This window comes from Varanus komodoensis, unplaced genomic scaffold (genome assembly GCF_004798865.1).
Source record: "Varanus komodoensis strain SLA01 unplaced genomic scaffold, ASM479886v1 scaffold2, whole genome shotgun sequence".
Classification (NCBI taxonomy): Eukaryota; Metazoa; Chordata; class Lepidosauria; order Squamata; family Varanidae; genus Varanus; species Varanus komodoensis.
In genome coordinates, this window is record NW_025335568.1 from 27,229,312 (window position 1) to 27,355,208 (window position 125,897).

The 125,897-nt window shown below is 40.2% G+C and overlaps 5 protein-coding genes across 7 annotated transcripts in view; 3 read left to right on the forward strand and 2 right to left on the reverse strand.

Moving 5' to 3' along the window:
- MYOZ2 (myozenin 2) overlaps nucleotides 1–28,609 on the forward strand; it is a 30,096-nt gene extending 1,487 nt beyond the window's left edge. Inside the window, exons 3-6 of the mRNA XM_044429137.1 lie at nucleotides 8,663–8,832; nucleotides 14,838–14,967; nucleotides 18,811–18,994; nucleotides 28,176–28,609. Of these exons, the coding sequence (XP_044285072.1) occupies nucleotides 8,663–8,832; nucleotides 14,838–14,967; nucleotides 18,811–18,994; nucleotides 28,176–28,410 (719 nt within the window). The 3' untranslated portion in view covers nucleotides 28,411–28,609. The remainder of the gene's footprint in view (nucleotides 1–8,662; nucleotides 8,833–14,837; nucleotides 14,968–18,810; nucleotides 18,995–28,175) is intronic.
- Nucleotides 28,610–37,250: 8,641 nt separating this feature from the next.
- On the forward strand, nucleotides 37,251–72,466 carry USP53 (ubiquitin specific peptidase 53). 3 transcript variants are annotated; one of them, XM_044428450.1, is made up of 16 exons: nucleotides 37,251–37,396; nucleotides 47,879–48,536; nucleotides 51,548–51,640; nucleotides 52,667–52,801; nucleotides 53,311–53,424; nucleotides 53,507–53,589; nucleotides 54,864–54,969; nucleotides 55,844–55,990; nucleotides 57,412–57,561; nucleotides 58,787–58,958; nucleotides 60,254–60,403; nucleotides 60,520–60,663; nucleotides 61,727–62,453; nucleotides 63,365–63,441; nucleotides 65,394–65,490; nucleotides 68,540–72,466. In XM_044428450.1, exons 2-16 carry the CDS (start codon nucleotides 48,393–48,395, stop codon nucleotides 69,534–69,536), a joined length of 3,336 nt encoding a protein of 1,111 aa, XP_044284385.1. In that variant the 5' UTR covers nucleotides 37,251–37,396; nucleotides 47,879–48,392; the 3' UTR covers nucleotides 69,537–72,466. The 3 variants fall into 3 exon arrangements, with proteins under 3 accessions (XP_044284385.1, XP_044284386.1, XP_044284387.1); XM_044428451.1 differs by having other exon boundaries at nucleotides 37,314–37,484; XM_044428452.1 differs by lacking the exon at nucleotides 37,251–37,396 and having other exon boundaries at nucleotides 45,193–48,536.
- A 1,247-nt stretch (nucleotides 72,467–73,713) lies between these two features.
- Nucleotides 73,714–77,605, reverse strand: LOC123022659. The gene is made up of 2 exons (XM_044428531.1): nucleotides 76,956–77,605; nucleotides 73,714–74,044 (listed from the first exon to the last, which is right to left on the reverse strand). Exons 1-2 carry the CDS (start codon nucleotides 77,603–77,605, stop codon nucleotides 73,885–73,887), a joined length of 810 nt encoding a protein of 269 aa, XP_044284466.1. The 3' UTR covers nucleotides 73,714–73,884.
- Nucleotides 77,606–80,875: 3,270 nt separating this feature from the next.
- FABP2 (fatty acid binding protein 2) lies at nucleotides 80,876–84,800 on the reverse strand. The gene is made up of 4 exons (XM_044428454.1): nucleotides 84,734–84,800; nucleotides 82,662–82,834; nucleotides 82,410–82,517; nucleotides 80,876–80,926 (listed from the first exon to the last, which is right to left on the reverse strand). Exons 1-4 carry the CDS (start codon nucleotides 84,798–84,800, stop codon nucleotides 80,876–80,878), a joined length of 399 nt encoding a protein of 132 aa, XP_044284389.1.
- Nucleotides 84,801–120,352: 35,552 nt separating this feature from the next.
- LOC123022660 (sarcoplasmic reticulum histidine-rich calcium-binding protein-like) overlaps nucleotides 120,353–125,897 on the forward strand; it is a 6,606-nt gene continuing 1,061 nt past the window's right edge. The window contains exons 1-3 of the mRNA XM_044428532.1: nucleotides 120,353–120,430; nucleotides 123,317–123,346; nucleotides 125,638–125,897. Of these exons, the coding sequence (XP_044284467.1) occupies nucleotides 120,353–120,430; nucleotides 123,317–123,346; nucleotides 125,638–125,897 (368 nt within the window). The remainder of the gene's footprint in view (nucleotides 120,431–123,316; nucleotides 123,347–125,637) is intronic.

The window sequence follows — 125,897 nt, forward strand, 5'->3', positions numbered from 1 at the left end:
TTTCTTCCAAAGAACTCAAGGCAGCTTACATAATTCTCTTCCTTCGCTCAATCTTATCCTCACAAACTATCTCATGAACAGTTTTCTATTTGAATGTCTGTCAGTGAACTATTCTCTGTTTAAAGTGGTCCTCAGTTCAAATCACTGTCCAATCCAAGTCTGATATTATAATAAATAACTGTAAGATGCTTCAAGAAGTTTAAGGAGCTTTGCGGTCGCCCATCAGCATTTACCACCTGGCCAAAAATGGAGTGGGCACACAGACCACCTCTTCACAGGCTTTCCACAACATTGAAATGTATTGCATTCTCTTTAAATTATACTAATTTAAATTCTAAACTTCTAAATTTGCACCTACGTATATAAATTACTATATGGCATTTTTGTACAGGCCTGTGTCCTGGTGTGTGTGTCACAGTGGTAATTAATGGATTGTTTAAACCAGAAACTGTCTTGCACTCATAGTTTCCACGTTTTATTAAGGAATACCCTATCTAGGAATATCCTCTCCCTGGTTTGTTTCATGGAATGTGAATCTCGTACTTTTGGGTTGTTTATGGGTTAAGCAACCCAGAGTTAACCTATGGACTGTTGTTCAACCTGTAAACAGCCCAGAGCTTCTGGGTTTGCACATCACATAATTAAATTAATTGCTGATTAAAAGCAGAAAAGGTTCCCATGCTGTTCACAAGCCCCACTTAGCCCTACAAATCCTGGGTTAGGGAACCCAGAATATGCTGCTGTGATGTACAAATCAAGTCATTGTCTACTTTTACCCACCCACACACACACACACACCTGGCAAAACATTATCTATTTTCTCTGTGTGCTTGTGCATGTGTGCATGCATATGCAATGTATAACTGGCTATTTTATATAGCCTTCATTTAAAAACAAGGCCTTCCCACTCCTAAATTTTGAAAAGCAGCATTAAAATCAGAAACACCCAAATATTCTTCAGGGTAAAATCATATATCAGTGTGCAAGCACATGGAGACTTTTCTGCTTATGATCAAGAAGAGCTTTCCTCCTGCCTTCTACCAAAAACAGTTCATAAAATAGAAGTGTAGAATTGGAAGGAGTCATGAAGGCCACCAGGTCCAACCCCCTGCTATTGCAGGACACCAAAGTTATCAGCTTTTAACTGATTGAATGTGTTCTTTACAAACAAAAGGCAAAATCCACACATATCAGTAACAGTAAACCTCAACATTTGTCTTCTAGATAAAGCATGTTGAGGCTTCCCTCAAAGAATGGTGACCATTCTGGCTTGGTGAGGGTACTTGTTGAAATGCTCCCTCGAGATGTCTAGCTTTCCACACTGAACCGCAGTTCACAGGTTTCACTGACAGTAGCTCTGAAACAGGTCCAAGAGGCAAACTGATGGAACATGGAAGATCTGTAATCAGATCTCTCAAGCCCAAATGGAATTGTAAAGTAAACCTTAGAATGTGAATGTTCACTTTGTAAAATCTGTAAAAATTACAATCTGAAAATTTTCAATTCAAAAATTCCCACTGTTTTTCAAGGATACACAAATAGATACATAGACACTCCCACTGCATTACTAATTACAAAAGTAGTACTTCCCTTGCACTGGAGCTGTCACCTTTTAATTTGGCAAATTATGGCCAATAAGACATCTGACACTTTAGGGGGTCAAAGAAATTATACATCTAGTCACATCAAGTTCATTTAAATTATTATATACTGAGAAAATAGGTCACTACTGCCCGAGGGACATCATCATCATCAAAGCTGTCAGGGCAGTTTACAAAAGGTATGAAAACAATAAAAAACAATAGATAAAAAACAAAGAAGAGTTAAAGGATTAATTTAAAATAGCTTCTCCTAGTTGCCACCCTCTAAGCCTTTCAAGGGGGTGACATCTGGAGGAAGCCCCCAGAAGCTGAGCATAGAGCTGAGAAATGTCAGTTTTTAGAATGGGTATGAGGACAAAACATGCATTTCTGCAGAAGAAATTCCCCTTATTAGTTCTGTCTCCTTAAAAAGTGGTGCTGCTCTTGGCTCAGCAGATGTTTTATGAAAGATCTAGGACTGGATCTAAAAGCTCCCTTCTTCCAGTCGAAGGAGTCTTCTAATGTAAGCAGCTCTCTCATCAGATCCAACCCATAATCCTGAAATAAAAGGCAGAACATGTTTCTGTTTATTGAATTATCGATTTCTATACAACCTAATAGCCCATCTGTCATTCATTCAGTCTATGCATGACCTATAGCCAAAACTCTCAGGCTGACATACATAATAAAACCAATGATAAAACAGATTATTCTTTTAATCTGACCAACAGCCTTTTAAAATTAATGCAGGAAAGGGCTCATTACTTCTTCCTCTTCTTCTTCTTCTTATTATTATTATTATTATTATTATTCAATAATGAGGGATATTATGTTCCATCAGCGAGCAACAAGGACAGTAATGTTTTAATTTAATTTGTTATTAAATATTTCCACCAGCAATGTTCATCCTGGCCAGTACATTTTAGTGTAGTTGTGTCCAAATCTATGTACTGTAATGAAGACTCAGACAATACCCTCATTTAAGCTGCTGTCCATGTGAGGATCTATTTGCCTAATTACCCATCCAGGGCATTGCTTGCTGTATAATATAAAAATTGCTAACATGGCTTGTTTAAGGGGAAGCAGGCCTCAAATAATTGAACAGGCCCTGGGTTATCTGAGGGTTGCTTCTCTCTCCAACAAGCCATGCTGACCAGCTGTTGATGACATGACAATACACATCAGGGTAGATGGATAAGCTGGCATGTGCTGGCACATGATATAGCTTAAACAAGCCACAGATGATTGGGGTCCTTTCTTCTGCCTCCATCTTCCTGAGGTATCCCTACAGCAGGACCAATCTTGTCTGTTCTCCCTGCTGAACTCGTGAGCCCTTCCACAGTCACAGCAATGTTATTCCTCTTTCACACTTTTTTTTTCCTTGGAAATCAGGAAAAGTGATTCCCAACTTGACGACTGGTGACAGCCCCTTCAAAGTGCCAATGCAGTGCCTTGGAGGGGCTGTCATTTGTTCATCACACTTGTTTAAAAGAAAAAATGCATTCCAAATGTGCACAATATTTTGGTTTATTTTTAGGTTTAGTTAGACTTGAGCAAGTCCATACTTTGCACATTTTCAAAGTTTCATGCATTCACAGTACATGACTTCCCTGTGCAAAGTTCATGGGGTGTTTATTATAAAAGTACAGCAGGTACCCTTCATGGGCATTAACCCAGAAAAGCTGCCTAGAGTGTTATTTTTGGCTTTGTTTTGTTTTAACAGTTGTCAAAAGGCAAGCTGTCAAGAGACTAAAGTCACACTTGCCCTTTGCTCATGTAGAGACCTCTTTACACTAGAGCTCCCCCTTCATGAAAAGATCTTCATGATTTTTTTGTCTGTTTGATCCTCTGAGTTTCCTCTCATTACACCCTTTTCCATGATTCCAGGTATTCAGAAGGTGAGAAAGTCTCTCTCTCTCTCTCTCTCTCTCTCTCACACACACACACACACACACACTTTTGTGGGTATTGTCAGCTTTAACAGCCAGCTATAGATCCTTTTAAAAAGGAGAGGCTAAAGTGCTCCCTATGGTTTCTTGGAAGGCATCTTGCCTGAAAATCTTTTGGGAACTTGTAGGAGGAAAGTGGAGGCAGGAAGCCTGCATTCTATGACTGAAATTCTTTTCTGATCCTTCTCCTGAGTAAATCTGACAGTCATTTTTCTTATATGAAAAAAGTGAATAGCACGGAGTCTAAAAGCAAGCAACACTTGGTTTTAAATTGTTTTCCATAAGCAACCTATATAAAATTAAACCACAGAATTATTACAAGTGGGATTTGCCACAAATTTTTCAGTACAGAATGCTACTGTGCAGGATTCCAGAGAATTTTAGCTCTCCTTTCCCTTTTCAGTTTTCTGCCCCGCCACCCCCGGCAAGTTTAGTTGTCATTGCCTATTTGGGCCCCTCTCTGTATCCATGGCACTTTGGTTTTTTCCTACACTTTTTTTTTTTGCGGGGGGTACTTTGGAAAACTTTGCGGTTCCACAAGCCTGTGGATACCTCAATTTTGTGTGTGGATGGTGCTGTTTTGTTACATAAACAATGACACTCTTACCCTGCACATTAGAAGTACTTAAAATAGTCTATATGCTATGGACTTTCAAGGGACAACTTTGGGCAAAAGGTTTGTTGACCTGTTATCAAACTCTGGAGGACAAGAGACAGACAGCAATTCCCGCTGAATGGTCTTTACTAAAATACATAACCATCAACTAAAAAATAGTTATGAAAGCTTCAACAGTTGGAGGATATTCTTAGAATGAGTGACTGTGAGCAAAGTTACTGAAATCATATTTAAAATAGGATCACCTTTTTCCATAAACTGGGATAGCAAAGAGTGCGTAAGGCAAACCAGTGGATCTAATTTAGGATCACTATTAGTAATTTGCTTAACTCCTGCTTTGGAGACAACATCAGTGAGTTACTGGAGTCAGTAGAAATACTTCCCTTTTTCTTCTCAGATGAATTGGCCATGAACTTGACCTTCTGATGTCTACTTTCTTTTCCTTCTCATCACCGCTTTGCACTTAGTTAACATCAGGCAAGATCTATGCACAGTTTAATTGCAGCAGACAGCAGAATTATGTTTTAATTGACAGAAAGCTCCAATTAATCTTACACAGTATTTCTGGGAAGCTGCCTAGATGCTCAAAGTGATTTGGATCCCCACTTGAAACTTGAGATAGCCAATGAAAGTTCTGAAACAGAGAGGATGAGAGCAGGATGTATTCAAAGGATTTATCAGACTCAAATATCTAACATTCACCAGCAAGCAGCCTGCATTAGGAGAAGTCTGCCTGCAAAATCAAACCAACCCTGCATTGGTTTAAGGCCAAAAACATTGTACAGTACAATCCTAAACAAGATTACTCAGAAGCAGGTTTCACCGATGTCAATAAGATTTACACTTGAGTAAGTGCACTTAGAATTGAAGTATTAAAATGAACATTTATATCTGAATTGTAGGGCAATTTTAAAACCTGAAAATATTTCTCATTTAAACTGACAAACATAAATAATTGTTTAGGACAAAGAAATGTATGCATATTTCGTCCTCTGTGGTTCAGGAACTGAATTCCAAGTCCTTGAAAGGTTTTATTTGTTGCAAATGCTCCATTGGAGGGAGGAGGAACAACTTAAAGGAAATTATTCTGTAATTTGATTTGATTGATTTCTTAGCTCTATTGGTTTCTTGAAAAATGAAGTGTGGTCTAAGTATAAATTCTTCTGCAAATGGATGACAGACTCTCAATTTCATTATCCTCTAAATGAAATGACTCTGCTGAATTTTCCCATGCAAACAGGTGACTAAAGTGACTATTCAACTTTCAGCAAGTAAGAATTGTCTTTAGGTAACCAGGCTGAGAAATGCCTATGAATTAGAAATGACCCTCTAGAAAATTGCATGAGGCACATGTAGGGTTGATAATGTCATTGCTATTTGTGGGCTGATGGGCTAGTGAAATGTTTTGCCTGCTACTGACTTCCTCCACTTATTTTAAAACTGGCCAGTGCTTGCAGTTCTGAAAGGCAGAAAGAAACCCATGGGTAGAAAGCTTTTCCAATCATGCACTATTCTTGCTTTCAATACAGCTTTCAATTCAATAGTTAGAAAACTGACCCCTACAAGTTTTCTGTCTCCAAAATTCATAGCAGAGCATGAATTAACACAACTTATTAACCTTATTTGTGGTAGGTAAGACATCTTGTGTCTTTTGTATCTTGGCAAAAAACTATATCTCAGAAAAATTTCTGAGCTTTTTTTCACTGCTATGTACATCACTATGCATTTGGAAGAGGAGTATCAGACTAAAAGCAAAACTTACTTTCTGGAAGATTCATTGTGAATTTTTCCCACATTCCTGTGGAAAATAACTGTCTGGCCAGGGAAAAATATTTTGAGATAATATGAGGTTCATTATGAGATGCAATATGAGATCCTTCATAAATGGAAGGTATAGAAAAATAACATTTCCTCTTATAAAATAAAATAGTAGAATTCTGAGCCTATGGGTTCAAATAGTTCCAAAAAAGACCTTTTCTCTAGCAAAGAACAGTAATGCTCTATGCTTGGGAAATGAGAAAAAATAAATTCAATTTTTTAGACCACAGTAGTGATAACATTTTGAACTTAAGCAGTCCACATTCCTGATCACGGCTGGCAGGAACTTCTGGGAGTTGTGCTCACAAATTGTAGAGACCTACCTTCAAAACACTCACTGTACACTGTTGGTTGTACGTCATTATCAGCCTATTACCAAATCCAGAGTGTGTGAAGTGCAGCAATAATGCATTTGATGTGTTTCATAAATAAGTCTTCACTAGTTCTAGCTCGCTCTTGCCATCTCTGTGTTCAAAGTGATACCCTGCAATGGCTGTGCACTATTGTTTTATCTCAAACTGACATATATGAATGCTACTGAAGTCATGTGACATCTTAAATCACTATGAGATGCCAAATGCTTCCTGGTGCACGGTGCACACCTCAACATTTTTGAGGGGAAACAATGGTGCTGATATTTGGTGCCTGTTACCCACTTGAATGCAATCATTGCAGTCAAGCATGCATAATCTACCAAACCAGTCGCATGTTGTGATCTGCCAGATACTTGAAGATTCCCTGTTTTTGTAGCCCCCAGCAGCCTGCAAAAATAGGAGCTATTCCAAGCTGTTGATGAGCTACCATGCTTAACTGATGGGCAGAATTCATCTGGATAGCACAAGTTTTGTAGGCCTGATTTAAGAAGAACGCTGGGCAGCTACGAGTCTGCTGATAAGTTCAGAGGCATGAAGCAATTTTATCCAGGCCTCACTGATGCCACCAAATTGTAACCAAGGTGTGACAATTTGCTACAGTTCAACTCACAAGGAAAAGAAAATCATGAGAGGTATTCCACATTTAATGTTAGATCAATCTTTCAATTTTATATGCAAAGCCCAAGGCAAGTCTGCTTGTATATATTCCTCAAAATGACACATGCTGTCTCTACCAATTTTATTACAAATTTTGACCGCTCAAAAGGACATAGCATTATGTAGAACAATATGCTTTATACCTCCTGACTACTTTTAGAACAATGTAGTCCACAACAGCATGGAAGTTGAACACCCTTGTTTGAGAATATTAGCTATTATGCAAAGCCAAGCACTTTTAAGGCCCATTCGGTTCTGTGGGTATGATCAGTGTCAGCAGTGGGCAGGTCAGACATCTGAATAGTCTACCACCCTGTTCCCTCACCACAATAGCAGATAAATGCCCCTTGGAAGCCCTCAAGCAGAGCTTGAAAGCCAATGACCTCACTTTATTGGTCTCCAGTAGAATTTTGCTGTTATGTGCCATCAGGTCACCTTTGATTTATGGTATCCTAGGAATGAATGCCCTCCAGAGTGTCCTGTCCTTGACAGCCTTTTTTAGTTCTTATAAAATCAAGGCTGTGGCTTCCTTTGTAGAAGCAAGTCATCTCATTGTTCGTCTTTCTCTTCTTCTACTTTGACTTCCTTTGAATATGTAAGTTCCATAGTCACCACAACTAAATGCTAATGATAGACCTTTCCTCTGAAATAAGGGCATTGAACCTTCAAATCAGGAACTGAATATGGCAGACCTGAACCCTTAATCTAGTCCTCCAGGGCTTCCCAGACAACCAGACTTCTTTCCTCACCCCTTGATCACTAATGGATTGGGGACCTCTTGGCTTTGATGCAATTTTTCTCCATTCTGGGAGGTTGAAATGCCTTTCCTAACACTATGTTATTAGTAGTAAGAAATTTTAGCTAAAATGTGGTGGATTTATTTTGTATTTAGTCCCCACTCACCACTGGAATGAAAACTGGGAATGAATTTTGCCCTTGGACTAGGTAGGGTGCAATACACCTGCTCTTAAGTTATCTTCGCTAGTAACTATTTCTACTTCATGTGTCAATGAATTCTGTCAATTAATTACCAATCCTGAAATCCAGAGATGACTGAAAGGCTCATACTGATTCCCACTATCTTCCCTGCCACTGTGCAAATGTGAGGCTATGATTTCTTATGCATATTAGGAGCAGGAAATTTTGGTGCTTGTGCAAGAGTAGATTTCATAAATGGATTAAATAAACTCCCTGGAAGCCTTCTTTTCCTCTCTCAGATCTCAGGCTTATTAAGCGTGGTTGTGGTTATGAGCAGTGAGACTATTTTCCACATTCTCAAGGCCATTGTCTAATTCTTTAGAATATTTAGAAGTGAGTGTGAAGGCCTCCTGACAGTCATAGAATCATACAGTTGGAGGGCCTGGCGGACTCCCATGTCCAACCACTGGCTCAATGTAGGACTCAAGTCACTCATTCAGATTTCCACCAGGCCCGACTCTGCTTAGTTTCCAAGATTAGGCAGGATCAGGCACATCAGGCCCAGATCTCCAGGAGTCTTTAGTCTAAGAACCTACATGAGTGTCTTTTAGCCTTGCCTGCAGGATGGATAAATGCATGTGCTTAACTCTCCCACTGAAATCAACAGGGCTAATAGCATTATCCTTGATGGGATCCTAATGGTGATTTAGAAGTATCCCCTTAACAATGCATGTTTGCATTACCTTTCAGAATCACTTGGAATAGACCTTGGAAAAAAGGTCAGCATTCCCAGAGACATCATGCTGGAAGAACTGTCGGTGCTTAGTAACCGAGGGGCAAGGCTATTCAAGATGCGTCAAAGGAGGTCTGACAAGTACACATATGAAAACCTTCACTTTTTATCCAGCAAGCCAAGAAACGTGAGTATGGTCCCTTTTTATAACAATTTGTGACCAATCAGGTGGGATAAAGCTGGCCAAACATGTGCTGTAAGTCACGAGCTGTCCAGGTGCTTGACAGCCCCCTCCTTTATCGTATTGCCAAGGAAGTCAGCAAAAAGGAACCTCTGGTGGGCCCCCTTTATTGGTGAATTCTTCTAACTCTGTGGATTAGACGTGCCAGCCTGAAGCTGTCTCTACCACATACTACTTCCACTGCACTAATGAGCTTGGTGTCAGGGAAGTTTTTTCTTACGTGTTCTAAATGCAAAGAAAGAGGTGACTTTGGTTCCACTCACACTAGGGAGGGAGGAGAAAAGCCTCCTTGTGCGTTCTTGGTAAGGATCCCTTGCCCTGCCTTCATGCCTGTAATTCATTTTTTTTAAATGCAGCTATAGGCTACGTATCAAGCAACTGGTTTGGTCCTTTGATCTCCACAGGGGGTTGCAGAAACCTTGTGAACGGGCACACTTTTGTTTAGGTGTGAGTCTCAGGGAGGATCAACAACTTGGCTATGCCTTGAAGCAGTTGACAGGCATGCCACGTGTGTGGAGAGGTATGAGGAGGTATCACATTTCCCCTTGTTACAAATAATTTTCTTGGGGAAGTCAGAAATGTAGAAAGGATATAACAGAAGCTGAAACAAACTTTGGAGAGGGGGACAGGAAAGAACTGTATGCCAAAGGTAAGAAACAGATTACATTTATTTTAGCATAACAAAACAATTTTATTTGTTTATTTATTTATTTAGCACTTTTATATACCATCTCATAGCCCCATGGCTCTCTAAATGGTACACACACACCACACAAACACACACACACACACAGAACCACAGTTTCTTTTCAACCATGCTTTGGAGGGTTCATTTTTGCTATTTTACTAAGATAAAAGACTAGTGCATGTGCAAACACACATGCACAAACACACACACACACCAAGGGAGAGAGAACAATAAAGAGAACGCTTTTAGCAGTGCGCATTACATTCAATTTAATTTCATTATGTCTAAGTTAATAAACCTTAAAAAACTAAATGGAAACATATTAGAACATTGCAATTTTAAGAGGCTTGGCATTACTGAAGGCATTTGGAGAGAAAGACTCTCAAGGGAATAATCAGGTCTGTCTGCCATCATCATGCAACAGCCAGAAGTACTGCATGTCTAAATATTAGATATGAAACAGATACTATTTGGACTTTCCTTTAGGATACTGGAAAATGTGCTAAAGTTGCCCAATTGTTTTTAGCATGCAAGTAGAGGAGGTGAGGGCTAACAGAGAAGGGAAGAGGCCAGCAGGAGTTCAGCAATAATAGAAAGGGCAGAATCCAACCTGTTTCCCTTCCCCAGTGGGAGGTTTTCATCAGTGACAAGGAGAAGCATGTGATTTTCATTGATCTTGCCTTCTCCCCACAACTTTTATTACTAGCCATTGTGTTCTGGAGGGTTGTAGGACTTTCTGGGACAGATCTGAGGGGTGCAGGTCAGAAGGGAAAACCAGTGAAAATTGTGTCCCCATTTTGTTGATGAAAACTTTCTGTTGTTAGAAAGAAGCTAATTCTGTTCTGTCCAAATTAAGAATGTTGAAGCACAAAAATGAAAAGGCAGGCGTGAACAAAATAAAGCACAAGAGATAGGAAGGAATAAGTCAGAAATATTACAGTGTAACAAAAGCAATAGAGAAAATATGTATATTATTATTCTTAAATGTGTATGAAGCATTATTCTTAAAAATAAATTACTTATTAATTTAGAATATTTTTATACTGTTCATCAGCTGAACAGTTCTCAGAAATCATAGAATCATAGAATAGTAGGATTGCAAGGGGCCAGAAGGCCATTGGGTCCAACCCCCTGCTGGTGCAGGACACCAAGTTACACCATCCCCATTCAGATGACTGTCCAGATGTTTTCTCAATGTCTCTAGCGAGGAAGATCCCACAATTTCCATATTGTAATAGGGGCAATAGTTTTTATTGTCATACTGCTCTGGCAGTGAGGACATTCTTCCAGGTTTCTTTTAACTCAAGCTTGTTATTCCATGCCCTGCACTCTGGAATGAAGGAGAAGAGATCCTGTCCTTTCTCTCTGCGACAGCCTTTCAAGTACTTATAGAGTGCTATCATATCACCCCTCAGTCTTCTCTTCTTGAGACTGAATATGCCTAGTTTTCTCCATCTTTCCTCATAGGGCTTTGCCTCCAGTCCCTTAATCACCCTTTTTGCCCTCCTCTGTATCCTTTCTAGCTCTTCTGCATCTTTTAAAAATGTAGTGCCCAGAACTGGACACAGTACTCCAGGTGAGGTCTGACTAGTGCTGAGTACAATGGGAATAGTCCTTCACGTGTTTTGGAAGTGATGGTTCTGTTAGTGTAGGCCAAAGCAGCATTTCCCCTTTTTGCAGCTGCATCACATTGTTGGCTCAGATTTAACTTGTGATCTACAACAACCCCAAGATCCTTCTCCTTTGCAATATCGTTGAGCCAAGTATTCTTCATCCTGTAGTAGTGCATTTGGTTTGTTTTTCCAATGTGAAGGACTTGACATTTGTCCCTATTGAATTTGATTCTTTTGTTCTCTGCCCAGCATTCTAACCCATCGAGATTATGCTGTATCTTATCTCTGTCTTCCGGGATATTTTCAGTTCCATCCAGCTTTGTGTCATCTACAAATTTAATTATCTTTCCTTGTACTTCTTCATCTAAATCATTAAGAAAAATGTTGAAGAGTACCACTTCCAGGACAGAACCCTGAGGCACCCCACCTATCACCCCTCCCCAATTTGAGAATGTGCCATTGATGAGCACTCTTTGAGTCCAATTTTGCAGCCAATCCTGGATCCACCTAATGGCTGCACTATCTAGGGCTTCCTGTACTATTCTGGAGGGTTCCCCAACCCTCCAGAACAGCTTTCCAGATGGTTGCAAAGGAACACAAATCAGTGCAAATTGGCTGCCCATTCCTCCAGTGGGAACATCACATGAGTATTCCATCCACAGGACCTCCAGATGTAGCCTTATGGACAGAAAACATACAATAAAATCTGCTGTAAACTAAGCAAACAAAAATACCCTTCTTGGACAGAATGGAGAGAGAGAAATTAAAGAGAAATAATACATACTCAAGAGTGTGTGTGTGGGTGTGGGTGTGGACAGATAGGGATACGATCTACCAAGTTCTAGGATCTAGAAGGAACTCCCAAGAAACTCAGTGGTGCAGTGGAAGAGAAATGTTGTTGGATACAGATTTGGGACATTTTTCAGAGCAGTAGCAATGGTATCAGCCCCTCAAAGTCCAGAGATCTGGCAAACCTTTTGACAAGTAAATTAGGCAATAATGCTTTCAGATTTTATTGTTCTTTGTGATCATTAGCAGAGACCGAGTTCTTTTTTCCTATTTCCTATTTCACTTTAATAGTTTAGTTAGTAACATTTCTTTCCAAAATTGTTTGCATTTAAAATTAAAAGCAAAGGGTCGTATTTCAGGTACCTGAATATCTTTTGTTAAAGCTCAATGTATTTTCTACTGCATTAAACCTATGCAGGCTGAGTTCAGTGTAGCTTACTCCCAGGTAACATGCATGGGACTGTAGTCACACTGAGCCTAGTTCAGTTTTATGCTATGCACTGTTGCTCTCCCCATGTGTGCATTGCCATGGTAAGCTCCTGAACTTCAAATTTATCATGACACCACTGAAGAAGCACGGCCCAATCTTTCACTGTTGGTTGAAATGCACTGATGTGGTGTAGCTTACACTTTTCATTGCCAGATATATGGGAAGTGATCATCACTCATGAATGGCAAAGTACCAAGTTATTCAGGTCAGTTCAAACAAATGCCAGTAAAAACATCACTGCATTCCACAGAGACAAAGGCTTTGCTTTGCTGCCTTTTTTAGTTGGAAGCTATTTTAGAAAACTAGCTGAATGTTCTGTTCATAACTTTTATATTTTCCCTTCTTATTCACCATTTTTACTCTAATTCCATGTTACAACAATCTGCTCTACAGCAGGGATTCTAAGCCTGGGACATAAGGAGAGTTTCTCAGCTATGAGTGAACAAAAACGGTTCCTTGTTGAGATCTGCTGTTTTTCAACTCTCTGCCTTTCTTCACTGTACTTAAGACCTTTTCATTTCAATGTCATGGCTAAAATAAGGTTTTATTTTAGAGAGCTCTAATTCTATGTTAAAGAAACAATGATTAAGGCTTGGGATGCAGGCTTGGAACTAATGACCCAGCAGAAAGGGTGGATAACTCCAGCCTGTCATTAACCTTCATGAACTGGTCTGTTTTAAGCTTGTTATTACGACTGCACATTGAAGTGGTGTTGAGGGAATTCTTTATGGATACTGTGTAGGAAGGATAAAGCAAATGGAATAAATACACAGGTGTCCAGCTAAGGTGCTTAGGAGTACCAGAGGAAAAGGAGGAAAAGGTTCTTTTAATATGTGTATGGAAGTGGAATTTCAGACAGAGCATGCAGGGAGTAAAAAGATGTTGGCCCATCTTTCAGGTGCCATTCAGAACCTCTTGAAGGACATCCCCTGCCTGCTTCTAAGATAAGAACAATGACACATCAACTTCAATTCGTTTTCATGGTTCAGAAGCACCATTTGTTCTATAGCAGAACTACTGGGAAGAAACCCCTCAGAGCCCTCTCAGCTATGGAGCTATGAGGCAGCTCTCTGTCAAGAACTCTCAAATTCAAAGCATTCTCAATATGTCTCATAAATATTCTAACTGTGGCACATGGGGTATATAAATGCATCTCTCAACATTCTTTTCTTTTGCTCCATGCAACTCCAGGAAAGCTATTTGGAGCAGGGGAACTTTGGTTCACTGGGGTACAAGGAGCTGTGCCAATATTTTTTTTCTCTTCCAAAGCTCCAGAGGGACAATTTGCACCCTATATGGCAGAGGGAAGTTAGAATCCCCACTCTCCAGCTCCCTCACTCCCAAGCAAAGAAGAGAAAGACAAATGTGTTTATTTCACTTTCTTCCATCTTCAATTTCCTTAAAATCTGAAGTGATCTCCACCCTGTTTATGGATAAATATCTAGCTTTGGTAACTTCTTATCAAAAACCTGAATGAAATTAAATGCTCAGGCACTCCTAATCCATCAGGCCACCTGGGGCTTTTTTTAGCAAAAGAAAATGAAACTGAGAGTTGTACTAAAACATGTAATAAATGTAAGAGCAGTAATAATAATAAATCTCTCACATCACTTATAGTCTGTCCATAAGGGGCTGGAAGATCAATTTGTTTTTGATCCATAAGGGTGAGACATGTCTCTGATCAGGAAACTTTGATTTGCTCAGAGCACAGAAACTAAGTTGAAACCATTTTGTGACTCCCCCACTTCATCTGCCTAAGGCCCCCACCCCAACAGCCCTGCCTCAATTTCCCTCAGGGCTTTCCCTACAGGGTGTGCTTTGCTGAGTTCTAAGGGTTGCAGAAGATGGACACCTTCAAAATTAGGGAACTACAGTGGACTTGTGGTTCCTCTGTGGAGTAGAGGTTTCTGAAATAAAAGCCATTCATACTGGTTTTAAGGACAATGAGTACAGTGAGTTTTAAAATAAGGGCATCTCACAACCTTTGCTTCAGGGAAAAAGGATATTCTCATTTAGATAACTCATTTGCCTGGGGCACAAGAGATCTATCATTGCCAGCTTGCCAGATACTTTCTATTCTAGCTTTAGAAAGCTAGTTAATCTCTGTGGCATCTTCATTCCACATGTCTAAAGCAAGAATAATACTTCACCAGTTCATCAGGGTGCCATGGGAGGCTTAGGAGTGTGTGCTACTCAGATACCAAAGCTGGAAGGCAAAAAGCGGTCAGAAAACAATTAAGTTTAATCGGAACAGCTCCAATATCAGCTTTCCAGTTAGGAAAAGCCATGTCACCAGGACTCTGTTTGCATGTCTTTTGGCATCTCCATCCTGCACCTGATAGCTGTGCTATTTCTCCCCATTCAAATGCAGCGGAATGAGATCCTGCAGTGTGTTCCAGTGGAAGTTAGCGGCATGGAAGGTGGCCAGCAGCATGCACCAAGCACCCCTCCCAACACACCTGATCCACGGAGTCCACCAAACCCTGAAATCATCGCCCCAGGTAAGCCACCATGCAGCTTCTAAATCAGAACGGGCATCTTTCTTCAAAAATAAAAATCAGCAAAATCATCCAGGCAATTCCTCCACAGAACAAAGCAAACTTCTAGTTTTATGCCAAAATGGGCGGCACACAGATTCGTCACAGTAGTTTTAACATCTGTGAGATAACCAATGTCAAAAAGAAGCAAAGGTTTTGTAAGATATGGAGTTTCCAGACACATAAAACTGCATTTTTGTCTATAGTGCAGCTCATCGCTCTAACCTTGATGAAGTGGCAGAAGCACAGGATCCAGGTGGATGGATTGCCAAGGGGAAAGTGTGGTGCACACTTTTCTTTTTATAGGCAGGGTTCTGTGAATGCTGCGGCTATGGCTGCCCATGGTGGGAAACAGGAAAAGTCAAACATTTGAACTAGCCCTAGATGGGAGCTCCAGCACAGTGTTAAAACCTTGCCAGCAAAACAGTCACTGGGAGGGCTACAGTACATACCTTGTATGTGTGTTCAGATCCTGTCATCTCCACTCAGAGGAATTAGATAGCGGGTGATGGAAAAGACCATCAAAAGAGACTCGCAAAAGCAGTAGTCTTTGTCAAGATGGATTGGTGAATGATCTGATACAGTTTAAGGCAATTTCATATGTTTGCTCACTGAGGATATAAAAACAAAAGGCAAAAAAAGTTATTACAAAATTACACAGGTGTCCAGGACTGAGCAGAAGGAGACAAGTTGTTTGGCCATTGTTTACACTATTCTAGGCAAGAGTCAATGAGAAGCTAAAGCCATAGCTAAGTGTATTTCATGATTCTGAGACTGCACAATACCAGCACAAAAACAGAAACTGTGTGTATGTGTGTGTAAACAAACAGATGAAAGAAATATAGATAATATATATATGCAACAGCAGAACTTACAATGTGTGTTTTACCTAAGTATGGTGATAATTTCATGTTTTCAAAAATGGGGAATCAACCGTTGTTTCCTTGCTTTTTTTTACAATAGCATTTGGGAGTGTCTCAGGTATAACCTGAAACTATCTCTTGTAAAACCTAATTTAAATGTCTGTAGCCTCTTCCTTCTATAAACAAACTCCATAGCTTCAAGATCAACCATGCCTCTATTTTTTTTTCTTTGCACTTTACTATTTCACTTCTAAGAACTCAAAAGCTTGCATTTTTTGACGTTTGAGTTGGCCTAATAAAAGTATCACACCATTACGAACTTCAGAAGTCTTTTGGAATTTTACCAGAGGTAGAGACTCTGGTCCTCCAGAAGTTTTATTTATTTATTTAGGATATTTATATGCCGTCCTCTTGCAAAAGCCTCAGGATGGCTTACATTAATAGAATACAATAAATAAATTATTGACCCACTCTGGCTGCAGTTAAACTAGAATAGTAAAAAATACAGTATTAAAACTTATTAAATATTGATGAAATAAAAAGGTCTTAACCTGGCACCAAAAAACATATAATGACGTTTTGGCCTATAATTCTGCCCCCATCCCAGCCATTAACTTTTTTGGCTAGGGCTGATGAGACCAAAACATCTGGATGGCCACAAAGTCATGATTTAGAGCATTTGAAGTGCTTACACGTACACTATCTTATACATTATATGATGTCACATTTGGGGTAGACACAACAATTGAACCTGGGTCTCCACAGTAGAACTTCTTATTACTAACTTACAGCAGCTCTCAGACAAGATAAGTTACTTGGTCTTGTTTTGCTTCACAGGTCTTTCCCCACCTCCTTGACTCACAATGCAGAATAAATTGTGCCAAAGCAGCACATTGCCAATTATTATTTATTTTGCATAATTCATACTTCACCCTAGCTCTACTAAATATTGAATTGCTTAGATTTTTAAAGTCAAGTGGGGTCATGTAGAATTATCTTATTTGTGATAAGCTGTATAAATCCATAACTTTTCTGGTTGTTGCAGTATATAACAGACAATACCATTTAGACTGGATTGAGTCTTAATATACAAGTCTAAAGTTGAGTGAAAAAAGTGATTGAAGGAAATCCTTTATTATACCAGAATATCTGAGAAGACACTTTGGTTTTCTGAGAGCAAGAAATTTTTCAGCTTTGGTATAAATGCTTTTGCAGCAAAAACACTTATTTCTTTTATGCAAGAGCACTGAGCCACAAAGGAGTCTGTACATTTATTTGTTTCTTTGTTATTAGACTTCTTTGAAAGCTGCCCATTAGCTCCCTGTGGGGCTGTTACAATAAAGAAACAAGAGCTGGCTACTTTGTAGGAAACTGTTTATTTGATTTGTATCCTGCCCTATTAGCCATAAAGCTCACTTTATTTATAAAGTGAATATAGCCCTTTTCCTTACTTATGAAAATGGATTCTACATATTATTTCTGAACTGATTTATTTGATTAAGGCTGGAATCTAATGCACACTTTCCCGAGTGTAATCTCTGTTGAACATCATGGGAACTGAGTAAACATGTGTACAGTTGTGCTGCAATGTTGTGCACATTTTTCAAACCCTGGAACCATTAAAACCTTCATACTGATAAGCTGTTTCTGTGTCATTCAATATGTTAACTTATGTTTCCATTAAATATTCAGCTTGTGCTTATCTTAAATAGTTGGTAGCTAGATGTCTTCATCAACATTCAGTGCATGTTAAAATGCATCCTTTCACAGATCCATGCCCTGAATGCTATGTGGATTAAACCAATACTATTTTAGGGTACGGAATGATGTTCAGAGAAACAGGAGTCAGTACTGTTGCCTTTTTGCTGTTTTGTGGGGTGAGACCAACTCTTCAGTCCTCCAGCCTTTATTCACCAAACAGCTCATTCATGTTCTTGTGAACTGAACAATAATTTCCTTCCTCTTCATTTTTTCCTTCCGCCCATCCCATGCTTTATGCAAGATGTCAGTCATTTAAAGTTCCTTTTTCAAGTTCTTCCCATCTAATTAAACATTTGTATGGTATTTTAAAGCCCATGTTCAGTTTTGAATTTTAAAAACTGCCTGGCAAGAAGAGGAAAAGTTGACTTTTGTGATGTCACAACATGAGCCAATCAGCTTGTGTAAATTTGGCTTCAGGTGGAAACTAGCCAAACTAGTTTCTCCTAATCTGAGTCCTGGAGGGTAGATCACACATTCTACTTTAGGACTGTGTGTATGCTCATTTATGGTAGCTGGAGGAGATTAGCAGTTTGCTATACCTTTGTGTATTATATGAATGGGTGAACTGGCATAGCTGAACTTTTCAGTTCAGTATATGTCAAATATGTTTTCAATGTAAGTCAATTTTCTAATGCAGTAAAAAAAGAGATTTATAGATATGGGACAGTTTCTCCACTTAAACTCTTTAACCTTTTCTGTATGCTCCCACCTATTTTTGTCCTAATTATGCCACTGCTGAAATTCTGCCCTAGGGTACTTCCATATCAAAACTTTATTGCTAACTTTATTGCAAAATGAATGGGAGTTCCAGATGGTAATTCTCTCACTTGTAAGTCTCCCATGTTTTCCCACAATTTTTCTTCCCATATTTTTCTTTCCATAAAATAAATATGTTAAAGAGTAAATGGCAAAATAGCCAATGTCTTTTTACTGGTGTCATGTCTTCAAGAGCTCTCTTGTCTGGAAGCAGCCCCAAAGTTTTTCCAGACTTTTATTCACTGTCTTCAGAAGGGTTACTTCAGAAGTACTTTAATAGTTGCAGCACCACCATACAATTCCCATGAGATCTTAGAATGACTTATTTGGTTCAAAGAAGATGTGGAGTGAATGAATTCTGTGTTTGTTGCATGAGCAAAGAATGCTACTATAAAATACAAACATGCATATAATTTTTCTTCCAAAGGATATTCTGGACCACTGAAGACAATTCCTCCAGAGAGGTTCAACACTACATCTGTACCAAAATACTATCAGTCACCTTGGATAGAAGCCATCAGCAATGACCCAGAGCTGTTGGAGGCTTTATACCCTAAACTGTTCAAGCCAGAAGCAAGGCCAGAGCTCCCTAATTTTAAGAGCTTTAACAGGTAATTTTGAAAAGTAGCCATGGCTTATCAGTGGGAGAAAATAATAGCATGGAGGCAATTCTTGGGGCATCTTGGCTTGAATGAATTAACAGAATAGACATTTCTCTTGTCCATCTCCACGCTACAATTGTTAATGTCCTGTGGAAAGACTTATCAGAGGGTGTGAGGAAGGGCCTCTAAAAGTGTGGGATGAAGGACAATGGGTTGTAGAAGATGCAGGGAATTGGCAGAAATTGATAAAGGACTCACCAGTTTGGAACAATTCCCTCTTCAGCTTGCAGTCCCCCAAACTAACACTTTTTTCTGATAGGCTTTTAGGAAACAGCAAACATTTACTTATTTTAGAGTCCTAGTCTATTTACATGAATGTCCCATCCTGATGTTTCATCAGAAGTACTTCTTGCCACCCATCTTGGAATGGAGAGAACAGTTTGGATCATACACTGACCCAAACATTCTTCACACAGGACATGCCCCAGCCAAGTTTTTATCTAGCGTAAGGCCAATGAACCAAGCCAGCAAAAAATTTGCCATACATGCTATAAATGTTTAGTTGTTATTCCTTCCCTCATCAGTTTTCCATTTCTAATAAACTAATCTGGTTTATTAAAATTAAGCAGCTTTGAGGTTTAGGAGACAGAATTTGATCCCATGAAAATCTAAAATGTGTTCAATTACCACACATCTTCCTCACATTCAAAAGGCAGCTGGTGTGCTTGTTTACATTTATTTAAAAGATTCAGCTCTTTTAAAACAGCAAAAAGCTGGTTAAATTCTTATCAAAACTAAATCTAGGCATCACATACAAGGAACAGCATATGCTGAAGGTAAGATGATGAACTGGGAAAATAATGTTTACCCATTAAATGGTCCACTTTGGTTTCTAGCAGAAACTCGAGACATGTTGACACTGACGGGAAGTATTTTGGGAATATTTTCACAAAAAGCTGTGGTTCAAGCTTATTCATACTTGTTACAGTAATTTCATTTATTGAGACACTGTGTATGTGCTTTTTTAATGAATAGCTTGTATTTAATTTCAAATGACTAACACAACACACACAAAAAAGGTCCTCTCAGAACCTCAGAAAGGGTTCTACAGAAAACTGAAAACAGGAAACAGGCTCTGCGTGCCTTCAACAGCTTCTTAGTACTAGCATTTCCATTCTGCAAACAGGAGTATGAAAATGTATCTGTGAGTGCAGAAAACTCAGAGCAGGGATAGAAAACCTAGTGCCCTCCAGATATTTGGCCTATGACTTCCATAAATCCCAGCTAATCAGAGATTACGGGAATTGTCAATGTAAACATCAGGAAGACACTTGGTTGTATCCCACTTTAAGAGTACGTTTACTAACTGGAGGCTTAGCAAGGCTGTTCCTGGAATGGGGATAACCATAATCAGTTCCACCAGTGCTACTTATCAGTAGAGAGCTTGGATTCTGCCTGCAGCTGTCACCATCATCTCCGCACAGACTGTCAAAATATAGCAGGAGGGTTACCGTACAGGTCCTACTTCCAGATGACCCCAAATTCGCATGGTAGCCATTTCCCAGTTCTGTATGGGGGAAGTTGCCATGTTGGAACCATGTACGCCAGCTGGCTAAGATGAGGAAGAAGAAAGAGGAAACAAAATGCCATACATGAATAATGTTGTCCTGGATGCTCTTCTTGATGACATACTCTCTTCAGAAGAATGATGCAACAGATGTTGATTCAAGTGATCTCACAACAGCACAAGCTATTAAACAAGGACAAAAGTCACATTTAGTTGTAAAAATGCCAAGAAGCAAAGCTCGGCTTGTGTGCTGCTCTTCTGCTTCATCTTTCACAAACGTAATGAGACCGTGAGGCGTAAACCTGAGGGTCATCCTTAGGCATTCTCAATGAGTTGCTGTTATGTCAACATGGGCAAAGAAACCTTTGGAACTACCTACTCCTAGGGGGATCAATGTCCCATAGATTCCATTGAAAATCTCTGGGAATGGAAAGTGCTTAATCTGAATTTTTTCCTAAAGTTGCAAATCTGTTCCATGTTTGCCTCATTCACACTGAACTCAGGAGTCAGTTGTGTGCATGGTAACTGATATTATGGTGGCATGAATTGTTGATTGTACTGTGAGCCACCCAGAGAGACTTCTGACTATGGGACGGCATACAAATGCAATAAACAAACAAACAAACAATCTTCCTAGGCAACTTTGTTTACATTGAAATCAGGGTAAAACAGCATGTAAAGAAGCCCAGTATGGTACTGAGTTAATTGGGTGGGTGTGGGAACACCATTTAGACAACAATGCTAGTAGTGTGGAAAGGTGAAAGCAATTCATAGGGAGACAAAAGGCCAGAATTAATACACACACACACACACACATCCTACATACACAAACACACACACACACATTCACTTCTGTGGCTGCTCTCTTGCATACAACAAAAAATTCTATTTTTAGACTCCAGTCATTACAGGTAATTAATCTGATTGCAGTTTTGGGACAAAGGGAATTGATGTCATCCTTAGGAGGACACAGTGACATAAAGATGACATCAGACTTTGAGTGAGTCAGATCTTCTCATTTGCACAGTGTCACTGCAGGAAAAAAAATATTTCAAGGAAATGTAACTGGATATAACACTTCAGTGTCAAACTCATGGCTGACCAAGGGGATATGAGGGCCAACTCCCACACTTGAACTTGAAAAGTCTCTAAGCCAACAAAGCGTTGTGTGTTTCTTTCAGTCTTTTATTTGTGACCTTAATAGAACAGGCTCAGATAAAAAGCATGAATGCTGTTGCAACATCCTCTCAGTTATCAGACGCTACCATATTGAAGTACTGTTCATGTCCGGCTGAGACAAGTTAAAACAAACTGGAACAGATTCAGAAGACAGCTAAAAAGATTTAAGAGGCTTAGAAGGAAAATGCTATTTATTATGATTCCATCTATTTATTTTAAACATGAGTCACATTTGGTGCCACAATAGGACCCAAAGTAATGCACAGCATAGTAACAATAAACTCCTTAAAAGCATCGTAAAATACAGTAAAAATATAAAGCAACCCAAACACTAAGCAGAACACACAAAAACAAAGTCTGCCAGATGCATCTGACATTTAAACTCTGAGCTACAGTAAGGACAGAAGTAGCTCAAAGGCCTGGAAGCACCTGTGGCCTCTTCAAGATGACATCAATTCCCTTTGTCCCAAAACTGCAATCAAATTAAGTAGCTGTAATTACTATAAAATACCGTATCTAAAAGGAGGAATTGTTGTGAACTGTCCAGAGAGCTTCAATAATTGGGTGATATATGAAAATAATCAATAAAATTAGAAGTGAATGCCTTCCATAATATAATTTGGAGAGCCGTTGTGATGTTGTGATTGGAATGCTGAACTGTAACCAAGGTTCTAGGCCTAGGTGGCCATGAAGTCCTTGGGGTGACTTTGGACCCGTTGCTGATTCTCAGTGCACCTCAAGGATAAAATGGAGAAAGATAAATCAGGCTCCTGCAGGAAGCGCAGGAAAAAATATCGCAAATAACCATCATGATCATGTTTATTATATAAAATACCTGTACCCAACTTGTCAGACCCCCCCCCCGCAACCATTTTCCCTCTACTCGTGGGGCATCACTTCTGCTATTAGGGCAGCTCGCATTATTATTCAAAACACATGCCAGGTATCTAAGTCAATATCTCTACAAAGACATGGCAAAGTAATCATGGCCCCTAGACAGCATTTAGAAGGCCATAGGATTTTTGGGTTTCCCAGATCCAAGTTTGGAAAAGTGCTCTCTCAATGTATCCTTCTTCCGTCCTGCTCTGAAGTGATGCAGTTAGATGGCTGCAGCTGGTGGTCTAGGTGCTTTACAAGGTAAACTGAGTCGAGAGACAACCTTCACCTCTGTGCTCCTCCCACTCTGCACAGAATGTCTGCAATTCTTCAAGTTTGGAGGCCTCTGTGCATCCTGATTGGACTGTACCTTAAAAGATCTTTTAAAAGATTATTACCTTCTAGACTGCCCTTTATTCCATCTCCAAAGTGGCTGAGTGGTCCTGTTAATTGATCTTCCACTTCACAGTTAGTCTGGCCCTGTACTAGGGTTTAACTAGAGCTGGGATTTCCGGAGCTTAACAAGGCTGCCACAGATACTACTTTTATTAATGCCATTAAGAGCACGAGCTAAAATTAAGTCTTCATGAGTCATATTAGACCTTGCAGACTTGGCGCAGTATGGAACAGTCCATCTACTCCACTTGCCAACATGTTCCAATCTTGGCCCTCACACAGCACTATATTTTTTATTTTAAGAGGTTGAATTCTAAGGATTGCTGTTAACTGACTTTCCTCTTATGGTTCTTTAAATGACCAGGAATTCTAGTCAAGTAACCAATTTCAACTTCGGAGTAATTGCAAAATGCCACCCTGAAGTCAGGCAGGCAGTCAGCCCCTGGATGTTCAGTGACTCTTGTTGCCTTTCTCTCAATGTGTGGATAGATTATGTTTCCTCCCACAATACCCAGCAAATGTTAATATAACAGGAGGCAAAAGGGGTACATTCCTACAAAACTATGGGTTTCAATGCATGTACTCAAATTAATGCATGTACAAACTCAAATTAAAGTTGTTAACTGAGAAAAGCTAGTTGAATTAACCTTAGTTTCATGACAATAACTCCAGAAGTGCAGGCAAGTTGAAAAACTGGTATCTTTCTTCATGGGATTCCCAGAAAAGAGTCATTTTAGAAAATTCTTCCTCCATCATCCTTAGTTAAAGAAGATACATCACCATAGGACTGCCTTAGCCAACTTGGTACCCTTTAGAGGTTTGGGGATTACAACAACCATCATCCCCAGAGATGCCCACAGTCAAGATCTCTGTATGCATGGCTATACAGTTAAATAAGTGGTGTTTGAATGTGACAAATAATAGGTGTGACATAATTAGAGTAAAAACAAAATCTTGCATACACTTAAAAACTAGCCAATTTACTGCAACATATGCTATAAGGGGTCAAAGTGGTCATTATGGCTGGGACTGATGGCAGTTGTAATTCAAAACATCTGGAGAGCACCAGGTTGGGCAATACTGCCATAGGATATAATACACATCTGTTTCTTTGTGTCCATTTGGAGGAATGTAGTAATCCACCTATGTGGTTAGGACACATCAAAACTATCTTTACTTGTTGTATTATTATTATTATTATTATTATTATTATAGTACTATGAAAATATTTTCTCCACCCATTTTTCCCCCATTAGGAAAAAATCCAAAATAAAACCTTAGGTGAGAAATGAGGCACTGTGGAATGCCTAGATGTAAAAATAAGCAGGCTTGACTGGTTATGCCTCTTAGCCGTGTTAGCAATGTTCCCTTCCTGTAATGGATTGTTTTCAAAGCATCAAAGGAATCCAGCTCTTCTGGATGTGTGTTGCTAATCTACATACAGCAAGCTAACCAGGCAAGCTGGGAAGCATCTCCTGAATTTGTACCACAGACTTATAATGTCTGTAATGACCTCAAAATGTTGTCAAGCATCCTGGCCACAGAACTTTCATTTTATGAATAATATCTGCCTTATGACTGAAATGAAATTGATCCATATCTGTCTATTGATCTTGGCATGTTTGCTTATTAATCTGGGTACTTTAAGAATTATTCTGAATCAAGTCTACATGGTGATGTTTATAGCTATTCTCTCTAAATAGCCAATCTCCACACTTTTGTTCTCTAGGCATGTGTATCCCATTGCAGTCTCCCTCACCCCCAATAGCTAAGGACTAAAGACTAGACTAAATGTAAAAATGCTTAACAGCTCTAAAATTAAATTAATATAAATTGTTGACGGTATTATTTTTATCTTTATTTACACTTTATACCACCCAACAGCCAAAGCTCTTTGGATGATTCACAAAACAAAAGTAAATGCTTTAATAATAGCATATAGCTAACATTCTCTCTCTCTCCCCCCCCCCCCGCCTTTCTCTTATATGCGCGCGCGCACACACACACACACACACTGACACACCCAGAAGGAGAGGGAGAGGGAGAGACAGACAAATAGGTCTTTCTTCGCAAGCAAGCCGTCCCAATCTGTTGCTTTCCCTCCCTTAGCAAACTGGCCAACCCTTATACATAAAGCACCTCATGGTAAAGGAGGCTTTAGTGTGAAATGTACACGTTGCTGAGCGCCTTGGGCATGTACATTTCCCCTTTTCACGGCTGAAAGGGGGACTTCGGAGGCATTTGGAGACATTCCATTGTTAGTTAACCATCATTGAACCAAGAATTGTACTGTAACCGTCACCATTGTGACCTGACAAACTGGCCGACTACAACTGAACATAAAATCTTCCAACGCTTCCAGAAAGGAGAAGGATGTGTGAGAGCCCAGGGCTCACTGGGACTTGTTTGTGCTTGTCATGCTAAACCATGGCTTCACACAGGACTGGGAATCTGCTGGCCTCCAGATGTTGTCCATTGCAAGAATAGCTACGCTCTGTTTCAGTCAAATGAAATACAGATGACTGGCAGCAGTGCCTTGTGGGATAAGAAAAAAAGGTGAATATCTTTAAGAAAAGGCAAAGTGACTGCCATCCATTTTCTGCAAATGTCCTTGATGCTTAGACAGTAGGGCTCCATGTACTGCTAACCTTTTCAATATAATAAAACTTAGTAGTGCCTCCTAAGTACCTAAGGTTTTGTTTGGAACCAGCATTTCAAATGTTCTGCAAGTTTACTAAGTTTCACTGACATTCAAGCTTTATGGGGAACATCTGAGAGCTATATTCTATGAAAGAATAATAGTAGTTGTACTGTTGCCTAAAATTACATGTGATAACCCGATTGTGTAACTGCTCTGCTTATGGAAAGTCAGCCTCTTCCACGAGTCACAAAACTGAGAAAAGAACCTAAGGTTGGGCTAATTTTCTTCTGTATAATATACCTACTCTTCGCTATTACACTCAATGAGCATTTCGGGTTTTTTGGCACTGAGGTTTGATTGCAGACCTCAGTGAGTCAGACTTCAAATTACATGTTGAGGTTATATGAAGTAGGGCATTATGACTCTTTGGCATCATCCAAATGATTGCTTCAAGGACTTTACTCCTGCCGTATGTGAATATTTACAATGTAATTATTCTCTTCTTTACCGTGATCACTATGTGTAACTATACAGCATGCAAATATATATTCTTAACACTTGATGTATGTGTATTTTAATTAGATGGTACTACTGCTAACACATTTAAAAGCAACATAGATTTTTTACAAACCTGCAAAATCCATTTATAATATCAGAGTCGGTATAATTTGTTCATCATCCAGTCCTCTGCTGGAAAGTTACTTAGAGCCTGATAGCTCATGTGTATATTTTTAGCAATGTCATTGGGAAACGGTGACAATATGTTATGAAATAGAACTTACATATGAAGCTGCCTTATACAGAATCAGACTGCTTGTCTCTCTGGATTAAGGTTGTCTTCTCTGACTGACAGCAGTTATTCAAACAATTACTTTTCCAGCCCTGCCAATGAAGACACTTTTAGTTTTTAAGCAACTTTAAAACAGGAAATAAGTGGCAAATCTGTTAAATATATGTCTAGTGGCTATGGCTTTTCATTTTTACTCAACAGTAGATAGAGCAAAGCCAACCTGAACTTTAAAAGATCACTCACACAAACACATCCTGATCAAGACTGAGGGCCCAGTGCCAACTCTACTTCCTTTCTAATAATGGAAAACAAACACAAAGCTGCCACACTGGGGTAAGAAAACTGTGGCCCACCAGAATTTTTAGCCTATGTTTGTTTTGGCCCATCCTTTGGTATGCTATGCATGGGCTTTCCCATTTCACCAAGTATTCCCAATCCATTTGTGTTCTAGAAAGGACATGTAATATCCAAAACCATTTCTGAAGGTTAGCAATCTACATCCTGATTGTCTAGTTGAAGACCCACAGAATTCAAAGGAACATTTTCCCAAGTAAGCTTTTCAATTGTGAAGCAGAATCCTACATAAAAGTTAAATCTCACTGCACTTAGTGGGTCTTATTGTACAGTACCTGGGTTTAGGATTGCAAACTTAACTTGGAAGTGCCCTTTCTAAAGGATGTATAGCATTCAAATGCATTCTGCATGTAGTGAATAGTTTTACATCATTAAAAAGTTTATTTCAAAAAATCAGCCAAAAATGGGTTCTAGCCACTCCTTCCAGATGAAGGAACAAGTAATAGTTTACCTTGAAAAAATGCTAACACCAATGAAGCACTCTGGTTTCAATCAGGTATTCTGGTATAAGGATTTTAATATTTCCAGTAAGTACCACCCAAATACACAAACATGCACACAGCAACACATGTCTGAACATTTTACTCCTCTATATTTGGGGCAGGCAACTTGTGTGGCTGAAGGCTGCATGTGACATTAGGTGGGTGTTGCAAGCATATGCACGCTGCCACATCTCCCCCCCCCCACACACACACACACCTCCTCCCCAGATCTAGATCACTGGGTAGAAAGACTTATATCTTGCCCTTCTCACTGTTATCTCAATGCAAGTTGAGGGTGAAGGCGATGTTAAAGCACTTTGATGGGAACATACATGTGCAGGGATTACTCTCCTTGCACCTGCTGTTTTCTGGCACTGGGAATCAGACCATGCAACATAAGTTATCCCTGCATACCTGTCCTCCAACAGTAAGACAAGTCAGTTAAATTCTTAAGGTGTGTGTCTGTGTGTGTTTTATAAGCAACCTGCTGATTTCAGTTCAGTCAATGTTAATAAGAGAATTAACATAAATCTTTACTTACAGCTCTTGAAATGGTTTATTGCTGGTTAGGAAATGGACTCTTACTCTCTTGCAATCTAGACTGGTCCAGTGCTGCTAGTCTTCATTGGAAATGTACATCACCTTGAGTAGATCACAATAGTGATCATATCAATACCTACTATGATTGCATCTTAGCAGGAAAGTGGAAAATGTAGTGACTTGCTGCAAAAGGATCAATGAAATAAAGCCTTGGACATCTAGAGCCCTGGATGTCAGTACCAGGTGTTTCAAAATGCAATCAAGGGAAATAGTTCTGAAATTCTTTTTTCAACTGCAATTATGGTTTTTTCTTATGTTGTTTTAATTTATTTAACGTTCATTTACTGTTTTCTCATCATCTACAGAGTTGCCACTCCATTTGGTGGTTTTGAGAGAGCATCAAAACTGGTTAAGTTCAAGGTACCAGATTTCAACCTTCTGCTGCTAAATGATCCACGATTCATGGTCCTTGCCAATCCTCTTTCAACCAGGCGGTCCTTCAACAGGACTCCTAAAGGATGGACTTCTGAGAATATTCCCATTATGATAACTATACAGCCTACAGAGGCCAATGGTATTCCAGAAACCGATGACCTGTGAAAAGAAAGTGGAGCATGCTTCACAAATCAGAATCTATATGTTGGTATTCTGATAGTTTAACATGTGCTACTTCTGTTCCAACATCCTATCTTATGTAGCTGAAATATAACATCTAATACTGTAACTTTTTTCTGGAGTTTTAATTTTCTCCTACATATCTAACACAAATAAAATAACTTGTCCATTACTCAAAAAAAAATCCCTGGTTTTGATGTTTCTGTTTCTTTACTTTCTAGCTCCCCTTTACTCTATGAATAAAAAGAAAGTTGGGCAGGACAATTCATTGTGGCTGCGAGTAACCCTCTGAACTCAAAGGATTACAGGCATCCTGTGGAGGAGGAAGGAGTACAGATCCAAAAGTCATCCCTGTGCTCCTTCTGCCCTAAAAACATGTAGTCACTAAGTGTTTTGCCCTGGAGAAGGAAAGGCGCCCGAGATGCTGCTAGGATACCATACATCCTGGCTGAGCCTGTCTTCTCCCCACCCTGCTCCCTGGAATGGCCTCAGAACAGTCTCTGAAGTGGTTCTTGTGATGTTGAAGCCACAAGCACTGTAGTTCTTTCCATGCTGGCCATGAGTTTGGAAGAAGGCTTCTCCAACCTTGGAGTCGCCGCTTTCACTTCAAAGTGAGTTTCTGATGTCAGAGCTGGGACTCCAAACTCTGCTTGGGTCATCCAAATAACATCTAGTGGCTGTAGGACTGCACACCAATTGATTTTGCATTGTCACATCTTCATAATAAGATGGGAGAGAATAATAAAAACTACTCTACTATTACTAATTTGTTTATTAATTCTGGTCTGGGCAGACACATTTAGAGTTGACACCAGAAACATGAAAGAAACATCTTGAGTAAAAATAGTACGCAAGTTTTTACTTCTGCTGTGAAAATCACCTTATTGTTAACAGTTATCCTGTATGTTGAATATTTATACACAAATATAACAAGGTATATGATACAAGCATTTTGTCTGAGAAACTCCTCCAAGCTGATAGAGTAGAAAACATCAGAATGCTGTGAACAGTACATGAATAAACTCAAATATTGCATGAAAGCATCAAATCACACTTAAAGATTAAAAAATGGTTCAAAGTTAAGAATACACATTGCTTTGCCAGAGTGTAACAATTTCTCCATAAACAAAAAATTAATTTAAGGCAGAGTCCTATACATATTTAAATAAAAAGAATCCTACAATTCCCAGTATGGCTGGCTGGAGAAAGCTGGGAGTTGTAGGCCCTTTGCCATCTAAATATGTATAGCATTGTGTCCTTAATCTTATAAAATGTTATACTTCTCTCAAAAAAAAAATCTTTGCATGTTGTGTTTGCTAAAAAAGTTTAAGGAAGTTATATTTTTACTGCAGGAATATCAATTTTATTCACCAATATTGAATGTTAGTTTTTATGATAACTGCTTGTGCACATAATTTGAATCTTGAAAGAGTATTTTAGCACACAATTTCTCATCAGTAATCTCATCATGCATGATCCAGATCAAACTGGATCATGCATGATATTTTGAAGACATTTACAGACACCATGATCACGTTTTCTAAGATCGATGCCACTTGAACTAATGCTTCTTGTGAATGTACAGATCTGTCAAGAGCCATGTATGCATGGCTATATAGTCAATGAGTGATGTCTGAATGTGATAAATGATAGGTGTGTCATAATTAGAGTAAAAACAAAGTCTTGCAGACACTTGAAAACTAGTAAATTTATTGTGACATATGGTATCAAGGGCCAGAGCCTAATTCAGCAAACACATGCTCACCTAGGACAGCATGACAGAGAATGTGGTAGAATTCTTGCAAATGAGAAAGAATATGAAATAAATGTTTTGAAAGAGAAAGAATGTGGCATATATGAAGACCAATTGAAATTTATGGGACTGAAGATTACCTTTCTCCTTTTTTACTGAAATTGATAGTATTGACCACATTAGAATTTTTCTACAGCATGAAATGAAATAGTACATCATATTTCTTAGAATTCAACTTCTAATTTATTTTGAAGGAGTGAGGCACATCTGACTTCATGTTTGGAGGGTTCTTGAGCTTGGCTTAAAGTATTTAGGAATCAAAGTGTATCCTTTGATGGAGGAGGGGAGCAGAGCAAGCAAGCAGAGAACTTATCCAGCTCATGTACCATCACAATCAATGCTGTGGCACAGAGTTCAGCCATGTCAGGTAACTGGCCTACTTTTTCTGAGGGTTCATTATCTACTCATTGCATCTCCTGTTTGCAAGGAGTTGACTGGAGCCCCTCTATTGATTCCAAGTTAATTTGTTGATCCTTCTCTAGGGAAGAATTCACTCTGTTTCTTTTACTGTTGTTTGTCCCTTGGTGCTGCTTCCCTGGACCAAGGTATCCAAGATGTTTCCTGTGACCTTCTGAACCTGTTTGCTTCCAAATCTACTCCAGTCAGATTTCTGCTGAGATTTCATGAAAAGAATCCTTTTCCATCCCAGCCTTTAGAGACTGATTTCCCATACAGCTTCTGCCCTGACTATGATTCTTCTTTCCTTCTCTGTATCTTGATCTGAATCAAACCACTGCATTTCTCTGGTTTGTTCCATTGTCATTCTCTTAAACATGGAAAACTTGCGGCTCCATCAGTCTTAGCCAGCACAGTCAATGGTGAAACCAGGCAGTGGTTGTAGGTGAAATTTTAAGGGCCACAGAAGTTGTTCATGCCTGACCTATCTCCTCCTGACAAAGATACAAGTAAGATTGGCCATACAATTTTAAGGAGATTACAACAGGATCTTAGATGTGCAGTCTAAACCAATGCGCATTTACTCAGAAATAAATTCCATTAAGTTTAATGGGGCTAACTTCCATGTATGTAAAAACTGCATTCTTTGGCAGAATATTGGGGAAACAATCTTATGCACACTTTTCTGCTCATAAACCTGATTGAACTCAGTGGGAGTTGGTTCAAAATAAACATGCCTAGATTTGGCTATGTTGGTTTTTGCAAAAGATATACAATAGAGGACATTTTGGAAGCAGAATTTCATACTAAGTTAAAAAAATATATGTTTTAAGAGAAAAAGGGTAAGATATATTTTGCTGATAAAGCAAAGACTAGAACATATAAAATACTGATTTTAGAGAGATCTTCAACTTGAGCTCAATGGGGTATATCTCTTGAGCAGACATGGATTGGATCAGGTTGTTAATATGCCCTTATGTATGCCACAAAATCTTGAGCATGGACATAATGCAAAAGGATCTTAGTTTAATTAGAAGTGGGCCATCTTACATTCCAAGCAAAGCAAAATCATTTTGGTGATGTGTTGTTTCAATTAAATTACACATTATCTGGATATTGTACAAAATGGTGGCCAATACTACTATTCTGAAATCATAGTAATTTGGTCTCTCAAGAGGTACGCAAAAAGGCAGGATTCATAGTACGCACTGCTTGTATAAGGTGGTGTGTGATGGGATTACCTGCACTTTTTGCATGTTAAAATCAGTGTTACTATATATTTCACAAATTCCAAGTGCACTTTTCTCATGTTCTAATTATTTCTGTTTAACTATTTCCTCTAGGCTGTGTGATTACAAAAATAAATCAAATTCCTTTTAATGTGCACTTTCTTTCATTCATGTTTGCTAAAACCAACTCAAGTTATATATTTGGTCAGGTACTTACAAACACTACAGAGCTGAAAGAGGGACAAAAGTGAAAAGTACAGGCGCCGGTTTCCCCTTCCCTGACTCAGAAAATTCTTTAGAATGATCAGATTTTGAACCCAGAGAAAACCCAGCTGCCTGATAAAACTGCTGGCAAATGGAGCCATTGCTCCAAGAGCAATGAATAGGTAGTTCATGAAGCCACTCATATGGAAGCAAGCTTAATATTGCAGATATTTTAGAATAATGCCTTTGAACTACCTACCAAATTATAAGACAGTGAAAGGGAGTGAAGAGATTCTTTCTCATTAGTTGTTTAAGAAGATTTTGCCTCTCAGAGGCTGTAACAATTCGGTTTCTTAGAATTTCTCACTCCTTTCATATGCTTGCCTTCAGCATCAAGATCATAGCTTTTTAAAAACATATTTTCTCATTACAGCTCTACTGGGAAATTGGTTTAATGCCTGTGTATTAAGCAGGATGTATAATCAGGATCAGATAAGACCCCCACCCCCCGCCAACAATTTAGAGATTTCCTTAACATGAATTTTGCTGATATTTCTTCCTTGTGCCTATTATTTATTCTTTCCAAATTCTTGCTGACTGGGCTTTTCCTCTTGCTGTGCTCCCCATTATGTGATAGCACTTTTACCTCCCAGCTTATTTAGTACATTTCTTTGGAACCATTTTTTCCTGTGTTCCCTCCACTTCTTTTGAGCTTAGCTGCAGGCACAGTTGTAAATACTTTAAACATTCATTCTTGGGTTTTTTCCTTCCTGTGCATTTCCCAGTACCCAAAGCAGCAGCAGACACATAATAAGCCCTGCTACCATTATTTCAATCCCTGCTGATTTTACCTTTAACTTTTCTAAATCTTTTTTAAAAATCTTTTATATGGCCTCTAAAACCCTCAGACATATATCTGTCAGAAAAAAAACCCTTTTAAAAGTCATCTAATATTTGAAATAATGGAAATTTATTCCAGACTACTAAAAAAATTGGGTTTGGAACAACAGCAGTCTGCATGTCTGAATAACAAGGGAAAATGGGAAAGAGCAGCATATTTCTTACAGATTATCTATTTCCTCAGTAACTTAACGCAGAAAAATAAGGCTCTCACAATTAATGGAGCATTTGTTTCTAAAGTTCCTAACATCCTCTACTGTGTAAAATACAGGAAACTTTCTGCATGTTGTAACAATGCATGATATAGAGAAAGCATGTTCCTAACAAAATATAAAAAGTATAAGAACTGATCTTTTCATGCCTTTCCACATTCATACAAATCAGCTGATACGGTCCAGATATTTCTCTTAGGATACTGGCTAACAGGCTTGAAATACGGAATAATGGAAGAAAGCCAGAATGTGCTGCCCTGGAGAGTTCACTTCTTGGTGCAGATGTCATATTGCTTCGGCTGGCTGAGTCACAGAACTGAGCTTTTTACATTGCATAGTAAATTTATTTGCAAGGCTGTTCACCATCCAGGCAGAGTAAGAGGGAAAAAAAATAAAATACAAAGACTTCATATACTTCCACTGAATTTGTTGGGAAGGGGAGAGAGCATTCCCTGATGAATAATACGATTAAACAATTAATTAAACTGTTGGACTGGATAAAATGTAGATAATTCAAGCAGCAAGTACTGGAGGAAAGAAAGCAGAGGCAAGGTACTGGGGGACAGAACCGTGTGAAATACAAAGCTTGCTGCTGCCCCTAAATCAAGTTCTGAATCCAAGGTGCAGGCAGCAAATCCGGTCCTCTGAGGGTCTCCAGGAAGCCATGTCCCTTCACCCAGCACAACCCCTTTCCTCAACACAATTCAGTAACTGAAGCTCTCTGGGCAGTGCACAACTGCCCATCTTTTTTTGGCAGTTTCCTGGCTTTTGTGCCTTTCCCCGGCTTAGGTGTGGGCAGTAAGAGCTTTAAGCTAAAAAGTACTGGCATTTTTTGGTATGCTGGGCCCCACCCCCTCCGCTTTTGGTCCTGCCCACCACTGGAATGTGTTCTCAAAAATAGAATTCATCCCTGAGACTGAAAGAGGGAGGCTGTGTTAGGGGGCAGCTCAATAGGGCTGGAGCCTCAAATCTCTGGGCAGCCATCTGCCTCATCACCATGCTCCATGGGTGCCTGATGAAATAAAAGCAGAGGGAACTATTTGCTGGGCTTTGGCCCACATGTGCTTCGCCTCCTTCTGCCTCTCCCCACCCCCCCCCGCCAAAAAAAATCAAATGCTCTTCTTTCTTCTGCCCACAGATTCCTTTTCACAGGTAGGGATATCCTTAGGAGACAAGGTTCTTTATGGACACAGACAGATTATAGAGCATATGTAAATTAGCATATGCAAATCTGCTTTTTGTCCTCCAGGCATGAGTCCCACACCATGCCTTGCACAACCCTTGATGAAAGAGGTTCTGTACACCTGCCCTAAGCTAATCTGTCCTCAGGTACAGTGGAGGGTAAGGGGTCCTGTCCTTTGTCTCAGGCAATTTTTCCTGAGCCACCCCTGCAAGTAGGGCAAGGGTTCAGCAGTGGTTTTAGGAATGCAACATCCTCACTTCTGCTTTCTTCCTGCCAATAACGTACACCCTCTCTAGCTCTTAAACCCTACATGAAGCTTTGCCTCAATACTCTGCACCTCCTGTTCCAACTCCATACTAACAATGCCTTTTCCCCAAGTCTTTGCCTTTCAGCCTAGTCTGTTCTGTAATGTTATGTAATCCAGTTATCCTGAATCTTTGGGTGGAATCCTATGTATGATCTTCATACACTGTTCTGAGAGTGCTGTGCTAATGAACAGTATATAAATGCCTTAAATAAATACGTTTAAACAGAAAAAAGCTCTACAACGTCCAGCATTCCCTATCCACAATGGGAGTTTTAGGTTTTTTTGTTTTAACATGCATAGGATTGTGCCTTTAAACATCATGTTTGTCCAATTCTTCTGCCCCCACTGTGCTGCATCATACAATAGCCAACAGCATACACGCCCTCCTTTCCTTAAGTCCTGCGAATCCTTAAGTCCTTTTTCTTTTCTCACCTGCATATCCTTTTAAGCCACTGAATTAGTCTGGCTGCCTTTCTGTCCAGTACCTGCTCCCTTCACCACTTGCCCTTCCCCCAGGTTTCTAATTCACAACCCTATGGCTACTTAGCACTGTTCCTTCATGCTTTGATTCATTTCCTTGGGCCTCCATCAGTCCAGCCCCATCCAGAGCTCTTCCTGTCCCTCGAATTCTCAGCCAAGCAAAGCTTTTGCTTTCCTCAGAGTAGTTTGAACTTGTTTTGCACTCATGAAGCTCATAATTTCATTTCCTCAGCCACTCAAGCAGCTATGAATGTTCCATGATGTTAATATACAGATGAGAACGCAGGGTTTTTCTCATCATTTTTATCTGAGATTTTGGATTGAGGATTTACAATTTGGGGAGAGGATAACCTTCCTGGCTGGCCTAGAAGTCTCAACTAATTTGTTTGCCTTTCTTTCTAGTACCTGCTCCCTCTGCCAGGCTTCAAGATGTCTGATAAGCATTTTTTCATCACTTAGTTCCAACTTATGGTGCCAGGATTTACAGAGCAGAGGGTGTGATTCTCTTGGGCCAACTTGGTCCAAAAAGGAGAGATGGGAAATAAAGAGATGGGAACTGCCCAACTTTCATTTCAGGAGTGATGGGAAAGAAAGATGTCAACTGAGTTGTATGGAACAGGGTGGTAAAAGGATGCTAGGTAAGATAAACAGAAGACAGTATCAACACTGGCACTAGGAATAAGGAACCTTGGCTCTAGGATCTGAAAAGTTCAAAGCCCTTGGTGAACTTCCCTGCTCTTCCTCATCTTTGTTTCCCAAAGAGTCCAGCCTTCCCTGCCACACTGTCTAAAAGCAGAGCAAGGCTGACCAAAGACAGCTCCCTCTGGGTGTGTCCTGGATGGAAATGGATGCAATAAGGCCAACCCTCCCTTCCTGCTGCACTGCTCAGATGGAGAGAGGAGGCGGCTATTCCTTGACACTGTCATGGGCAGTGTGGCAGTGGAGGCGGCTGTAAAGAGCTGGCCACAATGTTCTGTGCTGTCCAGAGAGATGGCAATGGGATGGTGTCAGTGGCTGCTCTTTGACACCATTCCTTATCTGTTCCCTTTGGGAAGGAGCGCAGCGCCCAATCTCTGTCGCAACCTGGCGGATGCAAGACAGGAGCAATTACACTTGTGAACTGCCACTTGCTTCTCCGCTTCCTACTACAGGTCAGTACCCACAATACTTGGCAAGACAGATTCAGTGTTTTACAGCTTTCTGTGCCCTGTTTACCTCTCACCAGTGATGATGGCTGCTGTTGAGTGACAGCTAGTCAGAAATTGGCAATAGAGCCTTTGTGGCCATCCAAGAGTACTACCTCCTGCTGTTCACCCTTGTCTGGGTGCATGAGAATATGGGATGCCAGCACTGGTCCCATCAGAGAAGAAAATGTTTGGGAACAGAGAAGAGGCACACTATCCCACATGCTAGATTCCAGAGAGACATTACTGGACAGGTTGGCAAGGGGAAGCAAGGAGTTGAGGGGTGGCAGGCACATCCCCTCCTCCCAGAGCTGCTTACAGTGCCATAAAGCAAGGTAGAAAGGCAACTGCTCCTTTAGCACTGCAAAAGGCTCTTATTTCATATCCCACCCGTTTGTTTTATGTTCAACTTCTTCCCACGTAAATCACCAGCTATTCCAGTACTGTGCACCTATCCATATCCAAACCGACCCCTGGACCAGCTCTTGCGGGACGATAAGGGGGGCAAAACACCACCCTTGGATTCGATCCTGTTGCGATGACGTCACAGGCCGCACCTCCAATCACTTCTAGAGCCTGTTCCCTATGGCCTGCCTCTCCCTCCAATCGGAAGCCGTCCTCTTTTTCTCGGCGTCTGAAGTCATCGGAATCACCCGAGGCTTGCTGAGGAGACGGCCGCCTGCTTACCCCCGCCCACACCAGTCAGCTGCTACGCGTGCACGCGCGCGCGGGGTCTGGCGTTCGCGCGGCCCAGCCACCGCGAGAACGCCGGCTTGTTGTCGTCCGGCTTCTCTTCCTCCTCACGACTCCCCCCCGCCCTTCGCCTGCCTCCCTCCCTCCCTCCCTCCCTCCCGGCTCGGCGAGGGCGCGCGAGCGTCGCTCCAAGCGGCAGGAAGAAAGTTACTCAGGGAAACGGGGGCGGGGACTGTGGCGCGGTGGTGGGCGGGGGAAGGAGCCTGCCTGGCAGCCCGAGGCACAGTCTGGTCGCCCGCTGGTGGGAGCCGAGGTCGGGATGGGGAGAAGAGGCTGGCGTGGCAAGAGCAGCCGCCGAATCGGACCGAAGGTGGGTGCGCCGCAGGGAGAGCGCGGAGCGGGGCACGCGGAGTGGCCGGTTGCGTATTTCCAGAAGGGTGATAAGCGCCGCTCCGAAGGTGAGGAGCGCCGGCCAGGCGGCAGCGGCTTGGGGAGGGGGAAGAAGGCAGTCGGCGGCCGTGCTCCGAAAAGCCGGTCTGCGGAGCGGCAGCCTGAGGCAGGGGGCCTCCCTGCGCCCGCTCGCAGCACTCCCTTCAGTCGGGAACTTCCTGGCACGGAAAGTTTCTCCTCGAGCGCCTGGCGGGGTTGGGTCGGAGGCGGGCCAGAGGCGACCCGCAGGTGCCCGCGGCTGCCGCTTGCCCCTCGCGGCGGCGCAGCCCGAAAGTGTGGACGCGTCTGCGTGACCGCTGCGGCCGAGCCTCTGTACGAGGAGCCAAGACCTCTCGGTCTCCCTTGCAGTCGCTGAGCCTTCAGCAGCTTCTGTAATTCTGTTCCCCCTTGTTTACTTCTTCACGCGTTCTCCTCCGTCAGTGCCTGCTCCGTCTCGGTTTATTGGCTGCTGAAATAGCCCGGCAGTGACCCCCCCCCCATCCCTTGTCCTATAATCTGGAGACGCCTAGTAAGTGTCGACTTGCTGCCTGGTGGCCCTCATCCCGCTATACCACTGGATGTCTTCATTTCCCCGACCCTCTGTCCCTAGTATTACTGCAATAGTTGTAATAGCTGGAAAGCAGGATATGTAATCTCCTTATCAGTAGTTGTAAGATATCGTTAGGAGGAGCAATGGTCCGAAGTTAAGAGGTCTGCAAATGGGGTGATGGGCGTCAGTATCTTAGTCACCTGGTTATCCTTATATTAGAGTTATTGAAAGTTAAACTTTGCAGATTGTGGAGATATTCAGTCTGAAGTTTCTGCAGAAAATCCAGTGGTTGATTTTCTACTCTTGTCTGTGGGAGGTTCAGGAGGTACAGTGCTGTTTTAATTCTGTGTTTCCTCTATGTTTGGCATTCTTGTATCAAAATATTCCAGTATTTTATAATAAATTAAAGAAATGTGATTTGCATAAAGAGTATTTGGGCTGTCCTACGAATGTTTATGTTCCTGCAATCAACAAAACTTGGATTTGTGTATGTTGATACATTCGTGGGTGTTAGGAGCTGCTTTCATAAATATTAAACTACACAGTTAATTTTTAACCTGGATGTTCAGGAGAAGTGTATGAGACTGATTCTTTGAAAACAGGAAGTGTCACTGCAGGTGTGTATGTTTGTAAAGTCAGTTTCCCAGTGCTTGAAATGGTATTGGTTAAGGATCAAGATATAAGTTTGGTGTTTTTTTTTTAAAGCTCAGCTAATATATTGCATGCAGTAATACAGTCCAATCCCAAACTTTAATTCTGAATCCTAAACTGTTCCTTGTGAATGTAGCTAGCATCCTATGCAACGTTATTGGGAAGTAAGCACATTGAGTTCTGCGCCATTTGGTCCTAACATTGCTCCCAATATCCAGTGTGATAGTTCTGTTTATGCAGTATCAAAACTGAAAATCTCAGTGTGGCTAATCTGATGTCACTTATGAAAACACCAGTGAGAGTACTAAATATATCAGACCAGTTGTCATAAATGAAAGTAACTCATACTTTGTAGTAGATGAAGCAAGTCAAATTATTTGTTAGATTGCTTCCTTTTTACGTAAATCTGGGAACATTTTAAAATTAGATACACTAATTCTGGATTCAGTCATTATTTCACATAATCTTTCAACTACTTCATAGCATAAGAAGTAGAAATTCACTAGCCATAGTTACTAGGAGCCTTTATATATCTCCCATTTATTTGTGTTGTAAGCCACCCCAAGGCTTCGGCAAGGGGCGGCATAGAAATGTAATAATAATAATAATAATAATAATAATAATAATAATAATAATAATTTGGATAGATAGTTCAACCTACCTAATGATTGGTATCACGTGGCCTGAACAAATATGTACAAAACTCAGTATGTGACTTATGCTAACAGGATTTTTGTGTTTACAGAATCATTGTGCATCATTGTTTATTGTATGTACAGTAATGCATCACTGTCTGGAAGTACAAACTGGGTTATTAACTCAGACTGGATTATCATTTAATATTTTCAATTTTGACTTTCACCTTTGTCGGATCTGCAAAAACTGTTTGTACTTTTCTTTTTTAATGTAATATTTATCCCCAGGAGTGAATACACATTTTCATTTTGGGATCAGAAAATGATGGATATCTTAGCATCCCTAAGAGATGCCAAACTATTTCATCTAAATGAAATGATCTGATATTTGGTAATTTGATTACATAGATCTATAGGCAAGTTTATATTCACTTTCTAATCCTCTTTATAAGGTAGCTGTTCTTAAGACTAAAGGAAAATAAAGGTAGACAGATATTTCATTTGTAAAGGATTTTTAATGGCTTCAAATGTTTAGTTTGATCTAATCATTTAGCATTTCTTGGTGGGAAAGAATAAATCAGATATCTAACTTTGTGGAATTATGTTGGTATTAAGACCCTTTCTAGTCCATCATCTTGTATAAAAAGATTCTTACTGACATCTTTAGTTTAAATGCAGAAGTCTCATTACATGGAAGCTTTTAGGATTGCAGCTGTTAAAGAAACTGACTCTTACTGATATATTAAAGATAATATTTTTTTGCATTTACAAATACATCACAGCTGTGAAACATCCTTCCCATAGAAACTTTTCAGAGATGAAAAGTATATACTTTTCATCGTATATACTTATATACAGTAAAAGTATATACTGAGTATATACTTTGTTTTGCTTTTTAAATGCACTGATTTGGGAAGCTATGAGCCAAATGCTTGATCAGCTAGAATTGCAACCAGCAGTTATTTAGCACAGTCACTCTAAGCACTTTAAGAATTTGCAACATTCAAATATAAATCATCTTGTTTATTTTAACAATGCTGACATATTCTGCTCAAGGTGTTCAATTTTCAGTCATAAATGGGGAGTTTCATGTCAGCAAAATCTAAATACAGTAGACGTTACCATGCAAATGGAATCAGTGTTCTACACCTAAAGATTAACTTAAAGAAGATTTATCCCCATTAAAGATCATGATGGACTATCTAAGAATTTAATATTTTATTTAATACATCTATCATTAAGGATTAATAAATGACCGTCTGCTCATTGGGGAATAAAATGAGAGGCAACCAGAGGTAGTCATTGGGCATTACAGTATGAGATATTGAGGGACTGGGGCAAGATGGCACTTCCAGCCATAAAGGGAAGTAAATTATGATTTCGACTTTGTTGGAAAATAGAATGTCAGTGATAGATGGTGGACAAGTCAGTTGAGGTCTTATATTGTAGGCTGTTGGTATTGTAATGGAGCAGAGGTGGTGATGGCTGATGTAAAAGAGTTGTCGAGACCTCTGTTAAATCAGCAGGTATTAGATGGTCTGTCACCATTAGCTAAGAACATAAGAAGATTCATGCTACATCAGATCAAGGATCCATCTAGGCAGGCATCCTGTTTTCCAAACTGATCAGCCAGATGTTTCCCGGAAGGCCACATATAGGGCATAAAGGCAATAGTCTTTTTGCATTGTTTAACCCCAAAAACTACATGAAGATGTCTAGCCTCTGAACATGAATGTTCTATTTAGTTACTACTGCTAATAACTTGTAAATGAATCATCTATTAATTGAATTGCTGTTATTACATCTTTTGGTAAGAAATTGCCTGTTTATACATCATGTGTGAACTTCTGCTTTGCTTTGACTATCCTGAATCTGGTACCAGTCAAACGCATTTGAACACCATATCGGCTTCTGTGAGAGAAAGAAAAACACTTCTTTCTCCACTTCTTATTTATGTTTTGTAATGTTAAATTTTTATATCACCCCAGTGGCAAATGCCCTTGAGGAAGTTTACAATCACAAATCCGACAGCACCTGTAACAACAAAATAAGCAACTAGCAATAAAAGTGTCAGAACAATACAATATAAAATATTAACAGTTTTAAAATGTTAAATCTTAAGGACCCAGTAATAAAATTTAACAATCAGAGCAACAGATTAAATATTAAATGCCTGTTTAACAATATGTTAATTTGGTGTATACATGTATGCTATGAATATACCACACAGTTCTTTGGGAAAGGCATTTCACAGAGACTACTGTAGAGAAGACCTTTATCCTGGTAACCATATGTTGCATCCAGAGAAGGATCTAGGGAATGTTTTAGTTATCTGACAGGGACAGATTGAAAAAAGACATGCTTTCAGGTAGATTAGTCCTTAGCAGTTTAGAGTCAACTCTTTTAATCAGACCAGGAAATTGTATTGCAGCACTGAAGTAATGTGTCCAAAATGGCTAGTTCCAGTAAGCCACTTCACTGTTCTGATCTAAGTGAAGTTTCTTGACTATCCTCAGAGGTAGTCCCAATGATAACACATTGCTGTAATTCAGACTAGCAGGTTATCAGTGCCCGGATTACTGTAGCCAGGTTCTTTCTGTTCCAGTAGGGCCTTTACTGATATATCAGCTAAACTGGTTTATCAGCCAAACCAGATTTTATTTATTTATTTTTCGATTTATATCCTGCCTTTTTCCTACAAAGGGCTCAAGGCAGCTTATATCTCCTTCTCCATCTTATCCCCACAATAACAACCCTGTGAGGTAGGTTGGGCTGAGAGTCTGTGACTGGCCCAAAGTCACCCAGTTTGCTCCATGGCTGAGTGGGGACTAGAACCCAGATTGTCTGAGTCCCAGTCCCATGCTTTTAACCACTATACCACACTGGCTCTCTAACCAGATAAAAGGTTCTTCATGCCCCCGAGGCCAGTTGGGACACAAATGACAGATTTGGAACTATGAGTATTCCCCAATTATAAACTTGCTCATTGTGAGGGAATGCAATCCCATTTAGAGCAGGTTGAATGAAAGATAATGGGACAGATGAACCTCTGTCTTTCTGGACTGAATCTGTGTATTGGCCCTAATCTGTGTATTGGGCTTAATCCATCCTTACAGAGTCCTGAACCAGAGGCATTGGTTCAGCATGGCCTCTGTCTCATCTGTATTTGCTGAAAAGGAGAGGTAGTGTTAGGTGTCACCTGCATGTTGATGATACTCTACTCCATTTTTATGCACTACTTCCCAGTGGTTTCATATAGATGTTGAAAAGTAGAGGGGACAAAATAGAACTCTGAGGGATGCCATAGTGGAGTCTCCTGCCCAAGTAAGATGGAATCACTGTTAAAGGGTGCCTCCAACATCCAATTTAAGCAGTTTCTCCAGAAAGATGCCGTGCTCAATAAAATCAAAAGCTACTTGGTGGTCTAGAAAAACCAGCATGGATGTATTCCTGGCTGGCCAGCCTGCCGTCCTTCCTTCCTTTCAGCAGGTGTCATTCCGCAGTGCAACTGAGGTAGTCTCTATACCAAATAAGGCCTAAAACACAGTTGAAATTTACCTTAACCATCAGTGTCATTCAGAAGTGCCTGGCCAGCCACCGCTCTTTCAGTCACTTTGCCTGAAAATGGAAGATTAACCACTGATCTAAAATTATTCCTGTCCTCTGAAATTAACCCTTTTTCAAGAGAGGCATAACTACCATATCTTTCAAAGAGGTTAGTAATCTGATTTTGGTAGTGTTTTTCTACACCTTGTTGAGCTTTAACAATATCAGATATGTTTCCCCTTAGTCATCGCTTTCCTGAATTTAAAATAGATCTCAAACAAAATCTCCTTTTCCTTATAGTGAAGGTGCTATAGCAGCTTGATCATTTTAGGGTGCAATCTTAAGCATGTTTAGATAGAGCCTAAGCATTACTAGCTGAAAGATGCGGAGACAGTAAAACATGAATCATATTGTGCAGTTAGTTGCCTTTTTCAGTTCTGATATCATTTTTAGAGGGGGATTCCAGAAATATACAGAGTACTGCAAATGCTAGTTGTCTTAATTTTGGTTTGTTAATTATGCTTCACATGAAAGTTGCCATTTTCATTGTTGCTGTGCACACTCAGTTGATGTTTTTGTTCAGCTAGCCACTATGACCCATAACTAACTGGGTCATCAGAGATGCTTGTAGATGACTGCTAAGATTCTAAAAACTCTTGCTGTGATAATCTTTGTACTAGGCTTAACAACATCCTGTTTACTTTTACATGCTGCAGATATTTAATTCTTAAGTAATACTGATGTCACCACCATTACTTTCTGGAATATGGGCTGCAGAAATTTAAATTGTGAATGGATTATACACACAGCTTTTTGAGTAAGGGGTTCTGAAAAATTGTTCCTATGATAAAACCAGAAAAATCCTGTGGACACTATATCTGATACATTTTCCACCATAATGTCCCCCTAGGAGTGCTAAACATTATAGAAAACCATGGCCTGAAATTGTCTGTTGCACTTTAGATCAATCCAGGATCGGTTTCATAATGTTTCATGCCCCTCAAGTAAGAAAGAACTGGATATAATTTAATACAACAAGAAGTAGCCTAAATGGAGCCTGGTAAGGCTTTCTATTCATAAGCAAATGCTATTATCATTATTATTGTCCCAGTTCCAAAATCTGAGTGCCTTTAGGAACCTTGGTGAAACAGATTAATACATTGATTCATATTATCATTATTGTTGATTTCATTTCCATATGGCCTCACATTGCCTTTAATCAAATGATTAAAATACAAGAAAAATATAAAATATAAGAACGTTAAACAGATAATAAAAATAGACAATAACAATGTATAACAAAACAGTGGCTCTGTGAAACACCTGGCAATCCCTTGCAAGCCTTTGGGTGGCCGAGCAAGTCTTTAAAAGCCTCAGAAAAGGGGGTCCTCTTAACCTGGTGCTGAAAAGAGGACAGATTTGGCACAAGCCAGGCTATTGTGGGGAGGTTATTCCATAGATTGGGGGGCTACCACTGAGAAAGTTCCCCCCCCCCCTTGTTGCCTGTTGAGGCTGTACATCTCTCTGAGCTGACTGCAGGGAAAGTAACTAGAAATGCAGAAGAACTACTAAAAAAGTTGATCCGGTTCCTACCCACAGAAATTTACTATCAAATCCAGAGGGTGCTCACTTTGAAATTTCATTGAATTCGGTGAAACCTGGTTCATCTGGAAGGAATCTTAGAACTTCAGCTGTTTGCATGTACAACACAGGAACAACTTTACATAGAATAACAGATAAAGATCTGTGAACACAGTCACTAATGGCATCTTTAGGAGTTAAGTCAGCCACTACTTGAGTGCATCATTTGGTTATAAAGAGCAGAGCTACAGTATATCCATCAGTTTGAAACAGTGTTTTCTGTGATAGAATCGTTAATGGGAGGAACATGCTACTTTTACAAGAGTTTGTATATTTGAACTAGACAGAGGATGTAGCAAAAAAAGTGTTAATGTTTGTACAAAATGTTCTAGAGCATGTGAAACATCATTAGTTCTATTTTCAATTGAAAATACAAAACATATACATCAGTTTATCTAGAAAGCACTTAATTTCAACTGAATTCAGAGGACTTGGAACAAAAAAGCTTTGGAGATTTCAAATACTGTAAGTGAAATTTAGTTCTTGTGTTACTGAACTTCTGTTCATTTTTAAATTGATAATCTCATGTGCTGTTGAAGGATAAGGATTGAAAGATTGCTGCATATCAGGAAATTCTCAGTTTTTAATTTTGCCTGTGCCATTAACTCATTGGTTAGGCAAGCTACTCTCAACCTCCCATCTGACAATAGTAATCTAACATGGCATTTTCAAGAAAAAAATTACAAGGAACATATTTGCAGTACAGTCTAGGCATTTTAGTCTACTGTAACTCCTATAGTTTTCATTAGTTAGAGTGTTTCAGATTGTAGCTTTAAAGTGCCTAGAAAAGTCAGTATTATTTAATGCTAAGTATAGTCAACTAATGCTAATGTAATACTATTAGTAGACTACACTAAATTAATATTTGCCATGTCCATATCCTAAAAAGTTGTCCAGATATCGTGTTAACTTCATAAACAAGTACATAGTGGTTGGAGTATATTTTTTTAAAATACTAGGATATTTGGTTTATTGGATCTTTAATGTGTGATTTGACAGCTATAGATCAGATATTCATGATTGCTTAATGCAGCTTTTTGAATCATGGCCTGGAAAATAATCTTAAAGATCATTTGAAAATCTTAAGATGTCAGGGATTTTTCCAGTAGTGCCCACATGTCATTTTGCCATAATTGTGTAGATAGCTAGACTGTGTTTAAATATGTGTAAATACTGCATTGGCACTTGTTATGAGATAATTAATGTAGGCATCCAGTTAAATGGTAAATGTCACCACATGGGACAAAATCATTTCTGGAATTTTAAGAAATGGTTGTCATCAACTGTGGAGAGCTTTATGTTTTGGGGTTAACAATGTTATCTCTTACTTGGATGTTTTATAATACCAATACCAATCTTTAACAGTATTTGAAGTCAGGCATTAAAAATGTTTGTGAGTACTTCTCAACATCTATGAAATCAGTTTTTCTGAGAACATGCAACATTTGTGTTTCTAGAGCCCAGACAACATCTACAAGTGGTGAAAATATATTTTCATATTTGATTTATTTTATCATGTTTTCATATAATTAAACCTCTTCAGTTGCTTTCATACATGGAAAAATTTGTAGATTCTAGTTTGAATCTGAGTCTAGACACACACAAAATGTGTAGTTCCAAATGCATGGAGTGGGGAGGTAACAATGCACATGGTAAATTAAATGTTTGACAGTGCAATGAAGTACTGTTTTATCACATTGCAGCTAGCAGCCATACTTCCTATAATGTCATGGGCAATGATCTTTTAATTTCATGTTGAAATGTGTGTAGTGCCTTATCTGGAGCCTTAGTACAGGTAACTGTAGGTTTGTGAGAATAGGATTGAAAGAGCAAGTTACAAGCGGCTTGAAGTTGTACTGATGTACAACTGTTAAAATATTCCTAGCAATTTATTCAGAAGATCAAAAATATTGCCTTTAAGAAATTTATGTTGTACCTCCAGGTATCACTCCTCACCTAATGATTAATTTCACCTCTCTGCATTCTGTCCTCCATTCCAGAATGGGATAAAAACCTACCCTTTCACCCTATACCCAGAGTACATGAATGTTAAATGTTTGCCTCCAAAGGAAGGTAAAAATGCAGGAAGGAACTGCTTCTTTTCAACCCAGAAATTGGTTGGGGAAATTCCAACACCTTGAGTTAAATTCTGCTTGCTGATCTTTAATTCCATAATTACTAATGTAGTCTATAAACCTGGGACAGTAACAGAAGGAAGCATATAAACTGCAAGGGAGATATATTAGGAATAAGAGAAAGTGCATTAAATGTTTTTAGTAAGCTTCTCCGAAAGCTTCATGTGTACAAGATAAGCTATCACTATCTGAATGTAGAATTCAACAGAGTTAAATGCCATGGATGCCAAGATAAACCTATTGTAAAAAAATTCAGGGAAGGAACATTTTCTGTCCTCTTCTTCTCTGCATCCAATCTAATGGTGTTCAGAAAGGCTGCCAGCCCTCTAGAGATTGGAGAGGAAAATTTGAGATTTGGGAGATTGAAAGGGGGAAGAGGGTTCTTTCCTTCTGTCACCTTTAGGAACATCCCAGATATAAAATGAAAATGGTTCAATATCTGCTAGAATTTAATTTGAAAGTCTGTAGGTCTTTCTCACTTTTCATCTTAATACAAACCAAATGCAAACTCCATAGCTTTTACATCAATCCCTCTCCTTCTTTTTCTTTATTTGCTGTCTTGCCTAATGACACCGCACAAACCCTGGCAATAACCTGTGGTGGATTAGTTTCATGAGAGCAACTCACAACATGCCTAACAGAAGATTGGGCTTACTGTGCATTTTCACCTGCACTCATTAGTCCACCATTAGTCCACCAGCAAGCATCCTATGGGTTGTTGTGGCTTAAGCTGCTCTTCCCACATTGACTGGGAACCATTTTGCTTTGTCTTAACAGCTGTCAAAGGGTGAGTTGTCAATTCAAAGACTGAATTGATCTTTGCTCACAAAAAGGACTAGAGGGATTTATGCCCCCTTTGACACTGAGATCCTCAGGAATTTTGTGCTCTCCTGATAGGTTTCACTTCCTCTCAACCTTTCCACCCATTCCCATGTTTATGTGTGCTCAGAAAGATGGCAAACTGAGTCCATCCCCTTGGAAGTCTGACAGTTATGCTGAAATAATGTTAGAGAATTAAATTATTAATAAACTTCCCAGTCTGTCATGTCTTCAATTCTGGACCTTCAGTAATATGAATCTGTAGGCCACACTAAAGAGTTGGAGTGAAAGCTATGTGGGTTGAATCCAGTGTTCTAGCTGGAATAGACTTACTGAACTTAAAATTCAGTTAACACTGGATATACTGTTGCTTCATCACATTCAATTTTAACTCTATAATTAATGTTATCATAACTGTGAAACTTTTTCCCTTTTTTATTTCACAGATTATAAAAGAAGAAAGAGATGAAATATACATAGTGGAATTACATTTGCAAACCAAAAGAAGAAATATGATTTATTTCCTATACTGAAAAGGAAGAATCAACATGAAAGAGACTGAATATAATATTAACTAAGAAGTCCTGCTTTTGTAATAGAAAGCTGTAATAGTATTTAAAAATCCTCTTCAAAAGAGTGATTTGCACTAATAAACTAAAAAGTGAAGTGAGATACTATGAAGATTGTGAAAGTATTTTTAAGTTTTTAGTATGTTTTAACTTAATTTAGTCACTAGAACCGCTGCATTTTTCACGTTTTATTTTGTCTTCGATATATTTTTAAATTTTTTCTCAAACAGAATAAAACAGAAACAATATTAGCTTGGTATAATTTCAAGCATCAGACATTTTTCTCAACGCATTATTGGAACTCTTTTAAAGGCAATTGTCAGAATTATTTGCCTTGCTCTGCTCAGAATTCTTGGAATTTACTTCATAAATAAAACGTGTGTCCTGAATAATGGCATGGGTAAAATTCCTGAGGAAACCTGGAGGAAATCTTGGAAAAGGTTATCAACCTGGAAGTGTGATGTCTTTGGCTCCTACCAAAGGCTTGTTAAATGAACCAGGACAAAACAGTTGCTTTCTTAACAGTGCTGTACAGGTAAGAAAGAAAGATAACAAAAAATCTTATGTTATGCAAATGTGTGTATTTGTGTTTAATATTTTAATACATTAGTCTAGCTTTCTGTTAAAGGTATGCTGAGATTTTTACAATGCATAGTTTGAATTAGATTTATATTCTTCATAATAAAAAAGCAGTAAAGGGTAAGCAAGAAAAGATGGACAGCTTTTATGACTAAAATATACAAAAAATTGCCTCAAAGTGTATCTAATCTGAATAATAATACAAATAATCCTGCTGTATCAGACATAAGGTCTGTGGTGTCTAGAATCTTGTTTCACGCAGTATTTTTGAGAAGCCTGCAAGCAGGAAATTCATATTAAATACTTGCTATTAAAACAATATAAATCTGTAATAAATAAATAAAAATAATAAAATTCCGTTGGTGAATAAAATGCAGATTCCTTGTCTACTCCACTGAGCCATAGGTGAATCTAAGTTAATATCGCTCAGTCTAGCATGATAATCTGAGCACCCATGTTCTAGAAATCATCTCAGCTCGTAAATATGCAGAGTAAACTTTATTATAGATCACTGTTCAAAGTTTTAAAGTCCTCTAAATTGGAATGGAGGAAAAGCAACATAAGGACAGTTAAACCACAAGTTCATCAAACTGGAAAAGTATTAAAATTGTGTATATTTGCATTCATTACTAGGGAACTATCCATAACCCTAAATTCCATTTATCAAATGCAGAAAGTTCAAGTGTGCCTTCTTTTGGAACAAATTGAACCTGGAAGGTAAGAGCAAGTGAATTGGCAGTCATGAGAGTAGCAAAGAGTTGGTACAAATGAGACCCCCAAAATTTGCACAGGCAGCAAATGCATGCCTATTATAAAACTTTTAAATAATGTTCTAGGAACATTCCGGGAACATCCCAGGGAACATGTAGAAACTAATTCATCTGAGGGGAAAACATTCTTAAGGAATATAAACCTGATAGTATGTCAGGTATATCTCAGGTATGAACATTTTTAAATAAATTAAATTCATTGTTTCAGAGTGGAGTCAGGAGGAAAGTTACACTTTATGCAGAATTGATCTGCGAAATTTCATGATGAATTGAAAGAATATTAGAGTATGCATACAGTTAAAATTCAGCTTAATTGAAATGTAGTAATCATGGACATACATTGCTTTCCATGCATCTAAATCACCCCAAGTTGGCATTAGATTGTCTACTTGAACTGCCTTTGCACTTTGCAATTATATTTTTTTTCTTCCTAGTGGTTTAAAAAGGATAACAAGGGATTGAAGATTTGGGCTTTATGCATAGGGAGGGCTACATGTGCAGACACAGTTGTGTTTGATGTTTTTATCACTTGGAATTGATGTATTGGAGATAATCGCTCTATAGCTTTTTGTTTCAGCCACTGAAAGAGCTGCAGGTGTGATTCTCTAGAAGGTGCACATCATGATTTTGGATCCCAACTAATAACTGTCATTCCTTGTTATACAATTAGTTCCTGCTGATTCTACTGCTTATAAATATGTATCCAGTTGTCCCTTCCTGGTGTGTTTTTGCTTAAATACTGAATTTTTTTAAACATGGTTTTGACAAGAAAATATTGCTTATAAATATGTATCCAGTTGTCCCTTCCTGGTGAGTTTTTGCTTAAATACTGAATTTTTTTAAACATGGTTTTGACAAGAAAATATTGCTTATAAATATGTATCCAGTTGTCCCTTCCTGGGGTGTTTTTGCTTAAATACCGAATTTTTTTAAACATGGTTTTGACAAGAAAATATTGTTTCCAGAATTTTAATCTTTTAGTGTTGTTCAGCTTTCAAGAATGTGTAAACAGCGTCCATTTAGTCTAGCTTCTAACAATAGTTTTTGGACTGTTCATCTGTCCACAAAATTAAGCCATTCATAACGTGGAGTGCTCTCCCCTAGGAGATTTGCCGGCACCTTCCTTATATTCTTTCCAGTGCCAGCCAAAGACCTTCCTTTTTAAAAAATATTTAAATAGTTAGTGCCACTCAACCTTCTGTTTTGTATTTTTATCCATATTTTATTAGTATTATATTTTAATACGTTGTAATTAGTTTTTATTGTGTTTTATCTTATAACTGTGAGCTGCCCAGAGGAGCTGTGGCACAATTGGGCAGCATACAAATGTTTTAAATAAACGTGTTCAGTGGTTCTGATGTCAACTATCAGTGTCGGTGATTAACTAAATTTGTACATACCATTCAAGTTACTTCGTATAGTGACTTCATAGGTCCACATGAATAATATATAAAACCTTAAGCCATTTATTAAGTAAAACACCACTTTCAAAAGCAGTTATCTGCTGATTGAAGCAGTACAGGAGAAAAGAGATGGAAATGTAAACACTGAATGTTTGTCATAACAAATTATATTCAAATTTTACAAAAATGTTAAGTAAAACATACTGTTTCTAATAAGTAGGTAGAAACCTCTGAAACAAACAGTGGGAGTCATCTCTATCAGCTCCTCAAACTGTATTTTTACTAAATGGCCATTTGCAGCTGTCTAACAGTGCCTCAGAAGGAGATTGAAGAAGGTTTGAGCAGCTACAGGATACCTTGTATCCGGGCTACTCCAGTCTCTTCCCCTCTCCTAGAATGCTCCCTTATCTCATCTCCAAGGTTGCATTTCCGACCTTGCAGAGTAGCCAGCATTCTTCTTTCCTCACCATTTGTAGAGGAAGGAGATTAAAGCTCCAATATGTAGCTCTGAAGTTGCAGCTCTATCTTTGACCTTGGAGGAGGGTATCCAAACTATTCTATGGCTCCCAGACAGTGTATAGAAGTAGAGAAGTTGAGCTGTTGAGCAGTATAAAGAAGAAATGAGTAAATACATAATAGGAATTATCCCTCTACCAATATCACTTTTCTAATATAAATTATCCATACCTTGAAAGAGCAGTTCATTGGCAAGCCTACAATTTTAATACAGAAACAAACTTTTAGGGAGGAAGCTGAAGCCTTTATCTCTTTGGCTTTCTCTCTATTTTTTGCAGGTTTTATGGCAACTTGACATATTCCGACGGAGTTTAAGAGGTCTAACGGGACATGTTTGTCAGGGTGATGCCTGCATATTCTGTGCTTTAAAGGTAACTTTAAAATTGTATTGTCTGCTTTATGAATTATTTTATCAGTGGAACTGTTACTCTGTAAGAGGTCCTAATTGGTCATCATTTTCTACATAGGGTGAACACCATGATATTACAGAGGTTATAGTATTTCTGATTTACTGTAATAATATTACAGAAAACACAGACCTAATAAGAGCATTACATTCTGAAGACTTGTACAGGTGAAACTTAGACAGGATAAAAACTTGTTCATTTTCTAAGAAAGTATTCATTGACAGCTTTAACTGCTGCCTTTTAAATATTTTTAAAATATTTTATATGCAGATCCAAACCAATTGTTATTGAGCATGGATATGAATTAGAAAAGAAACCCAGAAAAGGCTGATGGAAGGAAAGCATTCCTAACAAATGATAATATTTTGGAGTTAGGCATGGTTATGGACTCCTGAAGACTGGCATACTTGTTACTGGATAATACATTGCAACATTTTGCAGCAGGTCTCAGTTATGACTGTGTAGAACTTCTCTGTTCAGGTGCTGTATAGCACTTGCCAGGGAACAAACACTGAGAGATGGCTGTTGTTTTTATTCTCTGCTTGTGAGCTTTCTAAAGCTATCTCCTTAGCCATAATAGGAGGTGGCATGCTAGAATAGATGAGCCTTTCCTGATTCAGTATAGCAAAGACTGCTGCCACTCTGTGATAATCTTTCTGCTTTTTCTTGTATGTTCCACCCATTTATTTTCATCAAAGTCAAGGTGTGCAGAAAGTTATCCTGATAGGGGACAGAAAGTAATTATAATTTACAGTATTTTCTAATAAAAAGAAAAATATAATATTTTATTATTAGATTGTTATTATACCCTATTTTATAGGATATTATTATTATACCCTATTATTATATCCTATTAGATAAATACACTTTGTTCAACATCACTGAATATTCTCCTAGATGAAAACATCTCTTATCAAACACTGAGGTATGCTATAGTGTTCAAACAACAAGTATTCAAAAGTATTAATCCCCAATCCTGTTGACTTCCAGACAATATTTGCACAATTCCAGCACAGTCGAGAAAAAGCACTCCCATCAAATAATATGAGGCATGCTTTAGCTGAAAGCTTTAAAGATGAACAGCGATTTCAACTTGGCTTCATGGATGATGCAGCTGAATGTTTTGTATGTATCTGGATAAGTTTTTTTTAAATATTTGTGAACCATGTGGTGGTTGAACTAGATATAGTGCATGTATCCATCACATTTTCACATGCTAACAAGTTCACCATGGAGATTAGATGAGATGGGGAAGATATTTTCTCTGCTTTCCGCTAAGGAAGGCTTCCTTTCCCAGCACTAGGACAGGAAAATGGCTTATTTCTAATCTGCTGCAGGTTGGAAATAAGCCTTTTTTCCTGACCTTGTGCTGAGAAAAGTGCCTCTGTGAGCGCTGGGACAAAGAATGGGGCTTAAATCCAACTGCTCTTTCCCTCCTCTCTCTTTGTTCTGGAATAGGTGAAAGAGAGGGAGCCTGGAAAAGCAGTTTGGTGAACCAGATTGGGAACAGTTGCAAGCTGTATTTGGACCACTGTCAGAAGTTGCTTATGTCTATTGTAGTCATCCTGAAGACCTACATGATGGAAAGACATGATATGAGTCTTTAAAATAAGTCACAGTATTCTTTTGTTTAGGAAAATATCCTTGAGAGGATTCACTATCACATAGTGCCAAGCAATGAAACAGATATGTGCACTTCTAAATCCTGCATCACTCATCAGAAGTTTGCAATGACGTTATATGAACAGGTTAGACATTTCTTTATATTATGTAATTTAGTATGTTGACATTCGGAAAGCTGTAAAAACTAAAACTTTATTTTACTTATAGTGTGTATGTCGCAGTTGTGGGGCATCTTCAGATCCTTTGCCTTTCACAGAATTTGTGCGCTATATTTCAACAACAGCCCTATGGTAAGGCATCTTGTTCTTTTCCTCCCTTTTTGTCTTTTCTTCTCCCTAGAGTCTTACAACATAAGACTTACAAATTCCAAGGAATGGTGAAGAGCAAAGTTAAAATAAATGTGTTGAATATACCTGTTTTGATGAATGATATGATTACCTCTTTACCTTGTCCCTGAATAATAGAAAGGTCAAAACTGGAAAAGAAATCAAATTGAAAACCTTTGGAGCAGGGGAATTATCTGCATTGTACAAATTGATGTAACATCTTTTTGTTGCCTGAGAATCAAGTATTAATTGAAGCTAGCCTTCCTGAGACATATTATATTTAAAAGCTACAAGTTTTTAATGCATAAAATCTTTTTCTGTTTTGGACCTTTCTGTAAACCACATTGATTTATAAAGATGGTATAGAAATGCTGTGAAAAATAAATGGTGTCTTGAGTTCAATAGCCATTCATAATGCTCTGCTTTGCTGTATTATGCCAAATGTTAAATCATTTGTTCTTTATCACTGGAAAACCCTGACTACATCCCTGTAAATAGGAAGCGGAGAAATAATGACCATAGCCATAAGATGAGGCATGGGTGGTTAAGGATTCAGGGAATTTGGAAGAAGCCATCCAGTTAGCTCATATTTAAAAAAAGAAAAAGTAACAAAGCCTCATAGGTCCAAAACTGGGGGAAAATTAAAGTCCCTTAAACTTAATCTTCTGTAGTAACACTTTCATAACTTATTTCTGAACTTCAAACTGACCACTCACTTTAAACTAAGTACAGTATTGTGATCATTTTAAAAATGGTAACTGATGCTTCTAATCTTAGCATCCTGGTTTGCTCTGGACTGGAGAGTGCATCGATCTAAGACATGGGCATAATGTTAAACTGTAGTTAGAACTGAGTCCAAACCATGTCCCTTCTGAGGCCTCAGGGAAACACTCAATTGGAGCCTAGTGTTCTTTCTGGCACAGAGGGGGAAGCAAGCTCTCTATCATACCCTTTTTCTGGCCAGTAGATGTGTAAAGATGGTCTATTCCCTGACTTGATATTATTCCGGAGAAGCAGGGATTACAGCCAATCAATGGACTTAGGTTCCTTGGCGGTGTTTCAGAGCTCAAAGGAGAGCTACATTTGTAATGAAGTAAATCATGCCCAACATAGGTTTATTGTTTGCCTTCCACATTTGTAAGACTTGCTCCAAAATACACTATCAGAGTAGCTGAAAATAATGTTTACTGTTTGTGTTGTAAATGCAAAGTTAAAATGTTACTGATTCCCCTTCACAGCAATGAAGTTGATAGAATGTTGGAAAGGCATGAGCGACTCAAGCCTGAAATGTTTGCAGAACTGCTTCAGGCTGCAAATACTACTGATGACTTTAGGAACTGCCCTGTAAGTAAACTATAGAATTTTTCTTTTGGTTTGGGCAGACTTTCTTTGATAAGCTGAACGCAGAATTCAAAAAATGTAGATAATTTTTTGTTTAGTTTAGCATGTCAATGTTTTATCCTACAATCTGCCCTTAAACTCTCAGATTGCAAAATTGTCTTGGTTATGTGCACTTTAACTCTGGGAGTCTAGTAGTATATGAGGAAGGCATCTTCTTTTAAGAATGGATGAGGACCAATGGTTATTTTTCTGTCTCTTTAATGAAGTTTTAGGCATTTCTTTGAGATGAAAAGTCAAGATACAAATTATCATAAAAATTAGTTAAGTGTCTCAAACTCTGTATGTATATGTTTGTATTATTTAAAATCCATACAACTGAATGGCTTAATAATAACAAAATATGTCTGGGAACTTGCAAACTTACAAGTATAGAAATTGTCATTTTGGAGAGTGGCCTTAAAATGACCATTGTCATTTAGACTTTACAGCTCTAAATTATGTAATAGTTAATTAGGTTGAACATGTTTTACAAATTACAGTGGTATGCCTTAATAGACTTTAATTTGAGTCAACTTACAATTTGTTTTAAAAATAATCTCTTCATTCATTGTCTGTCCATTCTGTCAGTATCTGGCAGTGTTTCAGAAATATATAAAACCATTAAATAGTAGTGATCAGAGAACTAAATAACAGTAATCTGTATTTCTTCATGCATCCTTTTTGAGAGTAGCAACAGGAAACTCAGATTATCAAGGGATTAATTACTAAACATTCAGTGTTTTTAGCAACAATTTTGTTCAGATTAAGTAACATGACTAAACAGGAACTTGTGCATTACATGCAGTGAATATTCTTTATTTTCACTCACTTTTTCTAGAGTAACTGTGGCCAAAAAATAAAAATCCGTCGTGTTCTAATGAATTGTCCTGAAATCGTCACAATTGGTTTAGTCTGGGATTCAGAACATTCTGACCTGACAGAAGATGTTATCCGGAATCTGGCAACACAACTTTATCTTCCAGGGGTATTTGAATAATAATACTGAAAATAACTTTTCTACCGCACTTTCTCCAATTAAAAGTACTTCTAATTCTATGAAAACTTTGTGACAGAGGCATTTCTGCTTGTCTGACACTGCAGGTTATACTCACAAGTAATCCCCATTGAGTTTAGTGTGACTGATTTCAAAGTAAGTTGTGTAGGATTGCAGCTGCATCTTTGTTTTTATCTTTTTTTAAATGCCTTAAATTTGAATTACACCCAGTCTTCCAGCTGTGAATGTCCAATTTAAGAGCACCCCTACTTAAGAATAAGCAAACATTCTGAAATGACCAGACAAAAATGGTCTTTGCATAGTGTCAAAATAGCATTAGTGTTGGTTCCAGGTGAGCTCCTTGTGGCTGGAAAGGGCATTTGATAGATAAGACATTGCTACTGCAGATACTCTCTCCTTGATCACTATTTTTTAAAATTCAGATGACCGAGGAGGCACAGGAGAAGGCATTTGATGATTACTTAATTTGATCAGACTGGATATAAAACTGCCAACAAATAAAAACAGCATAGAACAAAGTTTATCTAGGGTCAGATGTATTTGAAAGCCTTGGGAAAGGAAGGTATTCATCTGACACCAGAAAGAAAGCAAATGTCAAACAGAACTCCTGTAGGAGAGCATTGCACAATTAGTGCCCCTTCATTGTTTAGTCATTCAAGCAGAATAACGGCTTCGGTATGCTTAGATTAAAGAGGTACTCCCACTTAAATGGGCAACTTATTTTTTAAATGCATCTTTATTAATATATGCATTAACACAGCTTATTACAAGATACCTGCTGTGTGTAGATTTGTAAGTTCACTACTTCTAACACTCTTAGTAAATTACAATATTTTGAAAAGATGATAGCTTATGTTAATGTTTTAAAATTAACATTATAATATTATGGTTACTTGCCCCTAACTATTCTTACTGAAAGCAATGGGACTTCTGAGTAGTGTATCGATTTGCCATGTAAGTTATTAATGCAAAAGAGTAATTGAAATACCCTAGCATTTCTTAGCTCCTACCTGTCCACTATATCAAAAGAACTACAATACCTTGCAGAAATGTTCAGCCCCTTCAACCTTTCCACATTTTGTTGGGTTACAACCTGTGGCTGAAATTCATTAAAGACACTGTTAGCACTTGTTGTACACAAGATGCTGAACACTGAAGGTGCAAAATAATTTAATTATGGCACAAAAGTAAACAAAAATGAACTGGCTTTCTTGATTAAGAAGTATTCACATCCTGAATCAATACTTGGTAGAAGTACTTTTGGCAGCAATTACAGCTGTGAGTTTTGTATATCAAAATCTAAAGAACTGTATCAAAATGTTAAATTTAGGTACAGAAGTTTCACACTCTTTATCCTTTCCCATAGCTGACTGACAAAATCATTTCTTCAGCTGTTCTATAGGGTTACTGATGAACATGCCAAAAATAGTGAACTTTATCTTGTGGGAATGATTTGCTACGCAAGCAAACATTACTGTGCCTTTGCCTTTCATACCAAGAGTTATAAATGGGTGTTGTTTGACGATGCCAATGTGAAAGAGGTAAGTGTTTTGATATTTTATGTAGTTATTTATGTATTGATGAATTCATGTATGTATTTATGCATTTTATACATAAGCACCTGTATGTATTCTAAAACTGGTAAGGGAGTACTCCTCGACCCGGAGCTTTCTTTGGAAGCTCAGGTGACAGCGGTAGCGAGGAACGCCTTCCTTCAGCTTCGGCTGATTAATCAGCTGCGCCCCTACCTGGAGTACGACTGCCTGGCGACAGTGACACACGCGCTGGTGACTTCCCGCCTTGACTTCTGTAACGCGCTTTACGTGGGGCTTCCCTGAAGACAGTCCGAACACTTCAATTGGTGCAAAATAGAGCTGCCAGGTTGCTGACGGGGACGGGGCGTTATGCTCACATGACTCCAGTCCTCCGTCAGCTTCACTGGCTTCCCATTGAAGCCCGGGCCCAATTCAAGGTGTTGATTATGACCTACAAAGCCCTAAACGGCTTGGGTCCTGGCTACCTGAACGAGCGCTTACGTCCGTATATGCCCGACCGCCCTTTGAGATCTGCGGGAGAGTCCCTTCTCCGGGAACCCTCCATGAAAGAAATTAGGAGAGTAAGTACCCGGATGAGGGCTTTCTCTGCGGTGGCGCCCAACCTATGGAATTCAATCCCCAAAGAGGTCCGCCTGGCACCGTTGTTACTGGTTTTTCGGCGCCAGGTAAAGACCTTTTTATTTAAACATCATTTCAATTGTTAAAACATATGATCTGGCCAGGGCAACTTCTTCCTTCTCTTTCTCCTCCTATATTTTTATTTTATACTGATAATTTTAATTTTATTTTTGTAAATCAATGTCTTTTTTGTATTTTTATATTTAATGGTAATTTATTATGTACTATTGTATTTCAATGTATTTTATCATGTTGTAAGCCGCCCCGAGGTTTCGGCAAGGGGCGGCATAGAAATGCTATAATAATAATAATAATAAAATAAGCTTGATAAATTGAGCACCCTTTCTGACAAGGTGGTGCTTAAATGAAAGGGATGTTCTCTATTTTGAACTTTGAGGGAATTTGATATGTCAATGATTACAAAAAGACAAAATAAAAATAGTACGCGCTTTATTTATCTAAATATTCTCTTCAGTGAGATGTTGAAATCTGTTAATTGTGTATAGATTATCTCTATTTTATTGAAACTGAACTGCAAGTTTTTCTTAATGGCATCGAATTACTAACTCTTTTTTTGGTGAAAACATTTTAGGTTGGAACAAAATGGAAAGATGTGGTATCTAAGTGTATTCGTTGCCACTTTCAACCCTTACTGCTCTTTTATGCAAACCCAGATGGCACACCTGTATCAACAGAAGATGCACCTAGGCAGATAATTCATTGGTCACATTATAAGGCGTCTGCAGGATGTGGAGAAGAACTTGGTAATAAAGACTTTACAAATTAATCATTATTTGATAAGAAGGAAATGCTTGATTTGCATGTAGGCTGTTAGTGCAGTTAGTGTTCATAGTGTTCTGTCACTGAATTCAGTGGTAGGAAGAGGGAAACAGCAGGTCCTCTAACTCTGTCTTCTTCTTGGATAGGATTGACCAACCACTATATGATGAGTTTTCCTACACCTTCTGATTTATTAAAGTGGTAATCACAGAATGTGGAAACTTGCTACATGATGGCAACTTGCAACATATACTGTGTATCCTACTTCATACTATAGCCCAGGGGTGGCAAATCTGAAGTGGGATTAGAATTCCTGTGGTGAAACAACATAGATGCACACTCACTTTGATAAATGGAGAAAGATAGGATATTGGGTATGCACATTAATGTTGAAAGTGGTATGGGATAATGGAGGTATTGAAGGATGGAGGAATTTTTTGAAAAGTTGTTTAAAGAAAAAATCTATTTTTTAAAATTTATGAATCAGATTTTTAATGTAAATTGTAAATACTAAGTTTCACTTCAATAACAAGTTTGATACTATATCTGTAAATAGGCATATTAACTCCTCAGTTAATCTCTAAGCAGAAACAGTGCCTTTATCAGATCATTTTCTAAATCTGAATATTTGCACTTTACCAACCAAACATAGTCATTTTCACCAGATTAAAATAATCTGCCCAGTCGCTAAAGTCCTTACTTCTTCAAATCATGCAGAGGCATTACAGTTTTTTGTTTGCTCCTTTGCTTTCATGAAGGTAGTATTGAACCAACACAGAAAGAATTAGCACTGGAAATTAGAGACAACAGATTGCCCTGTGCACTGGTTCCAATATTCCTGTATGTAACATCACAAATGATATATGGATGCTTGTTGTAAATATGAGAATATTTTGCAGACATTATCTCTATAGGTAAAAAAGATTATAGGTTCTCAGAATGGTCTGTCTGTGGAAAAATAAGCCATCCTGCAGAGACTGCATTGGATTTGAATGACACTACCCTCCACCATGATTGGTTATCCATTGCAGGTTCTCATGTCATAATGAGATAATATTCTATTTAACTACATTGTTGCATAATCTACATGGTTCAGTGGTTAAAAATTAAGCCAGTATTTAGGAATAAATGAAAAACCATCAGTGGGAAATTTGATTCATTTAGTACTTCTGTATGACTTCTAGATTGCAGCTTTATGCTGGGATTTCTTTTCAGTGTATTGCACTGGTAAAAAAAATGTGTAAACATTTTCATTAAAAATATTTATGGCTTTTCCTAGGATTTGAAAAGTCTGCTTTTCCAAAGACTGACTTCACAAAAGAGAATGGGTTTGGAGAAATTGTTACTCAGAAGACCACTAAAAAAAATCAGCCTGAAAACCCAGCCTTTAGTCGAAACCATTTTTATACTAGTGGTGCCAGAAGCTCAGGTACAGATTTTACACATCCTTGAATTATTTTATGGCAATGTTACTTACAAAACTTAGCATGAAAAGTTTTTTACTGGCTTTTAAAATGATTATCAAATTAATACCTATTGTTGTAGGTAAATTGGGACATAATGAACATAGGGAAAAGGCAAAGGACATTTCCAGAGAGTGTGCTCAGAAGGTAGCAGAGATGAAAAATTTGTCCTCCCTAAGAAAAGATGCAGACAGAGGATCAAAGAGAGAATCTGGAAAACAGAAAGGTAACTATTTAGAAAATCAAAAATTTCTATCACTAATCCTTCTTTTGTACCCTGACTAAAGAATCCAGTATCTTTAATGTTAGCTTTATGTGTTCTGAAATTCTTTTGTACAGGACAGCTGCTGCCTCACCTGGATCAAATGGTTTCATGTAGATGTTAAAAAGCATGGGGGACAAAATTGAACCCTTCAGAACTCCATGACACAGTTACCATGACACAGAGCAACATTTCCCAGCACCACCATCTGGAACTGGTCAAGTCAAGTTGGAACAGAACCACTGCACATCAGTGCTCCCAACTTCCAACCCAGCCGACCGTTCCAGAAGGATACCATGGTTGATAGTATCAAAAGCCACTGATAGGTCCAGGAGAATCAACAGGGTCACACTCCCCCTGTCTCTCTCCTGGTAAAAGTCATCCTACAGGGTGACCAAGGCAGTGTCGTCCCAAACCCAAGCTGAAAACCTGATTGAAATTGGTCTAGATAATATGTTTTCTCTAGAAGTGCTTGGAACTGCCAACCCACCATCCCTTGCCCAGGAAGGAGATAATGGCTATTGGTTTAAAGTTGTTCTCCTCACCTGGGTCCAGGCCTATCTTTGTTAGGAGTGGTGTTATCACAGCCACCTTTAAAGGGGATAGCACTACTTCCTCCCTTAAGGAGGTGTTGAGAGACTCCTGGACCCAGGTGCGCTCCCCCTCCCCAGTTCTCCCATGGTGGGCAAGTGGTGGGCCAGACTTGTCCAAGCACCATGTTCACAACATTGGACTGCAGTAACTGAAATTGATCCAACAAAGCAGGACCAAATGATGTGTTGGACGCTTCTGCCAATGGAACTGGGGCAACTGTGGTGTCCAGGTCAGAGCTAATCCAAGCAATTTTTCCCTCAAAGTGTGCAAATTCATCACAGCAGGCTGCTGGGGGTTCAATAATATCTCTTTTGGGGGCAGAATGTAGCAGGCCCTGGACCACCTGAAACAGCTTTAAATGGTCTTAAAGTGTAAACAGGATATTTTTAACACATACAGAATAGAAATGCTATTTTGCTTTTATTTTTTACAGATCTGTCTGGAGAAATCCATGCTAATTTTAAGCCAGGATCACCACCTTCTGGAAATGGATTTAGGCAACATTCAAATGAACGTGTATATAGTAGTCAGGGCAGAGGTCCTTACAAACATGAAAAAATACACAACCCAATTAGAACTACCACACAGATGTTGAGCTCAAATAAAACGGATGGCTTTTCTGATGGAGAAAAGATGAGCCGCATAAAGGCTGACAGCATCACTGGTTATGATACAGACAGTAGCCAAGACTCCAAAGATAAAGGAAGTGTCAGTAGCAGCAGCAAAAGTCGAAGCAGAGGCTGGAGACCCATGCGAGAAACATTAAATGTAGATAGTATCTTTAGTGAGCCAGAAAAAAAGGAACATAGTTCAAAGCCCAAACTAAATGCAAGCAATAAACCTAAACTTGAAAAGGAACACAGTTCAAACAACCGGCCAAAAGAAAATCCAAGTCCAAAAGGCTTGATGACTATTTATGAAGATGAAACCAAACAGGCAGGACACCGGAGTTCCTTAGATTCTGAAAGAAAAGGAAATGCAGAAAAAGGCAAAGGAATTACAGAGAGAAAAGTTCATTCTGACACCTGGCAGATACAAAGAACTGAATCTGGTTACGAAAGCAGTGATCATATTAGCAATGCCTCTGCTAATCTGGATTCACCTGTCATCGAAGGAACCAGCCCAGTTGACACTACCATTAAAGTAACTGTCTCCTGCAGGTAATAGTAGCAAGTGTCTTCTAAGACTCTTAGATTTCTTCGTATGTATCTGTGTGTTTACACATGCATGCATATATGCACTCTTGTATACAATATAGCCACCATGAGAAGCTTTTTGCCTAAAATCTATGTCAGATTGATGAAGGAAGCATCTTAGGATAGTACTATGACATTTTTGGGTGGGGAAAAATTTGCTCAAAGCTTAGTGTACTATTTTCTAGAATGGCAATAGACCAGTTATTCAGCATTCAGAAAGCTCCATTAGTAGAGAAGGGAATGACAAAATTGACTGGTTAATAAATAGAATTTTAAAACAGTATGATTAAGATAGAATTGAGAAGAAATGTCTCTTAATTTGATAAACTACAAGATAGTGCACCTTAATTGGTAGAAATGAGAACTCATCTACTTATATTGTGTATTCGTAAGATATAACTTTGACAATGTACTTATTTATGCTATTCACAAATAATGAAGGATGGTCTGTTTTTCTATCAAGGCACAGACAAAATATGTTGTGAGTGGATAGACATGTGTGAGCATATGTGTATATGCATGCCAGCAGAATGAGAAGGCTATGCCTTTGTAGATCTTTGTGCTTTCCAGTTTAACATCTGCTTGATTAAGTACTGTGTATTGGTGCTTCTTCATTTACTGAGTGTTTTCTGATGAAAGGTAGATGAACTGCTTGACAAAATTGGGAAAAAGTATTTCATTGTTAAGTAGCATTACTTGCAGATCTGGTGGGGTGGTGGGCAGAGAAAGAAGTGGGGACAAAGATTCTTTGAGATATATGAGGTGTTCAGTAAATATTTCAGTGAAATGTTGTTTTTTACTTTAGACTTAATGGAATACATTTACTTTTGGGTAGAATCTGAATGTTTTGATATTTACTACATCTTCCTTCATAGTGACCAAAATCTGTCATCCAGATATCCTGGGTGTGTCTTGCAGTCTACCTCCCAGCAGAACAAAAATTCTTTGGATGGTAAGAATTCAGTTGTGTTACCTAAATGCAGTTTGTTAAATTATGCTTTACTAAAAAGTGCATAGATAATACTGCTCCAGCTATGTAAAATTAACATTCTGGTTTACCTCTCACTTCACATTAGTGCATAGAAAAATTAACATGCATTGTTGCTTCCTAACGTCTAATATAAATTTGTTAGAGATTATCTTTTATATTCCAAACTGTTTTCTGAAATGCAGCTCACTAATTCAGAGAAGCAGCAAGCTTGTCCAGTCCAAGTATTTTAAAGTGGTCTTGCAATGAAACAGTTCTTCAAACAAGTTCTACAGTTAATGGAAGCCAAAATTGTACTTGTGCTTTTTAAACTGTTAATGCTTCATTGATAATGGTGAAGCCTCTCTTATGCATGTCTAATATCAGCCATATTTAGTTTGACTAGAACCTAGAGCCAAAATTCCTTCTGGACTGTCTCTGGTTTTAACCATGCATGGATCCTCATGTCAGCAGAAGAGAAAAATAACACATCTATTTTTAAATTAGCTGGAATTCTGAAAGCATAAGCCTCCTGGTGTCAGTGAGCAGCTTTTGATTGAATGCTTGCCATAGCAATACCTTGTAGGAGCTTCCTATCATAAGCTTCCTCTGCCACCTTTTGGTGTCTATATGTAACTGCACAGCACTTCACCTCTAAAACTAAACGGTATTTTGTGTAGAGAACATAGCAATTTGTACTTTTATTCAAGTTACATCAGTACTAGGCTATTTAAAACTTGAATACTTTGGCATGAATATCTATGTTTTCAAACATAGAAAAGTGTTTTCAAACCGTGCATTGCAGAAAGACTTGCACTGGGTTCCTAAATTCTAAATGTTTGCTCTGTGCATCTGCCTTTAGTACTGGTATAAAATTATGTTTTGCCACCAAAATAGTAATATGTCCCTTTTGCATCATTTATTTGTAAAGTCAGCAACTACTAGTGCCTGCTCTGGCACATAAGTAGCAGGCATTCTCAGCTGGAACACCAGGACGAGGGTGATGATGGTATGCAATCCTGGCAAGATGTAATAGGGTGAAAAGTGAGGACAGAGTAAGGAACAAGCAAGAGTCAGATATCAGCTAGACATGGCAGGACCAGAGGTAAAGCAAAGTTGGGAACAAGCAAGGGCCAGATACTATCACAACATGGCAGGACCAGAGGTGAATGTAGACTCAAAAACAGGCAGGCATCAAGACACAAGTGAAGATGCTACAGGCCTGGGGGCAGATGCCAGATCAGGATTGTGAGGCAGCAGCCAACGCAAAGGCTTATGCTTTGGCAAAGCTGGGCAGGACTGAACAGGACTTCTGTGCCTAGCTAGTCTGCACATTACACTGATCCTAATCTTGCAAATGCCTGCAGATGCCATGCCAATCTTGCAAGATCAGACTGCAAACTACCTGAGGAGTTGCATCACTTTGCAGATCCTAACACCAAGGAATACCCTGTCTCTGTAGCTCCTATCTGCTAATGCCAGTTTTATACCATGTTGTAAATCCAGATTAACTCATGCAAATCTTTATATCCCACACCTTCCACTTCAATCTTGGACCAGCTTACGGTCATCAGTATAATTCAGAAAACAAACTAAAATGTGAGCAAGAGCAATTAGGTGTAATAATACATTCAGTGAACTGGATTTCCTGGGCTCGATGTTCAGTTACAGAAACGGAGAATTGAATGGGGTTGAATTTTGCTGCTTTCCATGCTGTCTAAAGAGAATCCTCAGAATATCTTGTGCTTCGTTGATATTTAACCATGGAATTTCAGAAGGGTTTTTTGAGAAGGGGGAAAAATGAAAAACTTGCAAGATGTTGCTGTTGCTGTTGTTACTGGTACTTTCTCTTTGCATTTATAGAAATCCAATTAATTCTTAATAGTGTAAATAAATATTGAAATACCCTAAAGGTAAGCAGTAATGTTGTTTTGCAGCCTTGAAGAAAGAACAGGTGAACACCCATATTAACTACAGACCTCATAACGTACTGCCAGCATCTCATCTGCCAATGCACAGTCCACCATTGAAAAGGTAATGTTTTTAACTATGCATATATAGTCTGAAACAAAGATGAGCCAATTTTTGGGGAAAAGGGCTGGATTGGTCGTTGGGGAATACCTCAGCAGAAGGATTAATGGGTAGTATGCTAGTGGCTGGGGCCCCACAAATATAGTCACCCTCTCCCCCAGCCTTGATTTATTTTGTGATCACATTATCATGTGGGTGTCATGAAGGTGTATTACCCTTGAGGCACCATTACACAAATACTGGAGGTGTGGCAGCATTCTCCCTCATGCTGGTGGGCATTTCTTACACTTGTTTTGTCCTGAAGAAAACCATGTTGTAAATACATTTTGAGCTGTTACAAGGCAGGCCAGGTGAAACAAGTCTGACAGGCTTTTTACAGTCTTGTGGAAGAGGACTTTGGAAACAGTTAAGGAAATCCTAAGGGCATAAATACTATCTGCTCTCAACCATATAAACTGTTGTACAAGGGGCTGCTTCCTTCCCACCACAAATCAGGCTGTAGCTGCAGAATGTGACCCTCCAATGCTAGAGATATCTTTGGCTAGTTTCACCTCTCAAAAATTTTCAAAAAAGGTGAGAATTCCAAACTTAGTTTCACAAAAGAAGAGAAGGGAGCTGAAAAGAGCTCATGGTTTGCTGCTTCTGAGGTTGATACTGTGAACTCTTTAAAAATGGATTTGCCAATGCTAGTTTTGCTGCCAGTATTGACACAGGAAACCATCCCAAATATCTTGATTTCAGAAGGAAGAATCCAAAACTCATTTCCAGCTTGAGATTTAGGACTGATGCAAAGTGCCTACTACCTTTCAAGTTTGATATGACCCATACTGGGATTACATATGTTTTGGTATGGGTTGGCTGGACAGAAGTGACTTTCAATATGTTCACCAAGATGCTCTTGTTCACTGTGCTCAGATTGGGAGAGATCATATATTATTGGTTCCTGCCATCTCACTGTGCATGCTGTTAAGATGAATGGCAGTTTCTACATCCACAGGACTTTTCTTATGACCTGTGCAGATACTGGATGAGTGTGTCTCCTCTCTACCAACTGTTCCATTATTGTTGCTTGGTAACCTGCCTGCAGGACAATGGCCCACAGGCAGCTACCTTGCTGCCTCAGATCTCACAGTCCAGGCCTACTATTCCTCCAAGCTCCAACCTTAAGGAGAGACAGTATCAGTCACCAAAGCCTTCATCAGTTCCCTTTCCCATGTCTGTGGTTCATGTCAAGCCTAGACTACATAAGTATCCTTCTCCTTATTCTTCAGGAGAGGACTGCCATTCAGATTCCCTCTGTTCCTTGCTGCCTTCTTCTCCCATCTTCTCCAGATGCAACAGTGGACTCAAGGGATTGTGCCTCCTTGTCAGAAGTTATAGGCCATTAGACATGGAGACCTAACAGCTGATCCCAAAGGTTGAAAAGCTTGTATTCATGGTTTATGCAGAAGCAACAGCACCAGTAGCCATTCCACTCCTTCTCCAGCAATTTCCCAGACCTTTCAACAGCCCTAGAAGACTCTTTCATCCAGTATGCCCATATCAAAGAGATTGGAGAATGTATACAAAATACAAGAAGACACAACATTCCATTTCTCCTACCCACTTCCAAACTCTTTTATAATGGCATCAGCTCAGGGGAAATAACAGAAGTGACACTTCCTGTGTTGCAAAAGAAGGGTGCCTCTTGGATCTGATTGGCATCTAGATCTGATCCATTGCAGCTCTTGGCTTTCACATAGCAAATTACCAAGCAACACTTGCAAGATATTTATCACTCTTAATTCCTGGATGACCACCAGAAGCTGATCAGAATGTTTCAAGTGGAGATATTGAAACTATCAAGACAGCAGATAGATACTCTTCATTATCAAACTGACTGTAATGCAAAAGCATGTTCAGTGTGATTGCAGTGGAGGCATGCATGGCCGCGTTTGGCTAAACTTTCACAAAATGCTTGGTCGCAGGTAGAGGACCTTTCCTTCAATGGGAAGTTTTCAGTTCCAAGCCACATGATGATACAGACTTGTTGGAGAAGCAGAAATCCTAATGATGAAGATAGGGTTGAGCTAGTTTGGCCCTGCCATGTAGGCAACTTAGGTTACCCCATCAGCCTCCATCATTCTTTGCTATCCAGCAGAGTGAGCGTTTTTGTCCTTCTCCCTCTCTGACATTGAAGAGATCGTATCCACCATCTCATTAGCAGCTTAGTAAGTGGAAGAGTGCCTGTGGTGGCAAGCAGTGCTTTTGGCTCTTCCTTATTGTCCTTTTGTCTTTGCCATTCTATTCCATTACTTGCACCATGTAAGGGGAGTGATAATTTCAGGTGCCTGGGTCCTGGCAAGGCTACCGGATTGAGTTCAATGCCTCCCTCCTTTCAACTTCTGCAAACAATTTGTTTGGCAACAAAAATGCTTCAGTGCATAGGTGGACAACTTTGGGAGGGGCTGGAGTCATTTTGCTCCTGTGAAAGCTGCCTTTAACCCCCTGCACTTTTAAAATGGGTAATTTAAAAATAAAATGGTATCTGGAGTTGCTACAGTGTCCCAAAAGAATCAAAACGAGCTTGTTTGTCCACAAAAATACATCTGGGTCAGGGATGATGCCCTGTGACTTTGGAGGGTAGTGTGAACTGGACTGGGAGGCTTTGGGGGCCACATGTTGCCAGCATGTTTTGTGCTGCTACCCCCTGCTTTTGAAAGGCTTACAAGAAGAATGCCTTCAGTTTGTCCACTGTGTGAGGCTTCCTCTCAAAAACTACTTTCAGCCCACCCTGTATATCAGGATGGGGTTTTAAAACTGGTTCTTTGCACCTGGTGATCCCATTGATAATTAAACCTGCTCATATCTATGTAGTCCTGCCTATTAGCATATGCTATCCTGGATTCTGTGGTATGGCAATGACTGGGAACTGGCTTTGCTTTTTAAAATACATGGCTGATCAAGAACAACTGTAATAGTATAAAATTTCTGTTACTGTTAACAAGAATCAAATTGCTGTTTTAACCGCCTTTTCAGTCATTAGTGCTTTAACACTTTTTCCTCCTTCTAGGACTGAAGTACCTGACTGCAATAAGTTTTTGCCATTAACACAACAGGCTGCTTCAAAAGACCACACTGAGAAAGAAATGAAGAACAGCGCATTAACTGAGCAAAGCTCTGTGCGGTGCCCTAATGAAGATACACTTGGTGAAACAAACATACCAATGCACAGTGCTGACAGTTCAGTTGGTTCTTATAATGGTGAGAATGTAATCATGCCTGAAAGGTTTCAGAACAACAGTGAATTATCTTCCCATTTGCAGTCACCTCACATGAAGCCAGTTAGATCTAAACCAGCACTTGCATTTTTCTTACAACAGAATATATCCAAACCTTCCTATAATGAACCAGCTTCATCTGCTGAGCATAAAGTTCACTTGTATAGTGGCAAGACTGATGATACACCAGAAGCAATTTACCAAAATCTTCCTCCTCCTCTACCACCAAAGAAACATGTTCTGACTAGATTGCATGGATTAGAACATGAATCCACTGTGGAGTTAAAACAAACAGAAGTGATGTGCACAAATCCTTCAAATACCGACAGGCAAGTTGCAAGTTTTACTTCAAAAGCTACACCTGAAGCAAATCCATATACAGATGATGAAAGACTTAAAGCATCATTTCATGGAAATGAGCCCTCCAAGACAGATTTTTCATCAAGTTTATCAGTAAATGATTCATGGGCTGTATCCAATACTCCTACAAATAAGGGGGCATGTCTCAAAGGACCAAATGCTAGCTCTCTTGATGGAAATGCAAATGATATTGTATCGCTTACTACTTATTTTTCAGTTGACAACTGTATGACTGATACATATAGGATGAAATACCACCAGAGACCCAAACTGTATTTTGCTGATACTGGTGTGTTAAACAAAGAAACCGCTTTACCACCAACTGGAACTATGCTGAATACTTCATACCATAATACTTCTGAATCGGATTATCCCACAGCTGAGCAGAGACATAAACTTAACATTGGAAACATGTATTGCAGTAGGTAAAAGGGGGGTGTCATGTATGAACATAAATTTTTGGCACACCAACCTGATGTGATTTCTGTAACTCAAAAATAGTTTTTAGATGATACAGCTGTTGAGCTGTATTTTGCACATGAATTTGTGATCAAGAAACAGTCAAAGACTTGTTGAGCTGTCATTTTTATACTTTAAAAATATTTGCACCCATTATAAGCTAATGCAAAATTCAGACAGAATTGTTACACTTTTAAAACAGCTTGCTTTTTGCAACTAATGCTGCTTCTTTTTAAATGACTTGACTCCAAACATCTTCTCAAGATAATGTGTACAGATTGCTAGGAAATACTATCTTTTGGTCCTGAACTCGGTTTTTTGAATTTATTAGTTTCTAATCTATGTTTTAGGGCACTTTCTTTACATTACATTCTAGTCATGTATCTATCATTTAATCTTAAAGCAACATTTTGTTTACACAGTTTGAAATGTTTAAGTGTGGGTATTTATATTTAATGTGAGTGTTCTCTGACATACAGTAATATTCCACAGTTTGAGGAATGCTGAGGCACGGGGCTGGAATCCATCCATAACTTTATATGGCTTAATGAACCATGATGAAATGTTGTAAGGATTATTCTATTTTTACATTTAGAAACATACAGCCAAAGGATACATGCAATAGCAAAGTAGTATAGTCTTCATAGGGGCCTGTAACACCAAAGGGATTACTTGGGAGTTTTTGTCCCCATATGAAAGTTGTTAAATTCTGTGTGAGGGGAGTTTTTACAAGGGGTGTGAATTGTTTCCCTCTCTGGAGGCACTTCTTAAAAACTCTTCATGTAAAACTGAACAGCTACAGTCCCACATGAACTTACTATCTCATGAGAGCATGTATAATTCTTTCTTTAGCATACATAAGCTAAGGGAAATATATTTGTGCAAGGTAGACATACATGGACTGCATGCCACCTCTGACTTTTAAGTCCACTTTTCCAAATCTGTATAGCTCTGTGGTGTCAATATTTAGTTAGGTACTTGCCTATGAGCTGGTTACTTCCAGGGCAAAAATCTTCACAGGCCTTACGTTGTGCTCAATTATCAGAGTATGAAAGAAATTATTCCTTTAAACATTTTAAAGTAGTGGCTCTGAGAAATAATTCTATCTAGAATCCCTTGCAAGATTGTGAAAAGTGAAGTGCATTTAATGGGGAGTGTAGACTAGATTTTCCCTTTCTATTCAGGTATTCTTAATAAAAATTTGCAGTAGTTGATACTACTGCTTTGCCTTCTTAAACTAGTCAAATTGAGATGTTTATGGTTGTAGTCTCACATTAAAACTTCTATTTTAGTCTGACTTGGATTCCTTTAAGTACTGGATTGATATGCTGGTATCAAACTATGTGCAGGATGGTATCTTTAATCAGAAAAATGCTATGGAAGTAGATTTTATAGTAATCAGAAATTAATAATTTATTCAAGTTCCCTCAGCCATTTATTTTCAATTTCTGAAAACATCCAGCTGTTTTTAATATTTGAAATGATGCCTTAATGGGTGGCTTAGAGTTTATTTTAATATATAAAATGGTAGCTAGGGTTTCAAATAGCAATAGTTGATGTTCCACACACCCTACTTTAAATATTGCAGATTGTGTATAGCAGTTGTATGTAGTAGACACCATTTATGATTATACTTGTGCTACAGGAAAAAATCATCATCATGAATTGTAAAATATATTTTTATATTAACTTTTCTGTGAAAAAACAGTACTTAAATCTGCTTGTATGGAAAAAATGATTTGGTTTTCCTAAAACTCCTTGATAGGCACAGGAAAAATATTCCTTAGGAGGTCTTGTCATGGGATCACTTAACTGGTCTTGAAGCAATTCTGCTTTGGTTTAGATGATTTCCCATCTAGGTGTTGGGAAAAAAATAATTATATGGCACAATCCTGTTTTTAAAACCCTTTTGTTAAGCGTTTGGACTAAAGTAAGGCCTACAAAGATCCTGAGAAAAATGCCTTTTATTGTTAAGCCTAGTAATAAGTTGCTATATTTTAAAATAATCAAATGCTTGTACTGTAGTCAAATACAGAATGCAGGTTTGTGCATTTAACCAAATGGTGACAATCAGCTTTGGGCTTATTCAAGACATAACTTTGTCCCAAAATTCTACCTAGCCCAAAACTTGGGAGCTTGCTTGGGCTGCATGGGGAGAAAGTAATGACTTAATTGGGAGACCTCACATTTAGTTGAAAGAGGAATGTTTCTGACTTAGTCATATGCTGTATAGATTTATAGGGATGAAGTGATGTCTGAATAGGCCTCTTGAGTTTACATTGAGAGTGTCTTAACCGCAAATGTAACCTAAGATTTGTTACTTAATGTTATGCAGCAGACCAAATATTTTACAGCAGTTCTTAACATCCTGTCGCTTCCTTTTCATCTTTCCTTCTCAGTAGTGCTTCAGAGTATTTCTACAGAAATATTGCTTTATTGAAAGCATGTACATGTAATATTTATTGACTGCAAGTGAAATTGAACCTTTTTCCTTTGATATAAGACAAAAGGAACTTCATCTAAAAGCAACTGTATAAAGTTGTTTCTAATAACTCATTTCTCATACACAGATGATGTGTAATAGTATAAAGCCTTCATGAATAGAAATGGATTTGTAACAAGTACTGGAATCTTTAAGTATATAACTGAAAGCTCTAACTGAAATTATGTATCTGAATTTGCAGTATTTATGTAAACTAATGTGAATGACCTGCTGTAAAAGCATTATTACATTTTAAAAATGTGCATAGCAAATGTTCACTTTCTGTACAAATGAGAAATGTTTAACTTGTACATTTATTTTTAGTGCTAATAAGCACAAATAGTAAACTTTTATTCTGTTTATTAGAAAATTGTTGAATAGTATCATACATTCTGAAATGCATATATACTTTAAAGGAGTTATCTTTGTTTCAGTCTTTTTATCTGGCCTTTTGTACAGATTGATGGCTATCAGATAATGTTTATTTGCTTGTAACTCCTAGTCAATTTTTATAACTGATCTTGCACTGTTAATCAATGAAAAATTACTGTCAATGGGAACACACTGATTTTTGGCTTTTTCAGTATGCCTATTTTTGTAACTGTTCCCTTCATATGATTTTGTAATATTAAAATCATTTAATGTCTTGTAAAGGATAAGTTAAGGAAATTAAGAAAATCCTATTTTTTGCATGTTACAACGACATATAAAATTTAACCTATATGTTTTTCTACTTAGATTACATATTTGCATGCCAAGTAAGATTTGCTTTATTGGTGCTTTTTTCCAACAAAGCAAGAACATTCCACTTTGTGTTAGTTTATACACAACTGTGAGTCTAATCTTGATTCAGATTTGAACATTTGCCATCAGATAGCACAATGAAGACAACACTTAAAAGAAAATTCTTTATCAATTTGCATTCTGCTGTGTGTAATTATTCAGCATTACATCTATAAATTACCCACTGTATTTTAATGACTTGTGTTCTATAAGAGCTGATTAAATGAATACTTAAGTACTTCATATGAACATTCAGTAGATATATTTCAAAATTAAGTCCCAGTATATTTACTCCTAGCTAAGTGCATATAGAATTACATTATTCAATGCTTCAAGGCAGTTTCTGTTCAATTATCCTGATTTACCAGCAGTTAAATTTATGAGGAGTGGTACTGTCATCTAATCTCCATATTCAAGAAAGTTCTGCCTAGCATTCTAGGCATCTTGAAACATTCATTTTTTAATATAAAAGCTCTTTAAAAAAAAACAAAAACCTTTTTCTATACAGCCTGATCCTTTCAGTACAAGTGCAAAACAATGCCGACACAAGCTGGATGCCATGAAAGTAGCCATCTTATGTGTTTGCCTGGTTCACATTTTGTGTGTGTGAGGGGAAGATAATGCTCCCATATCAAACATTTTTCCTGTGCATTTTACTAATATAATCTAGATTACAAACTATGCTAAAGCTTGGGTGGGAAAGAATTGTTGTAAAGACATTTTAAAGGTGAACACATCAGTTACATATAAAAATGTAGCTGTTCCATTATGTTTACTTTGGCCCTTAGAATTGATTACCTAGTCCACAGTTTTACTGTATTACACACTTATAGAAAAGATTCTTAAACTGTTCTGAATATCATTACAAAAGACAGGGTTGTCTTTTGTTAAATTATTCTTTATTAAAGTGCAGGATGCATAGATAATTACTGTAAATTATGATTTTCAACATAGCTGAAACCTTCAACCACTTCCGTAACAGGTAACATAAGGCACAACTTGCATTTCAAGCTGAAGAATAAAAGTCCAAACAACATCACAACTCCAATTTCATTAATCACAAAATTTAGGAGGCTTAGCAAAGCAGTTCAGAGTTGTCACAGACAGAACTTCTTTTGTGATGTTAGAATTTTCTAATGTTATTGCCAGTCTACACAGCTGTGTTGCTGAAGGAGTGACCATGTTGGATGCTCTGGAGTAGACCTTTGTTGCCCTGTTAGATCAAACAAACAAACTGCAGTTAGACACATTTTCAGTCCAGCAAGTGTGTCAGTATAGGAGTGGCTCTGTGATAATTTGAAGGCCCACTTAGTCCATCATCTGGATAGTGAGCAACTAGATGCCTACATGAATATGAAGGCCTATTCTGTGAGCATTCCTCAATTAATCGATAGTTCATTTGCATGTTGCTTCTGAACATGGTGGCAGTATACAGTCGTCATGACTTGTACCCATTCATAGCCATGAATGGACCAAATTCACTTTTAAGTCATCTAAGACAGTGACTTTCACGACATGGGGCAAAAACTTCCTGAACTACCTATGTGCTATCTTAAATTTCCCACTGGGTTGCAGTATGATGAGGGTGGGCTAGGGACAATGCACGCATACTTGTTCAGCTGCTTCAGCAGTACTAGCTGCCTCTAGCACATGACATTAAGAAGGATGCCCTGTGCAATACAGGATATACACACCACAGTTAAGCCCACCAGCCTCCAAAATGGGAACAGGCTGAGACTTAATTTCCTGCTGCTGTGCAGTGCTACACAGTCACTGCAACTTGGCAAATAGGTGTTCTTGATCAGCCTACCTGCTGATTTGCCAGAAGTGGCTGTTGGATACATATAAAATCTGAGTAGCCTAAGTACAAAGATTTCTATAAATTTAAGGTCACACAGACAGAAATCAATCAGACAGAGATGGGGGACGTACACTGGCCATGGGCTGGCAGAGTCACTCTCTTTCCTCAGTACAAGGATATCCACAATGTTACCCAGTTGTCATACCCTTTGTTCCTGCTGATAATGTAAAATTGCTGGAAAAGGGGGGCAAGATATAACCAGTGGTGTGTGGATGGTGCCCACAGCTGCCCATGCAACACTTTATGTGGCACTCTGGGGCATGTAATTTGCCAACAGATGAGTAAAACTACAGTTCTGAAATACATTACAAAACTCACTGAATGAAGTGGCGTTCCCTCAGGATTATGAATCCAGGACTGCAGCCAACCTATAGACTATACATTTCTGAACATTTTCTACACTCTCAGTGAAATTAGTGATGACATTGCTCAGGAGAAAGTTTAAACCATTTCACAAAATGCAAGTCTAGAAATCAGTAATACATCAAGGTCTCAGTATCCTAGCATCTAAGTTGTGCACTGAACTCCATCCAAATTTCTCCAAAAACTCAACATGAGTATTTCTTACCAAAAGATGTCCCTAAAATCAGCGTTTATTCCAGAGGATTGGAGAATGGCCAATTTAAAACCAAGTTTTTAAAAAAAGGGATCCAGGAAATTATAAGTCAGTTTGCTTAACATTTTGTATCAGCAGCGAAATTGATAATGGCAAAGAACTGGAAGGAGAAATGGAATCTCCAGTTAACTGAATGGTATAAAGAAGTATGAAATATAGCAGTTAATGACAACTTGACACGTGAGATACAGTTGAAAAAAGGATTGCTAAAGAAGAATGATTTTAATATGGGGGTTGTTTGAACAGGTATTAATAAAAAGGGAAGGTACTGAACCTCCAATGGATGTACTGCACTTTTGGATGGAAGGGGATATTTCAGTAAGAATGGAACAATAAAAGGAAAAAAAAAATACAGGAAGTCATAGTCCCAGTGAAGGGGTGCCTAGGTTTTTTTTTTTAAACATTTTTATTTTGTATACTGTGCTTTTTTCTTTATCATATGATTTTTGTATTTGTATCTTTTAAAAAAAATGTTAGCCCAGTGCTTAGCTGCTGTGAAAAAAGGAAAACCCTATGCTAGGCATAATTAGGAATGGAATAGAAAATACAACTGCCGGAATCTTGCTTTTCTTGCACAAATCTTTGGTGTAACCTCAATTGGAATATTGTGTTCAGTTCTGGTCACCTTACCTGAAAAGGGACATTGAGTTGGAAAAGCACGGAGCAGGGCAATAAAAATTATCAGAGGGCTGGAGCATTTCCCTATGAGAAGCAGCTACAACAACTGATACTAGAAAAAAGACAAGTAAGGGGAGACATGATAGAGGAACTTAAAATAATGCATGGTATAGAGAAAGTGGAGAAGAAGACTTCCCCCCCCTCCCATAACGGGAGAACCCATGCAGCTAATTAGTGGGAAGTTTAAAACAAAACTTTTTCACTCAACATATAAACTATGAAAATCGCTGCCATGCACAATTATAAAAATTCCAACAATGGCTGATAAAAATCACATTTTCACAATATACACAGTTTTCTTCTATACTCCAACATTACTAGGGTACAACTACATACGGTTTGTAAGAGCCTTGCCCAAGTTGCTCTACCAATTTTTTTCTTTTAATTACATGTTTCCTTTTCAGCACTTTAGGGATGCTGTGAGGCATGTTTCTGCCAGTGCTGAAAACTTAAGTTATAAGGGCCTCCACTTCTGAATTGTATTCAATACTTGGTCAACTTCTGCCACGCCTCTAGGCACCCTTGTGGTGATGCCCATCTCAAACTGACAGATGTTTCCATGCCCCAAGAGTTGTCCCTGGGTTAACCCACTTAAGGCTTCATACAATCCTTCACCATTTACCCAGAAGTATTGCTCAACTGACCTAGCCTTACTCCTGAGTAAGTACCTACAGGATTGCATTGCAGCCACCCCTTACACCCCATCTTAAGACCCTATGATTCGCCTCCTGAGAGGCCTTATGCAAATTTAGTCGTTTCAAGAGGGAAGCAAAGACACAATGTAGACTCAAAACTAGTTCTTTATTAGCAGACTTCAGCTGAAGGGTGGCCAACCACTGCCTTAAAAGCAAAGCGGTCTTCACACCTTTGTCGCGGGGTTCAATAACCTTATGCCCTGGCTATCAGCTCGGTTACCACCCTCTAGCTGTGAACCTCTCCAAAGCGGTCAGTGGGTCAAGTCTTCCTTACACAGTCAACAAGGAGTCTTGCATCTTCTCCAACAGGCTGAATACAGATGCTTGCCCTAAACACGGCAACGGCTCCAACAGCCCCTGAACCTCCCGCGCAAGGGCGGGGCCGGGAGAAGGCAAGGCTTGCTGTCTGTCTGGCGACGGTCTGGTTGCTCCGGCCCGGGACAGCCTGGCCGCGGATCCTGCTTTATGGCCCAGGAGGGCGTGTCTCTGGCTACTGTTCGCTTCCTCTTTTTTGGCGGTACGGCTTCCCCCACGCTCCCTGGGGGGAAGGGGCTGCTCCCCTTCCTCGCCCCGACACACCTGTGGGGCTGGGCCCGCGCCCTCCTCCGTCAGGGCAGCAGGTAGACGAAGATGAAGAGCACCAGGTCGAAGAGGATCAGGAGCCAGAAGTCCAGCCAGTAGGACGTGCCGGAGAGGGGTGGGCCTCGGGCCGAGACCTCTGCAGCTGCCACCGAAGAGACCCCCGCGTCGGGGCCGGGGCCGGGGCTCGTCCGTCCACGCTCGCGCACCTGGACGCCCTCCCCGGCCTCCATGGCGCCCTGTCCGTCTGCCGCCCGGTGCAACGACGAAAAGAGGCAGCCGCCCACGCCTGCGGAACGGGAAGAGCGTGGCTGGGCGCACGTCCGCCTTTGCGCCCGTAGACATAAGTAAGGGAAAGCACTACAGAGTCGCCTGCAGACCGAAACCCTCGCTAACGCGGAAAGGAGCCATGATTGCTGCTGAGAATGAGTCGGCGTCGCTCTCGCTCGCTTTGTGTGCCCATGACAAAGACAAAACTCGCATCACTCCGCATGCTTTGCAACGGGAAACAAGACTGGGGAGATTGGCTTAGTGGTACCTGAGGTGCTAATGAGGGAGGGGGTGCTGTGCGACTCTATATTTCTATTTCAGTGCCTGCGCTTGATACGCGTGACTGTAGTAGCAGCGAACGTAGAGAGAAAGTCCCGCGTGAAAGTACTGCAGCTCAGTTTAGCAGAAAGTTTAGTTGCCAGTTTTGATCCTTTGAACGAGAGCATCGGGTTCTTGTCTTACTGCGCCTGTTCATTTATTCAGGACTGCGCTGTGTTATCACAAATCCTGCCACTTTGATAGTCTTGCATCAATTCAAGCTCTGACTGAATTATTGAACAAAACTTGTTGCTCTCCATTTTTTTAAATTTTTGTAACCTTCCATTACCCTTTTACTGTATAGAGTGGATACTAATGCTTGTCAACTGAGAATCGCACTTTATACATCCGATAAAGAAAATCTACCTTCAAATGTTTTGGACTTCTATTCCCAGAAGCCCCTGCTAGAAAGGCCAATGACCAGGAATGCCAACCCCTGCTTTGATCCACGAAAAGTTTAGTGCAGAGTACTCTGTAGTCCCGCATTTGTTTCTTCACGTGAGGAAAGGAAAGTAGAAGTGGCAACAAGCACCATTTCTTGCAGGCCAAAGGGCTTGAGAAGAGGTGTGCCACTGGGGCCAGACAAGCCACTGCAAGCAAGATTAAGTCCTCACACTGGGTAGCCTTCTCCTGGCTTACACCCTAGCATCATTGCCTAGACTTTAGGGTGCTGCAAGGAGGAGTCTGATGCCTTGATTTCAGTACACACATGCTCAGCCCCTTTTCAGGGAAAGAGTAGAAATCAGTAGAAATCCCCTTTTCAGTAGAAATCAATGGAACCTTCCCAAGATTGTATTGAATCTATAATTGGACAAATGGTAACCTGCCCACCTTGGAGGCACACAGATAAAAAGGTAGCTACAAAAACAGGAGTCCTTGCCCCTGCTATTTGCTAATTAGCTCTTAGTGGGTGGGGGACAATGATTCATTTACTTATACATTCAAGAGGGTATCCTGGCTGTGCAATTTAATTCTCCACACAATCCTGGATTTGCTCTAGGATAAGGTCTGAAGAGCAATGTAAATAGACTGCTGCAACCCATGGTTGGGGGATTGGCTTCAAGCCAAATTCAGCCCCACCTTTTAACCTGTAATATTAAATCATAGATAATATTAGAGACTTATTGTAAATTACAATGTCTCAGTGCTGGTGGCTAAACTGCAAGAGTTGGGTTTAATAAGGGAACACTGTATCACAGGTTTGTTGCATGAAAGCCCCAACCTGTGGGACAGCTGCGGTAAACAACATTGAAGGATGTTTGTAAGCCACCCTTAGCTTCTGTCTAAGCTTTCAATGTTTGATAGATGTCAGTGCCACCAACACAGGCCTACATTGGTTGCAAACCACTTCCTTAGCTTGGTCTAATGCTGACCTTCAATATTCAGGGTAAAGTACACTGCAGGTCTGTCATCAGCCTCTTTCTCCCCACTTCTGCTTCTCCAACCTTGGACTATAGTGACATAGTCTGCATTTAAACGGATTTGCACTGATGGAAGTTGAAACACACACACAATTAAGAGCGTAACATTAGACTCTGGAGCAGTGGAGTAGAATCTGTTGGAGTAGTTAAGCAAGAACCTCTCTCAGCCAGAAGGCCAAAAGTCCACATGAAGAAGCTCTCACAAGCTGCAGGTGGGGGCGCCCAAAGTCAAGAGGGGACTTGACCCCAAAATCCACATGTTTTGAATACAACTCTTTTTGCTTACAGCTCTTGCTGCCAGTACACTAAGCCCCTGGAGAAGTCATTCTAGCTTTCAGAACTGGTGGGGGGCGTTCAAAAAAAAAAGTCTGGAAACAACCAAAGGCTTGGAGTTGAGGGGACCGGGGGAAAGGGGTGTGTGGCGAACTTGAAGGAATGGATTAGGACCCAGGCCTGGCATGTCACGTTTCTTCATCAGGCCTGAGGGTGGGCACCTCTGATTCAAGTTGTGCCTCTGCCTGTGTTCAACTTCTCTTCCTGTAAATAAATGCAAATTTTGCCAATTTTTTTCAAGAACCCTCTAGTGACCCTTTGAAGGTAACCAAAGATGTGTTTTCAGGGAAATGACACGATTCATAGATAGAGATAAACTGAAACTAGGTGTTGATCAGACATGATCGCTACATGACTCAAGCTGTTGGTATGCAAATATAGTATTTTTGGAAAGAATCATTTATACTATGATTCAGCCAAAATAAATTACCTTGTAAGTCCCATTCATTTCAACTGAAATGCTAAGCACATGTTTCAGTCTCTCTTTGACTTCAAGTGGGACTTCAGGCCATTTAACTAGACTGACCTATGCCCTTTTATTTTAATGGCAAAATCCCATGCATGTGTGGACAGAAAACAAACCCTAAAACAGCTAGAATGTCTGGGTGAAAAACGGTGGAAATTGTAGGATATTTGCTTTGATATTATTACATTTACATCACACTTTTTTTCCCTCTTGTAAGGATCCCAAGGCAAATGGTGACCCTTGGTCATCCTTCCCCCCATTTTATCTGCATAAGTCTGCAAGGGAGGTTCAGCTGACTGGCCCAAAGTCCTGCTCTTCACGGCTGCGTGGGGCTGAATTCTCCAAAGTCCCAGCCTAGCTACACTTTAACTACACTACACAGGATCTCATTTTTTCCAGCTAAACAAAGGGCCACAACTTAAACCAGGTTAATGTTAGTTTCATCATGGTCTGTGGATCTGGCTAATTCGTTTTTATAAGATTTGCATTATATGGGAAATAATTTATTTTATGTCTATTCAACATCAATATACAATAAAAGACAAATGTGCCTCCTGAAAAACAGAGTAGAAACAATGTTTATTTTTTCCCATTTATATAAAAAGGTAAATATTGCTTGTAATCCTAGCAACACTATTTACCTAAACAAATATGGTCATAAAAGATAAACAGGCTTTAATAGTATTTCAATTACAAAACACAGGCAAGACTATTAAAACCCAGTTACTTTGCCGTTACTGAAGAATGCATAGTTGCTATAAACAAAACGTAGCAATTCTTCATCAGATTCTAATCCCAGGCTGTTGTTCATGCTTTCTTGAAAAATCTTTTTGCTTCCACCCCTTCGTAGGTGTAAGTCTGGAAGGTTTAACAAAGCAAAGGTCAGAATGCTGTTGAAGATTACCAAGATTCCATTTACAATGTTGAATTGCCCAGGGTGGTTTCATTCCACATCTCTCAAAATGAGAGGTGAGTCTTCGCATGGAAGCATTAATAAAAGACATTTTGCTAAAGCAAGACTCTAACCCTAACCCTTTTCAGCAGGCCTGTTACCCAATCACTGTTACTGACTGTTCATTGGCTCTTGTCTATGAAAACTCACACTGCAATAAGGCTATGCAGATCTTTCATTAAGTCTCTTCTCAGTGGTCATAAATAATAGGATTGCACTGTGAATCTGCTTGTAATAATATTAGTCACACTCTTGCTATTTCCCAAATAATCCTCCATCAGGGTTGACAGACAGGTCAGAGCTTGAAGCCAGCACACCACAAAGCATTTTCATACTCTTGTTTGGGAAAATCGGGATTGCTACCTTTAATTCCTGCTGTGGTTTGCTGTTGTTTTGTTATGGCTGCTTTCCAAGACTGGCAAAAAATTGAGTGAGAGGGGGGAAAAAACACTTCCTACTGAGTGAATTTCTCCTCACTCATGTGTTACCCCAATTTGGTTAAGATTGAGGTGTGTTTTGTGTTCTGTGAAGCCACATTTCTTTTCTTAAGAAGAAATGGCAGTGCCTAATGGTTAAGTGGGAAAGGCATCTAGAAGTGCTATTTTAGTGTCTTGCAGGCTCCGATATCCTTCCTGATATTTGGCAAGGAATTTCATTCCCTAAATCTCCATTTGTATGTTTGAGAAACTTGGCCACTTCCTTCTTTCAGAAGCTCGGGTGGGAGGTGAGTCATTTATTGCAGAGAAGCTCACACAGGCATAAAAAAGTCTCGAGAAACACCCCCTGCCAAAGAGAATATTATGTTTTGGAAGACCCTTGGCTAGGGAAGCATATCCTATATTCAGGCTTCCCCAGTCTGGTGCCCTGCAGTTGTGTTGGACTACAGCTCCCATAGTTCCCCAAGTGTGGATCCTGGTCCAGCCCATCCATGAACATGGGAGAGGTACCATGTGGGGGAACATAAAAATTTGCAGAGGTATAAGCAAACTTTGGAGGGAAAAACCCAATAGGGGGATCCCTAGAAGAGTCCAGTGGGAATTGGGCATGCTTAGGGTATACAGAATGACAGGCTATTGAGGGGGAAAATAGAATATTGGTGTGTGTGTCTCTGTGAACAGAATACAATTTTCTGGAAGAAGGCCTGACTAGCTGCCACCCTGGGGCCACGGCCAGCTGGAATCCTGCATGAAATCCGGTATATGGAACATTTTGCAGTAGGCCTCACTTTTTTAAATGTATACATTGAAGATTTTCAACTTGAAATTTGCCAACCCAATGTGTTCACATTGCTGAGGTATTTGAAATCCCCTTTTTTCTCTCTTTCAGCTGGAAGTAATTATTCAATGTGTGGACTTAAAACATTGACCCACAAGTTATCTCTAAACTTACTTGGACCATTTCATCTCCAGTGATTTCTCTCACTGCCTTGAGTACCTTCCCATTATCCTTCCGGGTGAATGCGCCTACCAGTTTATTTCCCTCCATGTTCCATTGACCCTGAAATATAAAGACAGGCATAGGCATTTTTGTTAAGGTTTCAGTATCACAAAAAATCCCAGAACAAAGCAGGTCTGTATAGAGATTGTTTGGTTTGTAACCTTTCAGCAAGAACAAAACATCTTGGGAGCACAGTTCACTCACATGGAGTTCAGTTCCATCTGCCAAACTGTAGTCAAAATTCTCTCCCAGATTGAACACTATATCTATGTTGCGGAAGGTGCTGGATTCTTTGACTGTGAACTTGTTTCCCTCTTGCTGGATTGTGATCTTCAAGTTGTCATGGGCTCCTAGTTTTCTCTTCACAATATTAATACCTAGAAAGATAAGAGGGTAGTGGGTAAGTAACACAGAAGAACTATCTTTTCAAAAAATTTTTAAAGAGTACAGAAATTGGCCAGAGAGAGACTAGGACATTTTGGACCCAGTCCTCCCTTGCTTTTGACCTTTGAAATAGCTTTCCTGTGTTCAGTGCTAATTCACCCAATTTAGATGAGATTTTCTATATCTCTTGCTATTGTCTCTTGTCATTGTTGGGTATTTAGCCTATATGTATGTGTTATGTTATGTATATGTTATGTGAAGTACACCTTGCTTGAGACTGAAGCTGAGGAAGAATATTGGACATATTGGATGCTGTTGTCTCTCCATCCCCACTATCTTGCCATTTCTTTCCTGTTTTGTGACACTTTCTTCAGTGACACTTTGCATAAATAATTTCCTTTCCCTCCAGACTCCCATCTGCATGAAAAAAGGCTTACCATGCAGCCCTATGCATGCCCGCCACTCATCAGTAAGGCACAGAGTTTGATTCAACTTTTTCCAAAGTGGATATAGGATTACAGCCTAAATTAACATATCTCTGTTACAGAAGCAGTTAGGCGTAGCTGCCCTAATTTCTTCTGCACAGACGAAAAGGCTGTTGTTACAAAAAATCATGGATCTTGCATAATCTGATGTTCACAGGGAGACACAGAGAGACTGTAACTAACCATCTAAGTTGGGGCAGTAAGCCAGTTTTGGGAGTAAACTGGGAAATACTCCAGTTGCCCTGCCTGGGGAAGAAAGTAAGGACTAAATTTCTTAAACTACAATCTTATGCATATTTAGATGAACAAAAAGTCCTGCAGCACCCAACATTCTCTATCTATGCTGACTGGGGAATGCTGGGAATTGTAGGTCTTTTTCCTACACAGGATTGAGCTTTTAGAAAAGCAGCACAAAGAGTGGGGACTCAAGTAGTTTCTGGTAGGGCGATGTACTGTAGAACAGGCTTGCGGCTTTTCTGCTCATGAAGATGTTAAATTTCTTAAAACAGGTTTAGAAAACTGAAGCTTCAGGTGCCACCACCTTCATTCCCAAAGAACAAGGGAGGCTGGTTACTCCTATGTCAGTGGGGCTCCCTATCCATTGCAGCTTTTATTTTGGGGATTATAGGAGCTATCCATGATGTTGATCTTATTTTGCAGGTGGAGTCATACCATGGATAGCTCCTCTTAAGCTCAGAATTGAAAACTGACATGGATAAGGTACTCCACTGACAGAGGAACTGTCAGCCTCCTCTGCCAAGAATACCTCTGGGCTTAGTAGAGGTTGAATTTTGGAACCCAATATCAACTTCCCAAGGTCTGCAAGACTAGCACAGACGGCAAGCATCACCCAAGTAGCAACTAATGTAGCAGTCAGACAGTGCCAGATTAGGAGCTCAAGAGACCCCAGTTCAAATCCCTTCTCACTAAAACTCTGACTAGCCTACCTACCAGGGTTGTTGTAAGGATAAAAGTATGGGCCAAGGGAAATATCATGCATGACACCCTGAGCTCCTTGGTGGATAGACAGGATAACAATGTTAAGAATGAAATGAGGGTCTTTGAAGTCTTTCACTACAACTCTAAACAGCTTTATGGAGTAATAAGGGTTATAGCTATTTCTGTGCCTTCTTCATTTACACAGACAAAAAGATTAGTGAGCAAAGCATTTCCATATCACTTCATCCCCTACATTAGTTGCTCTTGACAGCTGGAGAGCAACATGGCATTTTCAAGGAAACTCCCTTTTAGCAGGCAGGAGAGAACAGATTTAGAACATAGTGTTAGAAGTTCAGTAGCTGCAGCTGCAGCTGCAGAATAAAATGGGCAGGAGCTGCAGGCGACCACATTTTGAATAGAGGAGCAAGAGAATAATTCTGCAGGAAGCAAAGGAAACACAGATCTTACCCATCACTTCCATGAACTTATCATAATTTTCACTCTTCTCCACCTTCCAGGTGCCATCAAATGCCATGACTGCTGGTTCTAGTACGAGAGCTTAAAACACAGGCGACTTCTCTGCACAAGCTGCACAAGTCTGCTTCTCCTTTTTAATGGGAATTTATGCCTCTACTTATCTTGAAAGCAATTCACACACTGATGTGGCTGACTAAAGTGCAATTAGTCACATGACCTGGTAAGGTCAAGCTGCTGCAATTGATTCTAGTTCTTGATTCTATTAGAAATGTGGTCTATAACATTCTTGCCTTCACTCTTGCTCCTGACACTTATTTTATAGGCCTGCTTAAAATAACGTATTGATTGTTGAGAGAGAGAAAGAATATGTCAGGGTGATGCTCTGATTTAAGTCAAACTTTTAACTACTTGCATCTTTTTTCTTTTTTTTTTTTGTAGTGACTTTATGTTACTGAGAGAAATTAAATATTTGCCCAGGTACAACCCTTCTCTCTTTTGCCTTCCATCTGGCATTGGAAGCTGTTCCATTGTGAGGAATAGGAGTGGGAAAGATAACTGAAGTATTTATTGGCTGTTTTTGCTCTGGAAAAGCCCATGGTGCTTTTCCCACCCCTTCAGTGTGTGCCTCTTTCCACTTCTGAAATTCTGAGCAGCTACATATGGGACAGGTATCTGATCTGAATTTCAAAGGAGCTCAGCCAAGGCAAACAAGATCAAACTCTGCTGAGTAGTGTGTCTGTGGCTGAAGGAAGTGTAATGCTGTGAGCTCGCAGAGCAAGCATGAGCAGCCCTCGAGGAATCATTGGAGAGCAATATTGTAATAAGCATATTTTGTAAACTTATGGCACATGGATAGGGCATATGTGGGTAACATGTATTCTGTGGGCCACATACAACCCACCACCACCACCGCTGCACTATAGAAATCATTGCAGAACAATCAAAAGGGCAAATGTGGCTTCATCTTTTTATACAGCATCATAGGATATCACATGGAGTTGATGCCTTAACCCATTTAGGGTGCAGTCCAATGATGCTGCTCACGGTTCTTCAGTCTTGGAGAATCACAGGCCTCCCTTGCATGGCAGAAGGACTGCAGAACAAAAGGTGCCATAAGTTGTGCTTTTCCCTCTGATCAAAGTCAGTCTCATCAGTATTTATTATCATATTCAGTCTCTGAGCAGGCACAGAGCAAAGAGATGAATGCTCCCTGACATTCATTCCCCAAAACTATCTTGGTGAACTCTCCTGCATCTTCTTGAGGGGAAGCAGCACTGTGAAAGTGAGCACACCTATGTTCTTGTTGCAGTGTGCCTAACTGGACCTCTCTGCGAGGATGTCACCTGGTGACGGGGGCTTCCTCTTCAAGAGGTGGGTGTTCCCATCTGAAAAACTACCCATCCCAATATCTCGCCCCAGAGTGGCCGCAGTGCCTCCCAGTTCCCACACCCAGTTGACTTGTTCCTCAGCGGCCCTTGAGCTAACCTCCTCCATATCCACATCTTGTGGAATCTCAGGAACTTGAGCCGCAGCTCAACAAAAAGTCTCATTCACATAGTCCGAGTAGTCAGTCCCACCAAACTGGGTAGCCTCCCATGCATCTGTCTCGTCATCATTATCAACATCGTCTGAACTGTCAGTTATGCCAATGCAGGTACCCTCCCATGTGCAAGTCTGAGCTTTGACAGGACATGTGCACACAACATCACTCCCCCCATGGGTCCCCCTCCGGTCAAGGGTCAAGGGTCTCATCCTGCTTCAACAACAGGAAAGGAAAGCAATGATGTGGTATGGTGGTTAAAATGGATGGGCTTTGACCTAGTACTTGCTAGAAAAGACAGGGGAACATCTATGAATGCTGCCCTGAGCTCCTTGGAAGAACGTCAAGATGCAAATAAAAATGCTGTAATGGCAGCACTGGAACCATGGCTTCCATTTGCACATCACTGAAAAGAAGACTCTGATTTACATAACATTTGAATGTGCCAAATTATTATTTATTATTTTATTTATTAAAACATTTTTATGCCGCCCCATTCGCCGAAGCCTCGGGGCGGCTTACAACATGTGCATACAGAGGAAAATTAGGAGTAATCATATACTTTAAACAGAATACTGTACAACTCATCACGGTGAGGATGGACTGTGACCAGCGTCCTGCCCAGTCTTCCATCCAAGTGCTAACTTGCCAAGGGTAATATCCTTCCCCTTGTGCTTCTTTATCTTTAAACAGGATGTGGACTGGACAGCCCTATGGACAGAAGATTCCTTCAAACAGAGGGTGCCCTCTGTAAAGTAGGACAACCTAGCTGAAAATGTAACTATATATATTTCCACCATCTCATAACTTTACAAGATTGCGTGCAAGCTGTCCAAGATGCAGTCTGGCAACTGCAGTGGAAAGAACAAAGAAAAGGACAGCAACACAGCGGGATGGAAAAATTAATATTGGCTTGTTTTTAACATTTGCAGCTGTCTATAACATCTAATTGATACATTTAATTCATTTCCAGTGCTAGTCAGAAATGTTGTCACTGGGACACTCTGTGCAACAGTAAATTGCTACTTTTGAACACCAACCGGAGCTTCATAGCACAGTCCCCGGCAAGCCCACGTCGAAGCAGGGCCGGCCCTCCCATGAAGCAGGGCCAGGTGCCTGCAGCCCGATGCTAGTGGCACTCCCCTTGCTGCTCCGAGGAGGGCCCACCGACATCTGCCCCGGTGGGTGCTCCAGTGGGCCTGCCGCCTGCTTTCCCCCATGGCACTTGCCACAGCAAGGGGGGGTCCAGAGGGCTTTCTAGAGCAGCCGCCTGCCCAGCTGGCTTTATCATGTGGAGTCGTGCAGCTAGACGAAGGGGCTGCAGAGCCGCATACGGCAAGCCCTGCCATTACTTCTCCTGGTTGCACAGCAGTGGCAAAGCAAGGGGGCAGGGGGTAAATAGGATGCCCCAGTGACACATGCTCTGTACTGCCTCGGGGTGGCAACACCCACCCACCCACCCAGAGAGAGAGAGAGAGAGAGAGAGAGAGAGAGAGAGAGAGCGCACATTGCGTTATATATGTGTAGGATTGCAGCGCAGTCTTGTATATTCCAATGCAAGTGGGGAGTTGCAGGACTTTTTCAGTCTGAACATGCATAGGGTTGTATTCTACTTTGCTTTATTTGTAACTGTAGTGGAAAGTCATCGGTGGCTTTCTCAAGAGCAACCTTGCTTGCATGTCTACAATCCTATCAGGAATTTAAAGAACATGCTAGCAGTTCACATACATATGATATTTCCCCCTACCTAACAACATAACTTTGACTTGATAGCCAGTTCTTAACCATGCTTTCCAACAGCCATATTTTCCACTGTACCACACATATTGCCATGCCATTTCACTTCCCCTGCAGAACTCCCTACTAAAACCCTACTATCTGCAATTTTAAATTGTTAAAACGGATTAATTTACAGTCCACTTTTCTATATGTTGGTTGCATGAATTAAAAATTCAAACAAGCATAGCTGAGCATCATTTATGAACAATAATTTGCAAATGAATGGCATGTGAGAATTTTGAGGCAGAACTGACATAAAATACAGCACAGAAAAGAAGACATGCTTGAAATACAGAATGCTATACAATCAGGGCATTTTGGAAAGAGAAGCTCTGCTTCATATTTAAAGTCAAATCTCCCTATTCTGATCTCATGTCCCTATGGCTTCCATGAAGTCACCATTATTGTTCTATTCTGGGAGAAGGTCAAGTTGCTATGTTAACCTGATCAGGTGAATGTTGGCCCTGGAGCTGTTTAGCCAGCAGGATGCCAGCTTGGACTTTGGTACATTTCAGTTGCAATTCTCCAATGATATTCTCAGGGAGATAAGATAAGCACTCCCCTATATTTCAGACAACCAACTCAGATAAGTAGTTTGAGGATCATGGCACAAACGATCGATCATTCTCTTGGCACCGCCTATTGATTTAGTGACCCCTCCCCACCCAGTGCTACAGCCAAGAAACTGGTAGCATCTCTGGTAGAAGATGTTGATGATTTGCTATGATTTTTTAACAGCATGATATAGCAGAAGGACATTCCGTAACAGAGTTCCAACAGGAACAGCCTCATGCAGTTCTATCGTCCCACTGCATTACAATGAATGCCCACAGAATGAAATGTGGGCAGACGCAGAGGTCCAAGGGTGAAAATAAAACAATGCCTTAGTTATTTGTGACTGAATCTCGATGGGGATCTCGTGATCCAGTGCAAGAGCCCCCAAGCCAAACTCAAGTCTGCCTGACTGTGCCAGCTCCAGGGTGTTGCATGCCCTCTCACAAGGTGCTGGTCATGGGCCCACTTCTTCCACGAGTCTACCATCATCCCAGTTGCTGTAGCCCTCTAACAATTTCCTCTTGATTTCCTCACTTGCAAGACAGGGGGCCAGTGAGCAAGAGGGCAGCCATATTTCTCAGGGCTCTTTCTCAGTGCCACTGCTGTCTGTGCCAGAAAAGCAGGCAGCTGAACAAGCAGCTTGCGCTAGGAGGAGCAGTCCTAGGAGACCCTCTGTTGGGGCAAGGCACTCGGCCAAGCCTGTGACAATTTATGGCAGACCAGTGTCAGATGGTTTGAGATGCCCATATTTTCTTTCTGTTCTGCGCATCAAAGAGTGGGAGGAACCAGTTGTTGACTGAAGTGTTCATCAAAGAGATGTGGAAGCTGGTTGCCATGCTCAGCATTCAGTACTTTTGGCTTTGCCATTCTTTCTTCCAACTTCCTGCATTCCAGCCTCTGCAAGCAAGAAAGACTCATGCCTTTATGCCTGCCCCCCTCTGACAATATCCTTTCTTCCGAGTAGGTGCAGCAAGAAATGCAGGCAGGCAGGTGCCACTGAGCTGCCTTTTGCACAGGGAGTGGATTATGTGTACTTAGGCTTAAGTGTCATTCTGGCTTGTAGGTTTTGTGTAGTAGATTGTGTACAGTTGTTGATATTACCACTCTGAACTGAATCAGGGATATCACATAGTGCAGTTTTTTCTCAGGTTATGCCACACAGAGGGCGGGACTGAGGCGGCCTGCTTGCATACTCTCCACAGATCAACAATAAAAGGAAAAAAACTTGTATTAACTAATGAGGCTATAATTTATTCATTATATTTATACCTCAGCATTTTCCTGCAAGGAACCCAATCTAGAACGAGCTTAGCTTCCAAAATGCATTCAAGCAGGAGCCATCTCATATTCACAAAAGGCAAACCATGGAGAGTCAGGCAGCACCGGAAAGTTATTATTTTCATATCTGGCAATGTAGGGCAGGAGCAGGGGCAGGATCCTGAATGAATCAGATGGAAAGTTAGCTCTTCTGGGAGTGCCTGAGGTGCCTTATCTGTGCATCAAGTTAAGTGCAATGCTTAGCATAATTGTAGCCTGGGAGTCTCCATCCTTTTGAAGCTGGAGGAAGGACTGGGATGTTAAAGAAATGTCTTGGGCCCCATCACAACAATGGCTGCCATGGAAGTGCTCATTCATAAAATGGCTGCTGTAGCTGGCACAGCCAATCACCAAACACTCATTTCACAGAAAGACAAACTGGTAATATTGTCAAACATCTTACCTAAGAACCAGAATTCAAGAGACTGGTGGGTCAGAGCCTCAGAAAATAAATCTACTTCTTTGAACTTGTAGCTCTGTCTTTTAGGAACACTGTCCTAAAACTTTCCCTCACCCTATACTCTCATCATTCAAAATCCACTTACCCATACACAAAAAACAATACTTTATGCTGAAAACACTCACAACCTTTTCTCAGGATCCCTTCACGAAATTAGCTCCTTTTCTCTGGAACACTCCTAAATTTTCCCCCATACCTACAACTGTACCCATCATCCATTCATGGATAAGCACATCAGCTTCCCCCAGACATTTCTAGTTTGCCCAGTGCTTCCAAACCTCCTTTGTCTGGCCTCCATCTACCACACCCATCCCCCATCACTGGTTTTTTGTTACCTTTCCCTGAGCTGCCTCTATTTGCCACCAAACTTCCCAACTAGTTTCCCAAATTTCTTGTTTGTTTCTTGTCACCTTCAAATTACCTCCCCTCCCCAGTTCACAAGGCAACAGTGAGAGATCCCCTGTTTATACTATTTCCTTTCTTTTGCAACACTGCCAGCAGTTGCCAGCAGTTTGCAGCACTGCCAGTGTTACCAGCTAGCTTCACCTCCAAAGAAAACCACTGGGTCCACATGGGACTCAGAGGCATTCCTGCACAATGAAGACAGGGGGGGCTGAAGACCAGAGCTTCCCTTGGAAGTGACTCCAGCTGCCAGGAAATGAAATGATGGTGATGATGAAGATTTACAAATTTAGAGATGTAAGGAGGATGTACTACATCTGAGACCCTCCGGCCCTGTGATGAACTGAGGTTCCTCCTTCAAACAATCACCAGCCGCCAACTGTTTTCCTTGCAACTTTTTCCCCAAGTGCAAATCACCCAGAACACACCTCTGAGCCTACACAGAGCAGTTTGTTGAACCCAGTTTACCTCCAGGAACTCTCCTTATGAACACGCCTGGGCCCCATCCCCTTGGGAGGGGCTCTCTAAAGGCAAGCATACCTCCTTTCTGCATACCACTCATTCAATTGGGCCTCCCATCTTGGCTGCCACTTTGCCAGAGGGCCGATGGCAGCAGGGGTCTTGGCCCATGTCTGAGAATTCCTCATCCTCAGAGACCCTTCCCACTGGCTAAACATCTTGACTGTTCCGAGACACTGTCTGGCTCAGCAAAACACCTGGCCTTGAGATAATCTCCTCCTCCTCCTCCTCCTGTATCTCAGGATATTATCTAGCCCTCCTCCTCAATCTCACTGAAATATGTCTCACTTTTCATCTGGAATGCAGCCAGCAGTCTGTGAGAATGATTGCCTAAGACTGCCATCCTTCCTACTCCCAAGAGGCACTTTGGTTCCAACCCAAGCTTAGCTTTATGGAACTGACTTGAAAATATGTGAGTGAAAACCAATTTTCTCTTGGGTTGTCCTGCCATAAAGGGGGTGGACATCCTCTGTAGATTAAAGAGAAATGCACAGGTTGCTTATTGCACAGTTGCCTTGCCTCATTTACAGAACTTTTAGAGAGAATCCAAACATCACCTTCCATTTTTTGCAACACTTCTTTTCATTGCCTATCTATATATCTATCCTTCTTTCTATCTATCCATCCTTGTTATTGAAGGAAAGGAATAGTGTCTTGATTATAAGTGCTAGAAACCCTCCATCTTGAAACATTCTTTTCTCACTTTCTTAGATAATGGCATGAAAAGTTTCTGGGTACAGACATATAATTCAGGTCTTTAAAGGGACAGAAAGAGGTATGTGTGATTTTTACACACCCAGACAGTATTAATTTTCACACTCCCAGATTTTTACAGTATTTTTGCACTCTCAGTCCAGCAAAAGCTGAATCACGAGGGCTCTCCTGACTGCATGCGTAATTGTCAGTTTAGCTGTCATATAGTATTTTGTTTGAGGTCAATGAATTCTAAAGGAACATATTGAGAGCTCATTCAATGAGATAGTGATTACATGTCCTTGATTGCCCAAGAATAATTTCCAGATGAAAGGTTCCCCTACACTAACAATTATTGCTATCTAATTTAGACAAGTGGGAAGTAATTATTAACTAACAAAGAAATCTAATCAAGCCATCACTGGTAATCAAGAACCTATAGACAAGTTGCACCACAAAAATTAAATGGCATTCCAAAGATCAGAAACTAGGTTCTCTTTCAAGGTCTCAAAAGGAGCATCATTTACCACTGGGAAAAGAGCCCTAAGTTATTGTGGCTGAGCCCACACTTGAACTAAGCAGGATCAAAATGAATGTGTGCCTAGATTTTAAAGAAATTAGTTCATTTTTCTTAGCAGATGGTTGCATAACTGCCTAAAGAATTATTTTCACTTGAATACCATCCACCACCACCTGTCCAGTTCAGAATAAAGTAAGGAATATGTATTTTGCATGAATGCAATCATATTTTACCTCCATAAAACGTCACCTCTCCCCCACCCCACTATCATTTTGCTTTTATGGAGAGATTGGGGAAAGGTCAGAAATGTATCAAATTAGGACCAAAACCAACCTGTATGTTTCTAAGGCAAGTCCCAACCCTCATGCCCTGCCCTCTTTGTCTTGTACTGTTTCAGGCCAAAGTTGCTTAGGATTCAGAGGTGGTCTTTATATCTGCAGAGTGGGGATATTTGACCAGATCACCCACTTTGTCCATAGCTTTTCCACCTGGGTATAAGGTGCAACAGAAACCATAACTTAATAGAAATAGCCAATAACTTTGACACAACCGAAGCATCATCAATATTAATACTGATAATGAAACATCTTACAGACCAGTCCTACACATATTACTCAGAGAACTACTGCCTTTATATTCAGGGGGAATTATTAATTATATTCAGGCAGTATGCATGAACTTGCAGCCTTGTGATAATATTCACTATTTAATAATTGGGTTATAATTCTCTAATACTTTTCTGTACAAAGCAGGACTTTGGAAGGACTGTCACATGTTCCTCAGCTTTTAAAAATGATTTTGCAGTGCCTCAAATATGCACAACGGGGTCATTTTTCATTATTACTATTTTTGTGGAATTTTCAAGTGCACACTGAGAGCTATCTGATCTTTGTAGTCTGATCTGAAGTCTGTAAGCTATCTGATCTTGTCTGGTTAGTGCCCTTGTCAGAGTCAGCTGTTAAAAGGAAGGCAAGAGATGGCCGCATAAAAACTAATTTGCACACAGTTTCCTGGGACCAATCACCATTTGCCAACTGCCAGTTGAAAAGCACAGGTAAAGGAGTTGCTGGAAAGTTGAAGAAGTTCTGGAAAGGTGGAGGGCACTGAGAACTGTTCAACGCTTACAACTGTTGAACATTGCTGAGGGGGAGATTCACTCCCTACTTTGGAGTTCCTTGCTTTGTCCCCTTTCCCTGCTTCACCAGTGCTTTTCAGCTGACGGCTTGACAACTGATCCTTGAGAACTGTGCACAAAGGAGCCTGCATGAAGCATTGCCTTGTCCTCCCTTTGACAATTGAACTCACAAGGAAAGAGACCAGATCAGACTCCACATATCAAAGATCCATAAGTGCACACTTGCAGAAGAATGAAAAAATAGGAGCACACTTTTGCAATTCTTAGGAACTGTCGGGGGGGGGGGGGATAACCCCAACATTGCTTTGCTGTTTTTTGGGAGGAGGGATGACCCAAAGCAAAACGTGGCAAGGGGAAAAGGGAGGAACCGTTGGAATAGGGAGAGGGAGACAAGACAGGTTCTGCCACTAAGAACACTAGACTACTGGCTGGACGACCAAGCGGAGCCCAGCCATTGGTCAGGCACACCATGGGTGTTCAGTGAACAACCAGTCCGCCATGGTTTATTCACAGGATGGCTTGCCATGACGTGTAAATCTGACCATCAGACAAAGTAGGTTACAAGCCATGAATGGCTTGTGGTGAGGTCCAAACCCAGCAGGTTAGCTTTGATGTGTTTATTAACCAAGCACAAACTAGCCTGTTCACCCCTGGCTTTTATTAGATAGTTCAGGATGCTTTCCTTTCAGATCAGCTTCTTACAACTTCCAAGCAGAGCAGAGTTTGTTCGAAAAGACTCCAGAATCACCTGGCGAAACTGGCAAATCTTGCTCGCTGAACACTGCCTGGCACCACTGGGTGACTCCCTTTCCCCTCTCTTGCCGTGCCCTCTGCAGCCGCCGCCGCCTCCTCCCATTTCCTGCTTCATTTGACAATGACTGGCTTTTCTCTCCTTCAAGGCAAGATCTTCCTCCTCTTAGCAGAGGGGGTGTGTGTTCGTGTGTGCGCGCCCGCGCATAGCCCCAGTTTGGAACCACGGTGATCTGAAGCGCTAGATGAAAATTTCCCTCCTACTGTTTGCATGCTGAAATTTACCCCTGCAGGAGGAGGCATTAAAGAAAACAGGGAAAGTCTGAAAGTGCATTGGGCAAAACTCTTAGCATAAAAATCAGAGTGAGGAGCTGAACCCCCCCTCCCCGAATTACCATAGTCCCAAACTGGGGCAGCGTGCACTTGCCCAGAGATTAGTTGATCAGTTTATGCACACAGCGCTGCTAAGAGGAGGAACGCTGCCCATCAAGAGCTGCAAGCAGCAGTCAGGAAAGCTCTTTTCTTTTAAGGGCAGACACAAGCCTTAAAAAGAAAAACCCATATGCGCGTGCAAAATCGTACACTTGGGGAGTGGGAGAGGATGCTTTCAATCCTATTGCTCAGAAACCTCTTTGCAGGTAGGAGAAAGTGGAGAAAGAAAAGAAAGTGGGTGAGTGGAAGCTGCTTCCTCAAAAGATGCGCCAAAACACTTTTCTAAAAAGAGCACACTTTGTTTACCTCTCGGTACTCATAATAGCCTTTGCAGGAAGAAATGCAGAACCGTTTTCCTCTGGTGCCAGCAAAGGCAAGGCACGCCCAGGGCAGCACAGTGTACCAGTCCCAAAAAGGCTGCTAACAGCGCAAAGCTGCAAGAGTTCTCGGGATACTGCGGGGAGCAGGTGGGAGGACTAAGGTGAAAGCCATCCAGAGCCTGATCGCTCGTCAGCATTAACTGGGGCTTGCGAGTGCACGACCAAACCACAGCGCTTATTTTCAACACGGCTCATAATAACCTGCTAAGTTGCCCGCTCACTCACAGGTTTATTTAGAGATCGACGCTGTGTTTTTAGCACCCTCTTGTGGTTCAGAATGTAAAATTGTATTTGTCTAAGAAAGTAGTTAAAAGTAATAGTAATTCTTTTACACCGATAATTTCAGCTGGTATAAAGCTATATAAGGGATGCATTCACTACATAGTTAAGCCCTATGCCGATTTAATTTAAAGAAAGCTGTGAACATACATTTATCACAATATTTGTATTGATAATAATTGCTTACTATGTTTCAACTACAATGGATGTTCACAATAATAACAAAGACATGTTTTTAAAATGCTTTTAAAACTACAAGTAGCATTTACAAAACAAGAAAAACAAAAAGGGAAAACATGTTTGTTGATCAATTTTACCTGGAGTATTGCATGCTGCTTTTACAGATTAGCTTGATGTAATGTTTTAAATATCTTATTGCAAGCTGCCCTGGCAATGCACTTTAAGAGTGAGGTGTACATCTAAACAATAAAGGATGCCCTCCTTCTTTAAAGCTCTTGGGACATTCAGGTGACAGGAGAGCCAGTAAAGTTCTCTATAACTTCTCCTAACAGACAACTTCCTCACTCAAGGCAGAGACAGTTTCACTGACACACTGCTCTGCCTGGGCAAACACACAGTGGACCGTGGGGAAGGCAAGAGTCTGATTGAAAGGAGGCCCTGGAGAGAATCAGGACTGAGCATGTGGGCAAGGTTAGCAGATGACACTGGTGTTCTGGGTACAGAATAAAGGTTGGTCAGAGACAAGGCTTGCAAAACCACAGAGAGCTCACAGGGGCAAGCAATTTGTCCCAACCAAGTCCCAGTTGTAGAGATTGGCGTGTTCAGCTGGAATGAGGAGGCTCAGGTCCAAACCCTTGCTTGGCATGGAGTTCGCTGGGTGGTCTCAGACCAGTTGCTCTTCCTTGGTCTATTCTATTTCACAGATTTGTTGTGAGAATACAGTGCAGGAAAGGTGAACCGTGTACACCAGCTCAAGCTCTAAGGAGGACTCTGTTCTTGGCCACTTCTGTCAGCTTCCAGCCCCTGGCAGAGGGGTGGAGATCCTTCCAGTAGCAGGTCTGTAGCAAGGAGCTAAACAGCCTCTCTCTTGCTTGTATCCTTCTTGCACTCCTGGGTAGCTACTACAGAGTGAGCAGAGTTGTTGGATGGGAGGACAACGAGGCAGCCTCAAGGGTTTCAGATCCAGGTATCTCAGCTTCCAGGTGTCTCAGCCGCCATGCCTGGCCCCGCCTTCAGTACCTGGTCTCACACCCTGTGCAGGTGGTACTAACAATGTAGATTCTTTAGACTGAAGAACCCTGCTGGATGACTGAAGGTCTGGATGCCAGAGTGCCCAACTAGCTGTTCCTAGAGAGACCACAAGCAGGACATGAAAGTAATAGCACTCTTCCGCTTACATTTCCCAACAGCTGCTATGGGAAGCACACTGCCTCTGATGTGGAGGCATCAGGAGGCACTGATAGGCTTATCTTTCACAAATGTGTCTTATCTTCTTTTAAACATTAGAATTGGTGGCCTTTACTATTCGACTATCAGTATCATTTATGGGACCATCCCTAACTATTATGAAATTCTGCCATTCTTTCAACAGTTTCCAGACTACAATTAGCAGCAAGATATGCTCCCAGCCATCAAGATCCGTATCACACTAGATCAGCCTTGTTTTTAAAGACAGAAATTGATTTCCTAATCTCCAGTATCCACTTGCATGATAGCTGGATACCAGCTGTTTGATATCTCTGAATAGTTAATTCACATTTCTTTTTCTTTAGAGCAACTCACTAAGAGACATCAAATATGGAGTGTTTTGAGTAACAATAGAAAAAGCAAACAAACCTCTATTTGCAATAAAGCTAGTATTGAAATATATTGAGTGTCTTTTTAGTCTTTGCACTGAAGAGAGACCACACACTAACATGGAAAATCAGGATGAGCATTTATATTAAAAACCATGTTAGGAAATTGAAGAATGGAGGGAAAAAACTAGTGACATTGAGGTCCTCTGATCCCCCCGCCCCCCAGTATGAAGTGAAGACCTGAAAAAATATTTTTTCAGCAGAGAATTTCTGCAGAATTGTAAGTGCAGTTGTCGTGCAGGCACTAACTTTAGCCATTAGCCAGCGTAAAGGCAAAGTTTTAACTTTCAATAAACTTCCAATCCCATCAAATATAGTCTCTGCTACCTAGATATTTAATTGAACTTATTTTAAAATGTCTTTCTCCTACTTCTAATGTGGAGATCAGCTTTCTCAAAGGTGATGATGGGACAAGCTGTACAAGCATGAAGGTGCGCTCTATCAAGTATTTCAATAAGCTGTGGAAGAGATGCACACGCTTTTGTGGTGCGTGCAGCAGGATCCTTTCTGTTCTCTTCTTTCGCCAGGAAGATATGAGTGGCTGGAGTGTTTGCATCTATAAATAACTGCTTTATGTCAGCCAGATGCCAATCTTTTTGAAGAGGGTCAGTCCCCAGTTTGTCTCGGTACTAGGCATCATGCAGACCCACGAACAAGCATAGAAACCATCCTGGACCGGACAGGTCACCCCCATTCATAACAAACTCCATAAACTTCACCCAAAGCATCAGGATCACTGCTCTCAAGAACAATAAGGTAAGTATACTGTTTCCTGAAATAACCTTACATTGATTGTCCTGAGAATTTCTGACTTTTAATTTACAACAATAAATGGATAACATGTTACAGGGAATTATCACAGAAGTTCAAGATGTCTGTCTAGCTGAAAAATAGATGCCAGTTCAGACTGACATCTTCGTCAAGCATTTAGCAGCCTTTTAAAGGAATTACAAGAGATGTTGTAGTTTAAAGATTGCAAATACTTATCTCTTTCCATGCTAGTTTGTAAAATCACAGCACCAAGCCTCGTGCAAGCTTTGCTGTCCTCTGCAATTGCCACGCAGAGGGCTTGCAGGCATCAGGTTGCTCCCAGTGGCAGAGTAAGTTTTTTTTCCCTCCTGGACCGAATGACACGTGGCACTTTGAGCTCTGCTCTCTTTACTTAACTGTCAGCGGTAAAGCGCCTACATTGCAGATCTCAATATTAATATAAAGAGTGGTGTTCAAGGTTGTTGTAAGGATTGATAATGCTCTTAGCTGTGCTTGAAGCAAGTGAAACAACTTCCTGCACAGCTTAGTGGGAGGAAAAGAAAGTTTGCCACATCAGACTTCCTATGCAAACCAAAAGGCTGAGTGACCAAGACATTCTTGCAATGAAAACAAAACAATGCTTAACGACTGAACACTACTTCCAATTCTGTTATAAATGCTAATCATAATCTCACAGACCCCTCCCTGAATTTCTGCTGTCAAGAAAGACAAAAGGCAAATTAAACCCTCTACAAAACACACTAGACACCAGTGCAATTAATCTATCTGTCATATAATCAGAAGAGGCACAAAGAAATAGCTCTAAGAACACATCCTAGGTGTTCGGCTGCTTGAGGCAGACACATGCCTTTAATAAGGTATCCATGGTAGGGAGTTTGTAATGGGTTACAAATCTTTGCTGATGTCATGCTTTTCTACATGGAACCTAATTATTTGAGACAAAATCACATATTTTTATAACAATTGGATGGCAAATCAGACAGTATATCTGACAGTCCAAGCTTCAAGGTTACGAAAATAGGTGAAAGTTGGAGATTGTAAAATTTGATGAAAAGATGAGAGCCTGCTTCAGTACCTAGGCATTATCCTTCCTTCGTTTTCTCTTAGAAATCAGGAAGTTTAGAAATAACTGACTGTTCGCCTTTATATAGAACTAGAAAAAAGACTCGGAAAACAGTCTAAAGATGATACTGTTTAAAATGACTCTCATAGGAAGCTCAGCAAGTTTCTTGTGCCATGTGGGCAGACCAGTCATGTGTGCAGGGGGACGGGGAGGACTATTTTATCATCACTTCCAGTGCTTTCAGAAAATGTCCCCTTTTGCTACTAAGGGAAAGAATGATTCTGTGTTCCTGACCAAGGGACAATTCTGCCATCTTGCCTGTTGTCTGATAAGAGCCTTCCCCTTTGTTCCTTTATATTAACTGACCTTTGGAAGGATGTTGGGTAAGAACTGTGGCACTGGGAGTTGGCTGTGTCTTGGCCTCCAATGCCGTTTTGCTTAACTCTGCATTAAAAATCAGGGGAGCCAATTTATGGGGCTTCATCCCCCATATGAATACATGGAAACTCAGAGGCTCGGCCCCTTTGTGTTGTTTTCACAACATATAACATCAAGCTCACTACACCAAAAGCACAATTATTCCCTTCCTTAATAGGAGCACTTTTTACTGGATCATATCAGAGGTAGGCAACATGGTGTCTCTGACCACAATTGCACCCCCAGAAGCTTTTCTTGGCACCTGCCAAATATCCTTACTCCTCCGCCACCCAGTTCTTTAAAAGAAAGTAACACAGTTTCTTCGCAGGACTTGGGAATGCTTCAAAGCAAAGTTTGAGCCTCCAGGCACTACCATGTTCATTTTATGCAGTGGAGGCTGGTGCTTCCTATGCCAGTGGGGCTCCATAACCATTGCAGCTTTTATTTTGAGCTTTATGGGAGCTATCCATGATGACAATCTTATTTTGGGGCTGAAGTTCTTCCAAGAGTTAGGTCTTCTGACTGACATAGGAACCGGCAGCTTCCCCTGGTTATCCATTCGTTGTCTCTGGGCTGTACATGGCTGTATAGATATAGATATAGGATATAGAGCTGTCAGGCAGCTGCAGAACAACATTTCTGCTACAGCATCCTTAGCCACAAAGTAAAAGAAAATATCCTGCTGCTGCTGCTGCTGCCTGGTAAATTCAGCAATGAAAAAGAGCTAAGGAGTGGAGGCTTGGCACAGAAAGGGGCTGATTTGCCAGGGCTCAACACCGACTCCTGACCGAGTGCAGCGAGGTTGGTCAGGTTACACCTATGGCACTCATTTTGTGGTGGTGCTCAGGACAGTTCATCAAATGGCCAGATGTGCCCCTTGGCCTGAACAGGTTGCCTACTGCTGGGTTACATCATGCCATCTCTCCTGCCAGCATTACAGCGCTGGCACATTATACATGATGGGTGCAATGTCCATGCTTTGACTTGTACCCACAGAACAAGTGAGCCTTGATTAGATAATTTCACTACTATGTACTGTTTACCTACGGCATATCTCCTAGGTGGCCTGATACATAATCCGTTCTTGATTTTTTTTAAGCTGCAATATCTTTGACAGATATCACTGTGAAAGATTATACCCAGAGATAACATAGATTGGAAAAAAGGAAATCTCTCACTGGATTCTTCCTCTATGCATTGCCAAAAGGTAAAAAGGGGTTCACAAAATCAGCATTATATTTTGTCACGTTCATGCAGGAGCTATTTGGTCTAATAGTTATTGTTAGATAATAATTGGTAAAGGGTAGCATATACTTGGTTTTACTTTCTTCTTTGGAATAAAAGGCGATGGGGTGGGGGAAGAGAAACAAAACTTATCTGTTTGTTCCTTATTTTATTTTTTTAGTAGCCCGATGTCTGTTGAATTGACTTGAAAAATAAATGATAGGCTTTCTCTGCTCGCTCTTTCTCACACACTCTTTATTCCAGAAAGGAAGGCAAAACCAAGCACATCTTGCCATCTACAAATGATTACTTTCATGCCATCTACCAATGATTACTATACACTTCCCCGGAAGAAACCTCAACACAGCTACAAAAATCCATACCTGCAAGAGTCATGCTAGACTGTGATGTCATGGGGATTTTCCACATGCAGCTTTTAACCTGTCACTTTACCAAAATGTCTGCTTCCACATTCTTTATGGGATAGACAGATTTTTATACCTAAGTTTTTCCAGGGTTTTCCCTCTCCCTTTCTATATGTTCCATTAGCTGGCATTGTTGTATTGCAGAATTGTGCAATTTCACAAGGATTTCAGCCGTTCACAGATAATACCACATGTTCCTTGTTGGGGGGCCAGGGACATGCTAAAATGGTGGCAAGCAACAAGAGACTCCCTGGAGAGTGATGGCATTGTGTAAAGCACCTGCAAGTTAAACTGAGGGAAGAATCATTTGTACAAAAGTAATGTATCATATGGAAAGGAAGACAGAATGATCTGAAGCTCTTGTAAAAGCCCTCTTGTAAGCTCTTCTCTAATTTTTTTAAAGAAGCAGAGTCTTACCTCACTTTTCACAGGTATACAAGCTGGACAGTGAAGAAAGCTGACAGGAATAAAATTGATGCATTTGAAACATGGTGCTAGAAGAAAACTTTGTGAATATGCTGGACCAACAGAAAGCCAGACAAGAGGGGCCTAGATCAAATCAAGCTAAAGCATTCCCTAGAAGCAAAAATGACAAAACTGAGGCAGTCATATTGTGGACACATCATGAGACAGCAAGACTCCCTGAAGATGACAGGGTGATCATGGTAGGGAAAGTCAAACTCAGGAAAAGAGAGAAAGAAAACCAAATAGGAGATGCATTGACTCCATAAAGGAAGCCACAGCCTTGCATTTAGAAGAGTTAAGCAGGGATGTGGATAGGACATTTTGAAGGGTTTTTATTCATAGGACCATCATAAGTCAGAGATGCCTTGACAGAACATAACACCAAAGAGTTTTACCAATCTCGCTGTCATGGGCTAGGCGTTCTCTCCCAAGCAAGACAGACTTTCCAGCACTCCTTATAAGTGCCTTTATACTACATAGATGACTCTAAGCGTACACAAGCCTCTAAGCATATTCAAAGAGAGATGTTGAATCCTCTCTGGCCCCCTTTACCCAAAGCTTTGCTTACGAACCCTTTAGGGCTTGCCTCTGGAAGGAGAGACACTGTGAAACTGGGTGCACCTGCCTTCTGCACTCCGAGCCCCTCACTGGGCCAGCCTGCAGCCGTGATGACATGCCCTTGGATCCACCCATTTGACACTACCCATTTCCAGATCTCCTCCCTCAGGATGTATTGGTCCTTCATCTCCTTGATTCCCACTGGGAAGGGGGGCTGGGCCCCAAGGGTGTCCTCGAGCTACTTTCACCCAGAGCAGGCTCAGAGTGCTACTGAAAGATTCGGCCTGCAGGTGCAGGCCTGTTCATTACAACAACAATTGCATTATCAGAGTTTGCGCTCTGAGAGTCAGCTGGGTCAGCCAACTCCCCATCATCCTCAGACTCTGAGTCCCACCAAAAGGTCAACTTCTCATGCGCGCCTGGGAATCTTGCCAGAGCGCATATGCACAACACTCATGACCTTTATCAAGTTTGATAGCTGACATGGACAATACCTCAGAACTGCTTTTGTGGGTGTTGGCATGCCCTATTTGGAGGAGGATTCAACTGAGGAAGAAGTGGGAAAGGTGCACAGTGACCTCAGCCAGAGCTGTGCAGTCAAGTCAGTGCTGCAGCTGACATCTTTCCACTGAGAGAACAGCCCAGGCCTCCTGGGCCATTTCTGGACCTTGCTATGGCAAGCAGCAATAGCATAGTGCATATATGAATTGTTTGGTGTACATGCAAACCCATTTGCAGTACCCCTTTACTTGTGTGCTGCCCTTTCAGCTTGGCAGTTCCAAGCAGATTTTCTTCTGATAGCTTGTCTGGAGTTTTCAACCACAAAGAGAAACATGCAATCTACTTCCTGTTACTGGGAAAAGCAACACACCTCACCTATGAGGTTGCCTTGTGTGTGCCCATGGTCCAGAAGTTCAAGCAGATGGTTTTATTTATGCACTGGATTTGTACTCTCCCCTTCTAATGCAGAAAAAAGCACTCAGAGTGGCTTAAAATCATAGATAAACAAAACTTTGATTAATTCCCATCCAGTAGCCAAAGCAAAGCAGAGAACAAAAATAAAACGAATACATTAAGAGCACAATTAGAAACATAGCAATAAAAGAATAAAAGCAGCACTCAGCCCCAAAGACCCACTCACATTAAAAAAACAAAACCCTGCCTGAACAAAAACTTCCTTACCTGAGTCCTTTCCATAAAAGGATAGCAAAAGAGAAAGTGTCAAGAGTGATTAAAAAAAACACCCGAATGATTCTGCTGGGGGTGTACAATCAAAAGAGTGTTTACACTTTATTCAGAGATAGAGGAAAATACATGCACATGTAGGTAGTCCCCAAAAGGACTACAAATACACTTTATAACCTAAAAGGGGTGGGTGGGATCAGGTGGGTATGCTAACAGAACATTTGGAGAAAACAATAGGGATTTAAGACAATGCAAAAAGAAGACCTTCAGGAAAGGCTGACATTAGCATATCCAAGGTGCGTCTCCCAGAGGAAGACCTTTCATGACAGGTAAACAATTAGCATCTCTAAGAGTGCACCTCCAAAGGACAGGCCTTTCAGGACAAGGATATTAAGATTTCTAAGGTAGAACATTATTTCCTGATCAGAACATCTGATCTCACTTCAAGTCTAAGGTTGTTCTTACAGTGTCATGCTTTTAGCAGCTATGTCATGGCATCGCTTTTGGTCATTTTGTTCTGTCAAAAGTCAACTTAGTGCCTCTCTGCTTGTTTCAGCTAGTTTTTATCCAACGCTGGGTATTGCCCCCGGTGAAAGGAAAGTTACTATGTTCCTGTGTCTTGGGATGTGTCAGTATGCAGACTACACATGTTGGTAAACACAAGGTATTGTCTTATTTGCTGACCAAGTCTAAAAAATCTACTTTCCATGTCCTAACTACTTTGAAAGTTTGTGCTTTTAAAATGTTACGGAGCACAAAAATGTTATTGTCACATCTTCTGCCACATACATTTTGAAATCTGCCTCTCCTCAGGATATATCAAGAGCTAAACTTACCTTTTCATTTTAGTTTCTCCAAAATACTTGCTCTTGTTTTAGAGTTATACATATAGTTCACATTTCAAGATGTATAATTTACCTCCATGCTATTTCTGTGAGTCAGCCATGTAATTATAGGTCTTTATTTTCTCACAGCAAGCAGCAAAATAAAAATGTGATGACATACCTGAAATGTAAATTGGGATTTCTCTGCCCTGAAGCCATGGTGCTCCTGGATTTACCTGTTTTAAAGTGTAATCCTATGCCTGTTTGCCCACAAATAACAGAAATGGATTAATCAGTTTCCATTTCTCTTAGGGCCTTTTTTCCTAATTTTAGTACATTGCAATGTGCATTATCTAATATGCACATTATCTACATGCAGTTTTCTGAATACCATGCATTTTAATGTTTAATATTTTCCCAAAAATATTCGATTTCTAATTTTTGGATTGTAGAACTACATTGCAAAATTCATACAGATGTTGAGAGATGGCCATTTCAGTTCATCTATTAGATCAGTTGTGTAAAATTAAACATGTCTGCATTTAATGAAAATTGAATGAATTTCTTCTCCATCCCAGGTAAGTGTTTATATGATTGCAGCCTTAGAATACAATAGAATAAAAATAGGGAGTACATCCATTCTTCTCAAACCCAGCTCCAATGTCTGGACACTTTCTGCATGTATCCTCAATTCTATTTGTTTTTGAAAGGACTGATCTCTTTAAGTACTTTATTTTAGCCACATGTCTGCACCCTCCCTATCCACCCAACTCCAATGCCTGGCTGTCCTCAGGTATGTATCATAGCTTCTTCATATTACTGCTAGAAGTATTTTTTAAATTCAAGTTAGTATGTTGTATTAATGTATGTGTGGGGCAGGGGAAAGAATGATGAAGCTTGAAGAAGACAGTTCTTTACCACATACAATGACATAACTCTTTTCTTGCAAGAAAGATTTGTCAATGTGTTACCTTTCTGTTATCAAAAGATTAATGAAAGTATTAATAATTAAAAGGGAAATGTCGATATCTTCAACCAAAGTAGTCAACAGTCTACCAGTAACACTGGTAATGAGACTCACCAAACCTCTTGCCTGCCTGCTTTCTCCATCCTCCAATACACCAGAGAAACTGAAAATGCGATGCATCAATGTTCACTGAAGCAAAGACAACACTCATAATTGCTGCATCAGATTCACAGATGTTCCAGCTGTCATACTTACCTCCAAAAGGTCAATATTCTGTGTCAGTTTTAGATTTGTTGGCCTTGGATCCTAGTTAAAGCATAACGAAATGTATTTGTTACATTTTATCTGTTTACTAACCAAATTTCTGGGCAAGTCACAATTTCTCAGCCCCTAAACTACAGCAGTTATCAAGCATCCCTGCCATTAGAAAGGACTGAGCTAACGTCTCATTCTGTGACTTTCTAAAAACAAGAAAGATCACAAAGATCAATGAATAATTGTCATACTGCAAACAGCTCAATCACATTTTAAACTTTACTGAATAACACTGGAAAAGGTTTATTATATACAAAATGCAGTGTGTGTGTGTGTGTGTGTGTGTGTGAGTTGTTTATTTCCCACCTTTTTTCCTTCAAGGAACTCAAGGCAGCTTACTCCATCTGGTCTTCACAGCAACTCGGTGAGGAAGGGGAGGCTGAGAGTCAGTGACTGGCCCAAAGTCACCTAGTGAGCTTCATGGCCAAGGGAAGACTAGAACCCACATCTCTTAGATTCCAGTCTAACACTGTAGCCCCTACAACACAATGGCTCTCTGAGTGCAATCTTCAATTCCAGTTGCCATTTTTTATTTTCTATGAATTGTCCAAAATATCAGTGAAATATTAGAGTATTTCTCCTCCAGCACCACCCTTGAAGTACTATTTCAATACATTTTGTCGTTGTTTCTGGACACCCTGCTTTGTCACTCTTATATGTTCTTGGCATTGGTATTGCTCAAGGATCCAGAAATCCCAAGAAAGATAAGAAGAAATAAGTATGGGAAGAAGGAGATAAAGACAAGGGAAAACACATATGCAACGTGTGCATTAATGAGAAGATAAGAGTTAGCATAAGAAAAGGAAATATTTGTTCAATTTTAAACTATTTACTGTTCTCACTGGGTACATGAAAGGAACATAGAGCAGTACCAAGGTCTTCATAAACCAAAGAATTCATGTTTCAAAGAATCTAACATCTGGGCGCAATGAAGCTGTATTTTCCAGCTGGTCTTCTGTCTTTGGAGAGGTCCAGGGCAGTTCCATTAAATCCAAAGATAAGGCTGGTGGCTTATTTTAGATGGGAATTTAGCAAATGGTGTTAAAAGTCACAAACTTTCAACTCTATGGCTTGGTTCACATATCATAACAACTCTTTATTATGTACTATTGTATTTCAATGTATTTTATCATGTTGTAAGCCGCCCCGAGGTTTCGGCAAGGGGCGGCATAGAAATGTTATAATAATAATAATAATAATAATAATAATAATAATAATAATAATAATATGTCCGAACATTCTTGGTGTAAGTCACAGTGGCTAAACATCCTGAAGATGCTCTGTACCTGGGTCATTTAGGCTTGCATCTGAACTCAGACCTCTAAACTTATCTCTCTCCTGACAGAAAAGAAGCCAGATGTTGTCCATGGCTGCTGTCATGACCTATTCCCTTCCTTCTTTCATTCTGGTTATCAAACTTAAGACAAGCTTTTGAAGTGCAATTATTTTATTGCACTGCAGAACAGTTCCTAAATGGCCTTCTAACAGTTGAGGGAGAAGCATCTGCCCATGCAGAGTTGAATTCAAGGGTTGGAAGCTTTCAGTGAATCTTTTGTCTCCACCATCAGGGTGTCTCTTGCTGCATGAAGGCAAGATGGCGGGGAGAGTGGAGACCCTCTAACTAGGCCACTCTCTTCTCTTGTCTCTCCTTACTAGATCAAGAACTGGGTCTTGCATCTGCTCCCCCTCCCCTCCTGAAAAGCCTTCTTCCCTTTCCAAAGCAGGCCAATTCTCACTCTTTGCCTGAGAAACTTCCCTGGGTAACTCTGAAATTTCCAAGTTTTGCTGGATTGTTTCACTGTTGATCAGCAGGCCATGTTAAACCCAAGGAAACCTATGGCACAGTAGACATATGTGAAGCTGCATAAATGAGCTTATTTTTTTAATCTCCATGCACCCATCTCAATTATCTCTAACTCTATTCGAGTTTGTCATTACATTGCTGGAAAGGAACTTTTAACACATGAAACAATGCCAGAGCCCTTCCACTGCAACCATGTGAACCAACTTTTCACAAAGGCTGGATGAATAGGAGAAAAACAAATCTTGTCTGCTTGCACAAGGAAAATATAGTTCAGAGATTCTTTTCACTATTACCTTCCCCTGCTGAGTACTCCCAAAGACTTGTTCTGGGTGAGATCTAGAAGGGAAAGATCAGGATGGGGGCCAAAGGGAAAAAAAGGGAAAGAAAAACAGTGCCTGGAAATGGAGAGGGAGAGAGACTAGCAGAGAGGAATTTGGGTGGGGGGGTTGCATGAGAGGGTTGCACTCACTAATGTTATGAGGTGAGTGAATGCAGGGCTTTTCCTTGCTTTTTAAAACTGTTAACATTTATTTAATAGCCAGGCACCTGCAGGCAGTGCCATGAAGTCCTCTGCTTGCAGCCTCCCCAGCGTTTCCTGGAACAAGACATCACGCCCTCCTACCCCGCTTTTTGGTATAAATTCCTGCCTGCAGCTATGTGGGAAAAGTTAAAGGAGGAGTGCGGGTGGAGAAGCTTGTGGAGGCAAACTCAGTCTTTGCTGTGTTGAAGCCACTCAGTTTCAGGAGAAACCAAAACTTCCAGTTTGGGGCAGTAAAATGAAATGAGTTTGACCCGTGGCTTCGCTTTGAAATAACGACATTCAGAAGTTGTCCATTTCCTTTTTTCCCCTACTAGTCATCGGCAAAACGTCAACTGGAATGAGGAAATCAGGTCAAGAGAATATTTTCCCTGAAATGCCTTTTGTGCAAAGCCCAGAGAATGATTAATCTCCTGGTATTAGGCAGGAATTAATTCCTTCTTAAAGCATTGCATTTTTTCCCCAAGAAACACTTCAGCTAAATTGTTGCCAAAAGATGTGCCACATCTTAAAATCACACTGCCACTTTTTGCAAATTTGCTTATCAGAATGTCATGGGACACTATGTCAAAAGCTTTAAAATTATTTAAAAATCACTGTAAGTTCCTTGAAGAAAATACAGTGATTAATAAAAGCCAACATGGATTTATCAAAAGTAAATCCTGTCAGACTAATTTAATCTCAATTTTTGACTGGGTTACCTCCCAAATGGACAGAGGGAACGCTGTGGGCATAATCTAGCTCAACTTTAGCAAAGCTTTTGACATAGTGTCCCATGACATCCTTATGATCCAGAAATTTTCCAGAGATTGATGGCAGACTAAATGGTCTGTAGTTCCCAGATTCATCTTTTTCCCCTTCCCCCCCCCCCCCGTTTTTTTCATTTCTCATTCTTCTTCATGTTCATTGTGCCCTGGTTTTCTTCCTACATTTTTAGACTGATGTTGGGCCCTGCTTAGTGTTTTTCCCTGTTGAAATATGTAAGTCTTCTTCATGGAATGGTATCTCCCCCCTCTGTATGTTTTGGACTTTTTGAGTTGACCCCTGCTGTCCATCTGTTCCAGCTGATTGGAGGTTCCCTTGCACGCGATCCATGCTGTGTACTCTAAGTGCTTAGCTGCTAAAACTTGTGAAAACCTAGCTAGTGTTTGGTGTGTTGCAGAACAATAACCTGTTTTGATAGTCCTCAGGGCATAAAGCTGTTTTGATTGTCACTTAGCTGGTTTGGATTGTCACCAGAACGTTAAACTGGATCAGAGCCCAGTGGTCAAGGCTGGTGTCACTGTACAACATCCATTCCTGAGCTGGCAAATCTGGAGGTGGCCTCTTATTTCCTGGGAATCGAGGTCTGCAATTCTTTGCCTATTGACCTAAGAGTAAGCTCCATTCTGGGTAGACATGCATTTACTATCAGGTATCATAAGGAATTCTATGCCTTAGACTGGGGTGGGCAACATCTCCGCCTCCTTGCTCTTTTTCCATCCCATCCCACCCCCAAATTGCTATTGCCAAATTGCCACTGACTTGTCTTCATACACAACAGTTGGCAAAAGAACAAAATGGAGGCTGTGCTTTGTTTTAATGCAAAACAAAGCAGCATGCAGAGGACTACATGGCATTTACCTGTGGGTGCTCCCCCAAGGCTTTTGGGAGCACAAGTTCACATTAACTTGTTCAGGAGAGCATAAAAGAAGATAAAGGAATGAGTTCCAGTCTAAACAAGATACCCCCCTCAATCAACCCCAGACAAAGCCAGTCTCCTGACTAGCATTCTGCACTAAAACAAAGGCTATCCTTTCATTTGAAATTGGCCTCAGCCTTCAGTACATGCCAAGTCATAGCTTAGTTTTCAATCAACATGCTGAGTGCTCACACAAACACGCTCATACACAACAGAGGCTGAAGAGGCATTACAGAAGTAGAAAACCTTCTTTGTTTTGAATGCCATGTATATTGGTGTATTTTCCAGCAACTTTTGTATTTTTGAACGACTAAACTTGAATTCTCAGAAAAAGTTGGTCTAATCTCATAGGAATCCATCAAGATTTCTCTGACATCCCTGCCGCACACTTTGCATCTCCAAATAGCATTTCTTGGTTTTACTCTCTAAATCTGGGGTGCTGAACCCCTTTCTTTCCAATGTCCAAATTCCATTTTGAAGATGCTCTCAGGAGCCACATCCAAGTGGTGACTGGGGCTGAAGACAGAAGGTGGCCCAAATGCTAAAAATACCAGCATTTGTTCACTTAATGCTCTCATTGTCAAGAATTAGGACATGCATTTCAACCCTTTAAAATGGGAAAGAAACTGCCACAAAGCCAGGAAACCAGTGGCCATGTATTCCCAGTGCAGCATCTGTGGGTGTTACAGTGCTGGCAAGGCCAGGCTGAGTGAGGCATTATCAAAGCTGTTTTCTAGCTCAGTAAGTGAAGGGTGCAATTACTCCATTCACTCACGTAAGAGGCTTGTAAGTCCTCCATGCCAGAGACAGCTCGATAGGACAGAAGTCCACCCATACTAAAGTTCTTTGGGGCAAAACAGGATCTTTGGCAAGGGATTACCTTTGCCCCCCTTCTGCTGATTTTTGGCAGGGGGCTTTTTCTGCCCTTATTGAAGTAGTGGAACCATTAGTCCAAGGGTGGAGTGAAGGGGCCCTCAGGGGGATTGCTGAATCCTTGAAGCCAGTATGACTGTTCCTCCCCCACCACCACTCAAGAGACTTAATTTGGCTGGTTTGTGGCTGGCGGAAGAAGGAAGAAAAGAAAGGGGAGCCAGAGAGAATAAGGAGCGAGGGAGAATACTCTTCCACCCAAGTTCCTCAGCAGTTGATGCACACAGGAATACTGCCTGTGATACTGGAGGTAGCTTATAGTCATTGCTCCAGCTCAGCTAAGAGCTCCCAATATTACCATAGCCCTGGAAGTACATCAAAATGTATGAAAGAAATGCTGCACAAACTTGGACTTTACTTACCTTATTCTAAAGTTAGTGATCTTCAAATTGTACAACAAAGTACAGACATTCCTAGCACCTCTCTAATTCAAGTTCATCAAGGACAAAGCAGATGATATAGCTCATAATACGAGTGAAAAGGATGGAAACAACACTTTCCATGGAATGAGCATCATTGCAGCAATTACAGCAACAGGGATGCATTGTAAAGTAGTGCCATGGGAACATTTAGCACACATATGCACTCCGGCATTTCTTTCTCTCTTGCCATCTCATGCACACACATGGTGTATGTGTTGTGAAGGCGATTAGTACAAATTCCTGAAAAAACTCAGGATGTAGTAAATGACACCCATCTGTGATAAGCCATGATGAAGTCAATACCAGTTATATCTCACATATGAAGCCTGTGCCTGTTGTAAATCAGCACCAAAGCAAGCAGATAAGTGTTTGCGAATGGGTGTACCTCTGATTTACATACACAGTAATTGGATAGGTTTCTATTTCTCCCTGTATAACCAAAGGATATTATATAAACAAGGGACATTTATTTAGAGGCAGAGATATGTATTGCTTCCACTGCTGCTAACAAATGGTGATCTTTATACTCCAACTTTAATGATTCTTTTAATGTTTGAACACTGTAGCCCCTTATCTCTACACATTAAGTATTCACAGCAAAGCATTTACTCTTGTTTACTTTAATGTGCTATCTTTAACAATATTAAAATGATGATTTAGTAAGATCCCAGTCAACCAAAGAGTATGATTTTATGGTGCTGAAACAGTAGAATCAGTGGAACATATTCTCCTGTATTGAAACTTTTGTAGGGAATGCAGAGATAAATTAATATACCATTAATATCAGATGAGTATGGTAATGATTCTTCCACTTTGGTATCAATTTATTTAAAGGATATATTGTCTCATGTTACTAGAAAAGTTGCCATTTTCCTAAAGCAAATTAGGAAAAAATGTTATCTTCCAGAGTGAAGATAGTGTATAAACTGCATGGTTTTAACTGTGTTTTTATTTTATAAATGTTTATTTAATAAATGTATTAATCTTGCTGGCCTTTGACCATAACACAAGAAATGAATGAACCTTTTGTTTTCAGGGGACACCTTGTCAGTTTCAGCTCCCTCTCCTGCAACTGCTGACATTCATCTTCATTAAACCTACTTACTTGACTGAAGGTAAATGCAGAGGGAAGTTCCCCGTCCTCATAGAAGCAGGTCAAGCAAAAAAGGATTGTACATGCCCATTTCAGAACAGGGACGGTTATGAGACCCATAAAAATGTACAATTAAGTGAACCAGAAATGCATTGCAACATTTATTTCAGAGCTGGAAAAGTGCTCAAACACAAAAGACAGGCAGCATTCCCAGAGCACACATGTATGTGTAAGCCAGTGAGTCCAAAAAAGAGTTACAAATGTTCATTTCATAACAGGAAAGCTTGTAGATTTAAAGGCCCATAGCTGGTTCCGGACATACATGGACTGTGCAAATGATCAACAAAAGCAGAGCTGCCAGTGCATGTTGAACTGAATGAATAACCAAGTACAGAGTCAGCCTTTTTCGCCCACTTCCCCACCACGTAAGACTACTGAGAATGCAGCCCTATGAGTTGTCACCCACTAGATGGAAATCTCTGATCTCATGGACTTCTGAGATTCCTGTATCCTGCTGGGCTACTACCCAGGGTCAAGAAAGTTCCTGAGGCAAGTCTGCTTTTTAAAAGTTTCCACTAGCTGGGCCTCCAAACAGAATAAGACTTCAAGGGCAAGCCACAATATGGTGTACTTCAGCTCTGCTCATCCCTCCCCTCCAAGCCCACCAACATGCCTCCTTTTTTCCCCCACATCCTCATCTAAGGCTTTGATGCAGAAAGCATGATGGCGTGTTCTTGCTGTGGCAATGATCCACACGTGGATTTTCAGCTTCAAGAAGGGCAGAATGCAAGGTCCAGGGTGTGAGCTCAAGCTGAGTCCAGAGCGGACTGGGGGCAAGTCAGCAGGTCCAGGTCAAAAGCACAAAGGAGAGCAGTCTGATTTTGCACACATGTGTACAGAAAGAGAGTCAGAACACAGTTCCAGGGTCAGTTTACCTGAAGAACACTGCAAGGGTTGTAGCAGGCTGGAGCAAGGCAGAAACAAATGGGAACAAGGAAGGTATGAACTGGAGCAGGACTTGAACAAGGCAGGAATAAACTAGATCAAGGCATAGCAATGCAGGTACCAGGGCACAAGAAGTCACCAGAACACTTGCATTGCTGTATCAAGGAACAGCAAACCTTTTACTCTGGTCTTCAGGGTCTCCAGCTGCACTGCATAATTGCTCCACAGGTGTTTCCTGCAAGTGCCCACAAAGGTGTTCCTGGTTCTGCAAGCACTTGCAGGGTCACTCAGGCCCTGATCCTGACACAGAGATGAAAATCCCTCCTCTCTTGTGGCCCCTCAGACCATGTCTTAGATGCCATAGGGCTGCATTCTGTATTATGCATTCTGCATAAATAATAAATAAATAAATAAATTCTAATGATGCAATCCTGTGCAACTTTGCATAGAAAAAAGGGCCCCCAGCTCCTAGCATGCGCCAGCTGGCTGTGTTCTGTTGGGAGCTGGAAGACTTTTTTTTCTGTTTAAGGCGTGATAGGAGTTGAAGACCTTTTTCAGACTACACTACCATAGGTTGGTGCCGTCAGTCTCAATCACTTAAATAGATCTCTGCTCAGCCTCAGGGTCACAATTCCCTTGCAAAATAGGGACAATAATACCAACCTGACACAGCATTATGCCTGTTTTAAGGATTACTGAACTAATACAGGGAAAGCTTTACATGCTCAAGAACAAGTTTTGAGTTAAGCATTATTATATCCTTTCACGACTGCATTTTCCACCATCCACAGTAGAGGACAGAAAAGGGTTGTTGTTTGAGGTGAAAACCCTCTGGTCTCTTCAGAAATCATGACTACAAAAATGGCTATCAAGTATTTCTTTTAAATGCAGTGGTGACTCATACTTCAAACTTAATTTGTTTCAGGAAGCTGTTTGAACTCTGAATTGTTCAAAGTCTGAAGCAATGTTCCCCATTAGAAATAATGGAAAGTGAATTAATCCATGCCCAGACCCTAAACAATACCCATTTTGGCACTGAGAACAATTGAAAAGGCACTGTGAATGGATCAAAAAGGCACTGTGAATGAATCCAAAAAGCACTGCACCTGCAGTTCAGACTTAAATTTTACCTTGCAAAAACATCAGTCCTTTTCTACCTGCTCTTTTTGCTTCTAGGTTGATTCATATGTTTCAGAGACTACTTCCTGAAGTTCCCTCTGGTCAGACATAAAATAGTTACTGAAAATCACTTGGTTATGTATAACTTGGTCTGCCCATAACATTATCATATGTTATATTAAATTTAAAAGTCTAGTATATTCAGGCAATAGCAACAATTTTATTTAATTTATTTTTTTTAAATTGAAATTGTCCTTATGAGCAGACCAAGTTACATGTAATGTGATTTTAGTTTCTAATGTAGCTTTCCCCACCTGGTGCCCTTCAGACAGTTTGGACTACAACAGCCATTGACAGCCCCAGCAGCATGTCCGAAGAGCTATCTATAGTTTAAAAATGAGTGTAAATGCATGTATTAGCCAGACTTGCACAACTGTGGAGCTGTGCAATTCTTCAAGTAAGAAAACGTGGAGCCTTGAACGGGCAATGTCCTGGATGATGCTGCTGTCCAAGTGCAGCTCTGTCCCTGTAATAAATATCCACTGGCCTTTCAAAGCCCATTCTCAAAGAGGAATCTGGCTATTGAAAACAACATGTCAAAAGGGGAGTGGGACAGTTTCTTGAGCAAGAAAATGTGCAAAATGTGCAGTGCCCTGAAGACAGTCAAGGCAGCAACAACAAGAACAACAACGAGGTTTGCAACATCATGATGATGTAAATCTTACCACATGCTTTGAATCTAGAAGTTGGAGAATGCCAAGAATTGGAGGATGGCTGGAGAATGCTGGAGGAACTGGAGGATCTTTTCTTTCATACCTTCACTTCCCCTTGATATCTCACCTTTTAACAGCTATCAAGAGAATACAAAGTAGATAACATGTGGAGCACCTTTGGCTCATTGTCCAGAATTGGACAGCAGGTAACCCCAAGCTCATTGCTACACCAAGGCTCCCCATTCCCATACTGGCGGAACTGCACATCTCTACTAATTGCCTATAATGATCATTAATTGTACAAGGCAATGGACTGCAACTCTTACAATGCTTTCAACATCTAAAGAGGTGGCATAGAGACACCACTTATGAATGGATATTCATATGGATATTTGGTCTGATTTTGTTGAGGCTTATGCGCAATTCTTAGAAAGTTGCATTTTCATACACACATGGCATAGGCATTGAAACAGACATATTCAAATTTATGTAGCTACATTTTTCTTGTTTGTTTTGTATGGTTGAAATTTCTCAATAAAAACTACGCATGTTTAAACAATCCTACAACTACTAGCTTTTCCCAGCCAAAATGAAGCATGAAGTTCTGATTCAAAGCAAGTGTTTTGCCTCGGAATCACTGTCCCTTCCTTAACCTTAGATTTAAGTTGACTGAAGTGGTGTTTGTTGATGAAATGTCTACCATCCAATACAAGCTCACTGATAGGACATGTGACTTGCAAACATACAGCAACACATCCAATTCAGTTTCCACTTTGTTCAGAAATGGTAGCAGGCGAACTTCAAGACTTCTACCGAAGAGCCTGGTGAAGCACAGACACTCTGACAATACTGGGCTAGTGAGACAAGTATTTTAACACAGTACACAACCTGTTGCAGCATTATTTGAAAGAAGCCCTAGGGAGCAGAAAACCAATGCTAAGGACGACATTCAGGAAGCACTGATTTACCCTATTCTAAAAGTGGTTGCTTCAGCTAACTTTCAGTTTGTTTGTTTGTTTGTTTGTTTAGGCGACTTCTATGCCGCCCCATTCACCGAAGCCTCGGGGTGGCTTACAACAATAAATAAATAAAAATCAATAAAACAATATAAATTAACAATATAAATTAAGTCGCCCTGGCCAAAGAATAAAATTAATAAATAATATTAACAATTAAAATAACATTTGAATAAAAAGGTCTTCGCCTGGCACCGAAAAACAAATAATGATGGCGCCAGGCAGACCTCTCTGGGGAGCACATTCCATAGAGTGGGTGCCACCACAGAGAAGGCCCTCCTCCGAGTATTTACCCTCCTAATTTCCTTCACAGAGGGTTGCTGGAGAAGGGCCTCTTCCACTGATCTCAAGGGGCGGGCGGGCATATATGGACGTAAGCGCTCCTTCAGGTAACCAGGACCCAAGCAGTTAAGGGCTTTATAGGTCATCACCAACACCTTGAATTGGGCCCGGACTTCAATGGGAAGCCAGTGAAGCTGACGGAGGACTGGAGTCATGTGAACATAATGCCCAGTCCCCGTCAGCAGCCTGGCAGCTCTATTTTGAACCAATTGAAGTATCCGGACCGTTTTCAAGGGCAGCCCCACGTAGAGCGCATTACAGAAGTCAAGTCGGGAAGTCACCAACGCGTGCGTCACTGTCGCCAGGCAGTCGTTCTCCAGGTAGGGGCGCAGCTGATGGATCAGCCGAAGCTGAAGGAAAGCGCTCCTCGCCAGCACTAGCTTCTCATTCCACTTTTGTTTGTGCTAGAGCAATTTTTTGCCACAGGTGGCCTGCCCTGTGCTGTGAACACAAAGCTTTCTTCTTTGTTCCACTAGAATAAATCTACCTTCAAAGCCTAAGGCATTACAACTCTAGAAGTTGTCATTTTCCATTTTTGCAGATCAGTATTGCCACATCTTTGTTTAGTCACAGCAGTACAGAAGACTTTTGAAATATGTTTCTGACTAAACTTGAATTATGGCTAAATCTATTTTTTGTTTTAAATTCATCAAAATGCTTACTTCATTTTAAGGCAACCTACATTCTTCCATGATGTAATATATAGGTTTTTGTTATTTTTGTGATTTGGCCATATTATTTGTGTGTGTGTGTGTGTGTGTGTGTGTGTGTGTGTGTGTCTTACAGCCATAAGCACCAAAAAAATTACACTGTCCTGACATATCTGAGATGTATTTTGGGATTTTTAAAAAAGAGTTTATCAATGGAAGCCCATCATGGAGATCATGAGGCTGTGCCCCAAAGCCATGGTACTTGATTTACCTGTTTTAAAGTGGTATCCTATATCTGTTTTTAAGTAAGGGATGGATGGCTCGATTTACATTTTTCTCAGCCTTTCATTTTTTCATTCTTAATTTCTATTTGTTCCAATTTTTTGTACTTGAATGAAAAAAGCCCTGGGATTTGTATATACACATACATACTTCTTACTACAGAACATTACCTAATATACATATTTTGCAAGCACTTTTCCTAATGCATTTCTGATAGTTCTTTTCATTAATATATGCTTTTTATGTGCTGTTTTTATTAGAAATTCCATTGCAAATTTCAGAGAAATGTGCATTTTGCAGGATAACTGAGTTTTTGTTGGAGCTTTGGTTTGATTGTGTGAAATTAACTATGTGATCCAATGTTACTGCCCATAAACCTCCAAATTTAGAGGGTTACAGGCATCAAATGGAAGGCAGACAGAGCAAGGAGGCAAGGATTGCATTCCAAAACACTTAGGAAGTTGAGTTTGCCCATCTAAATGCTTTATCCCTGTTGCAAGGAAGAGCAGCTGAGGCAATGAGGGATTCCTCATATCCTGGGAGAACTTCACTCTGCTCCTTCCTGCCCCCTGTAATGTTACCCCACCCTCTGCAGGTCCAAAGTTCATCTTCCATCCTTGGAATTGCAGCCTGTACAAAAAGAACCATTCCAGCTTCCAGATGAGGAAAGGCACTATGAATTTGAACCCCAGCTTCAGTCTCAAGGTCAAAGTTATTGCTCTGAATTTTCCTATCATCAACTAGATAGCATGTACTGGTCAAAGGATTGCACTCTAAGTTTGTATTAAAATGAAAATTGAATGGATTTGTCACACTACAATGTCCTATTGTATCCAATGGGGCTCAGTCCCTGGCAAGTGTGTATATCATTGCAGCTCTGCAATACCATACAGAATGCTACTTCCAAAAAGGCAGACAAAGACATTTTCCTGACTGAGTCAAAAAGCGAGATGATGCCTGGTCCCATTAGATGTATAAAAGCTAACCAAACTGGCAGATAGGATAGCTTTCTCCACTGTACCTGAGAGCAGCAATCTAATTTGGGGAGTGCAGAGCAGTCTAGATGATGCTGAAATCCAGCACCTGACAGCCAAGATGGAGTGCAGGACTGGGACTCAGGCCATCCGGGTTCTAGCGCCTGCTCAGCCATGAAGTGAACTGGGTGACTTTGAGCCAGTCACAAACTCCCAGTCCACTCTACCTCATAGGGTTGTTGTTCTGGGGATAAGATTGACAGTAGCAGGAGGAGAATTAGGTAAGCTGCCTTGAGTTCCTTAAAAGGTAGAATGTAAATGAAATAACCAAACAAATAAATCCTACTACTGCCTCCCATCATTTACCACCTGAAGCATCTCACTCATTCTGCCTAGTGGTAAATCTGTCCCTGAATGCTGAATGTCCCTTTTCACCAATCAATCTCCAATGACCAGCCTTTGTCCTGCCATCTTTTGATTTTGGAAGGCCTGGTCCCTTGAAGTCACATGTATGCATGGTCCACTGTGTGGACCATGCAAGGCAATGTATCCTTTGTCTTCCACCCAGCTGTGGTCCTGGGTCTGTATCATCTTGCCTTAAATCCCAGGGCTTTATGTGAAAGTGCACAAGCCAGGTACTTTCCTAAAGATTGTCAGGTCTGGATTTGGTCAGTGCTTGGAGTGGAAACCACCTGGAAACTCTAGGTAGCCATCTTGACTTCCACAGTGGAAGAAAGGCGGTCTATAAACATAAAAACTGTATTAAAAAGAGATCAAATACATTATTCAACAGGTTTCCCTAGAAGGAGAGTCTAATGGAGAAAACTGGAGTAATCTAACATATCAGAGGCAGTATGTCTCAGAAGCAGTATGCTTATGTACATCAGTTGCTGGGGTACATGGGTGGAAAGGTGCTAGTGCATTCATATCTGACTTATGGGTTTCTGTGAACAACTGACTAGCCACTTGAGTGAACAAAATCCTGGACTGGATGGATCTTTGGTCTTATCCAACACAGTGCTTCTGATGTTCTTATGTTTTTAAGTCAAAGGAATGTTAGAAAAGAGGATGAAAACTTACAGTGCAACTATATACAGATCTGCTCAGGAGTAAGCCCTGCTGAATTAAGCCTTAAGTGAGCATCAGATTGCAGCCTCACTCTTGTTAGTGGCTGCTAAATTCTTTTCACCCGACACTTGCTTCAGAGATCACCATCGGGAAAAGTGAAGCTTTAGCAAGCTGACTTGATAAGCACTGATCCTTTCCATGTGAAATTAGATTAATCGTTCTTTTTTTGGAGAAACAATGGGCCTGGGTTTGGTTCTGCAAGACCCTTTTCAGATGCAGAAGATATATTTGGTTTATTACAAGTATCATGATGTTGTCTAAGCATACAGGATATGTTTATTGGTCAATGAGTTATCTTTGCAATATCTAAAGAATAATAAATGTATTAAAAATGAAAAGTACATGTTGATATTTTCATATCAAGCTAGTCAATGGTGCCAGTATTCTAGGCATTATCAGTCACTGAACCTGTTTTCCTCTTTGCTTCCTTTCTCCCCATCCTGTATGTCCCAACAGATCTCAATTTGAAAGTGGTTCAGTTTAACATTCATTGAAACAAAGGCATAATTCATAATTGTTGCATCAGATTTATGCATGATATCTCAGCTGCAATCTTTAACTATTTGCATCAAATAATTTAACTTGCATTGTCAACTTTATATACTTTTTTGGCTTCGGATCCTAGTTAGAGTATTATTTTAAGACATACAATTATTACTACCTAATAGTCAAAGCAGCCTGAAAAGCCAAATTCACAATTACACCATGAGAAAATATTTATCGAGCATATACTGTATATGAATGGAAGCTCTTTAATTCCAATAGTCATTCTTTCTTCTTTAAATTTTGTAAAACCTCAGTAAAATAATTGTAGCAGTTCCTCACAAACATCATACTCAAACAGTTATTTAAATATTTGGGGTTGCATCAGAACTTCCAGCTTTGCTGGAACTTTTAGATATTCTTGTTATTGCTCTTGCTCAAGGATTCAGGAATGCCAAGAAAAATAGGAAATTTTTAACAAAGAAGGAATGAGATAAGGACAAGGAAATCAGGGATGAGAAATATGCATTTATTGGCAGATGGACAGGAGGGTAAGCATAAGAGGAGGAAGTATTTGGTCACCTTTGTGGCATTTATTGCTCCCTGTTGGGTATAAGAAGGGATCAGAGACCTGAGTAACATCACAACAAGGTCTTAAAACCTGAAGAACTGTTTCAGAGAGCCTACGTCTGGGCACAATGAAGCTGTACTTTCTGGCTACTGTTCTTCTCTTCTGTCTTCTAGCCTTGGAGAAGTCCAGAGCAGCTCCATTAAAGGTAAGCCTGGTGGGTATTTTAGATGGGAACCTAGTGAATGTTTTTTAGAGGTTACTTATGAACTTTCAACCATTTCTCCTAGTTTGTGGATTGTAATATCCTTGGTTTGCTTAGGCACTCACAGAGAGCAGCAAACTGTTTGTGAGCAGCATTGCATCTGAACCCAGACCTCTGATTTGTCTTTGCCTTGACATGCCAGAAGAAGAACCCATGGTTTGGCTGTGGGTTGCTCTTCAGCATGGATTCACAGATGTACACAGACTTGTGCACTCTTCTTGTTGTCTTTTTGGTTTCATCCATTAAATCAGTGACAGTGCAAGTATGACCCTCTACTCCTGATTCGGACTATTTAAGCTTTTAAATCAAACTGTTCTGCCTTTCTGTTCCAGTGAGAAGCTTCATTAATAGTTCAGGCTCAAGTTGTTTTTGTAGTGAAGTAGGCAAGGGAGCAGTTCCTCAAGAGCACAGATCATGCTTTTTGAAACTACCCACAATGCTTCTGAATTGGAGTATATAAAATTACACCATCATCCTATCAAAACAAAATAATGAGCCAGCTTGAAAAGAAATAGTCTGCATGTGGGCTGGAGCTGAGCAGCAAGTCTGGGTAGGTTAGTGCCCAAGGAAATGAAATGAGAAAGGAAACACAGCTCAGGGAGGGATGTTCCTCAGTACTTAATGGATTCAGGCCCAGGCCTACAACACAAACTGGCCTATATGTGTGTGTGCAAATTTAGAATTGCTAGAATTAATTTACATTTTGCCACTTAGCAAAATTTCCTAGTGAATTAAAGAAAGTCCTTCTGCACACACTTAATATTAGTGGAGGAAATCCCACACAAACTAAATAACTGTTATTACTGGTCACTCCACCCTAGCAGAAAGAAGTGCTAGCACAACAGGAACTAGCATTTCCTTAATAAGAAGGTGAGCAGATCTCATAAATGGAAACAATTAGGTATAAGAGAACATTGTTGTTGCTGCTGCTGCTGCTGCTGCTGCTGCTGTATTTCCAAGGGTTCAATCATATGGGGATACCTATAACCATCTGAATGCACAGCATAATGATCATCTTATGTAAGCTGGGAGGAGCATAGAAACATTCTCTCCTCCCATCCTCCACAGCTGCTAGTTAGCCCATTTGGCCTGACTAAGCATGGCATGCCAGAGATGGTGGGGAGAATGCTGAGGCACTGCTAGGATATCTTGTGTCTTGGCCGTGCTGGTTTCCTCCCCTTCCTTCAGAATGCACTCTAAGCCCTTTCTTTGAGATCACTTTTGCAATGTCAGGGAAGCACCCAGCATCTTTATTCTGCAGTAACTATGGGAAAGAGGGAAGAGGTAGTTCTGATCATGGAGTCCAAGTCCCAGAGCTGGAGTTCTTTTCTGATACCAGAGCTGTTCTCCAATTTCAGAGCTTGGGCTCCAAACACTCTGGATAGGACTGCACTAATCATTACTGCTTTCTGTAGAAAAAAACAGAAGGCGACTTACAAGATTAAATATACAACATTGAAAAGAGCCAAAAACATTTCCCATTAAAATACTGTAACTCCATATACAACTAAAGAGCAGTGACAACCAAACCAATCTGCTGGCGTTTTACAGAGCCCATCAGATGCCGTCCCCTGGCATCCATATTCCCTTGTTAAGGCCTCATGATGCTCTCTCAGTGAATAAATACTGACCACTTCAACCTCCCCACATCGTGTGCAAGCACTCCTTGTCTCATGCCCCACATATCATAATTTGTGCCAGGATGTCTCCAGCATTCAGCCCAAGAGTTTGTTTCCAATAGTACGGCTGAATTATGGAGAAAGTACCTCTCCGCATGTTCCATGTAATTTTATTTCACCACTACAGTTAGACACCACACAGAAAGGAAATGCAACAGCACTAATAACAAAAAAAGCACAGAACTGGGCTTAAAAGGTAGCCAGATCAGTGGAATGGAATGAGCTGGGCATTTTATTAAGCCTACATTATCATGCTCATAACACAACTTTTTTTCCTTCCTCAATAAGCGCACCGGGTAACAGGCGGCAAACCTTTTCATAAAAAGTGACTCGGCAACAGTTCTATATGGTTTTTCTGAGGACTAAGAGAAGACCCTGAACCTATTGAAAATGTACTTCTGAGAGGAATTTATAGGATTGTAAAATGTGCAGAATGTATTTCTTCTCCCTCCTCAAATTTTCTATGTTTATTAAATCTTGCTGTCCAATACACAAAATACATGGCATCCGATACACAAAATAGCTACAGAGTGCTTCCTCTGCAGACCTGTGAACCGCCCTGTGAACAAATCCTTGTCTGTTAGCATAGTTGAATATAGTTCAAAACATCTCTTCTCCACCACCTTCTGCTCTTGAATATTCCCCAAGACTTGTTCTGAAAGGGATAACAAAGAGAATGAAAGATCAGGATGGAGGAAGGAAGAAGAGAAAAATAGAATGGTGCTTGGCAATGGAAGAGATGTGGGGCGGAAAAGAGAGAGAGAGAATTCCACAAGCCCAGGGACTCCCTTCTGAAGTAAAGCACTTTATTAAGGTGTGCATCAGAGGGTTGTGCATACCTTCACTAACTGTACGAGGTGAGCCTGCTCACAGCTTTTCTTAGCTTTTTAAAAACAGTAACATAGCCAGGCACCTGCAGGCAGTGCCATGAAGTCCTCTGCTTGCAGCCTCCCCAGCATTTCCTGGAACAAGACATCACGCCCTCCTACCCCGCTTTTGGGTATAATTTCCTGCCTGAAGCTATGTGGGAAAAGTTAAAGGAGGAGTGCGGGTGGAGAAGCTTGTGGAGGCGAACTCAGTCTTTGCTGTGTTGAAGCCACTGAGTTTCAGGAGAAACTAAAACAAATTGTCCACTTCTTTTCACCTACAGGGTCATGGACAGGAGGTCAGCAGGAACGAGGTGAGTGTGGTCAAGAGAATATTTTCCCTGACATACCTTTTGTGCAAAGCCCAGTGAATGATTAATCGCCTGGTGTTGGGTAGAAATTGGTTATGGGAAGTGGCTGATTTTGTCATGAATACCAATTAACACAGCACACATATTTTTTTCCCCTACAGAGACTGTAGTCCTTCCACAGAAGCAAAGTTGGTGCTACAGCATTTTCCTAATCTAAATGTAGTCACTTTCCTATATTTCATCCTTATAGTCTCCAGTATACTGTAGCAGAGGCAGTCTTCTTTGGGATCTGGCCTGAATTAGATTGTAAATATATTTTACCCTGTATTTAAGTTCTGGGATTCCTCGCATTAAGGCTGCTATCCTGTACCCACATGCTATGAGTAAACTCCACTGAATGCTGTAGAATGATTTAAATGAGCAGCTATGTTTTGGGCAAGGTAATATATAAGCATATGGCTTGCTTAAGCATGTCTGGAATAGGGATGCATGAACATTGTAAAGTCCATTTCATCCACATGTGCCTTTTGTTCCCTCACCCATTCATTGTGTATGCATTTATGCAAATTCACACTCTCAAAATGTGCAGACCTCCCAAATGCACAAATCTCCAAGAAAAGCATATTTACATGCTTAAGCTATGAAGGATATGCAGAATTTAATCAGTTTTTTATGTTTTCAAATAATTCTGTGAGGGAATGTGTGTAAAATTACAGAAACTTTAAAAAATGATCTGCAGAATCCGCATGACTTTGGAAATGTCATGAAGTGAAAAAGCTGGAGACCACAGCTTGGCTTCTTAGAAATTTGAAATACTGACTCCATTGTTGCTTTCTGGGACTTCCCTAGTCTGGAGCTCCTTGGCTCTGCAGTCATTTTTCTGGACTGCTCCTGCTTTCTGCTTGATCTGGGTGGCCAGATTCTAGTGGATGTGTGACCTTCCTTGGCATCAAGGGCTTGCACTAGGCTGGAGAAAGGTGAATAGATGTGGGTGGAGAATAAGAGCTTCTCGCTCTCTACCACTCAGAAGTCAAAATGCCTTGTCACAAAATTACTTTGGCCTAGTAAACTTTCAGGGACTGGAGTCCAGTGTACAGAAAGTTATTTTGAAAGCTCTGGTTTTTCATGTATCCAGAGAAAAAGGACCATTGTTGAAACTATTGTGCAGGAGCTCAAGTAATCTGTATTGAATTGGAATTACCTGGACTAGGTAGCTTATTGTGCATATGTACCTCCACTCCTGCTGCCTCCCATCTGACAGTTTTGGATTTTTCTGAAATCAAATGCTGCCCTTTCTTCTCTCCTTGTATTTCATATTTTAACAAATAGTAGTTTCCTTGGGAGAGGGGGGCCTTTAAAGATATACACAGAGAGACACCTTATAATCTGCAGCACCTCAAGGGCTAGTGTGTCATAGAACTGGAAGATCTGACCTCTAGTCTCCAATTAGCCATGAATTTCACTGGGTTACTTTGGGTTCATTATGGACTCAGCCTAGACTACCTCACAGGATTGGTTTTGTGAGGATAAAATGGAGTGGATGAGAACCCTATAAGCTGCCTTGGGTACCTTTCAAGAGACAGGAAGAGTGTAAACATAATGTTGTAACAATAATACTAACTGCCTCAAATAGCTGATTCGGAGCATCATGCAAAACATTCTTGATTGAATGTATTAGTTATTGTACTTTCATTGCTTCAGAATGGAGGAGTTGCTTCAAAGGTGTTCTGTCTCACAAACCAAAACAACTTGATTGGTTTTGACTAGAACTAGGCACTTTGCTGGGGTAAACCAAACCAAACCATTGGGGCTGGAGTCTGCAAGTGACGGGTGTAGCAGTTAAGAACATGGGACTGGGACTCAGACGTCTAAGTTCTAGACCCCGCTATGGAGTCAATGGAGCCAAATAGAAGTAAATCATACAATCGCATTGGGGAATTATCCTTCCACATGAACCACTATGGATGTACTTCTGAAATGGTGCAAGTTTCTCACCTAGACATAGCTTAGGATGCTTGACCGTTTGAGAACAAAGCGCTAGAAGGAACATAAAGAGATATGCATGTGTTTTCAACATGTGAAAACTTCTCTTACAGAGACTTGCCAGGGGGTGTCTATCATTTTGTAAATCTGCAGACTTCATCAACTTGTCAGAGGAAAGGATTTGGCACTACAGAAAAAAAATACAAATTAGGCAGTCTCTCAGAAAACATTCCACTTATTTGCTATTTGAAGGTATATTGTTTCTCTGTGAAATACAGAAATTAGAACAAACTTCCATTTCTATTCTATAGGGGAGCAAGGAAGACAGGGAGAAACAAAATGATGAAAATGATGATGGCACACTTGCCAGTGATGTCAAAGAAGACAATGAAAGCAATGACAAAGATGATGATGACGCAGTTGACAATTCTGAAGAGCTCAGGAGAAGGAGGCGCAGAGATGTCAGAGGGGAATCAGATGAGAACAGCGATGAAGATGAAGACGCAGATGAGGATTCCCATGAACGCATAAAGAGACCACACAAGGATGACAGCGATGAATCGGATGAAAG

Coding starts and splice junctions, on each gene's coding strand:
- FABP2 (XM_044428454.1), bottom strand. CDS start 84,800: ATGGCATTTGATGGCACCTGGAAGGTGGAGAAGAGTGAAAATTATGAT. Junction 82,835..84,733: donor TAAGTTCATGGAAGTGATGG/GTAAGATCTGTG, acceptor TTATCTTTCTAG/GTATTAATATTGTGAAGAGA. Junction 82,518..82,661: donor CAGATGGAACTGAACTCCAT/GTGAGTGAACTG, acceptor TTTATATTTCAG/GGTCAATGGAACATGGAGGG.
- USP53 (XM_044428450.1), top strand. CDS start 48,393: ATGGCATGGGTAAAATTCCTGAGGAAACCTGGAGGAAATCTTGGAAAA. Junction 58,959..60,253: donor AGGATGTGGAGAAGAACTTG/GTAATAAAGACT, acceptor GGCTTTTCCTAG/GATTTGAAAAGTCTGCTTTT. Junction 63,442..65,393: donor GAACAAAAATTCTTTGGATG/GTAAGAATTCAG, acceptor GTTGTTTTGCAG/CCTTGAAGAAAGAACAGGTG.
- LOC123022659 (XM_044428531.1), bottom strand. CDS start 77,605: ATGTCTACGGGCGCAAAGGCGGACGTGCGCCCAGCCACGCTCTTCCCG. Junction 74,045..76,955: donor CAAGACTCCTTGTTGACTGT/GTAAGGAAGACT, acceptor TTGATCTAACAG/GGCAACAAAGGTCTACTCCA.